This window comes from Epinephelus fuscoguttatus, linkage group LG11 (assembly GCF_011397635.1).
Source record: "Epinephelus fuscoguttatus linkage group LG11, E.fuscoguttatus.final_Chr_v1".
NCBI classification, from domain to species: Eukaryota; Metazoa; Chordata; class Actinopteri; order Perciformes; family Serranidae; genus Epinephelus; species Epinephelus fuscoguttatus.
Genome location: NC_064762.1, coordinates 9,975,245 through 10,089,391, shown reverse-complemented (window position 1 = coordinate 10,089,391; position 114,147 = coordinate 9,975,245). Strand labels below are relative to the sequence as shown.

The following is a 114,147-nucleotide window of genomic DNA, read 5'->3' as shown; positions in this document are numbered from 1 at the left end:
CATATTCACGAGAATTAAGCGGATGCAAGGCCACTGTGACCTTGACCTTTGACCACAAATTTCCAATCACTTCATCCTTAACCTTAAGTGGATGTTTGTGCCCAATCTGAAGAAATTCCCTCAGGTTTTCTTGAGATGTTGTGTTCACAATAATAGGATGGACAGACGGACAACCTGCAAACATAACACACCAGAGTTGAAGCATAAAAACACAGCAGTTAACGTCTCCTCGCTCACAGTTCAGTAACTTCAGCCTGAAAACAGAGTCGTGGATCATTTTCAAATATTTTATTCAAACTGAATCTCTGTGATTCTGACAGATGTTTCTGAAAACCTTTAAAGTCCCACTAGAAGAAGTTCAGAGAAACTTAAATGTAAAATATCAGAAAAGAAAAAAGCAGACGGCTGCCGGCTCTCAGAAATAAAACCATCATATACACAGGAAGTGATGTGTCAACACATTAAAACAATGTCAGAGCAAAAACCTCCAAAAAACAAAAACTCAGAAGATTCCTGCATGAGTTCACTCCAACAGCTGTTTCACTGAGTTACCAAAGTCTTTATTGTCTGAGCTGGACGATGAGACACAATGAGACACGGAGTGAAATTAAAGGACAGGAAGTGTCGACAGTCGGATACATTCTGATTAATTTTCACAGGTAAGAACATTAAAAGGTTTTCTGTCTCAACTGAAAGAAACCGGCTCAAAGTCGACAGTCTGTTGGTTTGTGGATCAGATTCTGCAGAGTCACAGTGTGTAAACGACCTGCGAGCTGCTCTGTCCGTCAGTCCGTCAGTAAACCATCTGAACCTTCAGTGTTGAATCTTTGTCGTCTAAAAGTTTCCGTCTTTAACGTCTGTTAGTGTCCTCATCAGTCATGGATCATTCAGCTGATCAGTCATTCATCCTTTTACAGGAACATTTTCTGCTTTCTGGCTTCCTGCAGAGTCTGATGAGAAGATGGATGTCAAACTCATATCAGCACAATTACAATTAGCCTAGCTTAGCATTAAGACTGGAAGAGGGGGAAACAGTTAGCCTGGTTCTGTCTATATTGAAAATTCAACACCTCCTGTATGAGACCTCCAAAGATCACTGACTCATGTTGTATCTCATCTTTTGAATCTGAGCAAACACAAAGAACAGTAAAAGTGGCTAACAGTTTCCCTTCTGCTTCCAGTCTTTATGCTAAACTAAGATAAGCTAAGCTAATTCACCTGTAGAGCTTTGATTTTCTGCCCGTGCCCAACCGTGGCTCTGACTGACTCAAACCACCAGGTTGATTCACGTCGGGTTCTTGCCAATTTTTTGGGACACGGTGCTGAACCTGTCTCGCACAAGACACAGAGCCAATGACAGACTCTTGGAATAAGGGAAGAAGAAGTGGTGCGAGGAAACGCGTCAGCTTGCAAAAACATGTTTTGATTTTTTTTTCTTTAGGTGGAAATTTCTGTTTTTAATCAGGCTCAGGCCCCAAAGTGCCGCTGTGGTTCAGGCTCGGGTTGGGCTTGGACAGAAACTGTGCGGGGTTATGTCAGACCTGATTTGTTTGGGCCTAATCAAAGCCCGACACACCTGACTCCAGCTCCACCAATTATCATCAGTGGGTTTCATTGTGATGTTTTGCTTTAATCCTGTCTGACTTAATCTGTAACCCACGGTGTACGATTAACTAACTGAGCACAGAAGCTCCACAAAAAGCCAGTCAGTGACCGTTGAGTTGACTTTTTTGTTGCTATTTGATTGTTCGGAAAGAAGCCTAAACTCAGAGTCACAGGGATGATTTTAATGTGCTGTTTGTGACCATATGTGTGAATCTGTTACAACCCAGTAGAGTCGTGCAGGAATGAGTCCTAAAAGCTGCAAATGAGTCATTTTACCGCTCTGGTTCCCTCGTCGTGAAGTCAGTGGGTTTTGGGGTTAGATGTCTGAATTAAGTTCGGTGGTTAACACGGGCTGAGGAGACTTTCATGGCTTCTGCCACAAAATATGTCACTAAAAATCTCTCTGTGAATATCGAAGCTTTAGCATGTCCTAAGAAAGACGGTTGTTAACAAGTGGCTAAATGAGACAGAATGTCGTCACGCTGAACACGACTTTACAGCCTCGCTGTCTTGGTGTTGTAAGTCATGTGACCGTGGTGTGGTTTGTTTGTAGACTAGCATTAGCTTTGTACTTCTGAATTTAAGCTTCAACGATCATAAAAGTGGTTCATTACTGAAGATTATTTCGCTGAACAAAACATGCATCATAAACGTTTGTTTGTCACAGAGTTTATTTTCTGCTATAATTCAAATTCAATGGAATAATGTAACTGGCTTTTTGTTGAGGGAACCACTGGGATGGTAACTTCTGTTTGCCGACAGAGAAACATCATCATGCAGCTCTCTGTGGTCAATAATAATGAAGCTTTGATCTTTGGGCTCTAATTATTAATTATCAGTCAGTCCGTCAGTCCGTCAGTCCGTCAGTGTGAGACACAGGCAGCCATTGTCGCAGACTGATTTCCATCATGTCCTCCTCTGACGCCGAGCTTAACAGCTCTGTTCACAGGCCGGCCTCAGAGTGTGTGTGTGTGAGTGTGAGTGTGTGTGTTCATGCCTGCGTCGTCCGCTCGCTGTGGGACAGATCAGTGACAGATAGAGCGGCGGCGCTGCTGGGGAGAAGAGAGGGGGATGGAAGGAAGGAAGGAGGGATGGAGGGATCAGATGGGAGGACAAAGGCTTCATTCTTTGCCGGTGGTGAGGAGCTTCAGGGCTTTCTGGAGGTTCTGGATGGCCGTGGTGACGTCCTCGTACTGCAGGGCGCTGCCAGCGTATTTGCAGTATTTCTGGGCCTTGGTGAAGTCCTCCGGGGAGAGGTGAACACCGCCTGGATGGAGGGGTGGAAGGAGGGCGGGGTGACGGGAGGAGAGACGAGAGGGAGGGAAGAAGATAAGGAGGGGGAGGGGAGCAGAGAGGAGGAAGTCAGTGAGATCACAGTCTGATATCAGTTAACAACAGCTACGAGCCAATTAGAGGAACAGTGGGGAGAAATCACTTCTGATTACTGAGGCAGTGAGGCGACGCACAGCTGCACACAGACGAGGACGATGCTGGTTTCACAGCAGAGATAAATCAGGAAACTGTCGTCAAACAGAAACATTTCAGTCAATCTCGGAGTTCGAGCAGAAACTTTGGAAAACAAACTCACATCATTAAAGTGCTTCTGTAAATTGTCTTATTTTAATTATTAATATGAGTCTGTGATGTAGGAAACAAGATCCAAGAAAATCTCAGAGTTACAACTAATTACTTTAATTTTAGAGTCATCTTTCCATCTTTCCATCTTTTCAATGAAATCAAATGTTTAGGAAACTGACGGAGAAAAAATTAAAATTTTCATGAAAAGTTTTTGGAGCTCAAAGTGATGTCTTTTGTGTTTTGTCCAAAAGCCAAAAATACTTTGTTTAAATGACATAAATCAAAACAATTTCCAGGTGGACGACTAAGATCAGTGTCACTGATTCAATATCGGACCAAATTTGGTCAAGAAGTTTCAGACAAACTGCCTGAACAAAATGTTTTGCAAATACAAACTACTACTATGGGGTGGCAGTAGCTCAGTCCATAGGGACTTGGGTTGGGAACCGGAGGGTCGCCTGTTCAAGTCCCCGTCCAGACGAAAATATAGAGTGTGGACTGGTGGCTGGAGAGGTGCCAGTTCACCTCCTGGGCACTGCTGAGTGCACCCCCCCCAACCGCTCGGAGCGCCTATCATGGGCAGCCCACTCTGACATCTCTCCACTTAGTGCATGTATAGGTCCAGTTTGTGCATGTGTGTGTTAAAAAATTAATGACCACCTCAGTCAAAGTTGCAGTTGTAGTTTCAATCCATATCTGTGAAAACATTGATGTCAAATTTCAAGAAATTCTCTCAAGGTTTTCTTGAGATATCGTGTTCACGAGACTGGGACAAATGCAAGGTCACATACACTTGACTCTGACCACCAAAATCCAAATCATTTCATTAGTAAAGTCAAGACTCAAGTCCAAGCAAACGTTTGTGCCAAATCTGAAGAAATTTCCTCATGGTGTTTTTGAGATATCGCTTTCACAAGAATGATTCGGACAAGGTCACAGTGACCTTTCACTCTTATCCACCACAAACAAATCACTTAATTGTTGAGTCCAAGTGGACATTTGTGCCAAAGTTGAAGAAATTCCCTTGAGACTGTCTTCTTCTTTTAAGGAACATAGGGATGCACTGATTAATCGGCCACACATCGTTATCGGCTGATATTCTCCTTGTTAACTGCCACTGGCCTATCAGCAAATAAGATGACATCACTGCTGGCGGTGGTCGATGTTTTTCTTTTGTGCCTCAGGCTAACAAGCAGAGCTTCAGACTGATGTCATCCCATCATCCAAGGGACAACAGAAAATGTGTTTGGGATGAACAAAGATCTTTGCTGGGATGCCTTCGGGACTAAAGGACGCAGTAAACTCACTGTGGACACATCAGAGGACGCAGCCTGTTGTTTCTCTGATGATGTCACATTTTGAACAACAAATCTGTGATGACATCAGCAGGAGGAGAGCTGGTTAACGTTAGCTGTTAGCAGTTAGCAGCTAGTTAACGTCAGCTGTCAGCAGCTGATGGAATTAACAGCTCAGGCACACTGGGTTACATAATGATGAGTTCAAGCTCGTTCAGTAAAAATGAGTATTGGCTGAAGGTAAATTATAACGTTCTCATGATGTGTTCACTGTAATCTTGTAAAATGTAGATTTATGGTGAGAAACTTGGATAAATTCAGCTGTTTGAAGGAGAAATATGTCGATGTTTTCACAGAAATATAAAACAGATATTAGAGAGGAAATTATGATTTATTAGATACAATAAAAAGACTTTTGAAGCCGTTATTTAAGAAAAGTTTTCATGTGAAAGAAGCTTTTATTAAAGGTTGTTTCATAAGTGATGTGATGTAATTTGTGCCCATTCAGAGGTGGTGTGATGAACGGCTGAATCTCGTTAAAAACAGTTCTGCTATTTTTCTATAATGATGATTTCTTTGTTTCCCTGGAACAAAATGGGGATAAATAAAAACAAAAACGAAACAAACTACAAAACATCAGTATCAGCCCAGAATTTCACAGTCGGTACATCCCTGTAATAATTCCTTCATCCATCAAACGCCACATACGTATTAATGAGAGAAGCTGTGAAAGTTTTAACTGGAGAAGATCAAACAAAGATCAAACTCAAAGAACAGCAAGATGTAGTTGGAGGAAATCGTCCCATTAAAGCACTTAAAGCGATGTGCGTCATGGAAAATCGTCTCCTCCAGCCCATAATCACCTGTCACCACTGAAGGGATTGTGGGTAATTGATGATGGAGACGTACCTGCTGCAGAGCTCGGAGGTCAGCGTCATGCGAAGTGTTTAAAGAAAGACTCGACTGTAATCTGCCCGACGAGTCAGTCAGGAGACAGTAAGTTTGTGTGTGTGTGTGTGTGTGTGTGTGTGTGTGTGTGTGTGTGTGTGTGTGTGAGAGAGTGTATAAGTGCACACAGTGAAGCTTCTCTTTGATCAGCTCTCATTACTGCAGTATTTAATAAAGAGAGACATGCGGTGTCCTCCAACCCTCAGAGGCAGACCACTCCCTGTGAGCTCATCTCTCTGTAAAGATACAATCCACAAACTTTCACTTCACATCTCAGGACGAAACATTTTTCTAAACCAACTTAATAATGTTCAGCTCTTCCTCCTCTCATTTAAACATTCAACAAGTGAGCAATAAGACACATTAGTTTCTTTTATCTCAGTTATTTTCAACTAATAAAACTCAAATACACAAATATAAAAACATGATAACTATACAATAAAAAAAGTCATGACTTTTGAAGCAGTAACAAATCAAAGCTGACTGAAAAGGTGTAGCTCATATCATCTGCCCTTTTTACATTGTTTTTTGGTAGCCTTTGCATTTCGACACTGAAAATGAAAGAAACTAACAAACTGTATATTAAATATACCTAAAAGTCCCAAACAGATGTTCATACGCACACAGCTGCGTTCATATCTCAGTTTTAAATGTAGTGATTTTCAAAACTATTCCACAAATCAAGACGATAGATAAACTTTATTGTCTGTGCCAACAGTGACAGAAATGTCCCTTTGACGAGGCTCAACACACACGATTCACATTTAAAACACATTTAAAACAAATAAAATGGACTGTTAAAACAGCAGCTGAAAGAAGCAACTTAAAGTGCAGTGTGTATTATAGATCGTTCAGGATGGTTACCACAGAGGGAATGAAGGATTTCTTGTAGATGTTTTTGAGGGCCAGTGGGACTTTGTAGCGTCCGCCTGATGGCAGTAACTGGATGAGCTAAAGGGGGTGAGAGGGGATTTCTCAAAAAAAGAAGCCTTTTAAGAATGTATGATTTTTTTTAACCTCTCTAACTCCGCCAGGACACCAACGTCCTCGCTCCTCTGTTAAATGGTATCTCCCAGACGCACTACGTCATCAAACCATGTGATGTTTGGTATGATTCAGGAAGCTCTCGACTTTTCAAAAATAACAGCATTTTTCTTTTATTTATTATGGATTTCGCCTGGATCTTTTCATGGAAAAAACACTGTAGAATGGTCATACTTTGAGCAGTCTTCTTCAAATTTGAAACAAATGTTCATTGATAGTGTGCCTACAGCCCCACAGTGTCATTTACCTGTTCAGATGAAGCCACAGACAGTTATTCATCCTGAAAAACATTTTTTATTTTATTTTAGGCAACATCAATTTTTTACTGACTTCAGAGGCCCATTACTCTGTCTCTGTATCACCTAGAGTGTTTCTGACAGTTTCACAAGAAACTTCAGAGAGTTTTCTTTCTGGCAAGACCTCATGCATGCATGTAGCCAGAGCGGTTCAGAAACTACAGTCATTTTAATTTGGGTATGTCATTTTAGGCATTTTTGCTACAAAATGGGGGTGGAGTACAAGATTAGAGTAGATGATACAGAGAATCTTATAAGTATTCCTACGGATATCAGGATATCAGGAATCTCTGATGCAAAATTCACAGACAATAATCTTCTCAAAATTCATCACAATTGTTCATTTTACACAAACGTCCAGCAGCTAAACATCTGGCTTCACTGTACAGTTTATCAGTTGTTCTGCACTGTTAAGCTGAAAACACACCGTCGCACTGCAGCTCGTTAACAGATGATCACACAAAGTTATTACTACTTTCACCGAAAGATCTGCACTTTCTCCACCTCTGCATTAGTTTGAAGTCATGTTTGGACAGCCTCTAATTAAAGTTGATTTCTCACCTGAAGAGCCGATCGACTTGTCAGGCAGTATCTTTTTGGCCATTGTCTTTATAATGTTGGGATTGTGAATCGTTTAACTCTGAATATTTCTTCACCTCAACTATGAGTCTCTCCTCATCCATTCTTCATCACACATGAGACACAGTAACAGCTACAGAGTTCAGTTCATACATTCATGGTGAAGAGAGGAGTCAAGCTGCCATAGGAGCAGAGAAAGAGCTGCTACAGGAGCTGGTCTGTACAAGCAGAGAGCGAGTGGGGAAAAATACATTTAATTCAGACGGCAGTGAGGCTGGAAACAGGACAGTGGTGTGAAGTGTTGCTGGGTGTCCAGGAGCACCAACATACGTCTAGCTGCCCCCACTGTGGGGTTGTACATTGAAAATAATAGGGGTGCATTTTTTGACGCACGCCGCTTGTTGCTGCTGTGTTTTGGTCTTTATTGTTATGGACTGAATGTGACACGGAATATTCATGAAATATGTCATTCAGTGAGGGATCAGTTTACTCAGTGATAGAAACGGGTCTCTTCAGGAAAAAAGTTTGGGAACAGCTGTGCTATATAATAACATACAAATGTGATTCACAGCAACGTACAACACCAACATTTATTCTGGCGATCAGGTCACTGTATGAGTGCGTGTGATTGGAGAGCTGATAATGATTGACTTATGTGTGTGTGTCTGGGTAAGTGTGTCATAACATTGATTTTCCTTCTTGTACAGCTTTAGAAAAAACTTGACTCCCGCTGCCAAACACACACACACACACACACACACTAAACCAACAACACAGGCCTGACACTGAAACTAATGTGTTCTGTCTCCTGTTTCACTTCCCAGTGTTTTAAATCATTTTGTTTTCTGATTAATTATTGATCAGCTCCGTGTAAGAAGGCTTTCCTCTCCCTCTGACACGTCTCCAGAATTCTGTTGACAAATTAAACTTGAAAATGAATGTGTGTGTTTTTTTTCCTCTTTGTGTTTTTGCAGCTTATTACACTCGCAGGCCTCCACCCATCAGATTCCCTGGAGGTCTGCAGCTGAGCCTGGAGGAACTACGACCTCGTACAGTGGGTGTAACACCTCAGCATAGACGACATACACCCTGCTCCACATACAGGGCCGCAGTGTGTCCTATAGGAACACAGATCACCTCCTCATAAAGGTCCTTAAAGAGCATTCTTTTACTGGATCTGCGCACAGAGATGTCCAGATACTTTTGGCCAGGTACTGTCTCCTTCCTTTCACCTTTCCGACCCTTCGCTTCTTGTATTTTTCATCTTGAACTTCTCCTTTCCCTCGCCACCAACTGTTTTTACCCTCTTCTCTCCATCTTTCTAACATATTTCTTTTTTCCTCTTTTTACCAATTCATCCTCCCTGATTTCCATCACACATCTCCTCTTCCTCACTCCGTCCTCTCTTTTAAGTTTAATGCTATTCATGCGGCGGGTGCTTTATTATTATGGTCTGTCAATGTGCCTTTCTTTTTTCTAACCAGTACAAAGTGGAACAGAAGTCTTGCATTGCTGAAATAATCAAAATGCCGCCGCCGCTGCTGGCTGGAGTCTCAATGAATAAAAGTGTTTCAATTTGAAAAGGAATTGAAAAGCAGGTGAATGATGGCGGATGTTTTGTCATTTTTTAAACTGATGAAAAATGAAATGCAATTTATTATCAATGTCATCTGAATAATATAATTTATGTATCGTCTCTGCCGCCTTTCTGAGCACATTTTTCTCTCTTTCTCCGGCCTCGTTGTCTCTCCAGTCGAAACGCTGAAACTCATTTATCTTTCTTTTCTGGCCCCTTTTTTTTTCCTTCTCTCACCCTTCATTCCTTTCCTCCTCCTATATCCTACCTCCTTTCTTCCCTCCTCTTACGTCTCCTTCCCTCCCCAGAGGACAGTCTCTAACTGGAACCATCCGTCCACACTGTTCTCTGCTAACACTCCATGAGACACAGTCTCCATATCAAACACATGAACTCACACAGCTGCAGATCTCTGAAATGACTGACGGCACAAAGTCAAAACACATTACTGAAGAATAATATTAAACAGCTCCACCACAGACAACAGCAGCTTTACAGCAGATTTTAGAGGCACTGAGTCTGAATAAAGTTTGGAGAATGATTTCTACCCCCAACATTTAACCCTTAATGTTCCATCTTTGGACTCATTTGAAAGGTAACCACAGAGGATTATTCCCCAACAGTCAGAATCACTATAAGAGTGAGCTTTGGCACTGGGAATGTCAGTATTTCTGAACAGACCCTTTTCAGAGGTCTTCCTCCATTGGCTGAAACAGGCCAACAGAACTTGCGAGGTAGTGCTAGCTAATGTCTGTGGAGAACTGTTGTGCCTCCAGCTAAGCCCCGCCCACCAAATAACATCATACTGTTTACTAACAAAGGGTCTATATGTGGAATATTCTGCAGAAGGAATTAAAGGCCATGTTTATACAAAAATGATCCACTGAAAACGAAACTGTTTCTCATTTTTGTTTTGAAAAAACTCCCATGTTAAGATGACAACGTATTGATAACTATCGCCGTGCACAGGGATCTGCAAAAATGACCAAAAACGCTGTAGTACACATGCCAGGCCAGTAGTTTGGTGTGACTTTGTCTGCGCACATGCACTTCCTTCTACAAAGCGGTGATGTATAAACAAACAAAATGGCAACCGCAGGAACATTTGTCTGGACTGACGGCGAGGTGGAGCTGCTACAGTAAATCTACACACTGAAGCGTTGATAAATTCAACAGGGTGAGCAGCACAACAGAGCTCGGGAGTCTGCCATTGTTGGTGTGATGGTCAACTTTCTCGAGGATACCTAGTGACTGTGAACATGTGCAAAAAGTCTCCGTTTACAGAGGAACTGCATATCGCAAGTCTACCTGACAATGGAGACGGTGTACTCTGGAACCCGTTTTCAAAACATTGCGTTTTCAGGCACCCAAAACATTACCGTCGTATAAATGATCAGCCAAAACCCAACCAAAGTTTAACATTTTCACTTGAAATTGTTGTCGTATAAACGGGACTTAAGGTGCTCTCAAGAGGTTTTTCTGGTTAGATAAGATTAAATAAAAATAAAATTCAAAGAAAATAAATATTTTACATTTTTTTTATAAGGTTTTTTTTAAAAAAAAGGCTAAAACAAACAACGGAATGTGTGATTATGACTTAAAAACTAAACAGACAGAAATGTCTCTTCAGGAGCTTACTGTGTATAAATACACTTCTAGAAATGGAAACTGATTGGCTGTAGGTGTTCCTAATAAACAGGTAAATTGGTGAAGAACCAGAATCTTCTTATTATTAGAAATTTGTGAGACAAAATATTCGAAGTGTAGTACAGTGTCTTCTATAGTTAAAAGGTATAATTTATGAACGTGTGAACTCTTGTCTCTGAGCTTTTCAGCTTAATGTGATTTTACCCGTGGTTGACGGGAAGCTGTTGTGATTCCCTTGTCCACTGTTTAAACTGGGGAGTTACTGGTGTATTTGGAGGTAAACCCACCACATCAGGCAGACATTAAAAAAAACTGATGACCCCTCCTCGCAGCAGAGGAGATAAATCTAAAGATCCACACAGGCAATTCATCTCTCACTGAGTTAATGTCTCACATATGAAATAATAACGACACCAAATTATTCCTGTAATGTCATGTTAACGTGGTGGGACCCCATAAAGGATCTCTGCAGGTCCCTGGACCCCACTCTGAGACCCAGCGCAGAGTGAAGGCATGGAGCAACACATAATGTCTCTCTTGGCTTCCTAATGCTCATAAAACATGCTCCTCTGCTCTCTGAGACATTCTGGAGAAGAACAGGAAAAAATGATTGAATAATGTTGCACCATAAGCCCATAATCCCCTGGCTGATTTCTCTGCTCCTCCAAAAAGCAAATATGCTGACTGCATACTCCCAACGATGTGGGTGGGGGGGGGGTGGGGGGGGGGTAAAATAGTGGAAAAATGAAGGGAGAAAGCCAGACACCACAGTGCTTTAGGGAGGAACCCCATTAAAAAAAGGTGATAATGATAAAAAATGATCTGAGCAATCCTTTTCTAAAAACACATCATTGTTAAAGAGAGAAAGAAAAAAGGAACATGGCTGACAATCAATTTTTAGAAAGAGAAATGATTGAACACCAAATAACCACAACAAACAGAATCCCATAACTACAGCACCAACTAACCATCATTTTTATTTTCAATTAATCTTCCAGTTCTTTATATGATTACTTGGTTCATTGTTGAGTTGATAAAATATCAGAAAATACTGAAAAATTCTGATTACAATTCTCAATCTTCAAATTGCTTGATGTCCAAACAGCCTTCAAGAATCTAGAGATTCACTCCAAGATAAAAAATGTTATTCCCATGGGCAGAGTTAATTTCATTGAGAAAAACGATGACGAGCTAATGATAAATCTTGATAATAAAAACTAAGACAACATCTGTTTCATTTTTGTTGATGAGGTGATGAAAATGTTTGTGGTGGACTGTCGGACACTGAAAGCCGAGAACAGCCATGCTTGTAATTATCTTCAAATGCCACATGAGCAACAGGTTGATTATCTCCAGTAAATAGTCTGCACCAGGATGTTTGCGTTGGTGCAAGTTGTGAGCTGTAACTCAGCAGTAAATAACCAGCCATGTGTGTCTGACTGTGGATGATGGAGCCGTTGTTAGTTTGTTAGTTGCAGCGGTGGCTGTTAGCAGCTAGCTCCGCTCGTGAACGGCAGTGGAGCAAGCAGCCACCGACCGCCGGACCTCACAGCTGTTTTTTAGTTTGAATCACCAACTCTGTGAGAGGACACCAGTTTAAACCTCCAGACTAACATGTTGCAGATGAAGAAAAAAGTTATGTTTCTGCTTCTTAACAGTCAGATGGATAAGTCAGAGTTTACAATGAACCTGGGGACAAATCCTAGTTGTCTCACATTAGTTATTTGTTGAGAGCATAAATGAAGATCAGTAAGTGTGTGCTCGTAAATCAGCCCTTCAAGCTGTCAAACACTGCTGGAGACATGACACACATTATTTTATACAACCTGTCACCTTGATTCTGATTTATGAGATTTCCGTCAACTAAAACTATGAAGTATAAAATGACTAAAATGTGACTTAAACTAATAAACATTTTTCATCTAAAGACTAGATCTAAAATAGCTGTCACATTATATTATATATTGTAACACAGATCTCTGAAGTGTTAAACATTTGGTCTATGGTCTATGACCCAAGTGAAACTCAAAATGATGCAGTGATCAGTCTCATGCGGTCTTTAATGTTGCAGTTACATGTGGAACAAAAGCTTTAAAAAAGAAGATAAAGCATGCTGCACGTTTAACAAAGAGCTTGTTTGGAAAAACGTCATTTGAACTCTGTTTTTAGCCTCATTGTAGCCTGCAGCTCTGACTGTGCGCTTGCGTGAGACCGTGAGACATGGGCACCGCCTTCGTGTACGTTCACGTGGCTGTTCTCTCGCACAAACATTTGAGTTGACGTTTTTCCAAACAGCTTTTTATGTCGGGGCTTCAGGACACTTGGATCACTACGGACGAGCAGTATGGACATATTTTGTGGTTTCAATTATGTGTTTTTGGACGTTTGAATCTGGGGCGCCGTCAGCCTCCATTAGGTGGAGTTGTGCTGCTACCCACTCTCCCCTTGGATCTCCGCAAGGGACGCAAGGACTCTAAAACTTCACCTGAGCCTCCCTCGGCATATGGATGAGTAGATAATGGCTGAATTTTCATTTTTGGGTGCACTAACCCTTTAAGTAGCAGTGAGGTTGTCGTGTGACGGTACATGAAAAGATGTGTAGGTTTCAGTTTGGCGATGAATTAACACACATTTAATAACGTATATAAACATATATGATCAAAATGTAATTAAATGTTCTTCCTTTTTCAGTGCATATATTTTAAAAGTGGTTCATACAGTATAACTTCAAAGAGGCAGACAAAAGAAATACTTGGTGAGAGACAAGTTGGTTTCAGACTCTGTATACAAATGAAAACTTAAAAACATCTGTCAGTCCAACAATGTAATAAATGTTAAAAAAAACTTTATGCCCGAATTCATGTCTGGGGTCCACTGATCAAAGACAGTTGTTGTAATTCATGCGACCAGCCTCCTTTGATTAACGTATTAAAATCCTTTTTTTCTGATGCTCTGCAGTTTGTGGACGAGACGAGAAGAAAACCAAAGAGGAGCCCAGCTGAGAGAGAAGCGCTGACTGAGTAAATTTAAAAGTTTCATCATAATAGAAAATTAACAACAGACGTCCACATGCTTTCTGGGTAATCTGCGCCGTCTTTTCAGGCTGCCTGACATTCGTCCTCATTTATCTGCACAAACCGAGGCTCACTGTGTTTCTCAAACAGGTTTTTTCATTTGAATTGTAACAGCGATCGGACAAAAGTGTAATTACCCGAGTCACACAGTTTATCGGGCGTGTCTGGACTCACCCTGTGAAGAGAGGAAGTGCTTTTTCTCTCTCAGTGACTTGGCAGTTCAGTCTGAATGAAATCTTGAAAAAGAGCTTGAATTATTCATTTCACCCATTTATCCAGTTAAGAGTTGTGCTGAGTGTGCACACAAGATAGAAAAATAAGGCTGGTTCAACATGGATTTCAGATCCTACTGGCTCCACAGCTGCAGCAGGATTTTACCGTGATGTCACAACGACAGGCTGACGGAGCAGCGTGTTTAGATTAAAACTTAGTTAAAAACTTTATAATTAAAGGTTCAAGCCTGTGTGACTGAAACTGCTGTATTTGTGTGAATTTATTATTCATTTATCTTCAAAAATATTCACACATTCCCCTGAGATCATACTCAATCAATTTTCAATTTTCACTAACTATTGGAAATTGTTTGCAAATTCTGCTCAACAAATATGACGCCAATCAGCCAGATGGAGACGCTATAATTAAGACTGAAAGATTCAGTTTTGGAAAGGTCACGCCCTCTCACACCCTCAGTCACATTCACTTGAAATTCGACATACAGATTCAGCTCAGTGTGCTTAACGAAAAAGCCTCAGGAACTGTAAGGACCACAGACTAGATTTTCCGCCATTTTGAATTTTTTTAAAAACACACTTTTCACATCTCCTCCTGAACCATAAGTCTGATTTGCACCAAATTTTCTGTGGATCATTATTTGACTAACCTCAGCAAAAGTTATGAAAAGCTTGTTGATATCTCATTATGTTTTTAAGTTACTGACCAATGAACTTATAGAGGGTGTGGCTCAGTACATCAATGGACTTAACTCCTGCAAAAAATGGGTGTGGCACAACACAAATTAAAATATAGATCAGATATCATTTGACAATGATCACAAAACTTGCAGGATATGTTGAATAATAATGTTGGAGAACTTGTGTAATGATTGTGAAATCAGTCAATAGGGGGCGCCACCAGTTCCAAACATGTGCAACAACCTTTCACAAAACTTGGCCATAAATCAATGAGGGTTTGTTTAAACATCACCAAACCTGGTGGATATTTTTAACTTGGCCACCGAAGCATGTCCCTAGCATGTTTCTGCAGTCGACCAAAAGAAACAGACTGTGCTGCCAAAAAAAGAGCATGGCACTATCGAGGTTTGGGCTTAAATTTGTAAACATCTGTACTGTACAATCATCATTCAACCAGTTGGTTATCTTTCCTACAGGTGCTGTAAACTGTCAAAGGCCTTGGTCCTACCAACCTTTCAGTTTCATCTGTCTGCACTGGCTTGAACCCTGGAATCGCCGCTTGTGGTCATTAGTATGTTGCCTGTCCCTCGAAGACACACTGATATGCAAAAGGTGAAGATTACACTGGTGATTAATGGATGACCAGTAAACTTTATTTTGGTCTTTCTGGTTGAGCTGAAGCCGAAAGAGGTGAGAGGTAACAAGACGTGAATGTTTTTTCTGCAGTAGAAGAGATCGAGGCAGATATGATAGAGCTCTAAAGGCCACCAGCATCATGACACACATCAACTCTGTTTTGTGTCCCAACATCAACTTGCATCAACTCTCCAGAAAATAGACCATTTCATCTCATTTGCTCCATGAATATGACTTCTGTCTTGTGACACACTGATTGGAGCACAGGTAGGAAATGATGCAGCACTCTGCAGTGGTAAAGACGGACAGTGCTGCACTTTTACTTTTTCTCACCGAGAATTATCTTGGGTTGAACTGCCAACTTTCCATTCGCAAGTCTGCTGATCTAACCTTCAGGAATTCTGCTGGAGAAACATTTCTTTACTGCAGACTAGCAGCTTTCTGGCAGGGTTTAAGAAGTTTTAAGAAGAGAAACTAAATGTTCACTTCACCTGGTGTCTCGTGCATGTCTTACAATAACTGTGAAGCAGGGAAATATTCAGCAAAGAGTGAATTATCGGAGAAGGGTGGAGCTTTACGTTCAGACTAGAAGCTCTCCATCTCTCTACTCCTCAGTGTCTGTCTCTGTTTCTGTGGCTGACCACCAGCCGCTAATGACAGTCTAGACCGCGGCGAAGTGGCGGTGGTGTGGTTGTAATGATGGGTTAGATGGCAGACAGACGACTGGTGCAGGGACCGATCAGACGGAGACCATCACAGTCACCACCGTCTCCTGCAGTGTCACTTCTCCAGTGGTTATTTAACACCTTCTGGCGTTCAGACGAGCAGAAAGAAGAGTGGTGTTTCTGAAAAGACTCATACTGTGCAGTTCAGTGAAAGAAGTCATGTCGTCATCCTTTTTCTCACCACCACTTTCACTTTGAGGTGTCTCAACATCCCTCATGTAGGGTCGGGTTCTGTTTTGGATCCAGTTCCACACTGATAAAAAATGTTGATAAATCTCTCATGAGATCTTGTCTCTCTTTACTTGTTTTAATCGGCAATGTTTTAAACATTCAGGTAAAGGATGGCTTTTTTCATCAATGTCTGACACCAGAAGTCACTGACCAAGCGCCGTTTTTTTTTTTTTTCAACAACTTCCGAGTGAGGCCAGGTTGCATACCGGTATCTAGAACCAAAAGAGGCCTGACGGACATGACGTTTAACACAAGAGCGTCAGCCTATCGTGTGACATATAACACCTGCAGTGCATTCTAAACAATAGAACATGGCAATAACAACCGTTTACGTCCCTGTTATATGGCGGCTGATCTTGTCTTCTGCTCAGATGGGAAGGAGTTCCTGTTTTCACAATTTGTGGACATTTTTGGCTGCTGCTCTTATTTGAGTTAGCTGCTAACTGCTAACAGCTACTTTTCAAGTTTCCCGAGGTGGGTCACATTTGTAAAATGTCTTCAAAACGTCACACCCATCCTGCCTGTGATCCCATTCTGCTGGTTGTCCTGTTTCTGCAGACATCATTTTGGTGCTGTTATTAGTACTGCGGGGGTTATGCGTTCGGTTTGTTACATTTCTATCTTACTTATAGTCTATCAGTGATAAACATGGCGTTATATTAAATGCATCTGCTGAGAGTAACTTAATGGACTAAAGATTGTTTATATGATAAAAGTAGCTCTGCTCGACCTTCACACATGTTGACTTAGACTGTGTGTCTTTGTAAAGAAAAGAAAGGCTTCCATTCAGTCACTCGTTCTGAAGAAGTGCAGAAAGTTGATTTAATTTCTGAACAAATAAAAACATCTGATGGTGTAAGATGAAAAACAGGCTGATGAAACAAAAGTCAAAGTTTAATGAAGCGAATATAAAGACTTGAAGGTTGCATTTAAGAGCACAGTTTGGATCAGTCTCAGGAATTCATTCCAGCTATGCACAGCTTCACATCTTTATGTTTTCACTATAGTAACCGAGCGTCCCGCGTGGACTGCAGAGGGCTGAAGAGCTCGATGAAATGTTTCTGGCTCCAAACTACTGAGACATTTTTTTGACAGGCAGCAGTATTTTAAAATCTAATCTATAGCAGACTGGAAAACCTCTGCAGATATCAGAGAACTGCTGCTGCACACACACAGTACAACACATTTAATATCTGTAGTGGATGAACCTTGTCTTGTTTTTTTGTTCAAACTCCAGCAGCTCTCTGGTCAGTTTGGGGTAAGTGAAAGACAAACAGACAAAGGAGAAAGACTCCAACTGTATGTAAGCGCAGCATGTATGAGGTGTGTAGAAGTGTGTGTGTTCTTACCCTGCTGCTGGGCATTGAGCAGTGAAGGGTCAACAGTGGGCATTGAACGGGGAACAGGCACTGGTTTAACTGGTTCTGCTGGACAACAAAAAATAAACAATATTTGAAATACAAAAAGAAATAGATAATAAAATTCTAAAAACTACACAATGAGTTGCACCGATTTGAATCAATGCAGTTATTTTCACGCTGTCACTTTCGTCTCTGAAACGTTAAATGTTCTTGTGAATGTTAAGAAATGTCAAAAATAACTGAATAGTGACGTTCATGTTAGGACTGTCAAAATAACCTGTTAAAAAGATTAACGTTGATTAATGCCATGGTGCCCTTTGACTCAATGAACCATTGATGGAGGCAGACGAGATGATGCTGCTCGACCCCGTGAGTGGAACATTTACATTTAAACAACACTCAGATGGAACTGTTGGTAGAAGCACTGTTCTCCATCGCAGAACTTCAGTCTGAAATATCACCTCAACACAAGGGATTCAGCAGCGAACCCAGAGGTCTGAGCTAGCATAGCCTCTGATGCTAACGCTAGCAGCCGGCCTCATTAAGCCACACTCGACCAGGTGTTCAGACTGAGTCAGTCTACCAGTAACCGTACACATGCCACATCTTTAACCACCTGGGAAACCCAAGCTCAGGCACTGGGCGCTACTCTTGTGCTTTTTCTGTGCCAGCTTTCAACGGGTTGCATCTGAAGTTACAAAGCAAACTCAACAAGCACCATGTCACGGCCTGTTTACCTGAGATCCCAAGTGCAGAGCTGATCTGTTGCACCCTGAAAAATAGGCGCCCAGGAATGCTGTGTACCACGACGGTGTCGCTGGGGCGTTTGAGCGCGCCCACCAAGCATCTACATTGAAAACCATGAATTTGAGGGCGCAAAAAACACGACATGTGTACAACCCCTATATAGCTCCCTTGAAAAATGGACTACAGACCAGTTTGGGTGGTAGAGGACAGGGGGACAATTGTGTCCTAAATCCAGCAGCTTTACTACGACACATCTGACAACATTCATTTGAATTGGAATTTTCTTAAATACTTTCACGGCAAAAATCAATGTATGTGATTAATTCAGATTCATTCATCACAGAGCATGTCATTAATTTGTTTTTTTATCCCTTGACAGCCCTAATTAATATTTAAAGATGAATGCATTATTGACTGTTTTCATGTACAAACAACAGAACTAGTTCTTCCTGTTTGTTTCTGTCTCTTCTTCAAAAAAACACACATTCGGTATTCAGTGGAATAAGTGAAAAGCAAGGCCGAATAATAGCGGCGTGTTTTGATGACGCAATCAAACAGCCTGTGGTGACGGACGGAGTAAAATGTCGGCAGTTGCGACTAAAAATAGTTTTGTGCGAGCAAAAGAATCACTCAGCACGCTGTGCGAGTACAGATTTCAACCAGCAGCAGAAACGAAAGGCGAATCCTGTTGGTTGTGGGTTGAACGGGGGTCACAGACACAGACAGGAATGTATTCCTGTCAAATACAGTGGCCATAGTGCTCCGTGGCGCAAGATAACGGCTTACCGGTGACAGAGAAGCCCGGCTCCAGGTCCAATAATGTCCTCTTCTTGGCGTCATGACTGCCCAAAAGTACCTGAACAGCCGAGCCATGGTGGTACACAAGTATGTGACGTATCAGAGGAGAAACGAGCCGTTCACATTTCTCTCTTTGTGGCAGGTAACGGTCCACAAGCCTCACCGCACTTTAGGGACTGTTCTTAACTTATGAAGGGACTGTCAGGGGAGGAGGGTGGCTGGTTGATTTTTATTTCATTTATTTATTTTATTTTGATCCCCCCTATGTTAATCACTTATTGATGCTGTTTTTGAAGTATGAATAAGTCAATAAGTAATTTATTCCATTGAAATATCGTTGATGTATTATAGAAAAGTGATTTATCTTTTTAATAAATGACATTGCCTCATTTTTGCTGTGGTATCGTGATACTACTCAGAACCATGATACTTTCACTGGTATCATACCGTGGGTCCCAATTTTGGTTCCGTGACAACACTAATCTGGAGGGCGTTCATCTGCAAAAACTAATGAAATACTAAACAACAGCATTCGGTACTCGGTATTCGGCTTCAGCTTCAGCCACAAATTTTCATTTCAGTGCATCCCTAAAATTTATTTTGAAGCACATTTAAAAAACAACCAAAGTGTTGGACAAAATAAAAAGAGAATGACAAAAATAAACAGCAATATAACATTTACACAAACTTAAGCTGCAGACATGTTTTATAACATCAGACCTGCATCTGCTGAACAACAGGCTTCTTCACTTCAAACAGACATGAGGAGTTACTTTATTTAGGACGCTGTCCAAACATAACTTCAAACCCCGAGTATACATCATATCACTGGGACAACTTGACGGGTGTAGTTTGGCAAATGCACCTATAAAGCACATCTCATACCCAAAGTGCTTCACAGGTGAGTCAGGTCAAAGGTCACTGTAGCCCATACACAGGCCTCAAAAGGACTGTACCAACAGTAAATTAAATTCAGTTTCAATTTGATCTATAAAGCCCAATAACACAAATCACTATTAGCATTAGAGAGCTTCTGTGTTCTCAGAGCCTCACAGAAGATAATGAAAAACCCTTTAATTGAAATGAACACACGTCCCGCCTGGTTCCCACATACTGCAGCCAGCACACATCATGGTGCTCTCTAGTGATCGATAACAGTCCTTCGCTATCAGCAACACACAGGGAGTGAACACACTGGACGACCACCAAGGTCAACCTCCGCCGCTCATTTCTTTAATCACTTCTTCCTCGATACAGGAAGGTGAGATTAAATGCCAACCAGACAATATGTGTGTGTGAGTTTGTATTTAGTGTTGCCAGCTCTTTGTGCAGACGCTTGTGTAATCTATACTCACCCCAAAATGACTTATTGTGTGTGTGAAGCACATACACACTTTGTCTTGAGCTCTGTTCCTCCACATGGGAAACAAAAACAAGACTTCCTCTCACCCATGCACAGCGACTCATGAGTGGGCAGCAGTGCCTGGAGACACGGCGTTACACAACGCTCCTTCCTTTCATTGTGCTTTGCCTCCGTCAGGTCCTCCTGTGTGTTCATCTTTACATCAGCCTCCCAATAATTAAGTAAAATGTGACCACAGATAAGATCCTCATGTCCTGATTTCCCCCTCGTCTTTCTGTCCTCATGAGGACATCTGCAAACATTTACACAAGTGCCCAAACACACACACAGCACTTGTTGAGGAGTGTGTGAGAGAGTCTCTGTGTGTGTGTGTGTGTGTGTGTTATTGGATGCAGTGCCAGAAGATTGCGAGGCCGTCACATACTCAGCGTTATCAGGGGAAATTAGTGAGAAGGAGGGATTCCAGGACAGATGATAAGGAGGCTGCTTAGTGACAGATCATGTCCTTCAGCTTTGAGGATTACTAATCGGAGAATAATAGGACGCTGGAAACACCATTCCAGTAACGACCACATGTTTATTACCATCGCACTGTATCACTGGGTCTGATACAACAGTATTGTGTCTAATAGTTGTTGCAGACCCGCTCATTCTCTCCAGTAGATACATCACAGCTTGGCTCAGAGCTGTTTGGCTCCGTTACTGACGGACTGCTGAAGTCTAAACTACACAGCCTCTGCTCAGCAGGTTCATCTCATCTGAATAGGAGGAGCGACAGATCAGCGTCTGTCACAACTTAGTTTCAAAGATTATTCATCAACCATTGAGCTTTCTTTGAGTCTACAGCTCCCATTTAAGTTCACCTGCGGTGAGGCCACTTGTGTTGTCTTGCCTTGGTTTTAAGAATCCTACAGACTGTGAGATTTCAGCGAGTTCATGAGCTGGATAACATCGATCTAAAGCCCCGTTTCTACCCAGCAGTCGAGTCCAGTACGTTTTTTTTCCCCGTTTCCACTGTTAAAAGTTGTGGATGGTACCAATAGAACCGTTCCTTACCGTCCCCAAGCTTGGCAACTTTTAAGGTGGAACGTTTGCTTGTAATGTTACTCAATGTAAAATGAGTTGACGACGTGAATCCATCAGCACACCTTAAATTTCAATATGACACCTTTGAGTGTTCCACTAGTTTTTATTGTCTCTCTTGGATGACACACACTTTTAGTAATAACCTAAAAATATAGATTAATTTGGAGCGGATTATGTGAAGGTCATATATTCTAATCCTCACTTCCTGTGGGCTACAGCAACACTAAACCCCTGAGCTTGCCTGAGAAGGACTAAATGCACAAAGCTGCTATTTTTAAATATCCCATGGAGAGAGACTCTCACTGCAGCCTGTTCTATTTTGTTCTGAAAATGTCGGCGTGCAGCCTCATTCTGTGGACGATAAACGAGGTGCAGACTGATAAAGGAGGAAATACAGTGAGTGCTGGACGGAGCAGTGAGTGACAACAACCCCGCCCACATTTAAGAGGACTGTCTGAACAGACCGAGGGTCTAGGTCCCATGTCTGAAGGGTTACTGTTGGCTCCAAAGGTACTGTACTGTAAGGAAAACAGGCTAAATAAACTTGGGTACGACATCAAGCTTGACGTAGGCAGACTGCACCATGACAGCACTTAAGAACATCAAAGTTGCTCCAGTTCACCCTGAGGGAAACATGATTACGAACCACAGCAGAGTTCTGCTGCAGCGCGACTGAAGACATTCGTGTGGAAACAAACAGCCTCTCTGTTTCTTACCTGTAGGTGGAGGCAGCTCGGCTGGAGTGTTGGCCGGTGCGTGGGCGCCTGGTGGGATGTGGATGTTGTTGTAGGTGGTGGTGGGGGGACCCGATGGCCCTGATCCTGGTACGGGAGTGAAGCCGATCCCTGGGGCGGGACCCGGACCCAAACTCTGGTCCTGGTGGGGGGACCCAGAGGAAGGCTCTGCCCTGAAGGAACCTCCGTGGGAGAGACCTGGACCTGAGAAACCTTCAGCTCCATGTTCACCTGCCAGAGAGACAAAAACAAGACAAGGAGAGATGAGGTTTAGTGCACCTTCACTTTCAGAACTTTCTGACTGTGTAATGTGAATATTTTTCAGGATATGTGCAGTATGAGGTTTCACTAAGCCACATTCAAGACTGCTGGGTCAATAAACAGTTCTTTCAACACTCTACAATATTCTAAAGGACTATTTCTTTGGTCCAGAGTAATTCCAACACAACCTGCTGACAGCTTCTTCTAGAACATCTCACATTAGTGGGGTTTCCATCCAAATGTATCGAAATTTTTGAGCGAATTTTGTGAAAATGTGCAAAAGAAAATGCGAATTTATGCCTGTTTTCATTCGTTATTGTTTTGCGATTATTGGGAGTCAACAGGAAGAGCAGTAGGTGGCACTTCTCGTGAAAAATGAACAAAATAAAAACACCCCTATAGAAGAAGAGTGCGCCATGAGATGACGTCATAAGAGAGCGTCTTATGCCCACTGTAAACAACAACACACTCAACTGACACTCAACAACTGACCATGAACAGATTCCTGATAAACCTGTTGGCTCTTGGGAGAACTCTGGTTAGCATTTTGTCAGCGTTCACAGCGTACCTAACCATCTTGAAGAAGAGACGTCAAAGAATAAGTTTAATGTTAAGAGTACTGTCGGAAATAGCAGGAAGGAGACCACCGCGTCATTCTCATTCTTCGTGTGTATGGGAACGTAGGCATGTGAAGGACTTTTGGGAAGTAGTTGTCTAGCAGCATTTCACTCACGAACTCTGGCTGAAACATTTCCGTATGCCAAGGGCCACATTTGAGGATCTGTGTGCCGGTACGTCATCGTTTATTCGCAAAACCTGTTTCCATAGCAAAAAGTCGCATTTTCCTTTTATCGATACGCTGACAAATCTACCCCCTCCAAGCGTAAAAACTTTTTGTGGCATTTCCATCCAAGGTTTTTTTTTTCTCCGCAATTTTTGAAAATGCGAATAGAAATAGGTGGATGGGACACCCCACTATTGTTGCAGCCTCGTTGTGTCAGAATTCTTGAATCAACGTCCACATCTCTGATTGCTTCACTGATTTAAACTGATTCTGTGTTTACTGACGGCTGGTTTTCTCCGCTCGAGGAACAAATGTGCCAATCAGAGCTTGGAAGGTGGGATTATGTTTAAAGAGCACCTTGAAGAAAATGGACATTTTTCTGATCTTAGAAATAAAACAGCTAACAAATGAACTCAATGTAAGTAAAGTCTATCAAGCTAACGTTGGTGCTGAATTGTTTGTGTCAATTTATCGTGAGTAGCACAAACAGAATCCAGTTCACTTCCAGTGTACCAGGGGCAGACATTTCTGCTTCTCTGCTCATAAGAGCAAAACTGTCTGCATGAGTTAATACCTACAGTGTTGGTGGGGTACTTTGTGATAAGGTCAATGTAAAATTTAGAGCGTGATAAGTGATATCTTTGAAAAATAGAAATTGGCAAAGTGAGAAAAGAGAAGGCGATGGGAGGAAACTCAGTATCTTGTGATATTATGTCCACGATGTCGGACTTATACCTCTGTTGCACCAAACTTCCTCCCAGGTTGAATCTTACTCTCCACACACGTTATCTTGCATTAGCAGTTTCGATGTGCACACACTTGAAATCAACTATGTGCTTAATCTATTTTCTTTAACTTGTCGACTTAAATTTTTAAAAGAAGTTCTTGGTAACCAGATGAAAATGGCATTGAGGGCTCAGAAAACCCGGGAAAACCAGCTAAACTTAGGCGATAGACTCCCATTGCCAGCAGACTAGAGGTGTGTACATGGCTCTGCAGCATGAATGCTGATTGTAACCTTTCCCATTATAGAGAAAACCCAGATGTGAACAGGTGTTAGAGGGATTTTTGTGCGGTGGAAAAGGGGCTTGAATGATATAAACCAGGTTCTGTTGGTCCAGCTTATAGAAGTTTAAGTGATGTAATGTCTCATAAGAAAATAAAAAAAGACACGACAATTTATTCAACTTACATCTCTATGATAAACCACATAAAAGTAAAGCTTATGTCTTCCTGCTAATTAGTAATCTTTATCTCATGCAGAGGTGTCAGTGCTTAAAATGCTTAAACCCCCTCGGCCTCGCTCGGTTTCAATCATACATCAAGAATCAAGTGACAGGAAACTGAGAAATGAGTTCAGGTAAAATGATTAGAATTCATGAGGATGAGATTAAAACTGTACCAACGGACAGACTTCAAATCACATTCACAGATGTTCAATCAGAAACTGGTTTTAGATGAAAAATGGAACATCAAGCAGGAACTTTCTCAGCAGGACTGCTAATGAAAGGATCAACGGGATTTTATTACATTACTGCATCTGTTAGCAACATTCCTAAATTCTGAATGTGTTGGTTAATTTTTGATTTCAGTGCCCTGATCTTTGTTGCCAACTTCACCAAATATCATTTACTACCATTCAATCTGGAGATGGTGTTGAAAAGGCTTTGCATTTTTTGGGTATATGTACTTTAGTGATGTGAGACATTTGCTAAAGTTCTTAAAAACTATATGAATTTGTTCACTGATGTCAGATCTGTTTGATATTTTATTTTTTCAGATTATGTTTTAAGGCAGGAGGTAAAAATGAATGAGCAAAAATGAAGTTAAATATTTTCCAAAGTGTCAGAAGTTTCAGATTGATGTGCAACTTTACAATGAGGAATTATCTAATGTAGCAGTGTTGAAAGGATCGGGCCGTGGCGTTCTCATCCACTGAACATGAACCTCACGCTGAACGCTCTGCAGCCACACCTCACACAAAGAAAACATCTCCTTACAGCCAAAGATATTTTGACAGATTAAAGAGGTTCGGCTGGATTTGCAGACACCAGCTGTATTTGACACCGTGTTAAACTCCAGCCTCTGTCATTACTGCATTACAGGCAGGAAGGCAGACGGGCATTAACAGGAGATTCGACACCTCACAAACGTTCGCTGGAATATTTTCACTTTCATTAAACTGTTAAACTCTGTTTATCCAGCTTCACTTTCACTTCTATGGTGTCACATCTGGACACACCACCACTGCATTCTTCCGCTGACATGTCAACCTATACACGCACATTAGCAAACTACATAAACCAGAGCAACAGATTATGGTTTAAAGTGTCTTTATGAATCTGTTTGGATGACAGAGTGAGGAGAAACATTACGGCCTATTTGTATGCACGCTGGGTGCTGAATGTTTGTTGAGTACGAGCTGATTTCTCTCGAGTCCGACTGGATTAAAAAGGAGGTCAAGTGCCGTAAATTCAACAAGCTGAATAAACAATAAAGTAAAAAACCGAGACCATCTGTCAGCTGGCAGCCAGACTGCGAATAAATCATTTAACCATTTTAATCAGTAATGAAAATATACAGCAGAACCAACAATTTTTCTAGAAAAGTCAACTTTGAAAAAAACATATTTTGATGCAAAGACACGAAACGGCACAAGCTCCAGCTGCTCCATATTTTGACGTGATAAACGACATGTTATTGCACGTCAGTTAGAGACTGCACGGCTGCAAGTAAAGGGGAATATTAGGCTGCTTTCACACCTGTAGTTCAGTTCATTTGGTCGCACCAGAGGGAAAAATGATCCATCGTTACATTTTAGTTTTGGATCAAGCGAAGCGAGAGGAGTAAACATGAGGTTCTACTGACTGACTCGCTGATTGGACAGTTTCAGTGTTTGTCGTCCTGCATCATCAGGACCCATTTCTGTATGAGGTCAGATCAGTCTCACAATGAATGAACTCACGCAGGGTTTTTTAAATCTGTCAATCAAAAATATGATTCTGATTGACAGATTCATCAGTTAATCAGGTGTGTTCGCTTTCAGCCAATCATATGGCTCCTTACATTTTCTCCACACTTTTAAACCAATCGCAGAGCTACTGAGCTACTGTTTGGAGTGTTCAAATAAGACGTGCTAGACTGAAACGGTGGAAGAGACATGGATCAATCTCAACCTGTAAGTAACACATTTATCTTATTATCCCCTCGTTGTAAATCATGCAATGCTATTGAATTATAATGAGTTGAAGTGTACTGCTTAGCCAAGTAACACGTTTGAATGAACACCTGTTAAAATGTAGAAATAAACATGTTTACAGCCTGGTACAAAAAACTAATTTCAACATTCATGACAACTGTACAGGGGCTGAACTTTTATATAACTCACCTGATTACATTTTATTAAGACTTAAAGTTATGCATAATTAAGGGCGGGGCCGCTTTGAGTGGCCGGCTGTCTGCTAATGCTGTCATGGGCACTAACCTCCACATCCACATTCAAAAACACATCATCCCAGCTGCACACTATACACCCTCGTTTTAACTTAAAGTGGAAACAACTCTATTTTTCCTCGGCCCAGAAAAAATCACCATGATTGTTATCAAAAATGTAAAAAGATTTCATGCATATTTATTCTGTTTCTACTGTTTTGTGGAGAAAATATAAAATATAAAGTGTTTTTCCACCACAGAGTCTCAGTTTGCAAAGTTGCATCATCTCATTTTAGTTTAGAAACGAAGACATTTCTTTTCTTAACTATTTAATTGGTGATAATGACCATGCTGTGATGGAATGGAGCCTGAGAGGCACATTTCCCCACACTAATACAGTTATGCTCCAACAGGAAGAGAGAGTGAGCCATGAATGAAATACAGCCTGAGCTAATCCATCAGCTCTCTGCCAACACGAGCTCAGACCCTTAACAGACCGACTGGGACAGGGGCACACATACACACTTATACATAAGCACACACACAAACACAGACACAGGAACATCACATATCAACAGATGGCTCAAATATATGGCTCAAACCTGTCCAGGTATACACCTTAAGAGACGATTAACAGCAGATGTAAAGACGACTGGTTAACAGATGATTCTGTTGGATGTGTGTGAATTTGAGCCTCTACCAGTAAATGTACGATCACTCAGAGTGTGGGACAACACAACAGTCCCACAAGTTAAGTTCCCCTTTGGTTTCCATCCATGTCAGTGAAAACATGGACGCTTCACACACAGAAGATCTATACAATCAGCACAGTTTCAAGATTATAGTCACCAATTCAGTATCTGACCAAATGTCTCCCCTTCTGTTCCTGTGATATGACGGTAAAAAATGATGATGTCGCAGTCAAGCTGACCTTTGACCTTTTGAATGTATGGATTCTTGAGTTATGACATGGTATCTAGAACCTTGTTTTGTGAGGTCACAGTAACCTTGACCTTTGACCTTCAACAGAATTATCATTTGTTCATTCTTGAGTCCAAGTATATCTTTGTGTCAGATTTAAGGAAAATTCCCTTGAGGCCTTCCTGAGATATCACGTTCACAAAAATGAGACACGCAATGCCATGGTGACCATGACCTTTGACCACCACCTTCTAATCCATTCTTTGAGTCAAAGTGTGCATTTGTGCCAAATTTAAGGAAAATTCCATTAAGGCCTCCTTGAAATAGTGTACATGTGAAGGAGATGGACGCAAGGTCACAATGACCTTAACCTTTGACCATCAAAGTCTAATTAGTTAATCGTTGAGTGTGAAGTGTGTGTTTTTGCCAACTTTTATCAAATTTCCTCACGGTGTTCTTGAGATATTATATCACAAAAATGAGACAGACAAGATAACAGTGACAACAGGCACTGTTCTTGTGATATCGAGTTCACGAGGACGACACAGATGCAAGGTCACAATGGCCTTTACCTTTGACCACCAAATTCAGTTCATCGTTGAGTCCAAGTGTACTTTTGAGGCAAATTTCAAGAAATTACCCGGAGATGTCCTTTAAGTATCACGTTCATGACAATGAGACAGACGCAAGGTCACAATGGTCAAATTCTCATCAGTCTATTCTTCAGTCCAAGTGGATGTTTGTGCCAAATTTAAAGAGATTCCCTCAGGGTATTCTTGCAATAACACATTAACGGGAATGGGCTCGATGGACCAGCAATCCAAAAACATAATGTCTCCTGCCACTGCTGTTGCTGGCATGGAGGCATAACAATAATTTTAAAAAGTCTGAATAGTTGTCTCCATTTTGCCTCCTTCTGTCAAGTTTTCCTCCGTGACGTCTCACATGCTGAGTGAATAATAATGACTACCTGCCATCTGAGCCTCTCGACCACCTCATTTGCAATTTGTAGCCGAGCGTCTCTAAGGGTCACGTTACTTCATCGATTAGAAAAACCAACTCATGAATGCTAGTTATAGATTCTAGTTGGCTGGTATGTTGGTGAAACAACCACTCTGCTGGTAAAAACCACCATTTGGAGGTTTTTTATTCTATTCGAAAAACCTCATCTGGTTGATGTAAAACCCAAAGTGGCTGCTGGATTCAGGGAAGGAGCAGACGGCGAGGCCAGTTTGGACTAAAAGTGTCTGCTTCCTGCCATCATGAAGAAGACAGCCTTGTTTACAGCGGGATGATTCACGGTACAACTGCTCTGCTGCTGCACACTGAGCTGCTCACTGGGACAATTAGTGGCTGAGTGTGTTGCCAAAGGGCACTTGTGATAATGGTTTGTGAGCTCTGGATAGTTGTGTTCTTTCAGTCTGTCAGGAGCCGTCCAGCTGCCATGTGCAGGGTCAGTTCTGCTCTTAGTGTTACATTAGCTGGCAAACACCATCAGGGCAGTGAGGCCGTTTGATCATTTTTCTACAGGAAGCCTTCATCCTGTATTCACTCTGACTTACTGAGTGGAGTCTAGTTTAACACACTGTTTCTTCTTTCTCAAGGGTCAAAGCGCCGACCATGAACGCCCCATGTCCACGCTTCACTGATGAACCAGCAGACTTTTATTGTGAACAAGCTACGGGAAATGATGTTAACTTTTGAGGTTAATTTAACCTTTCACTGGTTCAGACACAAATGACACCTACCTGGGACAATAATCTACTTTTTTCATTTTGTTTACGATGCAGAATTCAGACAATCAAACAGTTAAAAGCTTCCAAAAAGTACATTTTATCAACTCTTTAAAAATCTGATGTCCCGCAGACAGCCACAGGAGATTGTTATTTGCATAATCCTGTTTAAATAGATCAGGAATATGAGTGGAATAATTATTTAATTAGCCACATAAACAGCAGGGACATTGTCTTTTGTGGAGTAAGGGCAAATAACTGAATATTTTCTGCGTGTAAAGTCTTCACTGTGACTTTGACCTGTTGCTCCTACTGTAGCTGTTCTGGCAGATTTACTGTATAAACTGGTTTCAACCTTTCTAATTGTCTGACTGCTCGTGTTTCTGACTTATTTTTAAAGTTATTAACTTGCTAAGTACAAACAAGCTGCAAAATGAAAAACTGCAGTTCCCCTAACGTCCACTTGAGGCTGGCTCTAAGAGCGAGTCAATCCCCACAGACCTCCATGTTAAAATGTCCAACTTTAAAGCAGAAATAAACATGTTTACAGCCTGGTACAAAAAAATCATTTTGGTTTCCATAGCTAATTTCAACATTCATGACAACTAGCGGCTGTGACTCAGAGTTAAAGCGGGTTGTCCACCAATTGGTACAGCAGCTGTTCGATCCCCAGCTCCTTCAGTCCGCATGTTGAAGTATCCTTGGGCAAGAAACTGAACCTGAAATTGCTCTTGATGGCCGTTCCATCAGTGTGCAAGTATGAATGGTTACTGAGTAGCAGATGGCACGGTAGCCTCGGCCACCAGTGTGTGACTGTATGTGTGAATGAGTGAAGGCGCCATACAGGTGCAAACCATTTATCTGTACAGGGACTGAATTTTTATATAACTCACCCATACATTCTATTAAGGCTTAAAGTTACACATAATTAACAGCGGGCTGCTTTGAGTGACAGGCTGTCGGCTGACACTGTCTTCGGCTTCTCGGTCAGACCCACCCCTCACTCCTCTACAGCTCCACCCTCTTACCCAAATGTGGTCACTTCTGGCTCCAAAAAAAAAAAAAAAAAGATGGCGACGGCCAAAATGTCAATCAAGGCAGCTATGTCCATTATTTTTACATTCAATGGGTGCAAAAATTAGAATTACTTATAGAAATGATGAACAGTTAAAATAAATATGGTCACTTCTTGCTTCATAAAAACAAGATGGCGACAGCCGGCACACCAAACTCAAGGCTTTAAAACAGAGGTCCACAAACCAATGGGTGACGTCACGGAAGCTACGTCCATTATTTTAACAGTTTATGGTTTTACATCTTCTACATTAAGATTCTGATGTCGGTCAGTCAAGTCATTTCATATTGGATACTTGCTTTACACCCAACTGTCTGTCTCTCTGTCTGTCTCTCTGTCCGTCTCTGTGTGTCTCTTTATAGTCTCACATTCTCCATGTGTCTCTCTGGACCTGACTGTAATGTTGGAAACATTTCTCAACCTTTTCAATACGTTTCCCTCTGACAACTGGGTCACAGAACACATTCTTTATATTTTTACTACTCAGGGTTGGAAGTTGTTTTCTCTCTCTGGCCCCCCACTCTCCACCCTCCCTCCATCCATTCCTTTCCTCTTGCTCCACACGTCCCCCTCCCAGCCAATGGAAAGTCAGACTACAGCAGCTGTGAGACAATGGTCTTTCTGTAAGTACCACTGGTATATTTGTGTGAGTGTGTGTGGCAGTGTGAGACTGTGTGTGTGTGTGTGTGTGTGTGTGTGTGTGTGCGTGCGTGCGTGTGTGGTACTACTCTCCAGAGGTTAATTAACCTCCTGAAACTGGTTCACATCACTTCAGTGTCCAGTGCCTGCTGCTCCACAGAGGCCCGTCCAGCAGAGTACATGAAATGTAAAGTTGGACCTGTGACCTGTGGAGTCCTGCTGCATGTTAACAAACCAGAAGCACAGAGTGGCCTAATTATTACTATCTATTTTTACACCTTGTTCTGAAGCATGTGGGTGTTCTGGTCCAGTGGTGTGGTTAAATGGAACCATAAAGTCTGCATGTCTAATAAAATGGAACACACAGCAGAGTAACAGCTGATGTCAGCCTCAAAAATAAAGACTGTGAATCGGTCAGTGATTGACCAAAAAAAACCTTCATTAATATAGGCCTATATTTTATCTACAAGTGCACACTGAGCGAGCCGCCTGTTAATGACGCTGTGGGCTAACGGGCATGTAGCTACTTCCATGTTTCAGATGATGCGTCATGTTTGTAGTCGACCAATGAAGATGAGTTTACATATCACCTTGGGTTCGTCCTTCACCTTCTCAAAATGATGCCACACTTTGGATTTCCTGCCTGACATGTTATTAACTAGCCTGTGGAATAACCGCAGGTACCAGCCCTGGAAATTAACCTGACTCCTGTCTGACTGCTGAGCGTGGACACTTCCTGTGTCTGTCCTTTCAAATTAAACATGCTCCAGTGATATAGGTTTGGATTTATTCTGACAAGGCGCAGCTCCTAATAGATTTGTTTTTCGTTGTTTTTTTCCTTCTTCTTCTGTGACTAAGCGACCAATGTAATCTTGCCGACGAATGACCTTTCAGCCCTAGTTTCTGGTTAAACCAAAAGGATCTTACTCTTTAACACAAAGCTCTATCTCTGTGTGGATCCTTTCCATAATGTTGTCAAACACTTAGAATAACAATCTGAGCCTGTCAGTGACAAAAACAAAAACTTTTAGTGGACATACATAAATGTTGCAAACATGCCCAGAGCAGTTACGTTGCAGCCTGTTTCGTCGCTGCAGGCTTCAGCGCTCTCTCTTAATACTGGAATCATTTCAAAAATTGTTGTTCCCATTACTCTTTCATTTGTTAAGAGACCATGACAACATACAGGAAAAGATTTTAAAAATATGTAGGAAAGAAATCACGATGGATATCAGGCATCTGTGAGAAAAACTAGAAGCCTTCATCTGAAAAGAGGTGAATACCAACAGCTGTAAATCCTGAAGTAATTTCTTTCATGAACTGGTGAATCTTACAACACTGGTTTGCTCTGAAATTCAGTCTGACATAATTCACAAGGGGATAATCAAAAAGCTAAGCTGCTACGGTAAGATGGGGTGTCCCTGTGGTGCTGTGGTCTTAGACCAGCATCATGTAACCACAATGTCTCTGCTTAATTGTGGCTGTTGCGTGTCCCACCCCTTCCTCTCTCGTCATGTTTCTTGTCAAACTAAGACAAAAAATGACTCAAAGCTACATGATGGTAATTTAAAAATTGTAAACAGCTGCTGAGTTGAGAGCTTGGCCACTTCAGTGTTAAACCTCTGGACCCCACAGTGGCCCAGCAGAGAGAATCTAGTGTTTGACCACAATTAGAGTTACCGCCTCATGGCTGTATGCCTCCACTAACTGTTCAAGTTACAGTTTACATCCATGTCTGTCCAGACTCATATGTAGCCATTACAGTAAACAATGTTTCAAATATGGGTGCTTCACACACATCTTCCCCCCGGCAGCACAAAAGATCTATACAAACAGCACAGTTTCAAGGAGAACCCCCAGGATTAGAGTCAGTATCTGACAACATGTCTCCCCTTCTGTTCCTGAGTTATGACGCTAAGTAATTATCAAAGTGGACGTTTGTACCAAATTTTTGGAAATTCCCTTTAGGTGAGAGGTTAATTTTGCATTAACATGTGTGTTTATTAATGATAATAGAACAGAAGTATAAAGATGTAAAAGGTCAGATGACAGGCGACTGAAAGAAATGAAAAACTTATCCTGATGATTTTGAGGTGCTGCTGAAATATTGTGTTCATGGGGATGAGACAGACTAGGTCACAGTGACCTTGACTTTTGACCACCAATATTTCATTTGTGCCAAATTTGAAGAATTTCCCTCAAGGAGTTCTGGAGATATTGAATTCATGACAATGAGATGGACAACACAAAAACATACCTGCTAACGCTGCCGCTGAGGCATAAATTTGACCTCCACCTACAGAATTGTGTTGTACATCTACGTGTCTACGAGATGAACAACAACAGTTTGTCTAAAATGATCATGTCAAAAGAATGTTTTCTGTCTGTGTCAAACACACACACACACACACACACATCTGGGCTGCTGCTGTGTCTGACTGAAAGACAAACACACTTTCTCCAAAATACAAGTGTTGAAGCGCTGATAAGATCCTGATGCAGACAAAAAAACACACACACACGCACGCACACATGCTGGGTGGATGATATCAGCTGTGTGCTGGCCGTGCTATCCATCAGCTGGGATAAGCTATCATGATGTCATCACTGACACAGAGACCCTAATGCGCCCTGGGAGAGGAGTGAGAGTCTGTGTAAGCAAACACAGGGAGTGAAAGAGTGTGAGAGACGGCAGAGGAAAGAATAAAGGAGAGTGTGATGAAGGAAAGAAAGTGCTCTCACGCACACACATGCAGTTACAGTGTGTGTGTGTTTGTGTGTGTGTGTGTGTGTGTGTGTGTACATAAGACCGAGGGTTCCTTGAGGTGATGTCATGGGTGAGTGGGTGACATTTGGGTCAAACACATGTATGTGGAGCAAGTGGGCGTTGACAAGCAGATGGCCTTTATTTCAACGAGAAATTCGTCAACATCAGTTCACTGACATGAAAAATACGTTTACAGTTTGGCCTGCGGGGAGGAGAAACGTCTGCGAGCACATAGGTGTTCATGTCAACATGCATTCCTGTTCGCTCGTGTCTTCTCCAGGGGAACGTGACGCAATTTCTCGCCCTCCAAGTGCAATCTGAAAATGAGTCCAGATGCTGCGGTCCCATGTGACGCAGTATAAATTCTACTTGTAGCCGTCACTGGAGTCCTGAATTATCAGAGTTATGATATGATCCACCAAACAGAGCGCGACGCTCGGGGAGGTTTGTCTTTCAAAGCCGTGACTCTGAGCTGCAATCTACATCTCACTTCTTAGAGAGATTAAAACTCATCAGATTCTCTTTATCAGCCCCCGCAGAGACTGGAGCTCATGTAATGAGGGAAAGTGTTATCAAGGGAGAGTGTTCAATAAACGCCTGCACATTATCAAAATCCATCTATCCCCAATTAAACTTCAAGACAAACTCTTAAACCACTTCCTCCAGCGTACAACCAAAACAAGTCTCGAAATGTTTTGATACTGATGTCAATTCAATAACCAAGTTGTTATTCAGATACCAAAAATCATACTTTTTTATGACTTCAGTTTGAGGGATATAAATACGTTTTTCTATAAAGACCTGGCCAAACTTGTAGGGCTGCAACTAATGATTATTTTCTTCATGGATTAATCAGTCAATTATTTTCTCAATAAATTGATTAGTTGTTTGGTCTTTGAAATGGTAAAAAAATGTAGACGGAAGTTTCCCAAAGCACAAGATGACATGACGTCCTCAAACGTCTTGTTTTGTCCTCAACGTAAAGTTATTTAGTTTTTTCGTAGAGGAGGAAAGAAGCCAGGAAATACTCACATTTAAGAAGCTGGAATCAGAGAATGCCTTTAATGACTACTCACACCAATTAATCAATTACCAAATTAGTTTCCAATTAATTCAATAGTTGATAACTTCAAGACAAACTCTTAAACCACTTCCTGGGGCATACAACTAAAACTAGTCTTTCTGATACTGATGTCGATATGATACCCAAGTTTTGATTCAGATACCAAAACAATACTTAATGACTTTAGTTTGAGGGATATAAATATGTTTTTCTGTGAACACCTGGCCAAACATGTAGGGCTGCAACTAACGATTACCGCAACTGCACGGTTGACATTCTTTGTGATCAAACTGCTGTAATAGAAACACAGCAAAACCTATTTTTGGCTGTTTGTCCCTATTAGCCTCAGTGTGTGAGTGTGTGATGATGATTATATTCACTGCGTGGCAATGTCATAAAACCATGTCGATCTTTGAAAGGAAAGGAAAAAACAGAAACTGATTGGTGGAAAGTTGCTACTTTTCTCTGGACTTTAAGTGACACTGAAAGTTAAGGGAAGAAAAAATGTAATGTTCTAGACCCCCTCTGACTTGTTGAATGGCACAAATGCGACAATACGATGTGTCTCTATTTTACCGGGTGAAAAATGTGTGAGTTCTGCTGAGTTGCCCAATTATAGACCCTGTTTACTGGAATTCATTAAGTCCAAGTCAATGTTTGTGCCAAATTTGGATCAATTCCCTCAAGGCATTCATAAGAATGAGACAGACAAGGTCACAGTGACCTTGATCTATGACCACGTAAAAACTAATCAGTGCATCGTGGAGTCCAAGTAGACATTTGTGCCAAATTTGAAGAAAGTCCTTTGAGATGTTCTTGAGAAATCATATTCACAAGGATGGGACATACGTAGGAACCTGAAAAAAAATGTGTCTATGGTGGAGAGGGGGGCGGGTATAAGAGGTTAACGTTTCATTTACATGTGTGTTTATTAATAAAAACAGAACAGAAGTTAAAGATGGGAAAGGTAAGATGAGGCCTCTGGAATAAAAAACGGATCCTGATGATTTTGGTGTGGACTTTGGGTTTAAACCAGACAGACATCAACCTGAACAACCACTTGCCAAAAGACTAATGCAGGTAAGCTTTGAGGACAGTCGGTAAATCAGACCACTCAAACATCCCTCGAGCACAAAACCATCACTTGGTTCCTAATCTACTGCAAATCTCTTGTTTGCTGCTAAAACAGTGAACTATAGGAAGAATCTGTCCGTGTGGCAGCAAAACAAAAAGGTTAAGTTTCCTGCCCTGATTTTTTCCCACCGTGTGCTTCTCACAACGCAATGAACTTTAAAGGCTGCTATGGCCATTTTGTTGTCTAATTTATTCAGTCAATCTCCTGGGGATCTCGTGGTGTTTCCCCACGCTTTCTTTCTCCTAAAGGTTATGTCTAATGGTGGAAGCCTGGCATGAGGTAAAGGTCAGGGACTCAGAGTTGATCTGAGCTGGATATGAAGGGGAACAGAGAGTAAGAACATAAATATCAGGTCAATCTCACGCACATTAACACACACATCTCAAACACACACACACACAATGACTGTGTTTGTGTGTGAGAGCGAATGAAATGATTACAAACTTACTTCAGGCATAGAACACGTTACTAATCTATTCTCTGCACTTCTAATCTCTTAAAGTCTGAGGTTTCTGCTGAACGGCTTTCCTGCGACAGTCCCAGAACTGATAGAGCACACAATACAGACCCATACACACACACACACACACACTGTTACACACACACACACCTAGAAACAAACAAAACCATGTCAACAGAGGAAGTTTGCCTCAATGGTTTCTAAAGAACAAACTCAGGAGAGCACAGCCGTGTGTGTGTCCTTCAGCGCCATATCAGTGTGTCCCACCTGCTTCCTCATCCTCGTCCATGCCGATGGGCCCGGCTTGAGGCGTCTCTCCGTTCTTCAGACAGTTGTGGATGTAGGTGGCCTTCCAGCGGGCATACTTCCTGTGCTGGATGTTCTGGTGGTGAGACATAAAAGGGGGTTACTGGAGGTGTTGTAAGGTCGTCAGCAGGGGGGCAGGGGTCATAAAACGTAGGTGGTAGGTGGTGAGTGGTCAGGCTCGTTAAAGGCAAGAATTTGGAAATTGGTCGTGATTGGAAAGTGGGTATGTACAGACAGGAAGCAGCTTGGTTAAGGGTAAATGTTAGGGGAAGCGTATGGAGCGGTGTGCAGGTCATTTTGCTGTATCTGGGTGATTTAGAGTTGACTTTAACAGGAAGCGTACAAGATAAGAGGTAAATGGGATTAGCTTACGGGAAGAACCCAGCTATTAGTAGGTGGAGACAATAAAAGCGTAACAATCTTTAGCGTCAGGGTTGGTTTGTTTATTGTATTACGTGAACGTCACTGTCACCCTGAACATCCCACCAAACCCCATTCAAACACTTAAAAAAAGTATTAATTTTCAAAACAGTTTTGTAGTCCATACTGACACGGTGAAGCAATTCTTACCAGAGTATTTTAAATTGGGAATCAAATGAATGCAAAGAAACTGACTTTATGATTTTTTATTTCTTCCAATCAGAGCTGCGACAACAGTCTGTTCTGAAACCAGGATGCAGAGGAAGGAGACAACCTCAAAGTGATAATTCTGTCAAATACACTGTTTGTTTGTTTGTTTGTTTGAAAGGGTTACACTGCTCCAGATGAGAAATTTTGTTACTCCGACATAGCTCTGATGACTCACTAACGTCCAATGATCCCCATTTAATGTGACAGCACCGTCACTTTTCAGGAGCTCCTGTATGTGTCAAACTATCGTTCCCTCCGCCTGTATAGGCGGATTTATAGTTGTGCATCAGCTCTATGCAAAGCCTTCATCGCAGCCTACACACGTGGCATACGCTGTTGTGAGCATTTATACTAGTGTGGTGGTGTGTCTGTGCCACTCTGCAGTTACACCTCCAAAACACTAGTCAGCAGAGGGGTTTCTGTGAAGTGCTGTAAAGTTTACTTGATTCAAAACACACATTAAACACACATTAAACATGGCGTAATAGTGACAAATTCAAACACAAATCAGCTTCACTATAACTCACAGGTTTCTCAGACAAACACTTTTTCCCCACAAATACAACATGCCAACATTATTAGCACAAGCCCATGGCATTTCACATTGTATAAATTAGCCTAGCAGCTAGCAGAATTTCCCTCTACTCACATGAAGGAACAGAACAACAGCAACATTTAACAAAGGTAACGTTACAAAATCTGGCTCCATTACAACTCACAAGGTTCACTGACAAAAAAACTTTCTTATACTGAACACGTTTTCCAAAAAAAAATACGACATGCTAACATTATTAGCACAAGCCTATGGCATTTTACATTGCATAAATTAGCCTCGTGGCTAGCTGACTTTTTCTCATATGACTGGTTACAACATGCCTATCTGCGGATGTCCTTTAAACCGAGTTTTCAACGATGTTGACTGGTCTGCAGTCAGTTGCCGCCCATTTCACAAGCGCTGTAGCGTCTTTCCCTGCTGACGTGAGTCTGATTAGTGGCACCTGCGTGATCAGCTCGTACATGAGAGCTCAGACTCAAAGTTCTTTGGTGATTTTTTAATTACGTTTGAAAAAAGGGGGATATTACTTTTGACTGGTCAACTGAGCTGTCTGGGAGTCTTTTAATGTGAAAGGAGACATTAGAAGGCTCAGTGGTGTCATTACTTTCCATCACTGCAGCAGCTTGACTACAAGTAAGGTTACAAGAAAGGGACAAAAAGCACCACAAGATTAATGTGATTTAAAAAAAGGCATTTTATGTTTGGACCTTCATCCCTGACAGCCCTAGAAAAAAGGAACAAAAATAGTAAAAAATGTAAATAGGTCGGCAAAATTCAATTCAACTGACAGAGGCATGAGTTGGCTACTGCACTAATTACAGGTGGAATAACTGTTTCAGGTAAAAATAATACGTTTGCATTAAATCAAACCCGTTTAAGCTCATATCCTGGACGAGACTGGCAAAATTGGCTAATGCCTATCATTCATTCATTCATTCATCTTCTAACCGCTTCATCCTCTTGAGGGTCGCGGGGGGGCTGGAGCCTATCCCAGCTACATCGGGCGAGAGACAGACAACCATTCACACTCACATTCACACCTACGGACAATTTAGAGTCACCAATTAACCTAGTCCCCAATCTGCATGTCTTTGGACTGTGGGAGGAATGCCTATATGCCTATATTGCAGACATTAATGAGGCCAGTTGTTCGACGTCGGGTACAAGGCGTGGGTCAGTTATTGGGTTAATGGTTAATTGGGGTATGGGTGATAATGGTACATGAGAGACAGGATGTTTGAAAGGTGAAAAGTGCTGAGGAGGCAGAGAGAGGCGGGGGCAGCAGATTTACACTGACATGACGCTGATAAGAATGAATGGAGAAATTCCTGCTTCGACCAGATAAGTGCCATGTTTTCATCAGCAGCTCAGAAACAATGGCAGACTGTGAGTGCTGAGGTCTTTTCTGAGGCAAGGTTGTGTTTATTCAGCCTCAGTCTTACCGTAAATAAAAAAAAAAAAAAGATTGGCTTAATGTAGTCATTTCTAATCACTGAAATAACACTGCTGCGATATTACAGCACCCCATGGAGGGCCAGGAATCTTAATGTCACCAATACAACATTTCAGGAGAAAGGTGACTCACTGTGAAGTTATTCAGTGAAAAAATTAAATACACACAAGTTCTGCCAGGACAGGGAGGTATCACTTCCCCCAGACTGTGAACAGGGGGGGATGGATTCTGTAAATATAGAATGGACACTATTTTACCATCCACATTAAAGGTAAACAAATGGAAATGTCTGTTGACTTGAATTAAATGGAATCAAATACAACTTTATTTTCCTCAAAAGTGGAAAAGTTGACTGTGATTCATCTGATAGTTCATTAAAACATCAAAACACACACAAATAAAAACAACACTCATAGCATGAATATTTTAACCTCTCTAACTCCGCCAGGATGCCCTCCCTCCTCGCTCCCTCCCTCCTCTGATAATTGGTATCTCCCAGGCGCACTGGGATTGCCGGATTCAGGAAGTTCTCGGCTTTTCAAAAATAACATCGTTTTTCTTTTATTTATTATGTATTTTGCACCAGAGCAGCCTAAACACACAAAGTCCAAAATCGCGATGAGTGGTGACAAGTCATGTCATGCCGTTTTTCGATGGGAAAAGTTAAATGATTACTCGTGATCTTATGTGGAGCCGCTAGAGGGAACTTAGCTGTTTTATAAAAGGTAAGAGTCTCACTCCTAGCACTATTTTTGGCAGAGATAAACCGTCTAGAAAGTGGGATCATAACTTTCACATTTCATATGGCTTTATTTGGTGATATTTTATGGTGTATCTGTGTCATAAACAACATCAGCTATCATAATCACACCTGATTTCAATAAGGTACAATGTTTGAAGCTGGCTGAGTGTTGTTTGATCACTGATAGTACTGTTTTGAAGCAGAGTGACGGACTTGTCATTTGGAGCTCCACCTGGATCTTTTCATGGAAAAAACTCTGTAGAATGGTCATACTTTGAGCAATCTTCTTCAAATTTGAAACAAATGTTCATTGATAGTGTGCCTACAGCCCCATAGTGTCATTTACCTGCTCAGATGAAGCCACAGACAGTTATTCATCCTGAAACACATTTTTTATTTTATTTTAGGCAAAATCTTCAATTTTTTTACTGACTTCAGAGGCCCATTACTCTGTCTCTGTATCACCTAGAGTGTTTCTGACACTTTCACAAGAAACTTCAGAGAGTTTTCTTTCTGGCAAGACCTCATGCATGCATGTAGTCAGAGTGGTTCAGAAGCTACAGTCATTTTAATTTGGGTATCTCATTTTAGGCGTTTTTGCGGCAAAATGGGGTTGGAGTACAGGAAATAAAGTAAAATCAACAAAATTTTAAAAAAAGCCAAATTAACAAAGATTAAATTTAAATATCTAAGAATTGAGCAAGAACTGTCTATTGGCTCAAGAACGTTCCTGCTCTTCATGGTTTATACAATAAACATCTAACTATTGTATTATTTATGGCCTGATCTTACACCTGGTGCAAGGCAGAGCATCACTGCTAGTTTCAGACTGACACAGTTGTCCATCTCATGGCCAGCACCTATTTTGTGTAAGGAGCAAATTTACTTGCGGCCATCTTGTGCACCCACATGGGTGTGTTGGTCTTAAAATGAGGTTTCGTTGGGCATATTGTTAGTGTATTGCTACTTTGTGACAGCAGGAAGTAATTGCGCCATGGATCCAAAAAAAAAAAAAAAAAAATTGGTCTAAAATAAAAACACAAAAATAATGATCCAATTTTAAATGGATGATTTTTTTTATGTTGTCAGCTGGCATGATGACCAAATACTGACCTGCAATGAGCTTGTATCTAACAAAATATCAGTCCTGACTAGTTACTTATCTAGATCTAGTTTTTACAATGAAACATAAAACATTTTGTTTTTTGTTTTTAACATTAACTATGGAAAACGCCTTTACTGGATAAGACTGGTTTGGACTGAAGCAGAAAGATCCACAATCTGTTAAATCTTTTATTTGTTGGCAAAAGCTGCTATTTCCCAAATAAAACATGATGTGTCTGAAATGCTACCAGCACAACATCCTTTAATGTATGCCATTTGAACAGTGATTCGAGCCTCAGTCTTTGAGCTTATCTGCAGGGATCGAGACACTCTAACTTTCAGATTTAAGCTCCCAGATGACGGTCAGCTAGTTACCAAAGTGACTGTTGGAGCCACATGCAGTTTCCCTCCATCTGGCCTTTCCTCAGATTATCTACAGCCTTCTGTAAAGAGCTGACATAAATACTTATTCTTTCAGTGTGAACGGACGATAAACTCCTACAGCCAGACACTGTCCCTGTCAGAGCTCACTGACTCATGGTGGAGAGCGATAATCACAGTAGTAAGACAGATGGTCACCGCCGTCTTTGTCTGCAGAGATTCAGCGCTGTGACGGCCTGGCTGATAGAACAATGCAGGTATTGCTGAAATACAGTGTTGATAACATGTGACTGCGAACCTCTGAAGGTTTTGACCTAGAAAGGGTTAAGTGAGCTCCTTTGAGCATTCAAAGAGGAACTTAAACTACCAAAGGACCCGGCATATTTATACCAGGTAGAATTCAAAATGCTGCAGCGAGAATTCTGACTCAAACTTTACCTGCAGATTTAGAGCAGATTTTAAGATTCTGCTCATCACCCTGGCTTTGCTTCCTGACATATTTCTGAACTGACCATTTCCTATATACTGGACAGCTGATCAGCTTTGAATAGGCATTGATTTTCTCATATTTCTACTATAATGTTGAACTGCTAAGTAGTATTTGCTGAGGGATGTGTCTCCGTATACTGTTTCTCTCTTTCACGTCCTGGTAGCTAATTTAATTATACCGGAGTGAGCTTGGAAGCCGTAAAGATGATCATCAATACTTTTACATAGTTGAGTGGAGTAGAAAACAACTCTGCCGTTTCAGTTTCATGATGAAATTAAGTTGTGGGTGCACGGTTATCAAAGGATATAAAGTTATAAAAGTTGAATCTATCTCATCTTCCCCACGTCATGCTGCTGGGTAACCTCTGAGTCTTTGAGTGTGGGCCATGTCAGCACTACACCTATTGGGGTTCATTCACGATGAACAGCATCTTGTAACAATAGTCCTTTTCACACAGAGATGGCGTTACAGAGCTGCTATGAAGTCCCTTCTTTATGCAGCCTTTGCATTTTTGCACAGACCCAAATTGCGGCATCATGCCACCCCAGAATGTGACTGAAGACAGCAAGCCGGCGTCGCGGCAGCAAAAGAGGCGTGACGGGCGTAATTAGTGATGCACAATAATATTCATCTACAGAAGAGACTTGATGATCACTAAAATTAGGTGGGAAAAAAATAATATACATCAGTGTTATCGGCCAAATAAGTTACTATATATCGGCATATTGGCTATCCTCAAAAAATCCAATATTGTGCATCCCTAGGAGTTATATGTAAAACAACAGTGTCAGCCTCTAGTGTGACATGTAACACACACTTCAGCAGCTCTGTATAAACATTAACAATAACATCACACGTCAATAACAATCATTTAGCGTCCCTGTTATATGGCAGCTGATCTCGTCCTCTGCTCGGGGGGTAAGGAGCTCCTGGACCTCATTGTTTTCCAAATTTGCAGACATTTTTGGCTGCAGTTCTTCTTATTTGAGTTAGCTGCTAACTGCTAACAGCTACTTTTTAAATCCCGCGGTGGACTGCTCACATGAGACGTCGTCAAAACTTCACACCCGTGCCTCCCATGATTCCGTCCTGCTGGCTGTCTCTTTTATACAGATATCGTTTCGGCGCTGTTACCACCTCGGAGGCGAGACAACTCTGTCCCCCCATTCTGGGAGAGTACTTTTTATACAGAACTGAAAAGGTAGTGTAAAAGTGACTAAAGTTAATTGGAGTGTAACAGCTTTTCTGCCTTCGTTATTGAGGCTCCAGAGGTTTAGCATGACCTGTCTGAAGAGACCTGACTACCCAGTACTGTCTTCTCTGAAATTCATGCTTAAAACTCATTGTTACAGGCTTTTTTTTGTGAGTTTTGATTCTCTTGCTGTTTCTTTGATGTTTATTGTACCGCAGTGTAAATTCCCCTCTAAGACTGAAACCTTCCTCACCTGGCACAGGAAAGTGGTGCTGTTCATACAGCAGCTTTAACATGAGTCGGGGCAGCATCGTCAAGGTTTGTCCTCAGGTCGCCTGTGAGCTAACTGTTAGTTCTGTCAGCAGTGTTGCAATTGTAAGCACTGCGCTGACTCAGCTAACTCAGTGAGAGCTCTGTTTGCGTATTGCAAGTTTATTGAAGAATGAAAAATGATTTGTGTGTCCAACCTGTGATTCGGATCTGCTCCCAAGTTTAATGGCTTCTTTCTTTGGCCTATGCTGCAGCCTCCCGCCAAGTTTTAATGACAGTGGGGCCACATTTTTTTCTGTAACACTGCTGACAAATGCACAAGTGGTATCAAAAAAAAAAAAAAAAAAATAGGATAGATATTTGATTACCGACAGAGCTCAGTGCAGAACATCCAACTATGAGGATAATATTGATAATACCAGGGTTAATAGGAAATCCCACATCCCACAAACAACTGTCCACATGGGAGTCTCAAAGTTTCTACTCCTCTCTACAGTCCAGAAGGGAAAGCCCTGACTGAGAGTCAGAGTTCTGATGGACGACAGTGTTAAGTAACACCGAGCCTCCACTCAGCTTGACCGGGAAGCTGCTGAAAACCTCTTTTTACTGCCTGAAACTCAATCACTCCTGACTGTCTGTCTGCAGAGCACTCACCACTGGCCACTCTGAGGACTCATTGTCTGGTGTGTGTGTGTGTGTGTGTGTGTGTGTGTGTGTGTGTGTTCTCCAGGCCTGCAGCAGCTACCTGTACGCATGTAAGTGTCTTGTTGATGTTTAAATGGCTTCTGGGTGACTTGGACACGATGTAGAGACAGACCTGCATTCATATGGAGATGGAGAGGTGTTTGTGTGTGTGTGTGTGTGTGTGTGTGTGTCACAACCTCTGAACAGACACAATACCTGCTGCTAACCACACATTTAATGATAAAACATCACATGACCCCGTGATGTGCTCCTGACACTTGAGTCCTTACAACACAGCACGTATACTGATCAGCCAAAACTTGAAAACCTCTGACAGGTGAAGTGAGTAACTTAGATCATCTCATTACAATCCAATGTTCTACTGGGAAACCTTGGGCCTTTGGGTCCTGAGCATCTGTGGGACATGCTGGTACCCCACCCTGCAAGTCTGTGCCAGACAGAGGTCCTGTGTCCATGCCTCGACAGGGTACCAGCACCTCCCACGAATGATTGATCAGATTGGGATCGGGGCAGGGTCTGGAATAACGCTTGCCAAGCACCAAATGCGCATAGATTTTCCGTTTGGCAAGTAAATCTCAGAGGGCCATTGGCCACACTGGAGGGTAAATGTTTGTACCAAACTGTCATGTAATAACAAACTTTGCTCAAAGTCTCCACTGTGTTTTGGTGTTATTTGCCTGAGTCAGACACACACACACACACACACAGATCAAAACGGTGCCATGAAACTGATGGTCTTGAGCACTCCTGTTTTTGTGGCACTGTTTACCGAACATTTCATCAGCTGATCAGCTGAACCATCACTTCCTACCAGTCTGCTGCTAGCTAGTGTTGCGCCCATACTTGGAAGGTAATGAAATAACACGGAGGCCTTGTAGTTTGAACCAAAGACGACAAACTCTGTATTGCCTCCTATATCGTCAGCAGTAGCACATCACAGCTTCACTTCTTTTTGTTCGTACCTTTCACAACAAAAGCCCTGGGCATACACACTGCATCGCAGCTCGCCAGAGGAGACTCATTCACATACTGAGGCTGTGGTGATGAGGTGTTCAATATATTACGACCATTTTGATTCAGATTTTGCTTTTGCAAACTTTTACATCTCCACTAGAATTTAAAATAAAGTTCTGTGTGTTTGAACAAAGTCTGGCTGCACAGTAGGAGTTTCTTTAGTTCATTAGGAGTTGAGAAGATACTTGTAAATATCTATTAAAGGTCTTTTTTGTGATGTTTGTGTTCTCTGTTCGTGATCAGACACTCTTAAAGTGTTCTCTTTTATGACCATCTGAATTCAGAGGCAGGATGAATGTTTTGTTGGTTTTGGTCTCTTCGGGGAATTTATGGATCATATCAGAGAGATAAAATAAAACCAGCTGCATCCTTTAACAAATGGTCAGACTTCCTGCTTTATCCCGACTGCTTACACTGATCTGTTTTTTGTTGATTATCATCACTCAGGAGGGTCTGCAAAGTGTTACAGAGATCAGACCTTTATCTTACCTCATCTGACAACTCTCCGAACACAGACAAGACATCCAGCAGCAGACTGGCTGTGTAGAACGACTTGATCATGTTCCTGCAGGAAGAAGGGAGGCGGAGGAGGAGGACAGAGATGAGAGGGAGGGAAGGGTTGAGATTAAGAAGTAGAAAGGAATGAAATAAATTAGGAGGGATATCGAAGGTGAAAGAGGGAGAGAAGAGAAGAAGCAAAGACATAAATCTGTTAGTTCAGTGTTCCACTGAGATGATGTGTTTCCCTCTCCCCACTTTCAATATAAAATCAGTTGACTGGTAAAATATCAAACTGGCAGAGAACATTAGAAACTGTTGCTGTGTAGGCAAACTGCACAAACAAGAGGGCTGCTGTTCTGCTGTGATTTCCCAGACCTCATTACATTTCAGTGTCCCACATGGACTCAAAACACAAAGACTTCTGTCATGACAAAAAATCATGAAGAAAAACTTCAGGTGTCATCTGAAGTCAGAGCATCAAAGTTCAGTCTTCAGCCTGGAAATCTGAACTCAGGGTTTATTAATGATGAGCTTCTTCTGTTCCTGAGTGGAAGGATTTTGGTCAGCTGTCATCATGTGACAAAAAGGTGACAGTTGAATCATTGCCATGACAACGAAGCAAACTACACCCATCCATGAAGAACATGAGATATGGTCGAGTGTTCTGGAATAAAGACAGTCAGTGAACCTTGGACGGAAATTCTTCAACCTGGTCTCTCTCCAAAGTCGTCAAATATTGCCACTTGGTCCCTGATTGCAGCATCAGACTATGGCTTGGTGATACCGACAAAAACTGATATGTTGGTGTTTACAGGCTGAACGGCGATACACAATATATCTCAGTATTCTCTACATATTTTCAGCTGCAAGTTAAAGCCACATTAAAGATGTCCGAAGCACTTTTATAAAAACAGACTGTGATCAAAATAAAGTTCAAAGAAAGGAACTTTTTCTCATTTGAAAATATACAGCTGAAACTTCAGCAGGTAACAACAATAGAACAATTTTTTTGACACAGAAAAATTAACATATGTAATTAGAGACGACATACAAAAAAATGAATAAGAGATACCCTAAAGACAGACTTGATAGATTCTTTAATTGACCTGTGACTAAGTCCCACTCTGAAACGCGATGAGCCAATCACAGTGCGTATAGCCATTCCCATAAACTCAGACATTCTCTGCCTGGACGTTCATTGAAACGCATTACAGAAAGTCAATTTTGTTCGGTTTTATGAGCTTTTTCAGAGATTTGAAATTTAAAAAATGGTCAAACGGTGTGCATGGGGTACATGCAACTCTGACACAAGGCATCCTGAGAGGCTGAGCGACCAGGTGTATTTTTTACACTTTAAACCACATCTCAACCGAGAAAAGTGTCTCCTTTGGATAAAGTTGTGTGGTAACGTTAGACCACAACATCATCTCAACGTGAATAAGATTAACAATGATGTCTACATCTGTTCTAAGGTAAGTCAACATTGTGTTTGAGGCAACATATTGTCACTTTGCTGGAAAGAAATATAGTTATCTTTAACATCTCTAGCTAACGTTAGCTAAAGTTAGCCTAACGTTAGCTCCTAGCTGCGTTGTTCATCATGTCACCTTGTTTGCTGGGAGTTCATTAGCCTATTTTGTTCTAGTTTTGTACTTTGGTGATGGTACATCATTGTTAGCTGTTGTCCAAAGGGCTCTAGTTAAGCTAACGTTAACTTCTGGAGCTTAGCTTCATTAACTTATCTGTAATGGCAGAGATAACAAAGGTTGGCAAACGTTATGCTGAATGATTCAGTGTAAATACTGTAGCACCAAACTAACAGAGAGACACTCTTGGTAAAGATGGTAAAAAGGCCGTTATCCTTTTCTCATATTCTGAGCCAAAAACCTTAACTTCAGTGGCACTTTAACTTGTTGTCTTTGATGGTGACGGCAACGAGATGCGGTTCACAAGCGTACACTGTGACCTGTAAATTTTGGCTTGTAATTTAAGCTTTTCATCGAGCTTCTCAACAATAAAATGATGAATATATCTCTCCAATGTGTAGCTTAGGCCCTTTGGTTACTTCTCAATGACATTTGATCGTTATGTCTCCAAAAATCATCAATTGCCTCCTGTGAAATGCCGTGTACTGTGACACCTGCCATAGCACCGGTCACAGAATGTTGACAGTTTGTCCGAGTGAGTGGAGGGGGGCGTGGCTTAGCCATAGGTCAATTACATCAACGGAACCTAAGATCTTTTGTGGCACCCGTGGCAAGTCATTTGTGATGAAGCACAAAAAAAAAAAAAGATTTTACTCTCAATTTCTCACAAATCAGACACGTTCTGTCCTCTGCAGAGACATCCTGTTTCAACAGCTGACAGTCACAGACCTGACCTGAACCGAACACACTGAGTGAGTGTTGGCAGGATTCAAAGATGAGAGATCTTGGCTCTTGCTGTTATTACAGCAACAGCAGCAGGAGGGACGACCCAGCATAAGAACAAGCTTTCCCTCCCTTCTGGCCACAGAAGTACAACACACACACACACACACACACACACACACACAAACACACACACACACACGGCTTTGAATACTCAGAAGTTGTGCTTATTAACAAACGTCCAGTCCAGAGAACAGCTTACAAACAAAATAACTGGTGTCCACACACAGACTCTGATGATGTGATAAACACACTCAGTAATCAGGGTGGGCTGTATGGATAGATCTTCCCTACAGGAACATTTAAATTTATATCATGACAGTAAAATATGTCACAATACAGCACATTTAGAATCAGTTTATGTGTCTTCTAACCAGATGGGATCAGCACTAAACCTTTCACATCCCTGTTGTCAGGCCGCCATGTTGGGTCATGTTGTGAAATGAGCTCACAGAACATCACTGAACTTAGAGAAGGATTTTTTTTTCCAATAAGTAAATATGAAGTTCCATTATTTTTTTCCCCATACATGGTAAGCTTGCCTGTTAGCATACGGTTTAACAGTGCCATAGAGACGTTTCTCTGATCTTCTTCGATCTGCCATCACGGTCCAACAGCTGATGGAGCCGTTGTGTTTCTAACGCTATGAGAAGTTTTGGTTTATCAGCGTGAAACAGTGTAATGACCTGACATCAAAGTATCCGTCCAGCTGAGATGTGACAGAGGAGTGCTGCTGATTTTAAGCTGCAGCACAATGTGAAAGCACAACCATTTGATGTGCTGAGTTCAAATGAACATCACTGACAATGTATTCTACTGTACAGCGGATTGTAACTAAAATGTGCTTTCATAACTCATTAAAATAGAATTATCGCCTCGCAGTTTTATGCCTCCAGTTAAGTTGCACTTACAGTTGACATGGCTGTGAAAACATGGACGGATTTTGTGCAGGACGTTATGATGTCACAGTGACCTTTGACCACCAAATTCTAATCAGTTCATTACTGAGTCCAAGTGGACATTTATGCCACATTGTAGGAAACTCCCTCAAAGCCATCTTGAGATATAGTGGTCACAAGAATGAGACAGATGCAAGGTCACACTGACCTTGACCTTTGACCACCAAAATCTAATAAGGTTATTTTTGAGTCCAAGTGAACATTTGTGTCAAATCTGAAGAAATTCCTTCAAGGCGTTTTTGACATATCACGTGCACAAAAATGGGTCGGACAGATGGATGGACAACCCAAAAACATAAAGCCTCCAGCCACAGTTATCGCCGGGGCTGAGGCAAAAAGAAGTTTACAAACTTCACATATTACCGCAGTTCAAATCAATTTCAAGTTGTCCACCTGGAAATGATTGCTACTGTTGTTGGCACAATGTCACAGTGATTCAATCTTTTTCGCACTTCACAAACATTTGTGTGAAATTTTGTCATAATTACAAAGGAGTTTTTTGAGGTCAGAGTGACCTTGACCTTTGACCACCAAATTCTAATCAGTTCATTACTGAGTCCAAGTAGACATTTATGCCACATTGTAGGAAACTCCCTCAAAGCCGTCTTGAGATATAGTGGTCACAAGAATGAGACAGATGCAACGTCACACTGACCTTGACTTTTGACCACCAAATTTTATTTTTGAGTCCAAGTGAACTTTTGTGCCACATTTTAAGAAATCCCCTCAAGGCATTGTTGAGGTATCGCATTTGCAAGAATGAGACAGACGGATGCCAGTACAGAGGCATAAACAGAATCTAAAAGCAAGAAATGTTTTTACATTAGTAGTCCACGGCAAAAACAAGCTGATCACTACCAGAATCTGAGGATCCCTACTGGTTCTTTAGGAAACTGTCTAAAAGTGGACTTAGTGACCAAACAAGAACAAACTACTGTTCATTTTACTGACCTGTAATCCGCCAAACATTTTTACTGAACCATGACACAACCTGAAAGACCTGGAAAACAGGATGTTGCGCACACACTGACCTTATTAAAAGGATACCGTATCAGTCATGATGTGCTCCTGAATAAAGTTTTTAAGTGTCGTATAACTCAGTGTTTCTGCTCTAAAGGTACATTCACTCAGTCACAGCAGCAAAATCACATCCTGACCTCATACTACCTTGCATTGACATAACTTCACACTGTGTGGTAAACAGGTTTAAAGTGTGGAATAAAGCGAACACTGGTGTTCTAATGGGTACTCTGTAACACCGACCACTCTGAGCTGAAATACCAGGAGAGAAAAGTGGGATCTCTGCATCCCTCCTGGAAAAGACAACACCTAAACAGGGTTCAGGTACAGCTGAAGGAAAATTAAAGTTAAGAGTTTTGAGGACGTTTTTACTGCTACAGGGTATGAAATTTAAGACCAACTTTACAACAACCAAAATTAAAGTAATAAAGTAGAATTACCACCTTGCTGTTTTATAGCTCTGCAGACAAGTCAAGCTGATGTAAACATCTGTCTGATCAGACTCATATGAAGCCATGACAGTTAACAGTGCTTCAAAGATGGATGTTGCTGCAAAGTAGCTGCAAATTCTAAAACACGGACGCTTCACACATTTTCCCCCGACAGCGCAGAAGATCTATACAATCAGCACAGATAAGATTAGAGTCACCAAATTCAGTATCTGACCAAATGTCTCCCCTTCTGCTCCTGAGATATGGCGTTGAGTAATGGCCAGAAAACATGATGATGTCACAGTGAAGCTGACCTTTGACTTCTGCATATAAAATGTCATCACTTCATTATTTTATCCTGTTAGACATTTGTGGGAAATTTTGTCTTCATTAATGTATGAACTCTTAAGTTGTGGCCTAAAACATGTTGTAATTCAAATTTTAATCAGTTCATTCTTGAGTTAAAGTGGACGTTTGTGCCAAATTTGAGGATATTCCCTCAAGGCCTTCTTAAAAAACTGTGTTCATGAAACAGAAACAAGGTAACAGTAACCTCTGACCACAAAAATCTAATCAGTTCATCCTTGAGTCTAAGAGGATTTGTGCCAAATTAAAGGATAGAATTCAAGGCCTTCTTAAATACTTAAGTTCATGAGAATACAAAAGATGCGAGGTCACAGTGATCTATGACCATCAAATTCTACTGACTTTATTGTTGATTTCAAGAGGACATTTGTGCCAAATACAAGCGAACTCCCTTAGGGAATTTTTGAGATACTGTGTTCACGAATGAGAATGAGACAGGAACAAGGTAACAGTGACCTTGACCTCTGACCACAAACATCTGATCAGATCGGCCTTGTGTCCTAGAGAACCTTTGTGCTAAATTTGAGGACATTTACTTGGGCACTTGTGAGATATCATGTTCATGACATTGAGGTGGACACATAATCACAGTGACATTGACCTTTGACCACCAAAATCTAATCAGTTCATCCTTGAGTGACGAGAAAGTCTGTGCAAAATTCAATGATATTCCTCAAGGCCTGAGCACACGGCAGTGGTTGGACCAGAAGTCTGAGTGGAACAACAAAGTTGTTGCTTAGCAACCAAAAGATGCTTTGGAATGGACCGTATCCCATGGCAACCCGTCAGAACAACAGCTGCACTCATCAATGTCAAAGTGATTTGATAAGTTTATTTACATATTGGTGAATATCTGAGTTCAGGACTTCGTGAGTTCAAAGTAGCCGCAGCCCAGATTTACCGGCACTTGTTAGGGCTGATTTCCCATCATGACACACACACACACACACACACACACACTGCTCATGTAAGGAACATGAATGGCTTCCTTGTAGCGCAGTGTGTGAGCTGTGGCCTCAACATGTTGGAGGAAGTTTCTTATTCCACCAAAGTTTCCCATAAACATTCACCTCTGAGCCTCAACATGTGTGTGTACGTCATGAAGGTGGACGTGTGTGCCAATGTGTGCTCTCTTGTGTGTACCTGCCTACATGTGTATTCGAGTGTATACCTGAGTGTGTGTTTATTATGTTTGTACCTGTGTTGTGGTGACACACACACACACACACACACACACACACACACACACACACACACACACACACACAGAGCGGTGGTTCTGTCGGCGCACACCACAGCGCCTCGTAAACCTCCAGGCTGTTTGTGTTCCCCTTCAGCGGAACAGAAATATTACCCAGTCCTGCTCAATATACCTGCTGGAGACAGAGAGCTTCTGAGCGCTTATTTACACCACAAACAAGCCTGCAGGAGCCGTCGCCTGCTTCCATTCATCGCCCAGCTGCTCACACTTACTGACAGGGAGGGAAACTAAACTTCCTGTTGTGATGCCCTGTTTACCCCTACAGAACGCGTAACCACTCATGAAGAAGAAACTGTATCTAATGCCTGACTATCAGAAACATTACTCCTGTTGGTTTTGACCTTGAATCTCAAATACCTGAGTGTTTTTTTAATTCATCTTGTAGATTGTGTTTGACTTTTTGCACCACAAGAATCTGTCACTTTAATGCTCAACTGTTAAAGTTGTGCAGAAAACCGATTCTTAGATGTGCAGACATATAAGTAAGAGATAATGCCCGACGGGGTTTCCATTATCACGTTATGATGGCCGACATGGAGGCCTGAACCGTTTGACATGCAGCGGAGTGATAATGGACACCTTGAAGGGCATTAATCCGCTCATACCCTGATCACTGACCAACAAAATAAAAAGTACGAATATTTGTTCATATTTTTACACTTTTTACAATCAAAATCTAAAGTTCTTCACAAGCCATAACTCGGTTTCCTTGGTAACACCTAAGGGTTTACCTGACAGCTGAAACAATCGTTACCACCACAAAAATTTCTTATTCAATGGAAATGTTATTCACTACTCCAGTAAATAAGGCGAACCTTAGATGCAACATAGCCATGGGTGATATCCTGGTCCGCCCACCTGTTAGCCAGAAAGCTAACGTACCACCACAGAAGCTAAGCACTGCGCTGCTGTGGACAAGGGCAGCAGCAAAACAAATTTTATCCATCCAAAAAGAATCAATTTAAGCTGACGCTGTATTGAGAATATTTCCACTGCTTTACTTTGACACAGACGGCCCTTTCTGACGAGAAGCCGTTAACAGCTTCAGCTCCACATCTATGCTCTCACCAAATCCACTGGACTCCAGTGGCAAGTAGAATTACCGCCCCACTGTTGTACGCACCAGTCACGCTTCTCTTACACTTAACATCCAAGTCCGTGAAAACATGAATGCTTCACACCCACACAAAGAAATGAGGGGAAAGGGACAAATACAGGAGGATCCCTCCTGGACAATATCGTGTTACCATGTGAAAGCCACATAAAAATTCATCCTTCTCTGAGGATTTATTTCATTCCCAGATATTTCCTGTCAGGAAAAGACCTTTTAAAATGTCCACAGATCATATTCCAGATAAGTGGAAGGAAAGGACTGAACTGGGCAGGATCATTTAGGAATCATGAATCATCCAGTGAAAGAAATCCTATTGTTCAACTTGTATAATTACATAAAAACGTTTTTCACTGCTGGAAAGATGGTCTTTTCATCAAACTAGAATTACCACCCATGGTTGTATGCTTCTGTGCACCAGTCCAGCTTCTCTGACAGTTTCCATCCATGTTAGTGAAACACAGAAGATCTATACAATCAGCACAGTTTCTAGATTAAGGTGCTCACAGACTTGGGCGTACTATAAGCGGAGCAGACTCCACGAGGGATGTCTGCAGTCATTTGGGCTTCCACAGTCGAGCACACTTCCGGGTTGTAGTTTCCTGTAAAAATGTCCGCGAAAAATCTCCGTGATGTGAAAAATACATGCCGAGCAGTCTTTTGTGTACACTGGTGCACGGAGCGGAGTCCGCGTTGAGCTTTGCGTGCACAGGGCCTGCGGACATCCGCTTTTAGTCCAGGAGGACCTCCGCAGAGTCCGCTCCGCGTACGTTCCGCCCGAGTATGTTTGGGCCTTTAGGGAGCGATCACACTGAGATGAAACGCCAGAACTGCGACGCCAGTAAAACCATTGTTTTCCTATGATACGGCGTGTCTGACCGGCGTTCAAGCATTTTTTTAGACGCTTCTTTTTAGACGCTTCTTTTTAGATGCGCGTAGACGCTATAAAGTTAAAATATTTTCAACTTTTTGAGTGTCAGACGCCAGTAGCTAGCGCACACTGAATAAGCATTTCAAGCATCTTTAAAGCGTCCACGTCTCTAGTGTCTCATTTCTGTGTGATCGCCCCCTTAGAGTCACCAAACATATCATCACTTAATTATGTTATCCTGTTAGACATTTTGTGTCAAGTTCTGCCATAATTAGTGTATGAATTATGGAAATTGAATTATGGAGTTATGGAATCATGTTTTGTAAGGTCACACTGACCTTCCAATCAGTTCATTATTAAGTCCTAGTGAACATTTGTGCTAAACTAAAAATACATTCAAGGTGTTCTTGAGATATCGCGTTTACAGGAATGAGACACATGAGGTCACACAGACTCAACCTTTCACCTGTAACCACCAAAATATAACAGTTCATCCTCAAGTCCGTGTGGACGTTTGTGCCAAATTTAAAGAAATCCCCTTGAGGTGTTCACAGGAATGAGACACATGAGGACACTCAAACTTGACCTTTCACCTATAACCACCAAAATATAACAGTTCATCCTCGAGTCCGAGTGGACGTTTGTGCCAAATTTAAGGAAATTCCCTTGAGGCGTTCTGGAGATGGACAGACGGATGGACGGGCAACCTGAAAACATAATGCCAAAGAGTTAAATTATTAAGGCCACCACGCTGTAATGTCCAGGGCTGAAAAAAAAAAGCCAATGCAGAAGTGCCAAAAACTGCAGTTGCTCTAATGGCCACTTGAGGCGGGCTCCAAGAGCAACTCAGTCCCCACAGACCCCCATGTTAATATGTTAGACTTAACAGCAGAAATAAACATGTTTACAGCCTGGTACAAAAATCAGTTTTGATCTCTGTAGCTAATTTCAACATTCATGACAACTGTAAAGAGGCTGAATTTATATATAACTCACCTGTTTACATTTTATTAAGGCTTAAAGTTATGCACGAATAAAGGAAGGCCACTCTAAGTGACAAGCTGTCTGCTGATAGTGTCAGCTCAGCTTCTTAGTCCAATCCACCCGTCACTCCTACACAGCTCTGCCCTCTCGCCCAAATATGTTCACTTCTGGCTCCAAAAAAACAGGATGGCAATGGCCAAAATGCCAAATTCAGGTCTTTAAGATGGGAGTCAATACACCAATGGGTGACGTCACAGTAGCTATGTCCATAATTTATACCATCTGTGGGACCAACACATCAGTAATCACATCTGGCTGATTAATTTCCCTCAGAATAAAAGAATATATCACATATCTACTTCCACACAGGTGCGCAGTAGAGGGACGAGCAGAGCACAACTTAGAAAAGAAAAACTCCCTCACACTGTGCAACTTGTAATATAATGATTTTATTACTGAAATGCTGCAGCACTAAAATCATTATATTACAAGTTGGACAGTGTGCGGGAGTTTTTCTACAAGTTGTGATTCATTTCCCTAAAATACAAAGTGAGACTACTTTTATTTATAGCTTCCTCCTCCTTCTCCGTGTTTCTCCTTCCATTTTGATCTAACATATTACTCATTTCTGTGGAAAAGGAGGCGCTGATGATGAGACAATTATTGGCACTTGAAATGTTAAAACAAATGCAGCCTTGACATGATTTACACCACACCCAGTCCTCCAGCTTTCACTTCAGTCCTGTCAAAACACTCTTATCACACTTTTCTGATATGAAGTAGGCTACTCATATGAAAGCACATACACACACACACACACACACACACACACACTACATCAACAGGCTGTAAGTACGCTGGCTGAGCTGCTTTCCTGACCTAAATTATAGATGAAGCCAAACTTTCTACTTCCATGGAAGAAAGAGTGACCTGCTGCCCCTGTGGCCGTCTGGGACTGTCTGTCCAGACTGAAAAGCCCTCTGAGACAAATATGTGGGCTATGTTAATATCAAAAATAATTAAAAAAAAAACTACTATGACCCAAGAGATTAGAAAAGCACGTTTCAGTTCCCTTGACAGTCTGGGAAACTCTGGGTGAAGAAATCAGTGCAGACTGATGTGAGCATTGAAAACAGTCCGTTAACGTTAAAGGTGCAGCACTTCCTTCCTCATTAAACATTTGCAGAACTCATTTCTATAATATTTTAAATCCTGTATTGTTCACATGTATCAGACCGTTTCCTCTGCAGGAACTAAAAGACCTTTACATTAAGGTGTGTCCATTGTGTCTGCCTCTGCTTTTGTTTACACTTGTGTCGCTTGTTGCTCCTTCCTGTCGCCCTCCCACTGTGGGTGGGGCTCTTTCGTTAATGTAACAATACTATTGTTTAAAAGTCATCATGTGTGAATGTGAAATGAGTAAATAAACAACAGCACCACTTTTTAAATTGTTGCCTGTTTCTGTGTACTCGAAAGGACATTTATAATTTACAACAGCAAACACATTTGGGAGAAAACACAACGCAGCCCAGATTATGTTTGTTTTCAACATAGAAATACATCATCAATATTGACACTGCTGCTGCAGTGCTGCCTGCTGCTGTAACTACTGTATTTCCACAATAGAAGGCTGGTACTCCACCATCTTAAAGTCCATTCTCACTGAGGGCGAATGTCCGCACGGATTATTCTCGTGGAAAAATATAAAGGTTGGACACCGGGGCAGAATTTTCGTGGAATTCGCCGGCGGGACTACACAGCTGGGCCAATGAAATTATTTGTTTATAGACGCGCAGACCCGGGAGAGTCCGAAATCCAGCCAGGCACGACAGTATGAGAGACAGGTTGATAAACCTCGTTTCACAGCACCCCGTCCTTTTTGATAAAAGACGGGATGATTTTATGAACAACGAATTAAAGGACAACGTCTGGCAATCCACTGTCCAGCTTGGTGGCTGCAGTGAGAGTGGAAAGTGCTAAAGAAAGTTGATGTTGACGTTTGTTAAACGTTAGCTTGCTAGCTCGCTGCTGCTGCTACTCTCGTCTATGTTCACCCACACCTGTTCCCACTGCGCGGACTTGGAACACAACAACGCGAAATTCTGTACCGTGCCTGTGTGTATGGTTTGGATGTGGAAAAGCGGGAATATTCCGCAAATCCATCACGCATTTCCGCATCGCGGCAGTGAGAATGAACATTTATGGAGCTGTGCAGCCACTGCACTGTCAACAACACAGTCATTATAATCTTTCACTATAAAGAGCCTTGTGTTAACAAATGAAGGGACTCTGTCAACAGAAACTCTCTCAGATGGCTTTTATTTTGAAACGGAGACAGGAAGCATCAAGTTAGACATTTTGTTTTATATTTTTTTCATGTCTGTGACTAGGGGTGGGGGGAAAAAAAATCGATTTTTAGATGCATCAAGATTCGGTCTTGAACGATGCGAGCATCGATGTGGAAAACTCATAATCGATTTTACTTTTATTTTTATATTTATTTTTCAAATTGCCGTAACTCCTCGACCATTCATTACTGTAGTGACGTCATTATCTGTGGAGGAGGGGAGGGAAGTGAGCACAGCAGGAGGAGAGTGACAGCTGACAAGGAGTGCAAGTTGGAGTAATTTGGCAGTGTTTCGTGGAATTTGGGTGGCGTTTTCTTTGTAAATAATATTTAGTGTTGTAAATAACAGTATTTGTGTTTTTTTGAGAGCTTTTTTTATGCTGTGTTTTTTCCCATGTTTTCGTCGTGTTTTCACCATAGTTCGTAGTTTTGCCATCGTTCGTCCTTTTTGCAATAGTTCGTGTTTTTATATTTCAAAGATAGTTATAGTCAGTTATAGGTTTGTAAATACTGGAGGAGAAATGTCGAAGAGGTCGACGAGGGACAGGAGAGTCCCGTTGGGATTTGTGGATGAGGAGGATGGACCGGAGGAGACTGGTGGAGTGTCGTCATCTCAACCACAGTAAGAAATACAGTTTGTATGCACTGGATATGTATTCCCAGCTTTATTACAATAATGTTTTTCAATATCTAGTGTAAATTTTCTTAGAATCAAGAATCGTTTTATAATCGAAATCGTTGCCTTCGGAATCGGAATTAAATTGAATCGTGAGGTGCCTAGAGATTCCCACCCCTATCTGTGACAGTTAAAGACACTGAAGCTGTACTGAAAGGTGATTTAGTGTCACTATGGTTTTCAAAAGCCGATTTTTACAGTATATTCTTGCTGAAACTGCCCATGTTACCCGTGTTTAAATGTTCGCAGCTGAGCAGTAGAGGAACACGATCATGTGACCAATGTGCTGATGGCAGCAAACAAGGAAGCAGTCCTGAGCACTTGTAAGGAGGCAGGTCGGGATGTTGGATGGGACACAGAAAAATCTGACTGTCCCCTGGCGCTGCGTGCTTAGAGACATTTTAAGATTTGTCCTCACCACGTTTCTTTTCCTGAACCTAGCCACAGTAACTTTATGTTAATAACATAACTGTACGTTAAGGACGTAATGTCATTCGTGGGGCACAGATTCGGAGGAAATCACTATTCTATGAGAAAACGGTGTGTGAGCAGTGTGGCCGGAGAGGAAACAAGGGAGGAAACGAGCAGACAAAAGGAAATAAGAGAAAAGGCAACAAGGAGAAGAAAGAAGTGAGGGAACGAGAGAAAATGAGCAGAGGAAAGGAAATGAGAGGAGAAGAAAGGAGAGAAGAGGGGAGGAAAAAAGGAAACAAGAAAAAACACAAGGAGAGAAGAGGAAATGAAAGGAGAAAAAGGAGAGAAGGGGGAGGAAACTAGAGGAAACAAGAACAAAGGAGAGGAAACAAGGAGGGAACAAGAGAGAAAATGAGCAGAGAAGTGGAAACAAGAGGAGAAGGAAGGAGTGAAGAGGGGAGGAAACAACGGAAACCAGAGAAAACAAGAGGAGAGGAAACAAGGAGGGAAGAGAGCAGAAAAGGGGATGAAAAAAGAGATGAGAGGGAGGAGAGGAGAGGAGAGGAGAGGAGAGGAGTCCTCCACAGTGTTAGGGGGAGCGAGGACCACACTGAGCAGTTGGAGATGACTCTGCCCACATGACCCTGTGAGGACACACACACACACACACACACACACACACCTGAGCCGAACATATCAAACCTCTGATGTTTCCTTACTTGTGGAATCTGCCCGAACGGTCCTCGTTGTCGGCATACAGGAACATCTTTAAGGCGTAGTTTTCAATGTGGGCGTTCCCCACCACCTCCTGATTGATGGAGTCGTTGTCACCCAGCTCCTTCTTCATCTGGAAAACAAACGACACACACACTGATTAAAAAAACAATCAATCACATTCATTAATCCATCAGTGATGAAGTCTTCAAAGTAAAACACTGTGGATCTCTCAGTGAGGCTGTGATTGGCTCAGGCTTTTATTGTGAAAGGAAAATGCTTGATGCAGAGCACTCACAGGAGGAGGAAACACTGTCACTGAAATGAATTAAATACTTTGAAAATAAAAATGAAATATTGAAATGGCACACACAAACATCCACATGAATACACACATAGAGTGAGTGAGTGTGTGAAGTCACACACTAAAAGCAATCAAGATAAAAAGAGACATGAAGAAGAGAAAAAAAACAAGGACACACACTCACACACACTAGAGATAAAGCTCTCTTTCACACAGCTTCATTCATTTTCAACACTCTAACGATAGTCGTCAGCGTGACACAACAGTTTCAGTGATCAGAGAGGTGACGCGTTACGGTCTAGCTGAAATCTTTTTTAAGTGCTCTCTTTATAAACGTATAAAAACACTGAGTCAGAGTTTGGAAGATTCAAACACAGCGAGTGAGAGTGACATTGATCAGAGGCTGAATTTTGTCCTGTTATGTAATAACATGACGAAAAACAGAGAAGAAACAAACAGCTAAAAAATGAAAAATCAAATTGAAATGAAAACATCTGATCTGTGAGGCTCAAGAGGAAAAAAGCTGCTGTCAATCACACAGAACATTTACCTCCTAAGGATCAGTGTCAGGGTGGATCAGGCCTTATTTAAAGGTCATGTAAGTAACTTTTTACATGTCAGGATTTCCCACATATTCATTTATTCGTGGTGGCCCACCATGATGAATTCTCTATTTGTGGAGCTGACCTTTCATTAAGAGCACTGTTGGAGTGGTTAGCATTGTCACCTCACAGCAAGAGGTGACAATGCTTCCTGGTTTGAACCCCAGGGTGGGGAAGCCCTTCTGTGTGGAGTTTGCATGTTCTCTCCGTGTCAGGTGCTCTGGCTTCCTCCCACAGTTTTTAATTGCCAATGGGTGAACAGGTTGTAGCATACTTAAAAACTGAGACCTTCCCTGACGTTGTCTTTAAAGAGCCAACAGACAGCATCTTTTCCTAAATATATCATTATGAAAATAATGTGGGTTGCACAGGGTAGTGGCCACAGTAAAATCAGACTATCTGCGTCTACATAGGTTACTTAGTGGCTTTGCAATCTTTGCAATAAGCTTCTGCCACTGGTGCCGAAATTTTGCAGAAAAAAATCTGCTTTAAGGCAGGAAACGCGTCACGTATTGCGAAATTGGTCGGCCCGCCAATCAGGGACTGGAGCTGGTCGTTATGAGGAGTTGGGCATGAGATAGTTGAGTCACAAGCACAATGGCAGACGGACAAAGTTTGGAGACAAGTGAAAACCGGCCTAGCAAAAGAAAAGGAGCTCCTCTGTGTGAGGAGGCAAAGAAGAGCAAAAAGGAGAGTGATGAAAGAAGAAGAAAAACAAGAGTAAACCTCAGTCAGGCGTTCAAGAGATGGAGGGAGCTCCATGACCAAAGAGGCTTCAGAACCCATGTCCAGCTAGCTTTCTTTCTAATGGATCCGTAAGTAACACGGCTAAATGTTAGCTAGCCGAGAGAGGACTGTACTATACTGGCTGCTAGTTCATTCCTAGCTGGCCAGCATCGCAAATCGCCACAACCAGGGACCGGGTAGTGAGTGTTGGTCGGCTGACATCCTGGTTGCCATTCTACGGCAGCCCTCGGACAGTGATACCCCCCTCTCTTCCTTCTGTTCTCTTCTCATGGAGGCAGCTATCGACGGACATCGCCCAGCTAAGTTACGCCCAGCTAAGTGAACACTGAACTTTGTTTCCCATTCAATTTGAGCTCCAACCGGCCGCATCGTTTCCACACGCTACTGTTTATTCTACAATGGGGACTGTTTACATGTGCATATTGGTATAATTCCACTGTGTCCACTGTTGTTTGTACTGATACTGTACATATTGGTATAATTTACTGTGAGTTGTTTGTACTGGTACTGTGCATTCTGGTATAATTGTTTGCATTAGTATTTGTTTTTTCTTCAGATAAATCTGATAATTGTTGCTCGGTCTCTTTACTCATTTATTCAGTAGAGTGTCCACACACCTTCTCATTCTACATATACATAGAGGTATACTGGTGGCTTTACAGCCTACATTTCATTTAAGTTAGAGAGTGTAATAGAGTCATATTATTGATGATCTCTGATCCCCACGGTCAATTTGGTTGTTGCGACAGTGCGACGCAACGCCACTGACGCTAGGTGGCGCCAAGCTAAAAAAAAAAAACCCCGAATCCTATCTGTTGCCTCTTTAACAGCCTGTGGACTGATTTTCATATGAAGGATTTGTCACAAATTTTCCAGGAAACACAACAACGTCGGCTGAGGCAGTGGGGGGCGTTTGTCACTGCTAGTTCTCTAAAGTTGATTTGGTGTGTCTGGGCCTTAACGTGTCAGATACATAATCAGCACTGAATATCTTCTAATGCTATGTAACTGTAAGTATCAGATCAGATACAGTGTCAGCTGATGACCAACATTAAAGCTCTCAGATCAGACTCAGGGCCAAGAAACTTCAAATCTCTACTGGTGACTTTAAAAACAATATTCTTATCTTTCACTCACATGTGCACTTACTTCTGCACCGTGATTCATGACAGCATCACTAACATCTGTTTAGAAGTCTAGCTTTTAAAATCCCGTACACACCTGGATGTGTTAGTTAAACAAAAACAGACTTTTGATTTAGAGCATTCGGAACATTTCTCAGTCATGTTCAAACATTTCATCTCGAGTGAGCACGTCTTTGCTTCAGTGGGCGCCAAATGCCATTTACTCTGCTCCCATCTCACTCCATTCACCTTCACTTTGCATGTATAATTCCTCTTTCCATTAAATACCACCCCCCCACTCCCCCCACCCCACCCCACCCCATCCCCACCCCTCTCTCTCTTTCTCCATCACAGCGTCCAGCGAGGCTTCAGGTTTCTCGTAAAACCTCTAAAAGCAAACACGCTGGTTCCCTCCAGCAGGTGGACCCTGACCAGCCTGAATAGATACACTGTTCAATCTGTGTGTGTGTGTGTGTGTGTGTGTGTGTGTGTGTGTGTGTGTGTGTGTAAAGCAGAGGAATGTAAAGCCACTGTGCTGAGTGCATATTGAAGGAAGGACAACTGGTCAGAGAATAAAAACAATCTGGGATCAAAGTAAACTCACTTCACTAAACAAAGTCTTTCTGACCCAGGTTCTTCTCGTCTCCATGTGACCGTTGACTAAATGTGAATAAAGTGAATTAAGAGAGCAACTTTCAACAAGTGGAAACTCATCAAGGGTGAAAGAGGTGACTACGATGTGAACCCTGTAGGGGGGTCCGGGGGCATGCACCCATGGGAAGAAATGTTTTAAAATATCAGCTTTAAAATGTGGATTTTCAGTCAATTTCAGCAGAAGGACTTGAGGGTGAAACGCAGACTGACCAAACTGACCAACTGACCATAGCATAGCATCAGGCCGGCTCAGACCAGGGTCGTGATGCCACACAGCTGGTTCAATATCAGCAAAGTTTCCCTTCATATTCATTGGCTTGTGTGGCGATCAGCAGTGATGTGGTGGTTCACTTTTACACTGATCTGTAGCCTATAGTTCGGCTTTAGCTTCTAACTATCTTTGTCTTTTTAACCTGTTGTTGCTGCTGAGTCAGTTTGACATCCTGGATACGTCAAACTGACATATCCAGGATGTTATGGACATTATGGACAGGCTACGTGACTAAAAACAACAACAACACGTGTTTGTGTTTTGTTTTAGGTATTCAAGAATATTTTATTGATCGCCTGGCCTCCGATGACCAAAAAAAAAAATTACAGGTCTCTGATTGAGGGTCAAAATTACCTGAGCTCTGGATGGGTCGGGCAAATTTTACACCACCTTTTAGACGACCATCACATCATATTGAAGGCTATCAATATTTATCACCTTCAATATGATGTGATGGTCACGTAGCCTGTCCATAATGATTAAATGTCATGCTGCTAGCTTGCTAACGTCAGCACACTTAACGTATGCTAACGTTACATTACACAGTGTTTAATGATACAGTCTGTTATCTCCCTATTACTCTAATCTTTCCTGCTTATCTCTCAAACAAATAGTTAATTTCTAAATTAATATTGGTACTCATTTCAGTTACTGGAGGCCACTGTCTAACATCATCAATCCAGCAATTCATGATGCTGTCATTGTAGAGAGTCAGTTCACAATGACAGCATAATGAATTGATGACTGACACATGTCACCGCAGCAATGGCGCCGCCGCAAGATGGCGGCATACACAAATCGCTCGCCGAATTCGTCAATATCCTTCAAACACAGACTGTAGACCCCTCTGTCTACTTCTTTCTGGAATCATTGTTTTAAAAATGTGACAATATTTCTTCAGTGAGTGCAGTTAGTTACAGTGTGGGCTCGATGTTAGCTCCGACAACTTGATGGACCATCACAAAGGGGCGGGGCTTAGCGACGGGGTAAATTCAGCTTCTGTTTTCGGTCAGCACATTTGCCTCTTTCTAAGGCAACATAATTAAACTAATTTAACAAGCGTTCTGTTTCACTACATCACAAGTAAGGTAGGTCCATTTAGCTAATTCTCTGTATTTTTTAATTTCTACTAGGGATGAACTAACTGAAATTCTGGGCCAATACCAATATAGATTTTTTTTGTTGCGGTGTTGATAATAATTCCCCTTTTAGTTCCAAGACAACAAAGTATCCCAATTATAAAAGGTAATTGTGATTCAAGTCATAAGTCATAAGCCTTCATTACATGACCTTTAAATGAGCACAGATTCAATCAGACACATTCATGAAACAAACTCTACTACAAACTAGTCTTTAATAACTGCTTCAAAAATCTTTTTTTTTTGTTTATGATATATCATAATATTCTCTCTATTATCTATTTTGTATTGCTGTGAAAACATAAAAAATGTCTCCTTCAGACCGCTGAATTTATTCAAATTTCTCAACCAAAACTACATTTTTACAAGATTACATTTGAACACATCATGAAAATGTTACAATAATATAATATAATATAATATAATAATAATAATATATAATAATATAATAATAATAATAACAATAATAATAATAATAATAATAATAATAATAACCAGTAACAACATGGAGAAATCTACATCCAGAGCCGTGACTTTGTGGACGGACCAAATGTACAGAGCTGTAAAGTTGTCCACCATGGTACCAGTTAGCTGCTAGCCAACCATAGCTAGCTTGTTTGTCCACTGTTTGGTCTGTGACGTAATAGGTCAACAGGTAAAAGGTCCAATACTAACAAGCTGAAAGAGGGCATAACTCCACCTATCGCAGAGGAGTCGGACACCGTGCTTGTGTACTGGTACAAGGACAGTAGTCTAATGAAAAAGCCTGGTTGAACTATAAACGTAGCTTGACTTAACTGCATGTAAACATACTGACAGGGAGGAAGAGACAGGCTCAGAGCTACAAAGCCATGCCCTGAACAACTCAAATAAAGACGGAGGAAAGAGAAGTCGGGGAGAACGCAGAATGTGTTATTAAATAATTAACGGTATGAATCACAGCAGCAACTCTGCAAAGTGTCTGACAGCCAGACGTCACTGGTTCCTGCTGACTTTAACAGCTGGCTGCTTAATAAAGACAATCAAGAAACAGTGTGTGAGAGTAACAGCAGTGAGGCATCTTTAAAAAAACACTCAAATTCAATTGACGCTCACAAATTCACAGAGAGATAATTAAAACAACATGTATTTTTAGATTCCAACCTCTGAGCTCTAAATTTAGCAGCGTCCGACTGCTGCTGCTGCTGGTTTCCCACCTTACTGGTTTTTACACAAGTAAAAAATGATTTTCCACCGTCCCAGTGAGAGCAACGCCTCGGAGAGTTGAGCCGGCGATGACGGTGGAAAATAGAATTAATGAGTCCAACATGTACTGTATGTATGAGCCAGGTCACCAGGGAAAGGAGGGGGGGCTGTGGTTCGTGTATCGACTCACTCACTCTAGAAATGAGTCACAACTACTGGCAACAGTTCATAAAAAAACATGGACCATTAAAAAAACTCAGGGTATCCCCATGTTTCAGAGAGCTGCACTGACACGAACTGTTAAGAAGATAAAAAGTCTAACAGCAGAAGTTGAGGCTGATCTGCTCTCCATCAAGACAATAAAGATATGAGTCCTAAATAAATAATCAGGCTTCTCCATGTGTGGTGGACTGCTGCTGGATCTATGCTGTGAGCAACTGGACGCTAAAAAGTAACCAGAAAGAAGGGCAGTGAAACATGCAATATGTAATAACACTGCTTAATACTGTGATGATGATATGACTCGTGATACATAAACAAATACTGAAGTGTACAGTTTTAATGTCTTAGTGTTTTAGGTCAGTGCTGCTAACATACACCCCAGATAATGAACAGCTTTGTACCCTCAAATAAAAAACTGAAATGCAGTGACAGGTTTTCTATTGTAGCGTTAAACTTGTGTTTGATGTGATATGGTTCTAATTATGGTTAAATTCATGTGTGTTGAAAATGTATCCGAAAGTTAAATAAAATCCAAATCTGAAACTTTATTAACAAACTACAGAAACAGACAAACTGTCTCCCAGATTGTTCCTGAGTTATGATGTTGAGTCATGGCCTGAAAAGTGTTTTATACAAAGCATTACGATGTCACAGTCCAGCTGACCATTGACCTTTTGGATATAAAATTTCATCACTTCATTATTTTATCCTGTTAGACATTTGTGTGAAATGTTGTCATAATTAGTGTATGAAACCCTGAGATATGGCCAAAAACATGTTTTGTAAGGTCATGGTGACCTTTGACCTCAATATTCCAATTAGTTTACTTTTCATATTTTATAGTTTTAATAAAAACTACGTCAAACTTTCAAAGGCCTGCAGATATATAATTAATAACCTGTAAGTGTAACGGACAGAAAAATATCTGTTCGTAGAACAAGGAGAGCACAAACACTTAAGCTGATTATAACAAGAACACACACACACACACACACATCAAAGCAGCGGATGCGAGTTCTGTGTGTGACAGTAATGAAGATCCCTGGAGCCTCTGTAAAACCTGTGTGTGTGTGCGTGTGTGTGTGTGTGCTTGTTCCTCCTCGTCCATTGCTTCCTTTAATTGGCTCTTAGTGATCATAAAGTGAGTCCAGCATCACAGCAGGACTTCCCACCTCCTCACCCTCCTCGTCCCATCTCATGTCTCCTCGTCCCCTCTCATGTCTCCTCATCCCCTCCATATATTCATCCACCTCCTCTTAACTCCCCTCTCACCACCACGTCACCATTTGTTAAACGCTGGGTCGGACCACATGAAGGCGGACCGTTTCTGATCTTATCAAGATGCTTCAGAATCCCAAAAAAGTGAATGCTGGTGTTCAGAAATCACTCTGAAAATAAAATATAAAACATCCTTCCAGACGTGAGCCCTTTTCATCTATAAATCCTGCACCACATGATCAAAATGACTCACAAACTGAAACTAGAGACGATTTAATTTGGGCGTAGCAGCTCCATCAGTTCTCCTTCTGTTCCTCTCAGTCTCTTGGTAAAAGGCTCATTTGTTCGACCCCCACTGGGACACTTGGAGCCCGTTCACCTCCTCTCGTCTCATCTCACCACCTCCTCCCCCTCCCCTCTCCTGCTCTCCTCATCACAACAACGCCATAAAATCTAATTAGTTTGGCCCCTGTAGACGAGCTGCCTACTTTACGTAAATGTGTGTCCAATGAAAGCATCAGTACAGAGATGCTGTTTGCCCAGCGGTCTGTTGGGAAGCAGCTGGACATGATTTTCACAATTATCCTGGTTAAAATTCCCCATCATCAACTTGTGAGTGTTTTTATTCCAAATCACAATACAATCATATATTGCTCCATCACTGAGCAGTTCTGTGACTCCAAGCTTGTATCTTGTAAGTAGGGCAGGCTATCAGTACTTGATACCTGTAAGATATTGACTGAAATAACCGCGGTGTATAGAAACTTCTCCAGTCACATGATACCTGCATTTGATCCTTTGTGTGCTGGGGATCAACAAACTTTCTGTTGCTGCCGTCTCCAGACACATTCTCTGGTCACTTCAATGTTTCAGTTCAACGTTTGCTAGGTAAGCACAAGCTAACACAGCAGCAGCCGCTAACATCCAACACCGAGCCTTCAACCCTTTGAAACCAGAGCAAGTTGGTTTAGTTTCTTTCAAAAACATGGGAAGACGGCAATGAGCAGCAAAACATGAAATGACCCTAAAAATTTGGAAGATATTAGTAAAAAAAAGTAAAAGTCAAAAACAAACAAACAAGGAAAATACCTAGAAAGGGTGCTTAGCCTTAGCCTTTTTCTTTTTTCCCTATTTTTGTAAAATAATTTTCTAAATCTATCAAGTTGCTTATTGCCTTTTTACCCATGTTTTTGAAAGAAACTGCAAAAAGTTCAAAGGTTTAAATATTTGCAAAAGGCGCCTGAAATCAGCACAAGAAAAGTGATGTCGCTCCAGGTTTTAAAGGGTTAAACGGTCCCAACAAGCTCACACCAACACCGAAACAGCTTAAGTTTGACATTAATCACTGTTAGGTAACATTAGTATTGTGATACTAACAGTTAGCACTGTCACTGTGTGTGTGCGGGCAGATTTTCGCCAACTGTCCCCCAGCATGGAGCTCACACTCCTGCAGCAGCAGCTACAACCCATACAGCCTGTAGCTCCTCTTTCACCGCCTGTTTAAGGCAGGAATTTCTCGCTGTTATTCCACCTCGCTGTTCTTTATGAAAGACACGATTAAGGAACGGGTGGACAGAGTGGTCTCGCCTTTAAGCTGGCAGCAAAGGTCGAACGACCGAATCGACATCTGCGTAAAAAGAACAGCCAGCAGGATGGGACCATCGATGAGACAGGTGTGATGTTTTGATGACATGTTATGGGTGCAAGATTTGAAAAGTAGCTGATAGCAGTTAGCAGCTAACTCAAAGAAGAACAGTGACCATAAATTCCCACAAGGTGGGAAAACAATGAGGTCCAGGAGCTCCTTACCACGAAGCAGAGGACAAGATCAGCCGCCACATAACAGAGATAGTATGAGATAGTAATGTTATAAGCCATATAACAGAGATAGAGATAGCAAGATTATTGTTTATAAAGTGCTGCTGACACGTATGTTATGTCACACTAGAGGCTGATGCTGTTGTGTTACACGTCACGCCCCTCATGCCTCTTTTGCTTCCAGCATGCTGTCTGTAATCACATATTGGAGTCACACGATGCCACCATTTTACTTAAAGGGAGAGTAACAAGTGATTTATCACAAATAAACACCTGAGTAGAAGTAGTGTGACACCGGCAGCTGATTCTGGTCATTATGCTGTGGGCAGCAACAGGAACAGTACTAAAGTAGGTCCAACTTACCGTCTCCAGCTGGTCCATGAGTTTGATGAGGAACTTTCGGCACTCTGGTGTTTTACTGTCCAGCTTCATGCCGGTCTGCATGGCGTAGAGTCGACCTGCAGGACACAACAGGGAGGGGTGAAAGGTGAAGAGAATTAATCATCTTATTACCGTCCGTTTTTCTGTCCGTTTGTCAGACTCATATGGAAGACTCCAGAGATGGGACCAAGTCACACATGTGCAAGTCTCAAGTAAGTCTCAAGTCTTAACCTTCAAGTCTCAAGTAAGTCCCAAGTCATTTTTTCTTGGGAAAGTCAAGTCAAGTCAAGTCCTGTAATAGGTCAAGTCCAAGTCCAAGTCAAGTCACCTTATTATTGTAATTTTACCTGCCGAATCTGATCTTAATAAAGTGAAAAGACAAGATAGAAGTAACTGTCAGTAAACACTGACTTCATCGCTGCAATGTTTACTTTGCAGGGACGACCCCCATGCATGCGCACACACACACACACACACACACACACACAAACCAAGGCAGCAGCCAAAATCACCCATTTAGCTCATTTAACCCTGTGTTGCTCGTTCATAAAACGTACAGCTGGTCTTGTGATGAACCGGTCGGAATGTTCGCTCATGTTTTCTGGGGTTAATGTTAGCAAATAAATTAAAAAACAAGTTCCACCAAACCGACCCACTCCCCCACCCCACCCCCGTATCGTATCAAGCTAACATTAGCTACCTACCGACTAACCAGATAATGTTAGCTAATTGACAAGCACTTACTGGGCAGAATGGCTCTTCAAATGATGAACAAAGTTTAAAGTTGTCGCCTGGCTGTCCGAGATGTTTAGACGCAAGACGCATGTCTTGCACTGTGCTGTTCGTCTTTTGCCGTAATAATGGTAATTCCAAAAGCCGAAGACAATGACTCTCGGTACCCCTCCTGCTGACATGTTGATGCCTATCTGATATAAGAGGGCCTGTTTCTCCAATAAACACGTAAGGTACGTAGAGAGGGCATGACTGATTGACAGGGTAGTGATCTAATCATGACAACGCCATTCTCAGCCTGTGCTCCTACCGGGTAATCGACATTATTTTTTAAATTAATTTATTAATTTTATATTCTAACCGAAAACATGATGTGAATAACACTCAAGTCATTCAAGTCATCACGTCTCAAGTCAAGTCAAGTCCCGAGTCTTTAACTTCCAAGTCCGAGTCAAGTCTCAAGTCTTTAATTTTTTGTCAAGTCAAGTCACAAGTCATCAAAACAGCGAGTCGACTGGAGTCCAAGTCACAATGACTCGAGTCCCTATCTCTGGAAGACTCATTACAGAAAGTCGGGATGAATTTTTCTCAACACAGCTGCACAGAACCCAGACATGTTTTCTTCTCTGTAACACATCAAACGTAGAAACACAGGTGGGTCGAGGAGGTTTCCACCTGAGCCAGGACAGGCCTGATCCTACAGAGCTGTCAGAGCTTCAGCTCCCACAATCCCTCATCTGTCAATTAGCTCTGCGGTCAAGTTCTTCTCCTCACATGATGTAACTCCTTAAACTTTGCAGCTAGATGACCTGAGCAGCAGCATGAAGCCTGGAGAGACACCTGACTGTCTGACTGGAGATAAATAAACTGTTTACAAATCAATAACTTACTGTGGATTAAACACAATGAAAGCAGAGATATGTGCGCCTGTTTCATCTCAAGTGTTTATCTCGTTTACAAAACTATGAAGAACTAGAATTAGTGCTTCCTGGTTGTATGCCTTCACAAACCCTCCAGTAAAAACATGGATGCTTCACACATACATCTATTCAATCAGCACAGTTTCAAGAATTTCAAACTGTTGACCTCCACAGGACTCCACTCAGATCCAGACTGTCTACAAGGGTTTATGGTTTGATTTCTATTTCTATGTCACACTGGAGCCCGACGCTGTTGTGTTACATGTCTCGCCCGTCACGCCTCTTTTGCTTCTGTGATGCAGGCATGCTATCTGAAGACGGCATAAAGGAAAGACTTCATCGTGACTCTATTGCTCCATCTCTGTGTGGAAAGGGCTACAGACAAAGGATAGGGTTAGAGAATGCGGAACGCATTACACCAGCAAGGGTCATCACAAGTGTAGAGGTACAAACGTGTGTGAAAACCTTGTTCTCTAGTCTGAGACTTGACTGTGCAACATCTACGACACGTGGAAAAAGCTGCGATTACATGATATTAATTCTTCTGTCAAAATTGCACACACACACACACACACAAACAATTCACACACACACACAGCTTCCGTCTCCAACAGCATGAATCATCAATTGGTCCTTGAGGTGGAATGAAAACTTCCAGTAGCAAACAAACACTACAGGCCTCATCTACCTAATCCACAACAAGTGTGTACGTGTTTGAGTGTGTGTTTATGTGTACTGTATACATGCACTTATATGATATATACCGACAGGCTGAATATGCTTTGTGCAGCGAAGCTGAGTCAGCCCTGCAGTGTGAATCAGAGGGAAACAGACGCAGATATTCAGAGAGGCTGCTGGGAGGATTACCAGCTGACATTAGATTACTTTGACAGTGAACTTGTTCCTGCAGGAGCAGCACCGTGTGTGGCACCGTTAACTTCCCAGTGTAGACGTACACCCTGCATCTCTGATCACCAGAGGGATGTTACTCACATTAGGGCTGCCCCCTAATAGTTGATCAAACCTTAGTCAATCAGAGAGGTCTTTAGTCGGCAAGATTTCATTGGACGCTTAGGGGGCGATCACACAGAAATGAGACGCAGAAACGCGGACACTTCAAAGACACTTGAAACGCTGGAAGCGCTTATTCAATGTGCGCTAGACAAAAAAACCCAGCAAGGAGCACCTGTGGAGTGGGGGTGCGTGCGCAACCGGGCGACACACACACACCTCCTGTCATCTCCCCTTGAATCTAGTGTTTCCCTCAAAGACAGTAGAGACAGTAGCTTACATGAAACTAGTACTGAGGTGTGCGTGTGTTGTATAATTCTTCAAAATCAAATATTGTCAGGATAAATTTCTCGTCTTCGCATTACATTGTGTTGTCTGTCTCTCGTAAGTGCCGTAAAACTGCCGTAACTGACCAAACCGCCGTAATTGCCACGACAAAACATGAAGGAGGATTTGATTTGATTGGTGCTACTGGCGTCTGATGCTCAAAAAGTTGAAAATATTTTAACTTTTCAGCATCTACGCACGTCTAAAAACTCGCATCTAAAAAGAAGTGTCTACAAAAACGTGCGTCTAAAAAGACGCTGGAAAAACGCCTGTCTAAAAAGACGCTTGAACGCTGGTCAGACGCGCTGTATCATAGGAAAACAATTATTTTACTGGCGGCACGTTTCTAGCGTTTTATCTCGGTGTGATCGCCCCTTAAGTCGAAGAAAAAAGCTTGGGATGCACCGAAATGAAAATTTGTGGCCGAAGCCAAAGCCGAATAAAATTAAACGCTTGGCCGAATACCGAGTACCGTTGTTTAGTATTTCATTAGGTTTTGCAGATGAACGCCCTCCAGATTAGTGTTGTCACGCTTCCAAAATTGGGACCCACGATACGACACCAGTGAAAGTATCACAGTTCTGAGTAGTGTCACGATATCACAGCAAAAATGAGGCAGATGTGCCTTTTGTCATTTATAAAAAGATAAATCACTTTTCTATAATACATCAATGATATTTAAATGGAATAAATTACTTACTGACTTATTCATACTTCAAAAACAGCATCAATAAGTGATTAACATAGGGGGGACAAAATAAAATAAATAAATAAAATAAAAATCAACCAGCCACCCTCCTCCCCTGACAAGTAAAGAACAGTCCCTAAAGTGAGGTGAGGTTTGTGGACCGTTACCTGCCACAAAGAGAGAAATGTGAACGGCTCCTTTCTCCTCTGACACGTCACATACCTGTGTGCTGCCACGACTCGGCTGTCCAGGTACTACTGCGCAGTCATGACACTAAGAAGAGGAAATTATTATTGTTTCTGCTGCTGGCTGAAATCTGTACTGCACAGCGTGCTCCTGAATGATTTCTTTTGCTCACACAAAACTATTTTTAGTGGCAAATGCGAGTGCGGTGACGGACGGAGTAAAATATCGTCACACTGCCGACATTTTACTCCATCCGTCACCGCAAGCTGTTTGATTGCTTTATCAAAACTCGCCGCTATTATTCGGTCTTGTTTTTCACTTATTCCACCCAATACTGAATGTGTGTTTTTGTGCAATATTCGGCCGAATATATTCGGTTACCGAATATTCGGTGCATCCCTAAAAAAAAACACATGAAACTCTATCAGGAGCTCCACCACGTCAAACCATGTACCTGCGGTTATTCCACAGGCTAGTTAATAACATGTCGGGCAGGAAATCCAAAGTGTGGGATCATTTTGAGAAGGTGAAGGACGAACCCAAGGTGATATGTAAACTCATCTTCATTGGTCGACTACAAACATGACGTATCATCTGAAACATGGAAGTAGCTACATGCCCATTAGCCCACAGCGTCATTAACAGGCGGCTCGCTCAGTGTGTGACGTGCACTTGTAGATAAAATATAGGCCTATATTAATGAAGGTTCATTAGTACGGTTTTGTACTGTAGCACAGTGTTAACAGTGTTACTGATACTATTCTTTCTCACACCTTCAACTCAAACCACCAAAACATATCATTTGATAATCAAAATAATATCGTAAACATGCAGGAGACTAGTCAACTAAGCTGCTTTTCTACATGACAGTTTACACTCTTTATTACATCTTTTAAGGAAATGTGCTGGGATCTGTTGCTTACACATTTTCACCTCCTCACAAAGGCAAAATGCTTAAAAAAAGATGGATGGAATTTATCGACAATAACTGAGCACAGGCTTATTTAGAACTACAAAAGATGTTAATTCCTGTTGCTTTCTCAGAGTTTAAAGTGTGACTGAAACTCATTTTAAACCATCTGGAGCAGCGAGGAGAGAAAAGCTAAACACTATTACTTTCACACTTAGGTTTGTCATGTGGTCGAGACTGTTGCCAGGCGACCATCCGCATTTTGTTGCACTCCACACTGCATCCGGTAAGCCCTCTGTTTCCACCTCATGTTTAGCGTCTGAGTCACAGCACAGGGTCACTGTCCTGCACAGCATCAACAGAACAATGTCCCGTTTCACAGAGCAGGAGATGGTGCCGAGTCACCACTCAGTATTTCCTAAAAACACAGCAGTGACACACATGTATGATGGACTCGTGTGGAAGCCACAGACGCTGTGAAGCAGGAGACACACACAGCCAGCAAGTCCTCGACTACTGAAGCAGCCAGTAAGCTGGTCGGCCAGTTGGCCAGTCATCAAGTGACAAAGACTTCCTTTGTGCTATCACACCACACAGCGCTCGCTCTGCTGTTCACAATCAGGAGCAACACAGAAGGCTTTGACAGCAGGGAGGATGTAAGGCCACAGAAACTGAAAAATACAACCAGGCCAAGATTGGCCCACTTCTACATAGGTTCCCCCGAAGCTGGAGCCCCCTGGTGGTCGTTACAGTTACTACATGTTTGTTTTCACTGTAAACAGTTTCTAAGTTTTTCAATTACATGTATTTTTAAATTCATCATGTTCAATGTACAGTATCCCCTACTCCCTAAAACACTGGCACATCCTTCTTTAAATATTTTAAAATTGTTTGCATGAGCTTCCTGTTCTGGGACACTTCTGCTGCTGCACTATGTTTTATATTTAGTAATTACTGTCCTCTTTGGTCAGCGCAAATGTGTCATGTGACTCTTGTGGTGTTGAGTCTCTCCTACTGTGAAGGTGACCCACCTCACTCGAAATAAAGAGTCAGGGTTTCCCACTACTTCACTTGTGGCAAGGGATGTTCTCATCATGGCGGGCCGCCACAAATAGATCTTTTTTAGGACACAGGGCACAGACTAAGCAGCAAGATGTCGGGTGCATTAAAAGTGAAACTTCACCGTTCAATCTGCTGGGTCTAAAAGTGTGCTTTAACTTGCAGCAGCTGCTCCTCTCTGATCTGATTAGCTCTGAACGGATCGACAGATCAATTATCCACCCCGTGAGTCACAAACTGCTGCTCTCCATAAAGAACTCATGGAGAGCTCCGCCTGTGCTGCGTTCATGGACCTCCAAAAACCTTGGAATTTAGAGAGGGGACACAAAATGATACAAAGGGACACGGAGGCATAATGTCGTCAGCTACCGCCACATACACACTCTCATTCTGTGGGAAACACTGTCCACTAAAATTACAAAAAAAAGTAAAGATATAATATCTATAATATCACGCTTATTGAGCTGCAAGGAAAAGAAGCAGTGGTGCTACATCACACAGTTTGAAGAATATTGCGAAGTCACTGGGATCATTAGCAAATTACAAACTTATGTAAAAGTTTCTTGTTTATAAACTTTACTTTATTTCATGATTTATCCCTATTTGTTTTATGGTAATATTGTTTGGGCGAATACACACCCCTCAAATCTGCATAAAATTTATTTGCTGCAAAAACAATTTGTAAGATTTGCAACTTTCTCAAATTTTGATAAGGCCTCTGTTCCACTGTTCAGGAATCTGAACCTCCTTTCACTACATAACTATTATCACATATGTGTGTTAGGGGTGAGTTCGTGTACAAAAATCTCTAAACGTTTAGAGTGGGTCATTTTTTTCGTGTACACGTGTACATGGGTTTCACCGCTGGGTGGTGCTATTGCATTATACCAGTAAAGCCCCAGTTATCCGAATATCAACGGGCCATTTAACCATCGGTTACAGGCCGCCACACCGAAATATCGCCATTCCGACGGTCCGCCATCCCGAATTCTGGTCCCTGAGTCCTGACAGTAAGCTATGGCGAGCCTGTAGAAGCTGTATTCCCCATGCATGTCAACGATTTTCACCGGGGACGCAAGTGAGTAATTCAGGCTGACCCGTTTAACTCTTCTGGTAATTTCATTAAAAGGCATGGCATATAGGTCCACAGTAACTTAGTATTATTATTGCGTCTTATAAGAGTGGGCTACAATGAGTACCGCGCCATTAAATCACAGCATCTGTGGTGAGAGGACACGGAATAGTGTGTGTTTTTACGCATGCGGGTCAAGGCGATCACGGATATTTGATGTGGAAAAGATGTAGCCAGATGTATTACCTGTTTTTAAGCAGCACCGAGATACGTGGCTCGTCTGTCCGTCCGTCCGTCCATAGCACGAGTCATGTGCGCCACTTCACCACCAATTCGTGCGTAAATGCGCAAACAATTCCATGTCCTCTCACCGCGGATGCTGTGATTTAATGGCCCGGTACTCATTGTCGCCCACTGGCGAACGACCCCCTTAACGACTGCGCCGTTTTAATAGAAGGGAGCACTGACCTGTTGCCAAACCCAGTCTCACACCATTTCTTGTCATGTTCACAGTTTATCACAGTTAGTCAACAATTAGTATCACCCCCCTCCCCGTTTTTCGTGTACTAATTTTTCATAACCATTTATGATCTCAAACACATGTAAAGGTGCAAACGTGTACACGGACTCACCCCTAATGTGTGTACTATATTAAGATACTTTAATGCGCATCTCAAAACTACAAGAAAACATGAGGAGTGCACGCAAATCATCACAGGAAAAGAACAGTTTTGCTGGTAAAGCGTTTTTCATGGCACCTTTCAGCGCAGATCTTGTGGAAAACAGGCAGCGTTTCCTCTGGTCCTGTTATTCACATCCTTTACGAAGGAAACAGCAAACAAGTGTTTGCAACAGGTGAAAACGGCCATAATAAGCTGTTCAGCCTGTTATTTACTGAGAGAGGCTCTCTCTGATGGTGCTTTCCACTCTGCTGCACCTGTGTGCCTGTCATGTACATAATTAAAGTAAAAAAAAAAAAAAGAGAGACTTTTTCCTGCCAGTGTTTTTGTTACTTCCTATTCCATTTAATATCATTCATCAATCTAAAATAATAAGCTTCCGATGCAGGACTGCTGCTGGTGCCAGTGCAAACACAGAAAGTAAAGGAAGGATATCAAAGGCCTGAACCTTCTACACTGAAGGTGTTCCAGTCTTGTGTTGTGGGTTTTTTCCCTCAATATTAAGACGTCACAACCATTAACCCTCCAGTCAGAACATCCGTTTTCAAAAACAGGAAACAAACAACACAGAAAAAACTAACTGGGAAAAACCCTGAAAACATCCAGCCTTTTACGCAATTTATTTTTCTATTTGCACTTCAGTCTCTCCATCTTCCATTTACCCATCAGTCACAAAAAGCAACAATCAATACCTGTTTTCCTCGGTTATTAATCAAGTTTACCTCATCTTTGTGGTTCTGGAAACACAAATGCACCAAAGGGACTTTTAGCACCTTCGTTCTCGGTTATTTGGACCCAGAGAGGTTTTTAAGGGTGGTGCATTTGTTGAGGTGCACAAAACATATATGAGCATGTCAAGCTCGATCAATAGCAATTACAGCAAAATGGGAATCATAACAAGAAAGCATGAAGCATGCATGGTCTCTGCAGAGGCTTTTAACAAACATCAATATTAGGACAGAGATCAGTGGAGGCCGACAACCACTGTTCACCATAGTTACACCAATTTCTTAAAATGAAGGCACTGATGTTGATGAAGTGTTTCTAAACTCCAGTAAAGATTAAAAATATCTTTGAGAGGGGAGTTTACTTGTTCTTGACATCCAGTGTGGTGCTATGAAGAACTAGCAGAGAAGAATTAACACCAGTATGAAGTCTGCTGGCACAGTGCCACAGCCTCTACGCAATTTTGACGTTGGACATGAAGAATCTGTGCCAATCTGACTCTGGGCCAGCGTGGTCTCTCTGTCATATAAATGACAAGGACACAATCATGGAGGATAGCTGCGTCTCTGTGTGCGTCTCTGTGTGTGAGAGGAGTTAAATCACTGTCAGAGGCTCCCAGTAAAAGCCAGAGTGCTTTATGACACCACAAAATGTCACTGTTCATAACTGTGTAAACCATGTGGAGGCTGAATATGATCAATAAAACACATTTATATTTAATGTGTCAAAAAGCAGCTGCTCAAAATCTGGTCCCATTTCCCATTAAACATTTGTTTGAAATTTTGTCATTATGACTATTAAATCTTGAGATAAAGGCAAAAACATGTTTTGTGAGGTCACAGTGGCCACAGTTGAAGAAATTTACTCAAGTTGTTGAAATGTCACGTTCAGGAGAATGGGACAAACAGATGTACGTACGTTAATGATTCATATACGACACATATACAACGGACAGACAGCGCGATTACATAATGCTATCGCCGGCCCACAGACATAAAAATCAGATTGCGATTATTTTGACAGATATCGTGAGTGCTATATGAGTTGTGCATTTAGTGGGAATGGTTATTTTTACATTTGAATATTAAAAGAAAATATAACATGATGCTGCTTTAATTAACGATGGAGAAACACCTCAGTATCTTTCCAAATGGTTATCCCCCCTCATGGTTTTTCAATACTGCTGACTATCAGAATACTGCATTCTCATTTCCAATGACGATAAATTGCTTTCCAGAGGACAAATATTCAGAGCCGTCTCAGTGCACTTAAATGTTGTAATCTGAGATCCAGACACACTGAAAAGAGAAATACCTCATGTTCAAATAAATAACCACTCTGCACACTAATATACAAATACATTTTGAATGGAACTGAGTAAACAGGAGTGTGTGTGTGTGTGTGTGTGTGTGTGTGTGTGTGTGAGGCAGAGGCTACCTGTATTCAGCCTCAGCTCCACAGCTCATTTATAACGTCGAGGATCCAATCTGTGTGAAACAGCGGCTGTAACGCAGCCAAGCTCTGTCAGTCGGGGAGCTGCTGCTGAATTACGCCGCTTCATTACAGCTAAACAAATCATGGCTTTGACTCAACCTGCTATTGATCGTCCTGTTCTGGGGTGGAGGTGAGGTAAAATATTGGCCTGCATTAGCAGGCTAATTTAGATAGACCTGCTGATGAAGGGCTGAGGCCGAGTGATGGATGAAACACATCAACGGTCAGACGGAGCTAGCAGCCTGATTCAGCCGTGTACACTGAATGTTTCTAAAGCTCAGAGATTAGTAAAGACCATATAATAAATGTGCTCACATAATAGAGTGCCCCAGGAATGAGCCCTAAAACCTGGAAATGAGTTAGCAATTTACCACTCCTGGTTCCCTCGTCTCAAAGTCAATGGGGTTTTGTTTATATGGGTTTAATGTCTGACATAAGGTCTGTGGTTAACACAAGCTTAAGAGACTTTCATGATTTGTTCTCAGACACAAAAAATACCTCAGTAAATACCTCACTCATAAACTCTGAAGCTTATATGTGCCTTAAAAAAGGCAGTTGCTAACAAGTGGCTAATGGAGGCTACAGAGCGTCATCACACCGCGCCATGACAAACACAGCTTTACAGCCTCGTTAGGGAGGTCATGTTACATCATGCAACCATAGTGCAGTTTGGTTACAGCCTTAGCTTTTTACTTTTGGTGACTGTATTTAGTCTTCAATAACCATGAAAGTGGTATTCATCTGTAAAGTTTAAGTATCATAAACATTTGTTTGCCACAGAGCTTATTTTCTGCAATAATCCAATGGAAAAATCCCATCAACTGTTTGACGAGGGAACCAGTGGAGTTCTTACTTCCATGCGGGGTACAGAAAAGCATCATACTTGGTGGACTCTATTAAAGGGGAACTAATGTTTTTTTTTAACCTACGCCCTATTTTCCGATCTAGTACTTTTCCTCTGCCTGTTGCTGCTCCCCCTCTCTCCTCGTCCGCTCTTTAGTTTCATGAGCTCTGCATCTGTGTACGTCTGTGTACTCTGTGTTCAAATAAATACAGGCAGTCATCAAATTCAAATGGCTCATCCAGACCCAGTTGGTCAAAATCAGGTAAAAATTCAGACATGTTTGTTGTGGCAAGTCAAAACACTCACTCAGAGAGTGAAAGTCTATCTCTGAAATCTCACGTCTCGCGAGATTTGAGTTGTTGCAGGAAGTTACCGCTAGAGTGACCTTACCAAACGCGAGGAGTTATTCTGTTTGGAGTAGTCATGTCTGAATTTTTACCCGATTTTGACCAACTGGGTCTGGATGAGCCATTTGAATTTGATGACCGCCCGTATTTATTTGAGCACAGAGTACACGGACGCAGAGCTCATCGAAACTGAAGAGCGGACGAGGAGAGAGAGGGAGCAGCAACAAGCAGAGGAACATGTCCGAATCCAGCTAAAGGTAAACACAGACGTTCATTTCTCCTTTCCATTACAGTGTCAGATGATTATATTAACAATCCGAGCCTATCTGTGTGAAAAAAATGCACTTTTAGTGGACGTATTTTGACATTGTTTGACGCTGAGTGCCCTATTATTTAATATAGCGCACGCTCACGGGCTGCAGGCAGGTCAGCCCTAGCTTCAAATATTGCACATCCTATCACTCATTTAGACAAAAGTAGATCAGAAAATAGGGCCCAGGTTGAAAAAAACATCAGTTCCCATTTAATAATAAATGACAACGGACCATTACTACATAATGCTCTTTGCGTTTATGCTGTGAGCAGCGATATCAGAATGGTTCATGAATCACATGCAAAACCTATCGTTTGAGGTGAGTGATATGGCCCTACAATAATACCACAATATTTCAGGGTATTTTTGCGATAATGATATTCTTGATGACGTTACAAATTACCAAAAAAATGTCTTATTATTAATTTAAGAACATAGATTTGCAACAAAATCAGTGATCTGGTTTTACTGTTTGCTTCAAATCTTCAGGAAAAACTAAAGAAAAATGATCTCTCATTTCTTTAGTTTGTGAACAACAACAGTAACTCAGAGTCAGATTCAGATTCTGTTACAATATTAATAGTTCAACTAAATCAAATCTACGACTTATTACTAGGGATAGACCGATATGGATTTTTTTCCATCACCCTTAGCTGATGACTGATTATGGACTGCCAAATTTCTTGAGCCGATATTTGGGGCCGATACTGCTTTTGCTCCCTCAATTTACATCAAAAAAATGACACAATGATAACAAATATTACAGGTCTCAAGTTTAAAATAAGAAACATTTATTGAACAGTAAAAAATACTAAAACAAGATGGAAAGTTGAGGTAGAACAGGTAGAATATTCCACAGTCACCGGACCTGAACCCAATGGAGATGGTTTGGGGTGAGCTGGACCGCAGAGTGAAGGCAAAGGGGCCAACAAGTGCTAAACACCTCTGGGAACTCCTTCAAGACTGTTGGAAAACCATTTCAGGTGACTACCTCTTGAAGCTCATGGAGAGAATGCCAAGAGTGTGCAAAGCAGTAATCAGAGCAAAGGGTGGCTATTTTGAAGAAACTAGAATATAAAACATGTTTTCAGTTATTTCACCTTTTTTTGTTAAGTACATAACTCCACATGTGTTCATTCATAGTTTTGATGCCTTCAGTGAGAATCTACAATGTAAATAGTCATGAAAATAAAGAAAACGCATTGAATGAGAAGGTGTGTCCAAACTTTTGGCCTGTACTGTATATATATATATATATATATACACACACACATACACACACACACACACACACACACACACACACACACACACATATATATATATATATATATATATATATATATATATATATATATATATATAAATCAACATAAAACATCATTTCCTTCTTTTAGTAAAATCCTAACCTGGACGTTTATGCTCTGCCATTTCTCCTCTACTCATCAGGCTGTAACCTGTGACAGGCTGTTATGATACCACAACTATCATTTATTGTGAATGAGATGATATGGCACAGCCCTCTACCTATTGTAAGATGATTTCTACACTAGTTTGTGAATTAGATAAATGAGGACCGATGCCTCTGTCTATGGATAACGCCTGCGCGGAGGCATATGAGCGCTCAGTAATTTCCTGAAACAGCTGCTCACTGGTGCTCTGGTAAGTATCTTTGGCAGCAGGACGGTGTATTGAGTATGACGAGATTGAGTCAAAATAAAATAATGAAGAAACGTGCAGCACTGATTTGTTTTTAACAATAATGGAGGAAGATGAGATTCAGGTTGTAGATACACTCACTGTTCACGGCAGGAGATACATTCACTGTTGGTTTGGTATTTATTAAATAGAATCGTAGGGGTGAAGAAAACAACTGTCTGTAATACAGGCTTTAAATGCCCCATAGGCACTTACAACAAATTAAATATCACCAGATTATGACTATAGGACAAAACACACACATACATGCTCCGTTAGATTCCCAATCTGTTCCATCCAAACTCCTCCACATGACCAGGTTTGTAACCATCTGTTCAACCAATTAGTGATGGTCTTAAAATTTGTTTTGGGAACTCTGACAACATGTCTGAGGAAGAGGCTGTAATTACCACAGTACACACACACACACACACACACACACACACACACACACACACACACACACAGACGTTCTCTTGGTCTGATTTATTATTGCATTTATACTTCAGTGTGTTTCATCTTATTTTTCTTGGCAAGACTGTGTGTCCCAGTAATGCTGCTGCGCCCATCATGGTCATGTTCCTGATATGTTTCTATCAAAACTTTCTGATGCATCAACATCATGGACACTTAACACACATCCTCACACAGTTCAGCTTCCTGGCCTTGTGGTAATATGGCCTCACACACACATACACACACACACACACACACTGAGTCACAGCGAGGCTCAGAGGCCCAGACACAAGGTGCTGCTGACCTCCAGTGGTCTGGCTGGGTCACTGGTCCACTTCAACACACAGCCAACACTGTGGCTGCATGCCAAACAGTACACATCCACCCGGCACCCTGCAAAGGTTCCTACTACACACTGAGCAGCTCTTCAGTCCCCCTCACAAGAAAAGCATACTACATCTGGTACCATTTTCCAGTAAGAAAGACTTGGAAATAATCCAAATCAATTCAACTTTCTTCACCTTCCTAGAAGCCCCGTCAGTCACTTCTATCACAGCACATCGAACATCAATGAGGAAAGGCTTGTTCTTGCTCTGAGATAAAGTTAATCCGCTTATCTGCTGACGACCTGAGCCAATACAGTGTTCACAATACAAGCAGCCTCCGCTCTTTTCCATTAAAACAGCACCAACTCCCTGATCCCTGATTCTTTCTTAATCCACTAAGTACCCTATCTGAGCAGAAAGACATTACTTGAGCAGCCGCTCTGTTTGACTGGCAGCTGCTCATCCAGGAATTCAGTGCAAACACAGCAGCATCTGGGTCCAAACATTTGCAATGACAAACTGTTTTACAACCATACCTTCAGGATTTGGGGAAACAAACAAACCTTTTAACAGATCAGTCAAAATGGAACTGGTCTAATGTTGTTGTATGGCTCACACACAAAATCACATTAACTGACCACAGGGACATTTCTGGTCATTGTGAAACGGTGGCACTCTGAATCAAATCCTGCATTCATACACCAACATTCTTTGGCACTCATGTCTTTAGGCCACTGAAATTTAATATGAAACATAACTGGCAGTTGAGCTGAATGGACTTGATGAAGTATGCTTCATTAATTCTTCATTCATAATTAATTCATTTGGAAGCATATTACTGCTTCTGACTGTATGAGCATAAAGGAAAGTGTAGTCTAGTGACCACTACAGTGAAAAGAACAATAACTTGTGCTCTCGAAATACTTATTTGCATTCATACAGAAACATGCAGGAGACTAGTCCACTGATGGACCGTGATGACGACTGTTGGTCGACCAGGAAAATTCTTAGCTGGGGGGGCAGCCCTACTGTCGAGAGTTAAATCATTGCACAATCAGAGACCATGGATCACCAGAACCATCTGGAAACATGGAAAATTATAAAGCAGCAGCCAACAATGGAAGAACAAAAAAGGACTAAATTACAGTGAACAAGTTTAAAGGAGCTGATGGATCACATTTCACTGGAGCTGTACCTGGTATAATTCCAAGTGACATATGAGTGATTGATACTTGTCTCTGTCTAAACACAGAAGGCTAAAACTATAGGTTTAACCCAGGCACTGCAAACTGCAGCTCAGTCATTTAACACGGCGTCTACGACATCACGTGCAGAAATAACCACCAACCTCTTAATTTGTATCTGAGGCTGGAGATATGATTTATTGGACCAATTAGATTTTAAACTAAGCATCAATGTGGAGTCATATCTTCTTCAAACATTAAAATTAAATGGTCAAAGTGTCTGATGAATTTGCAACCACTCTCACCACGATGCCAACAATCTGTTCTCTTTTACAGCAACCACTTAAGAATAAACCAAAAACCCAAAGTCAGTAAACCACCTCTCACTGAGTGTTTGCTTTTAACCTTGAGGAAATGATCCGTGGTGAAAAACACCACTTATAAAATAAATATGGAAATCTCCACCCTGCCAAGTCCTCTTGGTTTTATATGTTCCCTTTAATGCTTTGAGTCTACAGTGTCTAATGGTTTAACAATACAACTGGTTAAATATGACAAAATAAATCCACAGAGAAAAACAGCACAGCTCGGTCAGGTGACAAATATGTTCCAAGCAGGTTAAACATACTCGTACGCTTGTCATGACGGTGTATTTCACCACCAGCAGATTAAAATAATGTGTTAAAGCATGCTGTTAACACACAGACAAAAATGCCAGTTCACAATTATGCACAGGAAACACTGTAAGCATATTCCTGATGCATCCGGACCATCTGAAGAACAAATATCTTCATTCACCTCAGTTATTCAGCAAGTTATTTTTTGAAGCATACTGTCGAGGCACACATTCATCTTAGACTGAAAACGATGTTTCCATGCATATCCCCCCGCCCCACACACACACACACACACACACACACACACACACACCATCGTTCTCATCTCGGTCCAATCCACTTCCCAGCAGGCCCTCGGCCTCTCCTTCACTCTGTCATTCTCACCCTCAGTCATCTGTAGCCAATCTGGGTAATCAGTAACGAGTCATGCTGAGTCTCTGATTGGTTGTGTTTCCACGGCGCGGCTGAATGAAGCTTTCCAGGGACTTCAAAAACTCAAAGAATGACCACAAACTCAAACTGAGCCTTCTGAAAATTACAGCCCTCCGAGTAAATGTTTAGAAATAAAGCTGGAAAGTCGACATGAACAAACGCCAGACTGAAATAACACAAGCTTTTTAACTCACCTAGTTTTTCTGTGCTTTAAGTACAAATTCTAAAGGTTCTGTTTTGTATCTATTAAAATTACAGATTATTGATTAAAGTCAGACAGAACACATCTCACTCTGTTGGAGTTGTTGACCCAACGTAAGTCATCGTGATTTAAAAGCACCAGCATCCACTCCAACACTGAGGGCGGATTTGCCGAGGTGCTAACAGCATTCACCGTGTACTTCAAAAATATAGATGCACAATATTGGATTTTTTTTTATTGTTTTGGATACCCTATGTGCCGATATATAACAACTCATTTGGCTGATACCGATATCAATATATCTGTATATTATGGAAAATCAATCGACTTAAGATGCGAATTTAAGACCATGAAGCCCATTTGTGTCACTATGATTCAACTGTCTGATTTATATGCTTTTATAAAAAACATTTCCTTTAAAATATGAAAAGCCCTCAGGAAAATAATAATTCTCAGCCTTTTGTTTTACTTTGTGGTGGTTTAAGAAATTTCTAAAACAGAGTTTACTTAGTAGAGTTCAAGTTGAATGGGTGGTAATTTGCTTGATAAGCTGTCAGCCTATCACAGGGGGCGAAGAAGACGATCAGACCTGGCAACCCTGCAGAGACGATAGCATGGAGGAGAGCAGCTAACAGTTAGCAGGAAAAAGAAAATACTTAATACTGAGCCGACAAAAACTGACTGTGAACATGGGAGCATGCAGAGTGTGGAGCTTTTGTTCATTGACTATAAAAAACAGTTGTGACAAAGTGTCTTGTTGGAAGAACTCTGTGGATGGTTTTGCCTGCTAGCAGCTTTTAACTAGTGCAGACTTTAGCTCGCAAGCCATTAGCTAGCTTAGCAGTTATGTATACCGATTGGCGGTTGGCAGCTCAAGAGAGGATAATGCTACATCAGAAGAGGACAACTAGACCTGTCACGATAACGCGATTAATTGCGTCAGAAATTATTGCAATAAGCGATAAGATTGCGTAATATTGTGCTTTGCTGTTTTTAGACCATTTTTTAAACTTACATAATGATAATAAAGACATAATGATGCAAGTACAACCTTGTAAAGAGAAATAAACATTTATTTATTTATTTAAGAATATTTATGAATGCAAAAAAGAAATTTTAAATATCCGAAATAACACGTAAAAATATCAAAATAAATACAAAAAAATGGTGTGCAGTTAAGTTGGTCGTATTCGCTCTTTTCGTTGAGATGGTTTTAGAACAAACCCGGCACGCCTGCTCGTCCAAATTACTGGGTTCCCCTTTGTCATTTGGTTTAAATCCAAAACACTCCCACACAGGGGCCGTGGCATTTGGTTCAGGAACATGTTCCCTGTCTTTCTCTTACGCTCAACTCTCTGTTTTCTTCTTCGCCTCGTCTCCCGCTCACGAAGATCGCACTGTGTGTGTGTGTGTGTGTGTGTGTGTGTGTGTAGCCCATAGCCCCGCCTCTCCCACAGAGACAACGACACTCGATGACAAGTGCTTTCCCTCCGTTCATTACGCTAATGAACCAACTCACCTGGCTGCCAGACGATGCACAGCAGTAAATGCTTTTGTCGTCCAGTCTCTTTGGTGGAGAGAGACGAAGAAAACAAACACACATGAATATGGCAATTAATTGCGGCCGGAAAAGTTACAGTCTCCCTTTTAATTTATCGTGCAATTAACCGACTTATTGCATATTGAGACAGGCCTAAGGACAACATAGCACTGGGGGACTCATCCATGGACATCGTAGTTTTTTGGCATTTGCCTTTGGATTTAAAAGTTTTTCTTCCGTGAAAAACGTTGTTAGGCCGCCGCCTCTGGATTTACCGTGGTCAGGACGATGCAGTACTGAAGTTCTTAAACTCTGAATGCACGGATTGACTCCTCTGAGCTCCAGCGTACAAACTACATAGACTTTCAGTCTGTAACGGTAACACATCTCTGGGCCCAACTGTTCAACTGTTCAGAATTTTTTTATTGACAACAGTTTGTAATAACTTTGTTGATGATAAAGTTGGCAGTTTGCAGGTCAGGTGGCTGATTATCTCGTAAAAAAAGGCGTCGTCCATCAGGGTTTCACTTTGGACGTCATCATATGCCATCACCCACCCCCAGCTGGAACAGCAGTGTTTCAAATAATCTCTGTCTATTTGTCATTTCTGGTCCACATCCCAAACCTGCATGTAACTCTGAGGTTTAACTGATTTAACAGCTGTGCTGGCAGGTGGCAGTCGCTCTCATTGCAGGGGGCTGCAGAGACCTGCAGAGGGATAATAACACTGAACTTCCTGCTACGATGATGACGACAAAGACGACAATGATGATGACAGAGTGCAGAGAACTCGGGGTTTCAAAGTGTTGGCGACGTCTATAAAAGCACAGAAAATCACTCACAATATGCTCTTCTGGTGCACTTTGAAGCAATGAAGTTGTGCAGCACAGTGGTGTGGGGAGAAATGAGGCACTTCATGCCACTAAAGGCAGCAAGCATCAATCCTGCCCGAGTAAGACCCTGAATCCTAAATATGTGAGCAACCTAGATAGCAAGGATTTTGATCATCATTCTAACTGCAGCATCTCTCAAATCAAAGAGTGTGATTCTTTCTCACAATAAAGGTCTGTTAGTGGCAGTACTATCTGGGTATTAAGATGTGTGGATGGAACTATAATGCAGATGGTGACTTGTACTTGTTTGCCTTATTCCCAAATGAAATGCAATTTTAAGAAAATAAGTTTCTGGTTAAGACTGAAGAAAAAAATTCTTTCCAGACAACTTTTTACATTTTGGTTGTCACAACAGTTTTACATTACATCTGTCTCCTTCTCCATCTTAAAGTGGAACTGTGATATTTTTCAACCTGGACCCCGTTTGTCTCATTAACAAAAATTGATCTGGTATTGAAAGAAAGCGCTGCAGCTGGCAACTGCCAAACAAGCAAAAGTGCTGTTCATTTATGAAGATTATCTTGCTGAACAAAATACGTAACTATCAAAAACTTTTGTTTGCCACAGATCTTATTTTCTGCAGTAATCCAAAATCCAATGGAAAACTTCTACTGGCTTTTTGACAAGGGAACCAGGGTGACGCTAACCTCTGTGTCAAAGTCATATCTCAGTCAGCACAGAGGACACATGCTTTCGATCTGACACCTTTTTTTGTTTTTGTTTTTTGCTTTTCCATACCTCTTCATGTGCATCTCGCCTCGAGCAGCGTCCCTCATGTTACAGCTCAACTAGGTCAGATGCAGACCCCTGCTGCACTGAAGCTGGGCGCTCTATATTATCAATCACAAGTCATCTCACATAGTTTGCCCTATTTCATGGGAAACTGGGCTGTACTTCACACACCAAAAATGATCACATGTATACCTGCTTATATCATGTTCTTAACATCTAAATCTGAACATGTTCCACTCAAAAATGTTGTGTGAATGTAAAAACTTTAAACCAAATAAATCATTCAAAAAAAGTAGATTATTTACCAACTAGTGCTGTAAATTATATACTGTATGCTATTTCTAGTACATGCTTATATCTGTGTGGATATATGTGTGTACATATATGATCCTGTGTTTCTTACTCTACCTTCTGTTCCTGTTTTATTTTACTTACATTATTCTCTTGTATCATTTAATGTTGATGACTTGATCGTGTGGAGCACACAGGGGCTAAACTACATATTATTGCTCAATCCTGTAATTTATAGTCAAAATAAAGCTCAGCACACCAGTTTCATTATTTCAGACAGAGACTGCAGCAGTGAGATCCTAATGTCTGGATAATATCTGATTTATTTTCACATGGTGCAGGGTTTCTCCTCAGGATATTGGTTAATGGAGGAGGAGATAAGCCACCCAGGTGACGAACCATCTCCTAAAGATTTAGTTAACAGGTGACAGCCTCAACAAGAGTCACACTTACCAAATATACAGCTGTGAGGTGGTGAATTTATATAAGGTAACCCAGCTCACCTCAATAAATAAAGGAGCTATAAAACACTGAAGGATACTCTGTGACAAGGACGGCCATGCCAAGCAGAATTTTTCCCGTTTTAAACGTATTTAATTTGGAAAAACGTTCTTCTGCATCTCCCCACTTATCTGTGATTTATGTCCCAGGACATTAATATTGGCTTTGGAAGAAAAAGTTTCACAATAGTTTCGGGGCGTCAGTGGCTTAGTGGTTAGAGCAGGCGCTCCATGTACAGAGGCTCTGTCGTCCCCGCAGCAGCCCAGGTTTGATTCTGGCTTGCAGCCCTTTGCTGTGTGTCACTGCCTCTCTCTCTCTCTCCACCTTCACACACTTAGCTGTCCTATCCATTAAAGGCAAAAATTAGGGCCCGACCGATTTAATCGGCCGATTATAGCCATTAGAGAATAATTGGCATGTTAAAGCCCCTACAAGGAACTTTCGTTTTGAGTTGATTTTGGCGACCCTGTGGACAAAAGCAGTAGTGTTTTGCCAGAATGAAGCCTACATTTCCGATGACCTCTCGCGCATATTGTCGTAAAGACGCTTACCTGGCTCGCACATGTGTTTGTTTTGGGGATGAATGAAACAACAAGACGGGAAAACTTTGCCCCCGCTCCTATCGGGGATCCCAGCTCACCTCTGCTGCGCCCCAGCTCCACCTCTCCAGCGTAAGCGCCACCGCCGCCGGGGTAAACACAGCGGTCGGGTGGTAAGGCTGAAGCCCTGTTTGGCGAGCACTTCCACGGCTTCTTGGACTGAGTATGGAGCGGTGCCTCGCCTCTTTATTTCTCGGCACTCGCTGGACCCTGTCGACGCCTGGCTGGTACCTGTCGTCAGCCCGGATGAGGTGTTCCAGCCCCGCGGCCCCTGCTCTCCTCGTCCCTGCTGGGACGAACCTGCAGCCTCTGTGTGTGGCTCCCCGGACGGCTAACGCCGTGGACCCACTGGCTCCTGCCAGGATTGGGCTGGTAAATGCTAGATCACTAGCAAACAAAACGTTTATCCTGAAGGATTTCCTGACTTCCCGAGGATTGGATTTTCTCTGTGTGACTGAGACGTGGCTGAATGTTGGTGAGTCCAGTGCTTTCACAGAACTTTCACCCGATGATTGCTGCTATGTCAACGCCCCGCGGACGTCGGGTCGAGGAGAAGGAATAGCGACTATTTATGAGAGTCACTATAAATGTAAGCAGCTAGGCAAGCAAGATGACGTGTGCCGTCTGAGTGCCGTAAATCATTTCGTCCTGGAAGCGACCTGGGGCGGACCTGGAGACAGTTTCCTAAAGGTATGGATATACCTAGCTTATCTTCACACTGATGGTCTCATTTGCTGTTGTAGGTCACGCACAGACATCAGCAGAAACGAGAGACTTTTGCATATCAAGTTAAAAGTTCCTTGTAGCGGCTTTAACACTTATATTTCCATCACTAATAAAATGCAGGGAATATGGTGTTTTACTTAGAAATGATGTCCTTGTGTTACTTTTTGCACTATAACCTACCTCTGTTAAATTGGCAATAATAAGAAATCTCGGAACTGTGAACGTACATGTGAATGTCTTAATTCATATAGACTTTGCATGATTATTTTATTTCCCAGAGGTTTACTGCCTTTTTACACATCATATTTTGGATTTATTTTGTGTTCAAATTGTTCATATGCTGCTTGTTCCACACAATTTCTGATAATAAAAGTATTTGAAAATAGTAAAATGTTCTTCCTTCAATTTATATCTTTGTAACGAGTGTTTGAACTATATTTAAGCCATCAAAAGCAGGTATTTCGGGGTTTTTAAACTGAAAAACATAAAAATTTAATTGGCTGATATATCAGTTATCAGATTTTTTTATTCCATAATATCAGAATCAGCATCGGCCCCAAAAAATCCATATCGGTCAGGCCCTACACTGTAGTTTTGAGAAGAACTGACCTGCAGAGCTGGAAAGCCACAGTTTTAGACGTGCGCATGCCTGAGTACTGGACTCACAGTCTTGTGTTGTACGGACAGAGATTGCTAAATATATTTGTAAGACTGCTGATTGGAAGGTCCAGAGGAATGAAGCTTATTCTTTATATTGGTAGTTTTATCAAACAAACAGGAAGAAATAGCACATTTGTTGGGGACTATTTACAGCAGCGGATTAATCTACATTTTGAATGGTGAATATTTCAGGCAGCAGAACAGTGTTTGCAAGAACTGAGTGTTTGTCCATGGTAATAAAGGAACATGTCTCTAATGGAGATCTGTGGCTATTTCAGGCTCCTACACAGGCAATACTCATCCCTAGCTGGGCTACTCAAAGGTTTCTTCTTGGCCGGATGTGGCCTACAGGCCGCCAATTGGACAGGTCTGCCTGGGCCTATGACATCACTGGTTTGAGACTTTGTTCTCTGGTTTCTGACTTTGAGAGAGAGTAGCTCATGTTCACAAGCTCATGTTTCCTAGGCCATGGAAATAACATATTGGAATTCTTAATTTAGGTGCTGCTCACTTCTAAATTTAAGTGGTGTTCCTTCAACAGCCACATTAAGACAATTACAAAGTCAGCCTGCTGTCATCTTAAGAACATATCAAGGATAAAAGGACTGATGTCTCAGCAGGATCTGGAAAACCTTGTCCATGCACTTAGCTTCAGTAGACTTGACTGCTGTAACAGTGTCTTTGCGGCTGCTGCTCGAGTCCTCGCTAAGACCAAGAAAGTTCTGAGGTCTTTACACTGACTTCCTGTCTGTCAGAGAATCAACTTCAAAACTACAAAACTACAAAAATACATTCCTGACCTTCTGCTACAGTATGAACCATCCACACCTCTCAGGTCTTCAGGGACAGGTCTGCTTTGTGTCCTCAAAGTCAAGACTAAACATGGAGATGCAGCGTTTAGTTTTTATGCTCCTCATATCTGGAACAAACTCCCAGAAAACTGCACCAACTCTCACTTCTTTTTGCTGCTGCCTTTTATTAAATCAAATATTTATTCATTTTTCACACTGCACTGTAACTTTATTATCATATTTTATGCCTGTCTTAGTATATTTTAACTTTTTATGTATCTAGTGCTTTGATTAATTGTTTTTAAATGTGCTTTTACAACGTGTTTTTTTTTCAGCCTGTCTTGAATTGCATCGTGTCTGAAATGTTCTATAATAAATAAACCTGCCTTGCCTTTAACAATAACATCCAGCCATAGTGACCAGATGGACGAGATTTACGCGCAGATACTATGCAAACACTGCGTCTGACATGAACTCATGAGTCACACAGAGTCACAGGGTTGCTCCACTGACACAGCCTGAACAGATCTCGCTGGGCAGTGAGGTGGAGCTCATTCTTCACCGCTGAGCCAGCCACACCTGGAGACTCATGACAGTGTGTGAACTGACACACACCGAGAAACAAGCTGGACCAGAAATGTACATCAGTCAGATGCTGCTGGTACATTCTTCTGTCTGTGGCTGTGCCAACTCTGGAGGTGAAACAAGTACAGAGTAAAAGCAAAAGTACCACGCTGTGACAGTCCTCCACCACAGGTTAAAGTCCCTACAGAACCTGTACGAGCCTCCACAGATAAGACACGTCTTCCTAGTGACTGTAACACTTTGGAAAATCCACAATTAATCACAGTTGTCATGACGTTGAAGAAACGTTAGCCAGCTAATGAAGTTTGGACTCTCAAAGCTAACAATGCTAACCCTGTGATTAGCCGGGGTGCAGTTAGCTGGCTAACTGTATCACACAGTCGCTGTGTGTCACCAGTTCATGTATGAAGTCGTAGTTTAAATAAAAGTTAGAGGCTAAGCTAACACACCCTCAGCTGTCGGCTCAGGTAAACAAAGCTGGGATGCTAACAGTAGCTACAGCTAACATTAGCCATCACACACAACACTTACAGTAGTAAGCGACGACCGGGTCCCGGTTCTCATGTTCCTGTGCGGTCCGCAGGTGGTGCTGGATGGCTTTGAGCTGAGGCGGTAGAGCCATGTCTCAGTAAAATCCTCCCAGGAGGCAAAAACACATCAGTGACAGTGAAGAACAGGCTCCCTGTTTGTTGTTAGCAAGTGTGTCTCACACTTCCGCGTCTATGTCCAATAGGAGCGGCCGCCTACCCGGGACAGATGACGTCATCGGCTGTTCAGGTGGGGCACCTTTTATCCAGGAAAAGAGGAGTTGGAGAGTTTTTTGTTAAAACGTTTTCACACATGAAATAATTCTACTTCAGTCAATATCTTTTCCCCACGTGTTTTAATTACTCTTTAGACAGGAAAAAAAATGAAAGTTCATTTTTTATCATGTATTTCTCAGTCTCAGTTGAGTCTTTCCACATGTTCACTGGAGGTGTTGTACGGAAGCATATTGCATTCACTTGACAAATAAAAAAAAATCTGTTTTATTGAGCAATTTATTTTTTTCAATTTTTCTGTTTTTCCTGGTAATTTTTTTTTTCCGGGGTAATTTTTTCTGGTTTTTTTTTCTGAGTTAGGAGAGCAATAGAACAACAGACACTTTCATTCCTTTCTTGAGAGCTCGATATAATGGAAGCAAACATGACCTTGTTCAGGTCATGTTTGCTTGTTTAGTTTAATCCAGTTTTACTTTGTTTTGTAAGGTGCCTGCGTAAAGTCGACAAACTAATGATAACACCATCTATATGACTTAAAGACAAGAGTACCTCTCTGTGTCTCAAACCCAAAACAAAGTAAAACTGGTTTAAATCAAACAAGCGGGTCATGTTTGCTTCCATTATATTGAGCTCTCAAGAAAGGAATGAAAGCGTCTGTTGTTCTATTGCTCTCTTAACTCAGAAAAAAATACTCAGAAAAACAGAAAAAATTACTCAATAAAACAGATTTTTTTTTTTTTATTTGTCAAGTGAATGTAATATGCTCCCGTAGTGCTGAAATGTTCAACTGAAGCAATATAAACCAGTGACAAACAAAATGATATCTTAGGGACTGTTTTTTTTATTTATCAGAGAAAAGAGGTAGCTGGTTTGTGACTTCCTTTTAATTTTATTTTATTTTATTTTATTTTATTTTATTTTATTTTATTTTATTTTATTTATTTATTTTTGAGCCTCCCCAAAGCTACAAACTCAGCTAGCCCCTAGGCTCATTGTCACAATTTAAAATGCCATAGGCTTGTGCTAATAACATCAGCATGTTGTATTTCTGTGAATTGTGCAAGTTACGGTAAAGCTGTGAATATTTTTCTTTGAGCCTCCCTGACTGACTGGGGGAAAATGCATGACCCTCACTCCACCATCAATTAGTCATTAGATTTTTAAAACTCACTGGTTGATGTTTGAAAGTTAAAAGTTGAAGATGAAATCCTGAAGTAAAAAAAAAAAAAAAACTTAATTTTTCACTCAGTTCATGCAGACACTTTATTTTTGACCAAATTTTAAATGAGACTTTGATGAAAGCCCAGATTTGATTATTTTTTCTGATGGAAGCATGTCTAGCACATGATGTGTCCAAGGACTGTCAGATATCCTGTAATTAATCTCATAATTGTGCTCATGTGCCGATCGTGCATGCAGCCTGTTGAAGTTGTTATTTTGCAATAAGTTTTAAGTGCATACACTGGAGATTCTAACATATTATATTCTCAATAATAAAATTACATAGGCTACACATTTCTCTGTCATCGTTACTTAATACCTATGTCCTCTTGTTGTTGGTTTTATTTAGGATTATTATATTCAATTAAACACTTAATATTCCTGTTATTACTAATCGACTGGTCATCAGTCACCTGAATGTGTTGTCATCAATCGGTGCAACTTCTGACAGTTGATGTGATGTATCGTCCGCTGTGCAGTGGATTGTGGGTCAGAATGGCCAGAAAAGCATGCTGACTTACAAACATTGTAATTTTTTTCTGGCGTATATAGTATGGTAGTATGGGTATTGGAATGCACAGTTGGATTATAAAAGCTGGACAGTCAGAGGACGTTTATTTTGAAAATCCCCGGTGTTAATCAGGTCCTCTCAGCTAGACTTCCCACTTCCTGTGTAGTCCTTGAGCATCAGGGGCCGTCCAAATTCACAATTTGACAGGAGGTCTCAAGCAGACTTCTAACGCTGGTAGAGATTTCTTGAAATATTCTTTGGATACATTTGTACTTTCAAACAAACTAATAATGACATAAAAGAGTGTGACTGCTTTAAGGGGGAAAAATCATTGCAGTGCCAGACCTGACAAACAAACAGCCATTTAATTTATGAACAGGTTAAAAAATAAACTGGAGTCAGACAGAAGTGGACTCACTCAGGACTCAAAAGTTCCACTCAGGATATTCAGCTCTGGGGTCAAGTTAAAACCACGAGCCCTCCAGCTGACTTTGCAGTCGGGCATACACGCCAAAACATATTCAGTAAACAAAAGGAAGACAAACTGTACATGGCAGATCACAACGAACACTACAAACTGAGCAAAATCACATTTCCCAGAGAGTGGGTGGGCTTGGAGCAGAGAGTTCATCTGAGACAGTTAGGAGAGTTTATGGCCTGTGGTGAAACTGAGAGCTTGGATCAGTTGGGTTTAGTTTGTGGCTGCGTGAACCTGCGACCTGAGAGGCACAACAAAGAAAAGAGCGTATGACAGCTCTCTGGGTCTTTAATACAGCCTGTCAGATTTGGACTGTAGTTGGGCCTGTCTGCTGGGCGCCAGTGTTTTCTTTGGTCCAAACCAGAGCGGAAAAACTGTTGTATGTTTGTATGTGGTTCGTTTGGGTTCACACTGCCCAGTTTCTCGTGAACCCAGGCTTGGAAACACATGTTGGGTTTGGGTCTGAAGTTTGGGAGACTCCATTAGCTGATGGATGGATGAAAACTCTGCTCCAAGCCCACCCACCTCATTGGTGATTCATTTTTGCACTTTTTGGCTCCCACCACACAGTGTTTGCCCCGTCCTTCACTGATGGTATCAACAGAGCTGAGCTGATGTCGGCCTCGCCCCACCAGAATTTCTATACGCCTGTTTTTCTTTTGTTGTTGTTTTTTTACTCCTCTGTGCTGCCAATAGCCGTGATGGGAGGCATAATGTTTCTGAGGTGTCCATCCATCCATCCCATGGCATAAATATTCACCTGGACTCAAGGATGAACCAATTAGATTTTGGTGCGCAAAGGTCAAAGTCACTGTGACTTTGGGTTCAAATTTGGCACAAACATCCAGTTAAACTCAACAATGAACTGTTTAGAATTTAGTAGTCAACGGTCAAAGGCCAAGGTCACTGTGACCTTGCCTGTCACATTCTCGTACACGCGATATCTCACGTACCTCTTAAAGGAATTCACTAAAATTTGGCACAAACGTCCACTTGGACTCAACAATAAATGTTCACCTGGACTCAACAATGAACTGACTGCATTTCCATGATCAAAGGTCAAGGTCACTGTGACCTTGCATTTGTCTCATTCTTGTGAACATGATATCTCAACAACACCTTCAGGGAATTTCTTTAAATTTGACACAAACATCCACTTGGACTCCATAATAAACTGTTAAGAATTTGGTGGTTGAAGGTCAAAGGTTAAGATCACTGTGACCTCACAAATTATGTTTTTGGCCAAACCGCAAGAATTCTTATGCTAATTATAACAAAACTTGACACAAATGTCGAACAGGATAAAATAATGACGGTCAAAAGGTCAAAGGTCAGCTTGACTGTGACCTCATCATGTTTTAACGTCATATCTCAGGAACAGAAGGGGAGACATTTGGTCAGATACTGAATTGGTGACTCTAATCTTGAAACTGCGCTGACTGTATAGATCTTCTGTGTGTGAAGCATCCATGTTTTCACTGACATGGATGGAGACTGTCAGAGACACTGGACTGGTGGGCGGAGTCATACAACCACAGGGTGTTTGATTCTAGTTTTAATCGAAAAAGTAGGCAGAGCAGCTACAACCAGTTTCTTCGGTTATGAATGGTAGCGACCATGTTGTCATCTATTGGGTTGTGGACTGTAGTTTTGAAGCCTTAAGTTCGGCATTTTGTCTGTTGCCAGCTTGGTTTTTTGGAGCCAGAAGTGACCATATTTGGGCGAGAGGGTGGAGCTGTGGAGGAGTGAGGGGTGGATCTGACTGAGAAGCCAAAGACACTGCTGGCAGACAGCCTATCACTCAAAGCTGCCCATCCTTAATTATGTGTAACTTTAAGCCTTCATGAAATGTAAACAGGTGAGTTATGTAAGAATTCAGCCCTGTACAGTTGTCATGCATGTTTAAATTAGCTACAAAGATCAAACAGTTTTTTGTACCAGGCTGTAAACATGTTTATTTCTGCTGTAAAGTTGGACATTTTAAAATAGGGCTCTGTGGGGATTGGCTCGGTCTTAGAGCCAGCCCCAAGTGGACGTTAGAGGAACTGCAGTTTTGGTATTATCTTTCAGCCTGGAGGTTGCTGCTTGATATGTCCCTAACTACAGAAGATGACAACGGCCACGTATTTCTTTTTTTTTGTGCACTGTTTTCTCGTGATAACGACTTATTATTTCATTATCTCGATATAACAAAGATTGTTTTCACGTGATAATTGTCAAGTCTGATGATTGCGCACTGGTTAATGTGATCGTCTTGATTTCAGCCTAAGAGCTGCCATGGTCCTGCTAGATGCCTCCTACTGCTGCTGTTATCATTAGTCACACTTTTACTGTTATTATACACATATGATTATTGTCACATACCGTATATTTCCAAATAGTTGCCGGTAGTCGCCAGGGGTTTGACCCCATTTTGCGTATTATATGCCGGTCTGATTAAATGCCAGGGCGAAATAATAAGTCGTTATCACGAGATAACAGTGCACCAAAAAAAAAAAAAAAAAAAAATACATGGACGTTCTTGTCTTCCGTATCTAACAGCCTGTATGTTTTAACATTTTTCTCTCATCTGGATTATGACAGTTGCACAGTCAGAGGAAATTTATTTTAAAAACCCCTTGTGGTAATTAAGTCTTCTTGTATCCAGACGTCCTACTCATGAAGACTTCCTGTGGAGTGCTTTAGCGTTAAGGGCTGTCCAAATTCACAATTTCAGAATTAAAATCAGTATTAGAAAAGAGTTTATCACTGAAAAGGTTTTCACTTACAAGGAACTTGCTTCTTGGTGCATACGCTAAACATACAAAAAACATTAAGAGGAATAAAAATGAGGCAAAGCACTGCATCACTCAGTAACATAAATATAGAATAGAAAATTTAAAATAAACATATGACTAAGATATTTTTAAAAAGTACTATAACATAACAGATGTGCACACCAGAGGCCTCAAGCGGACTTTCTGTGGACTTCCTTAAGATTTGATTTTGGTGCAGACTTAAAATAAGAAAATAAAATTTCATTAAATAATTAGTCATAATTATATTTCATCGTAAAGTATAATAATAAGGTATGTGTATTATGCACAATGCACATGCTACAGTCAAAAGTACATATAATAATTTGTAATTGTTTGTTATAATTCAAGTCTTAGAGAGATAAAGGTTGGTTTCCATCCAGCTAAGGAAAGTAAAATAGATTTTAAAAGAACATTTGCAATTTTATTATGAATGACAAAGTGTCCTGTGCATATGAACCACCCCTCTGTGTTGTGTTCATCAGCAGACCCTGAACATGTCTGAGCAGAAACTGCCAATGCCAAGAAGCATTCAGAAATGTACTGGGAGATGAGTTACAGGCACAAGAACATGCAGTCATATCCATGGAGACAAATGAGGTCTGAAGCCCCATCTTGTCGCTTATTTGTTCCCCTCTTGTTGCAGCGTCCTCACAGTTTTAACATCATGATGAAGGTGGACATGCTGTGGTACGTATGACGAGCTCAGTCCACATGTCCAGAGACAGACCATGTTGCATGTGTCTGGAAGTCTCCTTCCTTTCACCTACTCTGTCCTTTCTGCTGTCTATCAGACTTGTTTTGTTTAAAGCTCCATATGAATTAATGTGATCTGATTTATGAGAGCTGTCAGTTAAAATGGGGCTGTGCTGTGTTTACTGCTGACGAGCAGTGTACTCAACGACTTTCTCCTGTTTTCCCAAAGATTCAGTCTCTCTCCATCCATTTATCTCATCTTCTACAGCATCAGTGGGGGACCATTCACACCACTTAATAATTTGTCTATTAACCCAAAACTCAAGCTTACTGCTAATGCATGCTAATAATAGCATTCAGCTCAGGTGATGTGGTAATGCTTAAAAAAAGTCAAGGAATCTTTAACATCACCAGGAATCATCCTCTGGGGATCAGTAACCTTTGTATCAAATTTCAGTTCATCCAAGAGACCATTTGGACTTTGTTACTGGGCTGACAGTTCCACCATAGAAATATGTGTTGCTAGAGTAAGACAAACTTAAAAAAATGAATATATAAAAAAACAAAGTAATTGGTCAAATTATTTTATGTAATGTTTTAACAAGACAATCACTGCTTTTTGTAAATTCCTTCTGAAACCCTTTTATAGTAGATACTTCCAACTCAAGTCAATGACTCAATCAAAAATGAAACAAAGACAATTGTAGGACATTTTTAATCAATCATCTCAAGACAAAACAAATAGGAGAATAACTGGTCACCTGAACAGAAGCACTCAGACAAACAGAGAGACAGTTTCCTTTCAATATGTATGAGCTGGTCATAAAGTGTGCCTCTGTTTCTTTGACATAGTGGCATGTGGTGAGGGACAAAATGAGTTCAATATAGAGACGGACAACAGTTGATGAAAAAGGAAATGAGTCCATTTTCACAGCTAACCTGTAACATGAGTAAAAATCAAAGATATAAAAATTCATGTTGAATTTTCAGTGTAGTGTTCTGTACCATGCATCATAGTTGACATATTCAAGATACGCCCTGATTTTAGAAATGCTACCCCAAATAACTCAGAACACCCAATGAAAATATTTTACAACTCAGTCAAGTTCATAAAATAATACTTTGGGGTTTGGTGGCACTATTTAAAAAATCAGGGGGTGTGTCAAGTTCTGTTTAAGACAAAAAAAAAAGAAAAGAAAAATCCAATCTTATCAACGAGTCAAATTTGTCAGAATACATCATTTGCTTATAAGTCAGTCATTCTAAGACAGGTGACCACAGCTCCATGTACAAAGTTCTTTACCAAGACTAGCCCGCAGGTTTAAGGCTGTCTATATCTTTTATTATAAAACAAAAAATAAAACCTGAACCCTGGCCAAATGAGCCGAATGTTACCTTATGAGGTTTGAAGCATGTATTTCTATTGTAAATGGTTAGCTCCTGGCCCACTTAGTCAAGATTACATTTGCTAATAGCATTAGCATAATGGCCTGGTCACACCAGAAAGGGGCACAGCTAGTTCATCCATTGCACGCTAGCTGTTTATTCTGCTAGCCTGCTGCAAACAGGCCAGCAACAGTTAAGCTCTGCATGCTAGTTGGCTTCCTAACTGTAAGCTACTGAGCTAGCAAGCTTGGCGGCTAACCGTGACTTACTTTATTCAAGAGATAGGGCTTGTTTGTTTTTTTGATTAGGATACCAGTACCATTACCCCTAAAAAATACTGATACCAATAGAGTACTTTATTTGATACCTTTCTTTTTTGGCAGATGCCATTAGCACTGTACAAATAGTTTGTCTATATCTGTGTACAGATACCTAGTCCTATCAAGAGACTTATTTGTGCCTTCAAAGGCAGTGTAAAAGATTTGTACAAAACACAGTGGTGAACAGATTGAGATGACTTGATTTTCTTTGAACTGTTTTAAATACTGGTGTGACCAGGCGGTAACCCCTAGAGATAAACTCAGAGATGTGGTTCAGTTTTCTCTTAAAACTTGCTAAGATGACCTAACATCAAGTGAGTTTGTATTTTTAACATTTTTCCCGTAATGAATCGAGTGACGTTACCGGAGATAGATATCCAGGACTGATCCAGAGTACGACAATTTTGTATCAGCGCTACATTTCCACTAAATGGCTCCAGATCATATCAATCTCGTTAACATGGCACATTGTTCTATCTGTCCCGAACAGTACAGATGTGCGATTCTATGGGCTATATTACATTAATATAAACAAGGCCTTAGTCTTGGTGAAGGAACTTTCAGAGGCAAAATTTAAAACCATCCTCCACAAACAAATACCAGAACGCAGACGAACCCAAACCACAGGAGTCACATACCTGTTTCAAATCCTCTTAAAGCCTATTAGTCCAACTGGGCCTTTGGTACTGTTGGTTGGGATCAACTGGAGTGGTCCCTCAGTATCAGAAAAGCTTATTTAAGGGTTTAAAAAGGATTTGAAATGAGGGTTTGATCCACTTTTGTCTGGTAATGCAATTTTGTACCTGAGATGATAAACAGATTGCTGAAAACTTCATAACAAAAGTTGGATGGATGTCTGATTAAAAAAAACATTACAAAACATGAGAGGTAATCTTTTTCAAAATACATTGACAGTGACGCCGAAGGCACAGTTACATAAAGTATTATGTGTAATACTATAAGCTAGGAAACGGTAATGTAAAGAGAGTGGGGGGGGGTAGAGGACACCCTTGATGAGGAGAGATGGTTGGGAATCAGACATGGTCAAAAGATCAACCATCGTTTCAAATATATCTGGACTGAATGAACACTTCATTTCAGCCATAAAAATAAAAGTTATTATATTGTAAATGAGACCAATAGGGCCTTGAAACTCTAAAAACTTCAATTTTTTATGCAGATTTTGTCCAAGTCTGTTAAGAACTACTGCTATTTGAAAACTCCTCAGTCTCACCTTGGATGTTGGGACATCTGTTAAGCACAAAAATTGTGCAGTATTTCTTCTTAGTAGCAGCTGATACATTTTTCAGACATTTAAAAACATTGCATTTTTTTCAGTTGTTAAATATTTTATATGTTTTCATTCCAACACATTTGTATAACCAAATTTCAATAATATTTTGTGTAAGTTGCTGATTCTTCAGACTCAAAATAAAAGCCAGAAAGTGTTTAATTATTATCTTTAGACTATTACATCAACCCATTAAATGCTTTTTATCTATGGGGAGAGCTTTACCCTCAAAGAGTGATACCATTTTTAGTGATGGTATCATAATTTTAGCCTTTCTGGTGCATGAGTTGGGGGGCCTGTTTTAAGACAGCAAGTCAAGCTGAAGGTTGTTTAAGACCCGCCAAGCTGAAACACATATCTGAAAAGGCAGACAACCTCCATCAAAAAGTCAATAACAAAGTTGCAGCGCTCATGTTGATGGAAGTAAAGGTCAGAACCAGCTGGAAGCAATAACAGACACATATTGGAAGCGATAACTGTCACACATGGAAGTGTCAGGAGCACTGGCACCTGCAGTTCACTGGCCCATGGGTAAGGTTACTGGATCACAGTGTCTTAAGAATGACATGAGTGATAATCCATTGCCAGCTCTATAATCTGCTTGTCATGTTTGATCAGCACCAGGAAGACAAGCGAGACTATAGTGTTTATCTGCACTTTCATACAGAAAAATGTGTGTCTAGCTAAAACATTTGCATTGTTGGCTGTTAGTATGTTACATTAAAACATTATACCTTTTCATAAAAGCTTTCTGAAATCTCCTGAAAAATAGTTTTTTAGGTTCATTGTTGGCACACCATAAGGGAACACAGAACAACAAAGGTGCATCAAGTTTGGTCGATGAACCTTGATGTGTTTAGTGCACTCCAGGCCCTTAAGCATTTGGCAAAAATGTGTGCAGCTAATGCTTCCAGAGTGTTTCTTTGTAAGAGTATCTGATCTGAGGTACAACTTGGTACAACAACAAGAACAGGGTCGAGGGACCCTCAAACTGTTATGGGCCACCAAGTTCATGACAAACTACGCCTTCCTTGTGCTCTAATTCAACCATAGTCACAGGTATTAGTAGCACCCTGAAGTTGATGCCTGTCCTTCAGTCATCTTGTGGAAAAAAATAAAAACAGAAATCTTTCTTTCCCATCCTCCAACGGTTCAGAGTCAGAGGTGCATATTCTCTGGCCATCACGTCCATACAAGACCCCTGGACACAGCCAGTACAGACCCACTGATATCTGAAATACGACTAGGGATGATCACTCTATAGTTAAGGGCAAAAAACACCTAGAGAATATTTCAGACTAGCCAGCTATGACATTGTCGCACATTCTCAGATTTCTTGGTGCAACTCACTCACGATGGACCACAGGTGCGGTTATGCTCTTACGTCAGCTTCTTGCTTCATAAAAGTCCAGCAGTAGCTAACCAAGAGCCCGATAAAAACTGGCAGAATAAGTGTCATATATTTTCACCCTTAGTCATTTTATGTATGCATGTGTGTATGTGTCATTGGTTGTTGAGATAGCCAAGCCGTCGGCAGAGTATCTCAAATATCTCAGCAACACAGAGAAGTATGGTGATCACAGTGAAGGTGTACATGGCACTGAGGAAGATGGTTTTTTCAAAGTGTTCGGGCACCATGCACTTAGTCACATTAAAGACCTTTTCCAAAGCACTGGCATCACACATATACAGCGGGTGGACCTGGGAGAAAAAAAGAGAAACATGAGGTGGTAATACTTTCAAGGTTATCTGAACTTCCAATTCTAAAATGTTAATGGCACTGTGCAATTTTGCCAGAGAATATTCTCAGTCTTACCACTGAATGATACTGAATGATGACCCTTGGGCTAAAGCCCATGGAATCATGACACTGAGGCAAGCCTTTTGTATTGTATTTTGACGCGGGGGGTCAGCAGTTAGGTTTAAGCAACAAAACCACTTGGTGAGGATTAGGAAAAGATCATGGTTAAGGTTCTTTTTTGACACCATGGAATTGAGACTGGCTGATTAAGTACTTGCTAACAGTACCTTACATGTACGGGGTAGGACCATCATGACCACTCTTTTTGTTGTAGTATAGGGCATGGAAGGAAAATGACTATCATGTTCCTGGAACCATCTTGAAATGTGAAGAGTTTCTGTGATCTTGGACATCATCCTGCTGGCAGAATAACCATGTTAAAGACCAGGCCTTGGCCATTTCCTGACACCATGTGCTGGTTTCATTGACACCAGAGAGGGTGGATGCATGGATACATTGGTGGACCCAAACAGCACTCTTCAATCCACCTCTTGGGTTGACCACATGCATTGCAAACTTCCTCTTGTTCAGTGTCAACAGGAGCAGAGCCAAATGGTCCTCCTTTGCTGACCTTGATTGGACTGATTTGACTGACTAGATGTTTAATCCACCATGTTTAAATGTTGCCCTGGTGCAACTTTTTGAAAAGATTGGTCATTGGGTGAGAAACTACTTCCTAACTTTTGGTGTGAAACCAGGCTCTTGACAACTGCACTGATTCAGGTTTCTCCAAGAGGTGGCTTGCCTCACAAAGTCCTTTGTTTTGAGGATCTTGATGATATGAATCCACTATTGCTCCTTTGCATGAAGAGATGTGATTCGGGCACCTAGTAAGGGTGTCCCCTATTCCCATATCTTTAGAGGTGTTCCGGGTATTATGATCTGGGAAAGGGACCTTCGGCAACTTTAGAAATGCTGGGAGGTTAAATCTCCTGGCTGGCAGTGGAGAGATTTGGTACTACCCGGGAGGAACTGAAGGAATATTCTGGGTAGAAGGTTGTAAGGGGAATCATCATGCCCTTTGTCACCAAAATGATGAGAGGCAACTTGAAAATGGAAGGTTGAATTCATAACTGTTACATGGAGAGACACTCTATCAAGTTCATCAGATGTTATATTATTAGAAATGTACAGACCTGGAAGCCAAAGAGGTGGCTCTGTAGCCAAAAAGCGATGACTTCCAGAATGATGCGTAGAAGAACAGAAATGATGTAGAAGACGGTGTAGATTGGTCGTTCGAGGATCTCCTCCTGGTCAATGTTCTTACAGGCTGCGTAGAGGTGGAAGACCGCTCCAGGAACCAGCACTGTTACCAGTTGTAACGCCCAAAAGACCTGGAAAGGGCAGAAAGAAGGGAAGGTGAGAGTGAGAGAAGTTAATGGAAGGAGACAGTGAGGAATCTGAATTGGGTATAGGGTGTAAGTGGGTGAATAAAGGTAAAAAGTTATTGGAGGTATAAAAAGAAAAGAAAAGAGACTGAGCAGGGAGAGACAGATCAAGAATAAATAAAGGAATAGGATATTTGTCCATTTATTTTTCATCACTTGACACATTGGTTTGAAATTGGCCATCCAGATGATGCAGGTAAATAAAATATGGCATTTCTGTCTTTGGTAACTGAGGCTGGCAAGAACCCAGTCGTGTTCAATGATTGCTGAAATGTTCCACCTTGACCAAATTGCATTTTCTACCCAGATTGGAAAAGCCGTCGTGCTGATCACAGCCTGTGACTATTTTCTGATTGCAAATGTTTTAGTCTGACTGGACATGACACAATTTGTCCCTAAAAATTCTTCAGATAGAATATTCAGACTTTACCTTCTCCATCTACCACACACTCCCAATTAACCAAATATTGTTGGTCTAAAACAGAATGAGTGGGATAACACACAGTCCAGGAGGGTTTCCCACACATTCATTTATTTGTGGTGGCCCATCACGATAACATCTGCCGCCATGAATGGATTTCCTATTTTTGGAGCTGGACTGTTCTGTAGGAGTGCTGTTCGGTTAAAGACGGCGAAGCAAAATTTTAGCCGCAGTGAAAGTGAAACCTAACTGTTCAATGCGCTGGGTCTTAAAGTTTGTTTTCACTTGACTCTGCAGCAGCTGCTCCTCCGCTGATCCGATCAGCTTTTATCAAATTGACTGATCAACAATGATCCAGGGTCAGTCCTATTGAGCAAAGTACTCCAGATGCCCCTCTCCCTCGCAACAACTTCCAGCACCTCCTGAGGCGTTCCCAGGCCAGATGAGATATTTAAACTCTCCAGTGTGTTTTGAGGCTTCCCACCAGTTGGACGTGCCTGGAACACCTCTAACAGGAGGCGCCCAGGAGGATCCTGATCAGATGCCTGAACCACGCAAAGGAGCAGCAGCTCTACTCCGAGCCCTCTTCGGATGTCCAAGCTCCTCCCCCTGTCTCTAAGGCTGAGTCCAGACGCTCTTCGGAGGAAACTCATTTTGGCCGCTTGTATCCGTGATCTCATTCTTCTGGTCTTTACCCCTAGCTCATGATCATAGGTGGGAAACACTGGTCTAGACATAAACTTGTCAGTGCACTCTGGTGGACAAAGTATGAAATGACATCAATGTCTGTACTTTAAACTTATTTTTGGCAATTCTATATTACAATTTATTTTGTTACTTACCCATCAGCATATTTGCTGATACAGAGAAGTTAGTGTCTGCAAACATTTCCTCTAAAAGGTAGTTTAGCGCATCTTATTTTAGCATAGTTTAGGTTGTACCCGTACATCTCTGTGTAATTTAGTAGCACCTTTAGTTAAGTCTGGTCCTACCTGAGGTGTTATGGGTCTGAACTGGTTGTAGCAGTACAGGTTGAGTTCTCGGCGATCAGGGTCACAGCTGAAGTGCAGTGCCTCATTTCCGTAGACAGCGAAGCCAAGAACGCCCAGGAAGAACATCCGCACCGAGCCGAAGAACAAGGTGTGGAACTGGCCTATCACCGTAGGAGGCCTGAGCTGGAACACACACGCATGCACACACACACACACACACACACACACACACACACACACACACAAACACGAATACACACAGACACATAGACACAATAAGCGAGCATGAACAGCACACACAGGCATTATACCATGCAGCACCGATCCACATTAATGTGGCCATGGATACATACAGACAGAGACACACACACACACACACACACACACACGGTCACAGTCATTTGACGTGATGCAGTGTCCACAGATAAACACACACACACACACACACACACACACACACACACACACACACACACAAAGAGAAAATAGCTTTTGTCAGCCAGATAAATGCAGCTGCAACAGAGGCTCACCGAGGCCCTGAGCTCCGAAGGCTAAAACAAAACCCATTCAGGGGAAACATTTCCCATCTCGTCTCTCTACCTGCTCTGCCCTCACACTAACACTGCGTCATGTTTACCAGAAAAAGGCCCAACTGACACTCTCACAAAGCAAAGAGCCTTTTGCCTCACAAATATGTCACCAGGCTACATGAAGACGGAGGTAAGAGACGATGGATTAAAAAGACAAAAACAGATCGATGTCTTTTTTTAAACCTCGAGGGAGATCATTGTTCGACATCGCTCCTCTGTAACTGTCAGCTGATGATAGGTAACAAGTGTCAGCGCATAAAAGCACCACAATCTGCTTTTGTCATCTACTTACGCATCCTTCATAGAAGTTTTTGATGTAGTTTAAAGACATGGTTTGCCTGTTGATGTCCCCTGTTTAATTCCAGGGCTGCTCTGGACCCTCATGGCCGGTTTGCTGCTGGCACCAGTTAAAGGCCGACACCAGTAAGGCCACAAAATCTCCGACTGACCCCTCTCCCTCTCGCTCCCTCTCTCTCTGCCCTGAAAGCCCATGTCAATGCATATTTTTTTTGCCTTTTATCCCTCCATCAATTGACTCGCTCAGTAGAAAAAGGACAACAGAGACAGAGGGGCCAACAATGGGCTGGGGGGGCATGTGGTCCCTGCATTATAATCCCTATAGAACTATGTCAGCGAAAAAAACAACCTCCTGTCACACACAATGCAGAGAGAGAGATGGCAAACATGCAACAAAAATACAATGCACCCGTTTGGGTAAAGGAGCTCGACTGAACTTCCATTTATTAAGTTATTCTAAAGATTTGGAGCTTTATTTTGAAAAGCACAGAGTTCAAATCTGATAAATTATCAATCTGAAATGTGATAGATAATCATTTCTGGTCATTTTGACTCTTTTGAGGCTACTCGTGTGCAGTTTTTTGACTTGGACACATGACTAAATCACCATCAGAAAAACAGAAAGTCATAAACAAGAGTGATGACAACACACCCTGCACTGCAAATACTTCTGGAAGAGCATTGACGGAGCTGCTTGTTGTCCCAAATACAGTCCCTTGGCGAGCTAGGAGCGACCAGCCACCAACACAGAAAGAAACCCGAATCCAAATTCAAATTCCAAAAACTGTCACCAAAACCGGACAAAAGTGAAATAAAAATGGAAGTCCACACACCAACCGTAATCCTGGCGGCGTGTTGTTCATTCCCCCCTCTTTTTTCCACTCAGGGATCCTAAACTCATGCCAGTTGCGGGACCTTGCGGGTCAGAGAGCAGCGTCAAGCCAGATGGAATCAACCTGGGGTACTTCCGGTCAAAGCTTTCACAATAAACATGAGTGCTGGACAAGAGGAGTCAGAAAATGGAGAGGATAAGATAAGTGGAGTCAACCAGTGGCTCTGGAGCCGCACACATCTCCTTGGCCCTAGTGGCTCCATGTGGCTTTGACAAAATAATTATATGCAAATTAGGGCTGTAAAGCGATTAAATAAATTAATTAATCACAGAGCATGTAATTAATTAGATGCTCTGTGATTAATTAATCCAAATGAATCACGTGCACCAATTTTTACTGTTAAAGTAATTAACAAATATAAATTCAAATGAATTTTGGCAGATGTGTCGTAGTGAAGCTGCTGGATTTCGGACACAATTGTCCTCCTGTCCTCGACCACCCAAACTGGTCTGCAGTCCGTTGCAATCCATTTAGTAAGGGAGTTGGTTAGTCAGTCAGAGGTAGACTTACGTAGACTAAAGGCCCATTTATGCTCCCTTTACGTACGAAAATGTATATGTCCGTTTCAAACGATGTTACCGTCACTGCCCACATACTTCCATGCGCCCTTTACGTTGGCATGGATGTTAACCAATATATCCACCAGGGGGCAGCCCAGTGTCAAAAGTTTATGACAACAACAAACTCAAAAACAAACATGGCGACTGTGGAGGAGATGTTGATAATGTACCTCTTGCATAAAAGACAAAAACAGAGGCAGCGTTGTAGGAGGCGGTGGTTGGTGAGGCCGTTAAATATACGGCGACTAGAGGACGGAGAATTCTTTTTTCTAGTACTGTCGATGAGAGAAATTGAATTGTTATTTCTTCTTCGTGTCTCAGTAGAGCTATGTATCAGATAGTGACAGCAACACTGCCCCCACGGTTCCCGGTGGTACTGCTCCGTTTGGCCTGGATCCGTAAGCTTTATGGAAACATGCAGAAATACGGACAAAATCAACGCGGAGCACGGACAGAAGGCTCCATCCATATCCGTATCCGTATCTGTATTTAACGTTGAGCATAAATGGGCCTTTATGTAGTCTCAACGCCTGGTCGAGTGTGGCTTGATGAGGCTGGCTGCTAGCGTTAGCATCAGACGCTGAGCTAGCTTAGACCTCTGGGTTTGCTGCTAAATGCTTTGTGTTGAGGTGATATTTTAGCCTTAACTTCTCTGATGGTACGAACATTTCTCACTGCAGAAGCTGCAGAGAACGCTGCTCCTATCAACAGTTCCATCTAGGAGCTTTTTACCTATAAATGTTCCATTCATGCGGCCGAGCAGCGTCGTCTCATCTGCCTCCATCATGTGACAAAGTGGGTCAAAGGGCACCACAGAACGCGATTAATCAGCGTTAATTTTTTTAATGCATTATTTTTCTGTGATTGATTAATCAAAATGAACGTGTTACTTTGACAGCCCTGGTGGAAATTATTTTTTTTGTTTACATTTTAATTTTCACATATCATTGTTGTGGGCCTAAAATGATTCTTACATTTTCCAGTTGTAAAAATGTGCAGCCGATACTCTCAAAAATAAGTTTAAACATTCCACCAACTAAAATGTGCACCATACATCTATCACCTGGTGCCTTTTCCTAGATTTTGGTGACACCATAAACTGTATAATAACTGGACATAGCTACCATGATGTCACCTTTGGGTTATGGACTACTATTTTGAAGCCTCGTGTTCAGCATTTTGGCTATCACCATCTTGGCATTTTTTTTCGAGCCAGAAGTGACCACATTTGGGTGAGAGGGAGTGAGGGGTTGATCTATGCTTGAATAAAATGTGAACGGATGAGTTATTTACAAATGTTGTCACCAATGCTGAACTTAGCTATAGAGACCAAAACTGTTTTTTTGTACCAGGCTGTAAACATGTTTATTTCTACATTGTAACATGGAGGTCTGTGGAGATTGACTCGCTCTTGGAGCCATCCTCAAGTGGACATTAGAGGAACTGCAGGTTTTGGCACTCCCACTTCATTTTTCAGCCTCAGAGGTTGCTGCTTCATTGAACCTCAGTAGTGGTGGCTAGTTTTGAGTCTCCCCAGTTTGGCTAGGTATTGATTCCAAAAACAGAAGACAACGCATCACAAGCTGCACCAATGGTACCAAATGGTGAACACTTCCAGTCTCCTAAGTGGGTGCGGTCGTCTCTCTCCTGCATCCCCCCGCCTCATCTGTAAGTGTAGTAACTGATGTGTGGATGGATTAAATCAGATTCAGAACAATGGAACACAACATACAAAGTAAATTTAACATTTGTCCCTTATTTTGCCGCTTGTTTTTATCTGCTAGCGTCATGTCTGACATCAACCGAGTGTAAGATCACGTCGGATCTTGTGATGTAATATGCAAACTGGAAAAAGGTAATGATAATGACAGTAATGTTGATTGGCTAATTTAGACTTAATAAGCTGTGTTGCCTTTATTATAAGGCACAAATACGTATCACAGCTCAGGACAGATAAAAAGATAGATCAAAAATGGTTCTTTTGATTGTAAAGTTTGCTGACCCCTGGGCTGACAGGTAACCGTGACAACTGAAAAACATGAAACAAAAGGGAAATAAAAAACAAAACATATTTATACTATAATAAAACATTTTTTTTCAAGTCACAAATTGAAAACAACCTGGAAAAAAAGATGCAGGCAGAAAAAAGTTTAGCTTATTTTTCTAAAAATATTTTTTCTTGTGTTTCATGTTTCAATGTCTTTCCGACAAATAAAAACACAGTGTCACTACAGGCCATTTATATCATTAGCCCCATTCAAACTGTTAAAATGTCCTTCAGCATGACACGATTTTCCATCCACATTATTTTCACATTACTATTATTTTATTTTGAAGGTCCAGTCCTGGAGCTTCCGGTGTGACCTGCACTAACTATGTCTCGCTTCATACAGGTTTGGCAGCCAACTTTGTGCTGGCTCGCAGCGGCCGTGCGCCCTGCGAGCAGGAGGACCAGCTCTGTGCGTAAAAGCGCAGCCTTGGCTCAGAGAGAGGCGATGACGTCACAAACATGACCGACAGATCTGATCTGAGGTCAGCTGATACTAACTGTTTTGGTGCCAGATATGTCAGGAAAAGAAGAAAGTCACAGCATCAGTGTTACACATCATGTCTTTATCAGTTTTTTTCTGTTTAATTAATTTGTGCTAAATCAGCTGGAGATGATTGAAGAGAACACTGAGCCCGAAATGATCCTTATTTCGTTCTGAGCTTCATGAATGTTTCTGCAGGATATTTGCTCTCCATTTTTACAGCACAATCTGTGATCCAAACGGGTCACAAATTCATTGTAAAAATTGTCACGCTGAGATAAAATGCCAGCAGTACTTTAGTCCTCCTTCATGCTACATAAAGTTCACCCAGTGCCTCCCACTTGTCGTCAGGTGTCTGACACTGACACCACTGACAAAGCGGCGTTATTTGATGACTTAGGAATGAAAACTTTCTGAAGATCAGTTATAAAAAACTTTGTCAGACATAAAATAATTTAAGATCCTCCATCTGTAAAAGCAAATCAGCAGCTCTCCAGTGAATAGCCACGTCCTTTTCAATCATACACCTGTATAACAAAGTGTGGAACATAATATCACTCCCACATCTGACATCAGGTGTTTAAATACAGAGACGAACACTCTAATTATTAACATTCGTCTGTCAGAGATACAGCAGTTGGTTGAAGGACAGATTGGGTTTTTAAAGTTAAGAACTTCATGGTCAAATTCATCGTTCGCTACGAGGAAACACTGCCATCTGTGAACAACACACACACACACACACACACACACACACACACACACACAATTGAGTTGGTTTGTGCTCACTGACGCTCCAGATGGCAACCTTAATCTTCAAACGTCAGGGTGAAAGTTAAAAAAGAGTAAAGAAGGAAAAAGTAAAAGCTCATGAATCACGTGATGAATCCTAACTTTTTGGAGCCCACTCTGTCGTATCTTTGCCAAACTACCAGACTAAATCTCTTTTAATTCAGGCGAGTGTTAGTCACCAAAAAACACTTCTGAGAAATGGGCTGACCCCAGAGCTGTTAGAGCTGTTTATCATGTGACTTTATCCCTGAACCTGCCACCTTCTCCCCGCAGTGTTACTTTAAGTGCATTCATCTCATATTCTAATGAAGCAACTGACTCTGATGATCAGGGCGGAGTTCTCACAACCAAACCAACACAAGATATGTGGTTTTGCATGAAAAAGAAACTCAACAGTTCCTGGACACACAGCTGATCTTTGCTGCTGGCGTTCCCTCCTTTTCATCCCCCTGTTAGAGATGGAAACCTGCAGGATTACAGGATATGTGTCAGAGACACGTAGGAAACCTGGACATTTAATGACACGCTGAACTAGACCACACAAAGTGAAGCGCTGGGCTTTCTGAAAGAAGAAATCATGCAGGTGTTAGCAGAAGATAAGCCCATCTGTGAATTTTATCCCACTCTGCTGTGGATTTCCTGCCTCTCGTGGACTCCCAGATGTGTTAAATCTCACTCCTCGCCTACCTGCAGCTCTTAAATCCCAATCGCTGACGGTTGTGTGCGAAAATCTTGAAAACGCATCTCAGGCTTTTTGCAGATTGTGTCGGGGAGTTGTATCTGAAGTGAAGCGCAGAAATCATAGACTGAGAGAGATCAGTGTTCCCTCTGATCATGTGTTGATCTGCGACTAGTCATTACCCATATTCCTGTCAGTTTTCACTTCCTGCTTCACTCGCTTTATCGCAGGTTTGAAAAGTTTTGATGGTCGTTTGTATTTAATGCAGAAAAATATGATAAAATAATGTTGATGTGAAGCTGTCAACGTGTGATTGTCACATCATTTATGACACTTTAGTGCAAATCATGAACAAAACAGCTCCATCGCAGAGAAACTTTTCCTTTACTCCACCTGGAGAACCAGGGGAGAACGTGTTGGAGCACCTGGAGGAAACCCACGCTGACACGGGGAGAACATGTCAGAGCACCTGTAGGAAACCCACGCTGACACGGGGAGAACATGTCAGAGCACCTGTAGGAAACCCACGCTGACACGGGGAGAACATGTCGGAGCACATGTATAAATGTAACATACCCATGGTTTGCAGGAGTGTACAACACCTACATTTTCTCTGGCGGTTAAATTGAGCACATTAATTTCACAACATGCCATTAGGAGGAAGGTATTTTAAATCCATGTCATGCATAAAAATGAACCAGCTCCATCTCTCTCTCTCTCTTACACACGCACACACACACACACACACTAAGTCACTCACATGTTATTAATTCATTATGTAAATGTGAATCAGTTTGGACAGCACTCATTTATTCTCTTCCAGCCCTCAGCCCTCTGTCTCCCATCACTCCCAGTATCTCTCTGCCAATCTCCCACTTTCTCTCTCTGATTATCTCATTATGTTCACTGTCCCATCTGTTTTCCCTCCCTCCATCTCATCTCCTGCCCCCCTCCTCCCCCACCTCACACATGGCCAAAAGTTTGTGGACACCTGAATATGGCAGACAGCGGAGCATCACTGAGGTCCAACACTGGTGTCTGTGGGCAGGTCCGACTTGTGCTGGAGGCAAAGAGAGGTCAGACCAGTTGAGTTCTTCCGCACCAAA

General features: G+C 41.6%; 2 protein-coding genes across 4 annotated transcripts; both read right to left on the bottom strand.

Annotated features, from left to right (window-relative positions):
- Positions 1-266: 266 nt before the first annotated feature.
- vta1 (vesicle (multivesicular body) trafficking 1) lies at positions 267-93,361 on the bottom strand. 3 transcript variants are annotated; one of them, XM_049590186.1, is made up of 8 exons: positions 93,170-93,361; positions 69,079-69,173; positions 59,437-59,564; positions 45,837-45,912; positions 36,772-36,886; positions 22,217-22,465; positions 17,495-17,572; positions 267-2,872 (listed from the first exon to the last, which is right to left on the bottom strand). In XM_049590186.1, the coding sequence occupies exons 1-8, from the start codon at positions 93,258-93,260 to the stop codon at positions 2,727-2,729; spliced, it is 978 nt and encodes a 325-aa protein (XP_049446143.1). In that variant the 5' UTR covers positions 93,261-93,361; the 3' UTR covers positions 267-2,726. The 3 variants fall into 3 exon arrangements, with proteins under 3 accessions (XP_049446143.1, XP_049446144.1, XP_049446145.1); XM_049590187.1 differs by having other exon boundaries at positions 17,495-17,569; XM_049590188.1 differs by lacking the exon at positions 17,495-17,572.
- A 10,216-nt stretch (positions 93,362-103,577) lies between these two features.
- gje1a (gap junction protein epsilon 1a) lies at positions 103,578-107,620 on the bottom strand. The gene is made up of 4 exons (XM_049590200.1): positions 107,582-107,620; positions 106,700-106,882; positions 105,035-105,232; positions 103,578-103,798 (listed from the first exon to the last, which is right to left on the bottom strand). The coding sequence occupies exons 1-4, from the start codon at positions 107,618-107,620 to the stop codon at positions 103,601-103,603; spliced, it is 618 nt and encodes a 205-aa protein (XP_049446157.1). The 3' UTR covers positions 103,578-103,600.
- Positions 107,621-114,147: the final 6,527 nt, after the last annotated feature.

Bases quoted from the DNA above. Each gene is read 5' to 3' on its own strand.
- gje1a (XM_049590200.1), bottom strand. From the start codon at position 107,620: ATGTCTTTAAACTACATCAAAAACTTCTATGAAGGATGC. The intron at 106,883-107,581 runs GTAAGTAGATGA...TGTGTGTTCCAG, and splicing joins AAAACTTCTATGAAGGATGC to CTCAGGCCTCCTACGGTGAT. The intron at 105,233-106,699 runs GTAGGACCAGAC...TGCCCTTTCCAG, and splicing joins TCAGACCCATAACACCTCAG to GTCTTTTGGGCGTTACAACT.
- vta1 (XM_049590186.1), bottom strand. From the start codon at position 93,260: ATGGCTCTACCGCCTCAGCTCAAAGCCATCCAGCACCACCTGCGGACC. The intron at 69,174-93,169 runs GTAAGTGTTGTG...TGTGTCCTGCAG, and splicing joins CCCGGTCGTCGCTTACTACT to GTCGACTCTACGCCATGCAG. The intron at 17,573-22,216 runs GTAAGAAACAGA...TTTGTTGTCCAG, and splicing joins CGAGCTGCCTCCACCTACAG to CAGAACCAGTTAAACCAGTG.